The sequence below is a fragment of the Entelurus aequoreus genome, linkage group LG28 (assembly GCF_033978785.1).
Source record: "Entelurus aequoreus isolate RoL-2023_Sb linkage group LG28, RoL_Eaeq_v1.1, whole genome shotgun sequence".
NCBI lineage: Eukaryota > Metazoa > Chordata > Actinopteri > Syngnathiformes > Syngnathidae > Entelurus > Entelurus aequoreus.
The window spans coordinates 18496646-18629534 of NC_084758.1; the positions used below are offsets into that span (position 1 = coordinate 18496646).

At 38.6% G+C, this 132889-nt stretch overlaps 7 protein-coding genes across 8 annotated transcripts in view; 6 read left to right on the forward strand and 1 right to left on the reverse strand.

Moving 5' to 3' along the window:
* The window catches only part of mcm7 (minichromosome maintenance complex component 7), a 21988-nt gene extending 4395 nt beyond the window's left edge, over positions 1–17593 (forward strand). Inside the window, exons 3-15 of the mRNA XM_062040097.1 lie at positions 1285–1449; positions 1578–1702; positions 3018–3198; positions 3278–3415; positions 7704–7853; positions 7929–8043; positions 8133–8264; positions 8345–8428; positions 11112–11323; positions 12990–13255; positions 13739–13907; positions 14561–14670; positions 17214–17593. Of these exons, the coding sequence (XP_061896081.1) occupies positions 1285–1449; positions 1578–1702; positions 3018–3198; positions 3278–3415; positions 7704–7853; positions 7929–8043; positions 8133–8264; positions 8345–8428; positions 11112–11323; positions 12990–13255; positions 13739–13907; positions 14561–14670; positions 17214–17421 (2055 nt within the window). The 3' untranslated portion in view covers positions 17422–17593. The remainder of the gene's footprint in view (positions 1–1284; positions 1450–1577; positions 1703–3017; positions 3199–3277; positions 3416–7703; positions 7854–7928; positions 8044–8132; positions 8265–8344; positions 8429–11111; positions 11324–12989; positions 13256–13738; positions 13908–14560; positions 14671–17213) is intronic.
* Positions 17594–23050: 5457 nt separating this feature from the next.
* Positions 23051–31310, forward strand: LOC133644955 (uncharacterized). Its single transcript, XM_062039720.1, has 5 exons — positions 23051–23239; positions 24871–24923; positions 25001–25045; positions 25112–25272; positions 29849–31310. Exons 2-5 carry the CDS (start codon positions 24878–24880, stop codon positions 30632–30634), a joined length of 1038 nt encoding a protein of 345 aa, XP_061895704.1. The 5' UTR covers positions 23051–23239; positions 24871–24877; the 3' UTR covers positions 30635–31310.
* A 3286-nt stretch (positions 31311–34596) lies between these two features.
* On the reverse strand, positions 34597–43685 carry cops6 (COP9 signalosome subunit 6). Its single transcript, XM_062040086.1, has 10 exons — positions 43622–43685; positions 43081–43206; positions 42879–43010; positions 42716–42804; positions 39064–39126; positions 38951–38998; positions 38753–38867; positions 36966–37058; positions 34917–35017; positions 34597–34846 (listed from the first exon to the last, which is right to left on the reverse strand). Exons 1-10 carry the CDS (start codon positions 43683–43685, stop codon positions 34706–34708), a joined length of 972 nt encoding a protein of 323 aa, XP_061896070.1. The 3' UTR covers positions 34597–34705.
* Positions 43686–45469: 1784 nt separating this feature from the next.
* Positions 45470–53189, forward strand: LOC133644962 (F-box/LRR-repeat protein 12-like). The gene is made up of 3 exons (XM_062039729.1): positions 45470–45653; positions 45749–45824; positions 51794–53189. Exons 1-3 carry the CDS (start codon positions 45553–45555, stop codon positions 52793–52795), a joined length of 1179 nt encoding a protein of 392 aa, XP_061895713.1. The 5' UTR covers positions 45470–45552; the 3' UTR covers positions 52796–53189.
* A 2392-nt stretch (positions 53190–55581) lies between these two features.
* Positions 55582–73898, forward strand: aurkb (aurora kinase B). The gene is made up of 9 exons (XM_062040027.1): positions 55582–55699; positions 60959–60997; positions 62130–62211; positions 62291–62336; positions 62417–62605; positions 66448–66586; positions 66660–66808; positions 66874–67048; positions 73499–73898. The coding sequence occupies exons 1-9, from the start codon at positions 55694–55696 to the stop codon at positions 73670–73672; spliced, it is 999 nt and encodes a 332-aa protein (XP_061896011.1). The 5' UTR covers positions 55582–55693; the 3' UTR covers positions 73673–73898.
* A 3069-nt stretch (positions 73899–76967) lies between these two features.
* bod1l1 (biorientation of chromosomes in cell division 1-like 1) lies at positions 76968–118938 on the forward strand. 2 transcript variants are annotated; one of them, XM_062040151.1, is made up of 28 exons: positions 76968–77210; positions 80653–80777; positions 82409–82608; positions 82684–83112; positions 86218–86367; positions 86460–86620; positions 88350–88446; positions 90869–90995; positions 91068–91128; positions 94774–96289; positions 96357–96400; positions 99560–99662; positions 99731–99802; positions 99880–99911; positions 100002–100047; positions 102595–102641; positions 102721–102781; positions 102850–102908; positions 102980–103114; positions 103199–103349; positions 103448–103512; positions 107362–107452; positions 107852–107904; positions 107980–110362; positions 110454–110579; positions 110663–110813; positions 116009–116083; positions 118586–118938. In XM_062040151.1, the coding sequence occupies exons 1-28, from the start codon at positions 77094–77096 to the stop codon at positions 118707–118709; spliced, it is 6801 nt and encodes a 2266-aa protein (XP_061896135.1). In that variant the 5' UTR covers positions 76968–77093; the 3' UTR covers positions 118710–118938. The 2 variants fall into 2 exon arrangements, with proteins under 2 accessions (XP_061896135.1, XP_061896136.1); XM_062040152.1 differs by having other exon boundaries at positions 99587–99662.
* Positions 118939–128257: 9319 nt separating this feature from the next.
* The window catches only part of nkx3-2 (NK3 homeobox 2), a 24054-nt gene continuing 19422 nt past the window's right edge, over positions 128258–132889 (forward strand). Inside the window, exon 1 of the mRNA XM_062039588.1 lies at positions 128258–128799. Within this exon, the coding sequence (XP_061895572.1) occupies positions 128490–128799 (310 nt within the window). The 5' untranslated portion in view covers positions 128258–128489. The remainder of the gene's footprint in view (positions 128800–132889) is intronic.

A 132889-nucleotide genomic window follows, 5' to 3' on the forward strand; every position in this document is an offset into this window, starting at 1 on the left:
TATATAGATTCCCAAAAAATGTTGTTGAATACACCCTTTCTATCTCCATATAATCAATTCTTATATGACACTGTATGCTATTTTTCCTATTTCCAAAAATTTTGTATTTTGTTTTATTTAGGGTGATTGATAGTTTATTATCATCAAACCATTGCTTTAGTATGTGGAGTTCACACTCTACAGTCTCTAAGAGTTGGCCAAGGTCTTGCCCAGAACAGTACAGACTTGTATCATCAGCAAAGAGAATACAGTTGAGTTTTTTAAAGGATACCAGGAGTCCTACTTGAAATAAGGATTTATCTCAGCAGGTGATTCCCATGCACCAAGCCCGCTCTGCATAATATGCAGCGACCGGTAAAATTGTCAAGCGTTGACCGGTCCGCATTTAAAAATGTTGGGTACCACTGCCTTAAACAACTTAGTGAGAAAATGTAAGTATTGTTATAAGTTAGGACCAAAGACAAAGAAAATTCACTTTTCCGTCAGCCAACTTTTCTTGCCAGTTTTGTTCCACCAGCTTGTATTTTGCTCATGTTTGATGGTGTTTAGATAATTTTCTGCAGCATTTTGTTGTTGCACCTAAATTATATTAAATTGATTGATTTAATATAGGGACAGCAAACATTTTGTAAATGTGTCACTGTTGGCTATAGAGCTAGTTTTTAAATGTAGTCCCTGGGCAAAGTATAACATGCCAACAATTAATAGCAATAAAATAAAACATCATAGCAATGCAATGAATACACAGAATATTGATAAACAAGTTATCACAGCAACTATGTGGAGAACACAGCTCAAAAACAATTGCATAGAGAGGGAATGTGCAGTTGCTGTAAAGAAATGGTCCCCAACCACCGGTCCGCACAGAAACTTTAATTAATTTATAAACTACCACATTTTCTCCGACTTAACTTTGGCCTGTCCCACTAAACACACCAATAAGCCTGTTAATAGATGTATGTTATAGGACATGGGACAATGCACATTCATGGACATATAAAATGTTTGTGCCAGATTATAGCCAAAGGCCAATATTTCATGCTCATTTTTTGCTCTTTTTATCTGCCACTGGTGGAAAGCCGGTGCGTGAAAATACTGCATACATTAAACCGGTCCCTATTGGGAACAAGGTTGGGAAACCCTGTTGTAAATTAAAAATAATGCTTAGGATTTATTTCCCCTCTGCTGATAATGGAAGATATATATATTTTTTCTTCAAATGATGTCTCTGTTGTGCATGTTTACCCCATAAAAAGTGGAACAAGTGTGTGTTTTCTATTGTAGGTGGCGCTGTCCCACAGAGAGCAGGTGTCCCTTGTTGTGGACCTTGACGACGTGGCCGAGGAGGACCTCGATTTGGTGGAGAGCATCTGTGAGAATGCAAAGCGTTACACTGGCCTTTTTGCAGACGCCGTGCACGAACTGCTGCCAGAGTACAAGGAGCGAGACGTAAGTTTGGTTCGAGTGTCTGCTGGTTGTGGATGGACGCAGCAGCCTGGTACGCCGTGCCCGCTGTTCAGTTACGCTCCATCGACTCTTATCGAACATCGTGCTAACATTCTTCTGTTTTTGTCCAGATCGTGGCCAAGGATTCTTTGGATGTGTACATCGAGCACCGGCTGATGATGGAACAAAGGGCGCGTGACCCCGCAGACACGCGGGACGCACGCAACCAATACCCGCCGGAACTCATGAGGAGATTGTAAGTGGCGGCGCGAATATAGCGCAACTTATTATGGCGGTCAAATCCTTTTTTAAAAAGCAATGATCAGTTCCAGGCTGTAACTGCCTTTATCATCAAATCTATCATGACCTGTACAAGCAATTTCACATTCTCTACGCGTATACAAGTAAACTAGGGCTGCAACAACTAATCGATTAAATCAATTAAAATCGACTATTAAAATAGTTGGCGATTAATTTAGTCATCGATTCGTTGGATCTATGCGCATGCGCAGAGGTTTTTATTTTTTTAAATTAAAAATTACTTTTTTATTTTAATAAACCTTTATTTATAAACTGCAACATTTACAAACAGCTGAGAAACAATAATACAAATAAGTATGGTGCCAGTATGCCGTTTTTTTCAATAAAATACTGGAAAGGTTAGAAATGTAGTTTGTCTCTTTCGGTCTCCCCTAGAGGGGGGTGGGTTACCCACATTTGCGGTCCTCTCCAAGGTTTCTCATAGTCATTCTCATTGACGTCCCACTGGGGTGAGTTTTCCTTGCCCGTATGTGGGCTCTGTACCGAGGATGTCGTTGTGGCTTGTACAGCCCTTTGAGACACTTGTGATTTAGGGCTATATAAATAAACATTGATTGATTGATTGATCCGATTATTAATCGATTAATCAAAGTAATAATCAACAGATTAATCGATTATCAAATTAATCGTTAGTTGCAGCCCTAAAATAAACCAACCGCTGTTATTCGCAAAATGTACTTCCAAACGCTGACATACTAGTGTGTCAATAAGGTAATCGTTGTACTCTGAAACCGTAATTAGTATTTTTGCTGCAGTTAAAGAGCAGTGTTATTGTGTGTACCGGGGAGATTTATCAGTATCATACGGTGTTTTGTAAACTGTGTTGTTGATCAATTTGAATTCAATATTCTTTATCGAGTTTAATTATATTTTTCAGTATCCAATAATTAAAGTTGATCAAATGTTTAGATAAGGAGTTACATTTCAGGCAAATTGATGCATTTTTGTGTTACAGACTAAAACAATGCTAGTTATTCTTTGTTGTACTGTAAGTTGATCCATAGTTCTTTTTTGGTTTTCTTTACTGTGTGTATTTATAACTATTTTCAGCTGAACTTGCTAATACACAAATGTTAGTCAACTTACTGTTTTAGCCATATTGTCCTAGATGGAGCCTTTTTACGCGCCAAGAGTAACTTTTCTGTTTCTATGGTTATCTTCACATTTAAAGTAAAGTAACGCACTGGTCGACGCGTTTGGAGGAAAATCCAAGTTTGAGCTACTTTCCATTGATGTTTTGTCTCTCACAGCGAGCTCTACTTCAAGACCCCCGGCATGGCTAAACCCAAGGTGGTGCGCGACGTCCGGGCTGACTGCATCGGGCAGCTGGTGAACGTCCGAGGCATCGTGACCCGTGCCACAGAGGTCAAGCCCATGATGGCTGTGGCCACGTACACCTGCGACCAATGCGGTGCCGAGACGTACCAACCTGTACGGACTTCCCTTCTTCAAATATGCACGTCAAGCTGGGCGGCGGCGGCAGCCATCAATCGTTCCTCCTGTTTTGCAGATCCAGTCATCATCCTTCATGCCCCTCGTCATGTGTCCCAGCCAGGAGTGTATCACCAATAAATCTGGCGGTCGCCTTTACCTGCAGACCAGAGGGTCCAAGTTTGTCAAATTCCAGGAGCTCCGCATTCAAGAGCATGTAAGAAGTCTTTATTATTGTGGTATTTATATTTCTCTAGTCCTGCATATGTGAAGTGAATTATATTTATATAGCGCTTTTCTCTAGTGACTCAAAGCACTTTTACATAGTGAAACCCAATATCTAAGTTGCATTTAAACCAGTGTGGGTGGCACTGGGTAAAGTGTCTTGCCCAAGGACTAGGATGGCGGAAGCGCGGATCGAGCCTGGAATCCTTAAATTGCTGGCATGTATATATATATACCGCCTATATCAGGGGTGGGCAATTAATTTTTACCGGGGGCCGCATGAGCAACCCGAGCACTGCTGGAGGGCCACACTGACAATATTTCAATTAAATTTTGCTCAAATTATTTTTGATATACCGTAAGATAGATAATAATAATAATAATATTTTCATTTAACCTAACTTATCTTTATACAAAAGCAGATGGCTTTTGATGGTTTTATTTTTAACACTTTCTTACACAACACTTCCTGATGTATATTACAATACAAAAATTTCAATTTCTGTCACTTTATCCTGCATCCTCTTTGTTGTAAAACCTTTATTTAACCAGATAAGAAAACGTTGTGAACGTAGCACGCCTGTAAGGTGATTGGCGAAGAAGGAGGAAACGTTGCTGTTGCGGAAATGAGGAGTGAGGATTGGTTTTCCTTTTGGAAAGAACGAGATAAGTTGAGCTGTGTTAGTATAGCTTGCTCAATAAAAGTTTAAAAAGTGCATCAGACTTGGTGTGCACTTCTTCTGGACGCTACAATTGATGTCAGAAGTGGGATGAAATGCCTCCCAGTTCGCCTTGCCATCAAACCTGGGAGTCTTCATTGAGGGCGGAATTCCCCCCCGTGGCAAGCAGCGTGGCTGCACCTGTAAACGCTCTCTCTCTCTCTCTCTTTGCGGCGAGCTCCTCACGTGGCACGTACCTCCCGATGACGTAGCACACAAACAGTGCAGTATGCGCAAAGTTTTACTTCTGCCACCAATTGTAGCGTCCAGAAGAAGTGCACATCAAGTCTGACGCTCTTTTTAAACTTTTATTGAGCAAGCTATACTAACACAGCTCAACATATCTCGTTCCTTCCACACGCACGTCTCCTCACTCCTCATTTACGCAACTCAAGAAGACAACATCTACTTCAGCAGGTCGTTACACTATATTCTTTAAACACAGCAACGTGTGTACCACAAATAAGCACACAGCTTTACCTTTACTTGTCTTGTTGAAAACACGCCATTCGTCATCAACTTTTCTCTTTTTAGCGGGCATCACTTGTCGCTGTGCGCCTTCCCTCACAGGACATACGCCCATATAACACTTTTCAAAATAAAAGCAGCACAGTTGTATTGCACGCACGACAAAGATGATTTTTTAAATTTATTTTGTAATTTGAGATTGCCGCTGCGCGCACGAGCATACGTCCACACGGAAGTAATACAAATAACGCTTTTCAAAACAAAAGCAGCACCGTTGTATTGCACACTCGAAATAGATGCTTTTTAAAATTTATTTTGTAATTTATAATTGGCCTCACGCGGGCCGGACAGGGACGTACAAAGGGCCGGATGCGGCCCGCGGGCCGCACAATGCCCAGGTCTGGCCTATATATTAAGTTCAATTATTTATTTGTTGAAAGAGGGCCGTTTAAACCTGCTGCACTTTGATGTTGGTCATTGTGGTGGTGCTTGATTAATGCCTGGGCCTTCTGTGCAACTCTACTTAAATTTTGCTCGTTGTGGTAGCCATTTTTGTTATTTATATTTCTCTAGTACTACATATATTAAGTTACATTATAAATTGTTGGAATTGTCATGAAAATGTTTGGATATCCATCCATCCATTTTCTACCGCCTTTCCGGACGCGGATTATATTGTTTTTAACGACGCTGCCTTCTCCGGGTCAAAACTCCGGTTTACTTGTTTGTCTGTTTCTTATCGATTATCACTTTCCGCCTGTTTTGTTTACCATATTTTTCGGATTATAAGTCGCTTCGGAGTATACGTCGCACCGGCCAAAAATGGATAATAAAGAAGGAAAAAAATATATATACGTCGCACTGGAGTATAGGTCGCATTTTTTAGGGAAATTTATTAGATAAAATCCAACACCAAGAATAGACATTTGAAAGGCAATTTAAAATAAATAAATAAAGAATAGTGAACAACAGGCTGAATAAGTGTACGTTATATGACGCATAAATAACCAACTGAGAACGTGCCTGGTATGTTAACGTAACATATTATGGTAAGAGTCATTCAAATAACTATAACATATAGAACATGCTATACGTTTACCAAACAATCTGTCACTCCTAATCGCTAAATCCCATGAAATCTTCTTCCTCATTGTCGCTCCTGGTATGCGCCGCTAGCGTCCATTCTTTCTGCTGTTCGATCACCGTTTTCTGCTGCATATTTCACTACGTCCAGCTGGTAATCTGCAGTATGTGGTTTCCTTTTCAGTGCCATTTTAGTTCAGCCCTTGTTATTGCTTGCTTGTATTATCATTAAACACATTTAGCTTGGTAACAAAAACGTATCTTTCATTAATAAATAAATACAAACTCTGTTTCCATATGAGTTGGGAAATTGTGTTAGATGTAAATATAAACGGAATACAATTATTTGCAAATCTTTTTCAACCCATATTCAGTTGAATGCACTACAAAGACAAGATATTTGATGTTCAAACTCATAAACTTTTTTTTTTTTGCAAATAATAATTACCGTATTTTCCGCACCTAAAAACCACAAATTATCTCAAAAGCTGACAGTGCGGCTTATAACCCGGTGCGCTTTATATATGGATTAATATTAATATTTGTTTTCATAAAGTTTAGGTCTCGCCGCCATCTTTTTTCCCCGTAGAAGAGGAAGCGCTTCTTCTTCTACGGTAAGCAACCGCCCCCGTAGAAGAGGAAGCGCTTCTTCTTCTACTGTAAGCAACCGCCAAGGTGAGCACCCGCCCCCGTAGAAGAAGAAGCGCGCGGATATTTCATTTCATTTGTGTGTTTCTGTAAAGACCACAAAATGTCTCCTAATAAGAGACACGTACAAGGATACAACGGGAGGACGTACGGTGAATATCCGTTAGCTTGCCATGCTAACGGCCAGAAACTTCCACCCATGGTGATAATCAAAAGAAAGACCTTGCCAAAAGAGAACTTTCCAGCCGGCGTCATAAAAGCTAACTCGAAGGGATGGATGGATGGATGAAGAAAAGATGAGCGAAGAGACCGGGTGACTTTTTTCACGCAGCTCCGTCCCTGTTGATCTACGACTGCATGCGCGTCCACATCATAGATGGTGTCAAAAAACAAGTGAAGCACACCGAAGAAGAAGAATTCGAGGGATTTGTGGATGAGTAATAACTTCAGAACGTGAGCTTTAAATGTTTATTTTGTGTGTTGTGACATTAACGTTCGAGCAACGTTGAGTTATTGATGTTGCTATTGCTCTGCACTATTTTGAGTGTTACTATTTTTGTGATTGCACATTTGCACATTACATTTTGGGAGTGAACAGAGTTGTTAGAACGCTGGTTTGTAATATATTATTAAAGTTTGACTGACCTATCTGACTGTTTTTTTGACATTCCCTTTAGCGCAGCGTAGGTGCGGCTAATAACACGGGGCGGCTAATAGGTAAACAAAGTTTTGAAATATGCCATTCATTGAAAGTGCGGCTAATAACGCGGGGCGGCTTATGGTGCGGAAAATACGGTAACTTAGAATTTCATGGCTGCAACACGTGCCAAAGTAATTGGGAAAGGGCATGTTCACCACTGTGTTGCATGGCCTTTCCTTTTAACAACACTCAGTAAACCGTTGGGAACTGAGGAGACACATTTTTTAAGCTTCTCAGGTGGAATTCTTTCCCATTCTTGATTGATGTACAGCTTAAGTTGTTCAACAGTCCGGGGGTCTCCGTTGTGGTATTTTAGGCTTCATAATGCGCCACACATTTTCAATGGGAGACAGGTCTGGACTGCAGGCCAGTCTAGTACCCGCACTCTTTTACTATGAAGCATAGCAACTGAATATGGGTTGAAAATGATTTGCAAATCATTGTATTCCGTTTATATTTACATCTAACACAATTTCCCAACTCATATGGAAACAGGGTTTGTATAAATGATATATATGAATGAGGTAGATCCCCTCGACTTGGTCAATTGAAAAGTAGCTCGCTCGCCTGCAGAAAAAGTGTGGGCACCACTGGTTTCGAACCTGGAAATTCTTGGAAAGGCAGTTGTCTTATCGGATTCGTCATTTGCTCTCCAACTACAGAGCGACCAGGTGCCCGTTGGCAACATCCCCAGAAGTATGTCCGTGTACGCTCGCGGAGAAAACACGCGTCTGGCCCAGCCCGGTGACCACGTGGCCATCACGGGAGTCTTCCTGCCTCTCCTACGCACAGGCTTCAGACAGGCCACTCAGGTACAATCGTTATCTGTATCACCTCCTGGACGCGGGTTTTATGATTGTGTTTGAAATTGGACTTTGTGTTTTCAGGGTCTTCTCTCTGAGACCTACATGGAAGCTCACTGCATCACGCTCATGAACAAGACCGAAGATGACGAGCTGGGGAACGACGAGCTTACGGACGAAGAGCTGCGCAGCATCACCGGTAACGCCCCTCGTGTCCTCCAAAACGCATAAGGGCGATGTATTCCAAGTCGCCTTTTAACGCCAACGCAACGCGGTGATGTTTTGTAGAGGAAGGATTCTACGAAAAACTGTCCGGCTCCATCGCGCCCGAGATTTACGGCCACGAGGATGTGAAGAAGGCGCTGCTCATGCTGCTGGTTGGAGGCGTGGAACAGGCGCCGAAGGGCATGAAGATCCGAGGCGAGCAGTCACTTGGCTTTAACCCCACTAACACACAGCTGTACAAGTCCTAATCAAGTCACGTGCACTGCTTGGATTAGGTAACATCAACGTCTGCCTGATGGGAGACCCCGGAGTGGCCAAATCCCAGCTTCTGTCCTACATCGACCGCCTGGCTCCTCGCAGTGAGTACCCTTTACAAACACAGTCAAGAGGCCCCTTTTCAGGAACTTTCCCACTTACCGGGTAAATAAAGTTCCACCAAAAACTACCCAGATAGATTTAGTTCTTCAGGAACTTTTTTTTTTTAGTTCCTGTCAGCTAGGTGGGACTATTGGACGTTCCAGAGGAACTTTCAAAGAGCGGGCTGCGCTGTCGAACGTTGATTGGTTGAACATATGTTTCTTATTGCAAGTTTGTCCTTAAATAAAATAGTGAATATCATAAACATTTTCTAAAATATTCAACCTGTCTTTTATTAGTAAGTAGGCAAACAAAGGCTCCTAATTTAGCTGCTGACATATGCAGTAACATATTGTCATTTTCTATTCCATTATTTTGTCAAAATTATTAAGGACAAGTGGTAGAAAATGAATTTACTGTTAATATCTGCTTACTTTCTCTTTTAACATGTTCTATCTACACTTCTGTTAAAATGTAATAATCACTTATTCTTCTGTTGTTTGGATGCTTTACATTAGGTTTGGATGATACTACAAATATGGGTATTAATCCGATACCAAGTAGTTACCTGATCATACAATGGTCATATTCAAAGTCTTCATGTGTCCAGGGACATATTTCATGACTTTATAAACATAATATACTTTTTTTTTTTAAAGGAGGGGGGGCAAACCGGTACTTTTCAGAGGCGGTATAGTACCGAATATGATTAATTAGTATCGCGGTACTATACTAATACTGGTATACCGTACAACCATAGTAGGGATGTAACGCTACCAAAATCTCTCTCCCGGTATGGAAACGTTTGAGATGAAAGTGGCGTGCTTTGCAGAACGCTGACTTTCTTAGTTCCCCCAAAGAGGTAATGTTTCGCCAAGGGTTTTGTGTTTGTTAGCAACATAACTCAAATAGTTACAGGTGGATTTTGGTGAAATTTTTCAAGAAATCTAAAAAAAATCCTCTCGAAATACGAACATTTCACTTTTTGCTTACGGCGTTCCACGCCACCTCCTTGCCGCACAGCACTGCGCAGAGGATCCTGGGAGATGTCGTTTCTTTTCAGACCCGGCCAACGCTAAAGCGCTAGGAAAAAACGTTGCAACAAATTCTTGTTTAATAGCCTTATGTCATTATTGTGAAGACTTTAACACGAAAATACCGCGGTATGTACAATACCGTAATACCCCTACTATGCAGTATGCGCGGCGACTTATTTTTTCTTTTTTTCTTCTTGTGTTTTACTGTCACAAGATCAAAAGGAACTTTGAACCTACAGGAACTTTTGTGTGATCAGTGGAACTATCATAATTTTATACTCAGCTGTGTAGTCTTTAAACTACCTGTATATGCAGCTTAAAGCTGTTTATGTTTTACAAACTTCAAATTGATACGCGAAGTGGACTGGCTCCTTTTTTTTTCGTATTTACGGATTAGTATTCAGTCAGACTTGAAGCGACCTCAGCTGCTTACTACTCTTGAGACTTGGTTGGATAAATGTGAAATAAGAGGCAGTACACAAGTAGAACAAAGGTAAATTAGATCTAATATTCACTTTTTTTAAATTCACTTTTTACTTTAGTACATGCTGTAATAAATAGTGACATGCCATTTGTGTAGTTATTGGCCTCAACCTGAGTGAACGGAATGCTAATGCTAACAAGCTAATGCAAAAGCGGATATATTAGTGTCGTTGCTGTGAGACAAACACTGACATCTATTATTTATATATTATTTACAGATAAACACTGACCGGTATTATTTATTTATAGTTATTTACAGATAAACACTGACATGTATTATTTATGTTGTTATTTACAGATACACTGACAACTATTTATATATATTTACAGGTAAACACTGACATCTATTTATATATTATTTACAGATAAACACTTGACACGTGAAAGGGACAAGCGGTAGAAAATGAAAGGATGGATGTATTATTTATATATTATTTACAGACACTGACAATTATTTATATATCTACAGATAAACACTGACATTTATTTATAGTTATTTACAGAAACACTGACATGTATTATTTATGTATTGTTATTTATAGATACACTGACAATGATTTATATATTTACTGACAAACACTGACATGTATTTATATAGTTATTTACAGAAACACTGACATCTTATATTATTTACAGATAAACACTGACAACAATTATTTATATAATATTTACAGATAAACACTGACAATTATGTATATATTTACAGATAAACACTGTCATTTATTATTTATATATTTATTTCTCTTCAGCAAAAATGATATCTTAAGCTTAAGAATTGCAGGCAAGACCAGAAAGGCGAGGAAGAAAAATGGATCGGAGAATAACCAAAATGGCCAAGGCTCAGCCATCAAACTTAATTAATAATAAAATAACAGCAGTAACAACAAGACAACAGCATTTTATTTTAGTCCTTATGCTGAAGAGCAATATTAGAAATAATTAAAGTTCCTCCTGCTCTCCTTGAATGGCCGGTTTCTTTTTAGTTTTCTCAAAGTTTATCAGTTTAATACACATTTTGTGGGGGGAAAATGTGCCAGAGAATGATCTCAAACCTAAGGGAGAGAATTTGTGATTGACATTTTTGCCAGAATCGTGCAGCCCAGTTATGAATACAGTCTGTGCTTTTATATCTGTATCGCTGAGCCCCTCTCGTTGTCGTCCTCAGGCCAGTACACAACAGGCCGAGGCTCCTCGGGCGTGGGTCTGACGGCAGCCGTGATGCGGGACCCCCTGACCGGGGAGATGACCCTGGAAGGTGGCGCCCTGGTGCTGGCCGACCAGGGCGTGTGCTGCATCGATGAGTTTGACAAGATGGCCGACGCCGACCGCACAGCCATCCATGAGGTCATGGAGCAGCAGACAATCTCCATCGCCAAGGTAACGCAAACCATCATACTGTATACAGTAGTGTTGTCCCGATACAAATATTTTGGTACCGGTACCAAAATTATTTCGGTACTTTTCTAAATAAAGGGGACCACAAATAATCGCATTATTGGCTTTATTTTAACAAAAAATCTTACAGTACATTAAACATATGCTTCTTATTGCAAGTTTTGTCCTTAAATAAAATGGTGAACATACAAGACAACTTGTCTTTTAGTAGTAAGTAAACAAACAAAGGCTTTACATTAGTTTTGGATGATACCACAAAATTACAGTTACAGGATCATACATTGGTCATATTCAAAGTACTCATGTGTCCAGGGACATATTTCCTGAGTTTATAAACATAATAATTTTTTTTAAACGAAAGATGTTGTGATGCCAAAAAAACTTTACGTAATCGTAGTATCGACTAGATACGCTATTGTACTTGGTATCTTTACAGTAGGTGTCAGGTGTAGATCCATTAATGGCGTTTGTTTACATTTTGAACCAGCAATGACACGACGTGACGACGACGGGGGGTGCGGAGCCGGTACTTTTCAGAGTCTGTATAGTACCGAATAGGATTCATAAATGACGACAATGTATATCAATTGGCGTATAAATGACTGTATATTTGGCGTATAATAACGACTATGTAAATAATTTGGCGTACAAATGACGACGATTTATATAATTTGGCATATAAATGACGACAATGTATGTCATTTGGCATATAAATGACGACAATGTATGTCATTTGGCATATTAATGACCACAATGTATATCATTGGGCATATTAATGATGACATTGGGCATATAAATGATGGCAATGTATATCATTTGGCGTGTAAATGATGCTGATGTATATCATTTGGCGTGTAAATGATGACGATGTATATCATTTGGCGTGTAAATGACGACTATGTATATCATTTGGCATATAAATGACGACGATGTATATCATTTGGCGTATAAATGACAACGATGTATATCATTTGGCAAATAAATGACTATGTATATTTGGCATATAAATGACGATGATGTATATCATTTGGCGTATAAATGACAATGTGTCATTTGGCATATTAATGACAACAATGTATATCATTGGGCATATAAATGACAGCGATGTATATCATTTGGCGTATAAATGACAATGTATGTCATTTGGCATATTAATGACAGCGATGTATATCATTGGGAATATAAATGACATTGGGCATATAAATGATGGCGATGTATATCATTTGGCTTATAAATGACGGCGATGTATATCATTTGGCATAATAAATGACGGCGATGTATATCATTTGGCCTGTAAATGATGAGGATGTATATCATTTGGAGTATAAATGATGACGATGTATATATTTGGCATACAAATGTTAATGGAACTACTGTATTTCAAACTGGGATCACAAAGGCTCTTAATTTGGCTGTCGGCATCATTTCCAGTAATATTTCCTTGAAACAATTATCAATCCAATTAATTTACTGTTAAAAGCTGGTTTCTTTTATGTTGTAGTATAATTGAGGACGCTTTGGTTCACTTGTTTGGACAAAATGTGTCCTCGTATTGAAAGCTCCATCAAATGTATATTTCTATCGACTACATTACGCAACCCTATACAATATGTACACTTATCTGCCAACACCTCATCTAACCAACCAGGCCGGCATCATGACATCGCTCAACGCCCGCTGTTCCATCCTGGCCGCCGCCAACCCGGCGTACGGCCGCTACAACCCAAAGAAGAGCATCGAGCAGAACATCCAGCTGCCGGCCGCGCTGCTCTCGCGTTTCGACCTGCTCTGGCTCATCCAGGACAAGCCGGACGCCGAAGCCGACCTGCGTCTGGCCCAGCACATCACCTACGTGCACCGGCACTCCCGGCAGCCACCTACACACTTCACCCCCATCGACATGAAGCTCATGAGGTACGTGTTTCATCCAAAAAACTTATTTTCTGGAACAAGATAGTGGCAGAAAATTTAATGTGGGGAGCATTCTTTTTTTTTTTTAAACAAAAAGTATTAAATTAGATTTGTAGAGAAACCCTGCAACAGTAAAACAGCTTGATGATATTACACAATTGCCTATGCATTTGATTATATATTTACGTACAAATTGATGGATAACTTACTTTGAAAGTCATTGTGAAAATTAGATATTTAAGTATTTTTGTTATTTTAACAAAAAAGATATGTTAATGTTTGTTGCATGATCAGATAATAAAGGTAAAAAACATGCAATGTTACGTCAAAAGTGAACAAATATATTAAGCAAGAAAGATGAAGTGCTTTATTGACACACAGCATTTTTTCCTAAGCTTTCGTAGGCCACATAAAGTGAAAATCTGGCCTTGAGTTTGATACCTGTGATTGAATGCGTCCATTGTCCACCGTTCATTCCCCCCGCAGGCGTTACATCGCGGTGTGTAAGAAGAAGCAGCCCGTGGTGCCCGAGTCTCTAGCTGACTACATCACCGCCGCCTACGTGGAGATGAGGAAGGAGGCGCGGGTCAGCAAGGACACCACCTTTACCTCGGCCCGTACCCTCCTCTCCATCCTCCGCCTCGCCACCGCGTTGGTGAGGACAGCGCTGACATGGAATATGTCAAACGAGGCGTTGAGTTGACTGCATCTTCACAGCCTTTTCTCCGATCAGTGGTTCAGTGTGCGCTAAAGTGCTTACAGTGCAGGTAGTGATGGATGAACACCAGTCTACTGCGCCGTAAGCACTTCTTTCCCACGCTGGACACGACACACACACACTTCCTGTTTGCTTCTGGCTGCCAAAAGTGCTGTTTGTGCAGGTAGCATCACGGACCTACTGCAAAACCAGCACTTCCTGCAGACTGACGGCCACGGGCTGCAGGCTTGCGACCACCAGAGGGCGTCGTTGAAGAGCGTCTGAAAGTCTGAGCATGTTCAGCTTTGCAGGGTGGGCAGTCAGCCCCTGTGCCAACTGAGCAGCTGTGCAAACCCATGCAAAACTGATCATGTTCGGAAATGACAGCACCGTGTTCCGGTCAACCCGTTTGGGGGCCCGGAGCGAGACTAGCTGGTGTTGAGAGGCGGAGACTTGGGCAATTGCCGGCCATCCCAGAGGGCATTGCACTTGTCTCGGTCTGACAGTGCCGGCACAGCGCAGCAGACCTCACCAAAATCCCCCATTGCCGTCTCCTTCTATCTTTTGTGTTTCCTTTCTGGGTCCCTAACATCTGGTTTTACCCGGCACAGACCCGCCTCCGCCTGATGGACGTCGTGGAGAAGGAGGACGTTAACGAGGCCATGAGGCTGATGGAGATGTCCAAGGATTCGCTGCAGGCCGACAAGTCCAGCGGCGCAAGGTCTGCGTCGACGCCTTCAAAACTTTTCTTTTAACGAGCGTAGACGCCACCGCTGTGCCGGAAGTCTTCTGACCTAAAAGAAAACGCTTTTATGAGCTTCTGGCACCGCTGTTAGAGGAGCTTACGTTGTGGAGACAGCTGTAAAACATTCTCGGAGTGTGTTTATGGAGCAGCGTGTTCACATCTAAAGGAGTTTCACTTAAAGCCTTACCCTCTAGTGCAGGCCTAAGCAATTATTTTCACTCGGGAGGGCGGTATAACAATGTATACACGGCCTGCGGCGTGGCGAAGTTGGTCCTGTGATGAGGTGGCGACTTGTCCAGGGTGTACCCTGCCTTCCGCCCGTGTGCAGCTGAGGCGTGTCGAAGTTGGTAGAGTGGCCGTGCCAGCAATCGGAGGGTTGCTGGTTACTGGGGTTCAATCCCCACCTTCTACCATCCTAGTCACGTCCGTTGTGTCCTTGGGCAAGACACTTCACCCTTGCTCCTGATGGCTGCTGGTTAGCGCCTTGCATGGCAGCTCCCGCCATCAGTGTGTGAATGTGGAAATACTGTCAAAGCGCTTTGAGTACCTTGAAGGTAGAAAAGCGCTATACAAGTATAACCCATTTATCACTTATTTATTAGTATATAGATGGATATATTAATGTATGTATATACAGTACAGGCGAAAAGTTTGGACACACCTTGTCACTGAAGGCATCAAAACTATGAAGTGAAAACCCTCTTGAAGCTCATCGAGAGAATACCAATAGTGTGCAAAGCCGTAATCAGAGCAAAGGGTGGCTATTTTGAAGAAACTAGAATACAAATCATGTTTTCAGTTATTTCACCTTTTTTTGTTAAGTACATAACTCCACATGTGTTCATTCATAGTTTTTATGCCTTCAATGACAATCTACAATGTAAATATTTATGGGAAAAAATTAAACTCATTGAATGAGAAGGTGTGTCCAAACTTTTGGCCTGTTCTGTATATTTCCTTACCTTTTACTATAAGTATTATGGTAAAGTGGCCCAGCTTTGTGCAGGGTGCCCTAAATGTTCTGGTGAATGGTTTTAGAAAGTGTTTTTTATTTAACGCAATAATTTTTAAAAATTCCTTAGTTACCGTATTTTCCGCACTACAAGGCGCACCTAAAAACCTCCAAATTCCTCAAAAGCTGACAGTGAGTGCGCCTTATATATGGACCAATATTGAGCTACAACAGGTCTCGCAACTACGGTAACTACGCCGACTTCATTTTCCCCCTTCTACGGCTGCTTACCGTAGAAGAAGAAGAAGCGCTGCTTCTTCTACGGGGGAAAATGAAGTCGGCGGCTGCTTACTGTAGAAGAAGAACTTCTTCGGGGGAAAATGAAGTCCCGTAGTTGCGAGACCTAAACTTTTATGTAAAGACCCAAAAATGGCTCCTATTAAGAGACACGCTTACGACGCAGAGTTTAAACTCAAGGCGATCAGTCACGCAGTAGAACACGGGAATAGAGCAGCAGCGAGAGAATTTAACATTAACAAATCAATGGTGCGGAAGTGGAGGAAGCAACATGATGACCTGCGCCAAGTAAAGAAGACTAAACAGAGTTTCCGAGGGAACAAAGCGAGATGGCTACAGTTGGAGGACAATCTCGAACAGTGGGTTGTTGAACAGAGAGCAGCAAGTAGAAGTGTCAGTACAATCACTATTTCTTTTGTTGACATTCCCTTTAGCGCAGCTCCATCTAATGGATGCATAACGTAACCCCAGCCTCTTTACTGTAGCGCAGTGGTTCTTAACCTGGGTTCGATCGGGTTCGGTGAGTCGGCCTCAGGGGTTCGGCGGAGCCTCCGACGCTGAGGTCAAGACACACCTGACTCATCGTGTAAATAAAAACTTCTCCCTATCGGCGTATTATGGATACGGCAACAGCAGAAGTCGCACTGATTTGCAGGTGTGTAATTTGTTATGAGTTCATGCACTGTGTTGGTTTTGTTCTTTGAACAAGGTGATGTTCATGCACGATTCATTTTGTGCACCAGTAAAAAAAACATAACTTTGTCTTGAATTTAAAAAATTTTTTTTTTTATTTTTCACTAAAGAAGGGTTCGGTGAATGCGCATATGAAACTGGTGGGGTTCGGTACCTCCAACAAGGTTAAGAACCACTGCTGTAGCGTCTATTCTATGCGCCTTATAATGCAGTGCGCCTTATATATGAGCAAAGTTTTAAAATAGGCCATTCATTGAAGGTGTGCCTTATAGTGCGGAAAATATGGTGTTTTTTTTGTTTTTTTTTTCAACTTAGCCCCACAAATGTCTACCAACTCGCATAAATATACCACCTTTTTTTGCCGATAAATAATTCTTATAATTTATCTAAAATTTAATACAAAACAAATCAAACTTTTATTTTGTTTAAAAAAAATGCCATTATATAAGAAAACACTCAACGCGATAAAGTAAAAATATTGTCATATAGTTTTGATAATGCATACGTCAAACAACTGATACATGGTTAAATGTTCATCTTTTAAGTTTGTGTTGACAATCTCCCCTCCCCCTTTCAGGGCTCAGCGACCCGCCGACGTCATCTTCTCGCTGGTGCGCGAGCTCTCCACAGAGGGCCGCGGCGGCGTGGTCCGCATGTCCGAGGCGGAGCAGCGCTGCGTCCAGCGAGGCTTCACACCCGCCCAGTTCCAGGAAGCCTTGGAGGAGTACGAGGAGCTCAACGTGTGGCAGACTAACCAGGCTCGCACTCGCATCACCTTTGTCTGAATTGTTGAGGAAGGTGAGGCGCGCATGCGTGCGGTGTAAATAGTTCTCAACCCCAACTTTGATCCACATTCCAACATGGGACAGCTTCATTAAGCATTTCTGCTGATTTTAATGACGCATTGTTTTGCTGCTGGTGATGTCCCACATAGTTATAATAAATATATTGTACGCACTTTGACTCTGTTTGGAAGTGAAAAGTTGCTTGTTTTGGCTGCTTTCAGAAAGCGACACGGCGTTGCTACCAATTACGTATTTCATATATAAGTCTACTTCAAAATGCCCGAGAGCACTTTTTCCCTCAGTAACAACTCAAGACAGATGGTGAAAAAAATACTTTTTTTTTAGCCTTTTCTGCAAGTAGACCCTTTTCAACTTGCGTGTCAATGTTGCTAAATTACTTCTTTTTTTTTTCTCTAAAGTTAGTTTTAAATTTTTGAGGGGCCAAACGTACATTCTGCTTAGTTGACTGTTCTAAATATTAACGTGTTGCAGCCAATAGTAGGAAACTTGGCCAGGATTGACACACTCAGGGTTACAACTGTGATGCAGTGAAAGAGACTTTTATATGAGGGTCCGTTTTGATACTTATTGTGGCTTTTCACACTAGCTGACAACCCTGAGCGGGAATCGAACCCATGAGAGGAGAGGCAGGAGTGTGTAACATTACACTATCAGGGATGTTTTTGCACAAACGAAGTACAGATATGCATTTGGAAATACGAATTTCAATCATTATTAAATTTTTATTTCTTCCAAATTTAAATAATCAGTATTCCTCATAAATGCCATTTACCAGTATGTTTGTTTTTAGTTGTAATTATGACAAAGAGCATACAAATATTCTAACTATACTGCTGATTACAGTGGTGTGCGGTCAGGGCCAGCAAAGCCTGCTCTGCTGCCCTTACATAAATCATGATGATAAATTAATAAAAGTTCATTTTAATTTGTAGGGGTGTAACGGTACACAAAAATTTCAGTTCGGTACGTACCTCGGTTTAGTGGTCACGGTTCGGTTAATTTTCGGTACAGTAAGAAAACAACAAAATATACATTTTTGGGTTATTTACCAAATTTGCAAAATCTTCCACCAAAAATATTTTTCTTAGTGGAATATTTGATGTGAAGTAATCGGAACCTTGGATAGGTCAATAATTCATAATAACATTGATTTTGATTCAATATTATGTTTTGAGCAATGACAGTTTGAAAGAAAAAAAAACAGCTTTGTTTTATTAGTCAACATTGCAACTTTTTCTAAATTACATTTAACCTTTAAGCTTTTTTATTTCACGTTTGTTTTTGTTTATTTTAATATTCGAACACATTTTTTAAACATTACTCTGGTTATTCAGACACAACTTTGGAACAATATCACTTTGGTTATCCAAACAAATTTGGAACAATATCACTCTGGTTATTCAAACAACTTTGGAACATTACTCTGGTTATTCAGACAAAACTTTGGAACATTTCAGTCTGGTTATTCGAACAAACTTTGGAACAATATCACTCTGGTTATTCAAACAACTTTGGAACGATATCACTCTTGTTATTCGAACAAAACTTTGGAACAATTTCACTCTGGTTATTCAGACAAAACTTTGGAACATTATCACTCTGGTTATTCGAACAAATTTTTGGAACATTACTCTGGTTATTCAGACAAAACTTTGGAACATATCACTCTGGTTATTCAAACAACTTTGGAACGATATCACTCTTGTTATTCGAACAAAACTTTGGAACGATATCACTCTTGTTATTCGAACAAAACTTTGGAACATTATCACTCTGGTTATTCGAACAACTTTGGAACATTACTCTGGTTATTTACAAAAAACATTGGAACAATATCACTCTGGTTATTCAAACAAAACTTTGGAACAATATAACTCTGGTTATTCAAACACATTTTTGGACATTACTCTGGTAATTCAGACAAAACTTTAGAACATTACTTTGGTTATTCGAACACATTTTTTAAGCATTACTCTGGTTATTCAGACCCAACTTTGAAACAATATCACTAGTTATTTAGACAAAACTTTGGAACAGTATCTCTCTGGTTATTCGAACAAACTTTGGAACAATATCACTGGTTAGTCAAACAAAAAATTTTGGAACAATATCACTCTGGTTATTCAGACACAACTTTGGAACAATATCACTCTGGTTATTTGAACAAAAACTTTGGAACAATATCACTCTGGTTATTCGAACACATTTTTGGAACATTACTCTGGTAATTTAGACAAAACTTTGGAACGGTATCTCTCTGGTTATTCGAACAAACTTTGGAACAATATCACTGGTTAGTCAAACAAAAAATTTTGGAACAATATCGCTCTGGTTATTCAGACAAAACTTTGGAACAATATCGCTCTGGTTATTCGAACAAACTTTGGAACAATATCGCTCTGGTTATTCGAACAAACTTTGGAACAATATCACTGGTTATTCAAACAACTTTGGAACGATATCACTCTTGTTATTCGAACAATACTTTGGAACGATATCACTAGTTATCCAGACAAAACTTTGGAACAGTATCACTCTGGTTTTTCAAACAAACTTTGGAACGATATCCCTGGTTATTCAAACAAAACTTGGGAACAATATCACTCTGGTTATTCAGACACAACTTTGGAACATTATCACTGGTTATTCAAACACATTTTTGGAACATTACTCTGGTTATTTAGACAAAACTTTGGAACAATATCACTCTGGTTATCCGAACAAATTTTTGGAACATTACTCTGGTTATTTAGACAAAACTTTGGAACAGTGTCTCTCTGGTTATTCGAACAAACTTTGGAACGATATCACTGGTTATTCAAACACATTTTTGGAACATTACTCTGGTTATTTAGACAAAACTTTGGAACAGTGTCTCTCTGGTTATTCGAACAAACTTTGGAACGATATCACTGGTTATTCAAACAAAACTTTGGAAGAATATCACTCTGGTTATTCAAACAAAACTTTGGAACAATATCACTCTGGTTATTCAGACACAACTTTAGAACAATATCACTCTGGTTATCCGAACTAATTTTTGGAACATTACTCTGGTAATTTAGACAACTTTGGAACGGTATCTCTCTGGTTACTCAAACAAACTTTGGAACAATATCACTGGTTAGTCAAACAAAAATGTTTGGAACAATATCACTCTGGTTATTCAGACACAACTTTGGAACAATATCACTCTGGTTATTTGAACAAAAATTTTGGAACAATATCACTCTGGTTATTCGAACAAATTTTTGGAACATTACTCTGGTAATTTAGACAAAACTTTGGAACATATCACTCTGGTTATACGAACAAACTTTGGACCGATATCACTGATTATTCAAACAAAACTTTGGAACAATATCACTCTGGTTATTCAAAAAAAAACTTTGGAACAAAATCACTGGTTATTCAGACACAACTTTGGAACAATATCACTCTGGTTATTTGAACAAAAATTTTGGAACAATATCACTCTGGTTATACGAACAAACTTTGGACCGATATCACTGATTATTCAAACAAAACTTTGGAACAATATCACTCTGGTTATTAAAAAAAAAACTTTGGAACAAAATCACTGGTTATTCAGACACAACTTTGGAACAATATCACTCTGGTTATCCGAACAAATTTTTGGAACATTACTTTGGTAATTTAGACAAAACTTTGGAACAGTATCTCTCTGGTTATTCGAACAAACTTTGGAACAATATCACTGGTTAGTCAAACAAAAAATTTTGGAACAATATCACTCTGGTTATTCAGACACAACTTTGGAACAATATCACTCTGGTTATTTGAACAAAAACTTTGGAACAATATCACTCTGGTTATTCAGACACAACTTTGGAACAATATCACTCTGGTTATCCGAACACATTTTTGGAACTCATCTAAGATGGATTGATGCAAAGTGGAAAAGTGTTCTGTGGTCTGACTAGTCCACATTTCAAATTGTTTTTGGAAACTGTGGACGTCGTGTCCTCCGGACCAAAGAGGAAAAGAACCATCCGGATTGTTATAGGCGCAAAGTTGAAAAGCCAGCATGTGTGATGGTATGGGGGTGTATTAGTGCCCAAGACATGGGTAACTTACACATCTGTGAAGGCACCATTCATGCTGAAAGGTACATACAGGTTTTGGAGCAACATATGTTGCCATCCAAGCAACGTTATAATGGGCGCCCCTGCTTATTTCAGCAAGACAATGCCAAGCCATGTGTTACAACAGCGTGGCTTCATAGTAAAAGAGTGCAGGTACTAGACTGGCCTGCCTGTAGTCCAGACCTGTCTCCCATTGAAAATGTGTGGCGCATTATGAAGCCTAAAATACCACAACGGAGACTGTTGAGCAACTTAAGCTGTACATCAAGCAAGAATGGGAAAGAATTCCACCTGAAAAGCTTCAAAAATGTGTCTCCTCAGTTCCAAAGCGTTTATTGAGTGTTGTTAAAAGGAAAGGCCATGTAACACAGTGGTAAAAATGCCCCTGTGCCAACTTTTTTGCTATGTGTTGCTGCCATTAAATTCTAAGTTAATGATTATTTGCACAAAAAAAACACTTTCTCAGTTCGAACGTCCGGTATCTTGTCTTTGCGGTCTAATTTTAATTCTACACATTTTTGCAACATTGGAAATCATTAGTAAAATGGAGGCTTATCACAGGATGAGATAACTCCTGGAAATGACTGTCTTATTATGGCCAAAGGTATAGATGTGCATGTCCAAGTTTAAGGAAACAGCAGGCTGTCTTCTTCTAATGGATTTATTACAATCTTTGCCAGCTGGGTAATGTTTGCTGTTGTCTGGTACAACATGGCACACAAAGAACTATCAGAAATGCAGCCAATATTACATACGTGTAATGTGTCATGAGACATGCAAATACAAATCAAATACACAGAGGACAAAAAGGAAATTAAATGAGCTCAAATATATCTACAAACGAGGCATAATGATGCAATATGTACATACAGCTAGCCTATTTAGCATGTTAGCACCAATTAGCTTGCAGTCATGCATTGACCAAATATGCCTGATTAACACTCCAGCGAATCAACAAAGATCACCTTTGAGCATACACATACAGAATAAAAAGTTTGGTGGACAACATGAGATAAAGGAGTGGCATAAAACACGTCTTTCTGTGGCAGCGTCGGAGAAAGTTGTACATGTAAACAAACAACGATGAGTTCAAGGATCGCTGAAATTAGTAGGACAACAGTGCTTGCCAAATACTCTCATCAGTGAAGCATGTTTAATACAAACAGTGGGGTTTCTAACAATTAGGAAGGTTTGTGTCATGTTTGTTCTTACAGAAAATATATTTTTTTCTTTATCTTTTTCCATTTTCACACATCTCTGAAAGAGGTTCAGGGCGGCGCTAAAGAGCCATGGGTTGCTAACCCCCGGTTAAAGGTGTGTGACTTTTGCCACATGTCAAAGAAGAACTCATAATGTCTTGTGTGGACTTCTGCTACATTTTTGGTCTTGGCTGACATTTTGTGTTAGTCGGCATCATTCTGCCTCCCAGTTGCACTTTTCCCAGCAGGATCTCCGCGTTAATGACCTGCTTTCCATCCCAACCCCTCTTTTTTTTTTTTTTTTTTTTTTTTTTTACTGAAGTCTGGCAGATTTTTGTTTTTAATTGTCGCCAAAGGGCCCACCGTATTAAAGTGCAGGAGGCGGGCTGCCGGACTCAGAGGGTCCTAGGAAGGAGGTCTCCTATTGGACACCCAGATGACTATTTAACCCGCCTGGTCCAGAGAGATGTGAGGACGTCTTCATGAGAGCAGGTAATGTTCTACCTTTTCTTCCTACTTTGCAGAGACTTTTTGATATTTTCACTTGATTGTTTAGATTCTGTATTAAAGAGAACCAAAATATGGGCACCATTACCTTGTTATATTTATAAATATTTTTTGCATTGGATCTCTTTAAAAATGCTTTTTACTTGACCAATAATTGAATTTTTTTATTAAATAAACTACAAATATGATAACAAATTAATTAAAATTAATTTTATTTTTAATGTCATTTATTTCTCGTTACAATTTTTTGTCTTATATAATGTAATTCTATCATATGTCCAGTTTAAAAGCTTAAAATAAGTCGAAGATGATAATATTGGATTTGATTTAGCAACCAAACGTACGCTTCATAGCTTACCAAAGTCGTACTAAAACATTTTGATAGATTTTTGCGCGCCGTGTGTAATGTTCTATATGTTCAATGGAACATATAAAATGTTGGTGTTTACTTGGGTCATATTGCCATTATAGTGCTGCCTACACTTATCTCGTATGTTTGACTGCCATCTACTGGTCACACTTATTACACCATGTACCAAATAAAATGGCTTCGGGGCGGGTAAGCTCAACTAAACGTATTCCTTACATTAGGCGCACCGGGTTATAAGGCGCACTGTCGAGTTTTGAGGGGGAAAAGGATTTTAAGTGCGCCTTATAGTCCGAAAAATACGGTAAGTATAAGATAAAATTAAAACACTGTTTATAATGTATTAATTGTAAACATTCGAAAAAATTTCAATGATGAATAAATGGTCTTGTAGTACATTTAATTAGAAGGCCTATTTACAGTCGTGGTCAAAAGTTGACATACACTTGTAAAGAACATAATGTCATGGCTGTCTTGAGTTTCCAATCATTTCTACAACTCTTATTTTTTTGTGAGAGTGATTGGAGCACATACTTGTTGGTCACAAAAAACATTCATGAAGTTTGGTTCTTTTATGAATTTATTATGGCTCTACTGAAAATGTGAGCAAATCTGCTGGGTCAAAAGTATACATACAGCAATGTTAATATTTGCTTACATGTCCCTCGGCAAGTTTCACTGCAATAAGGCGCTTTTGGTAGCCATCCGCAAGCTTCTGCTTGAATTTTTGACCACTCTTGACAAAATTGGTGCAGTTCAGCTAAATTTGTTGGTTTTCTAACATGGACTTGTTTCTTCAGCAAGAAACAAGTCCATGTCATAAAACCAACACATTCAGCTGAACTGCACCAATTTTGTCAAGAGGAGTGGTCAAAAATTCAAGCAGAAGCTTGTGGATGGCTACCAAAAGCGCCTTATTGCAGTGAAACTTGCCAAGGGACATGTAAGCAAATATTAACATTGCTGTATGTATACTTTTGACCCAGCAGATTTGCTCACATTTTCAGTAGACCCATAATAAATTCATAAAAGACCCAAACTTCATGAATGTTTTTTGTGACCAACAAGTATGTGCTCCAATCACTCTATCACAAAAAAATAAGAGTTGTTGAAATGATTGGAAACTCAAGACAGCCATGACATTATGTTCTTTACAAGTGTATGTGAACTTTTGACCACGACTGTATATTTGTATGTATTAAAGTAATCAGACATATTGTTGTCAACATTGTTTGCTGTGTGTGTGCAGGGTCCAGATGATTGCCACGTTGTGTTTGGTGAGCTGCCTCTCATGGCTTCCAGGTCAGCTGTCAACCCAAAAGTGCGCAAGATGAACAGTCCACGTCGCCGTAGCAACCATGTTGTGTTTGCTTTTGCAGGGCTGCTGGAGGCCAAGTCCTTGCTGAGCGCCATCGAGCAGGAAGGTGCGTGAACGCACCCGTGTTGTCACCGGTGTTCCGTAGACCTCACCGTCCTCTCTCTCTGTGCAGACATGGTTCCCGTCGGCGACGTCGGCATCGGTCCTGAGAGAGCCAACGACTTCCTGACCCACTCCAGAGCCAGGAGGAACGCCGACCCCCGATGGTATCGAGGGAACCCGGACTTCCAGGCCTACTATCGCTACTACAGCAGCATCGGGCACACGGAGGGGGTACGGCACACACACACACTTTGACTGCCCCAAAAAAGTAGTCAGACAATGTGGGGACCATCCTTTCCGAAGGTTCCTAAAAAGTCCCACTTTAAGTCCACTAGCCCGCTTATTTCCACAACCCGTCAATGCTGATCAACTCCGTTAGTTACGGAAGGACCCGCTTATGTTCACCAACATAAGATTGAGGTCGTTGGTATGAAAAAAACAAGCGGTTAATTTCAACATAGACTTAGACAAACTTTAATGATCCACAAGGGAAATTGTTCAACACAGTAGCTCAGTTACAATGATGGAAAGTGTAAGGATGGAAAGGACAATGCAGGTATAAATAGACTAAAAAAGCTATAAAAAAATCTAACATATATACGAATATATACATATGTGTACAGAATAGTTTATATACAGATATATTATATAATGTCTATAACATATATACAATATATACCAATGACATGTTGTAGTATTGTTCATTTTCTCATCCAAGCAGCTAAGCCAGTGTTTTTCAACCACTGTGCCGCGGCACACTAGTGTGCCGTTAGATATTGTCTGGTGTGCCGTGGGAAATTATGCAACTTCACCCAATTGGTCCAAAAAAATATTTTTTGCAAATCACTAATTATAATTAGGAATGTCCGATAATGGCTTTTTGCCGATATTCCGATATTGTCCAACTCTTAATTACCGATACCGATATCAACCGATACTGATATATACAGTCGTGGAATTAACACATTATTATGCCTAATTTGGACAACCAGGTATGGTGAAGATAAGGTCCTTTTTTTTAATATTAATAAAATAAGATAAATAAATTAAAAACATTTTCTTGAATAAAAAAGAAAGTAAAACAATATAAAAACAGTTACATAGAAACTAGTAATTAATGAAAATGAGTAAAATGAACTGTTAAATGTTAGTACTATTAGTGGACCAGCAGCACGCACAATCATGTGTGCTTACGGACTGTATCCCTTGCAGACTGTATTGATATATATTGATATATAATGTAGGAAGCAGAATATTAATAACAGAAAGAAACAACCCTTTTGTGTGAATGAGTGTAAATGGGGGAGGGAGGTTTTTTGGGTTGGTGCACTAATTGTAAGTGTATCTTGTGTTTTTTATGTTGATTTAATTAGAAAAAAAAACAAAAAACGATGCCGATAATGGAAAAACCGATACCGATAATTTCCGATATTACATTTTAAAGCATTCATCGGCCATTAATATCGGCAGGCCGATTTTTAGTGGTCAATTGTACGGAATATGTACTTCACTGTGCAATCTACTAATACAAGTTTCTATCAATCAATCAAAAACAAGGTTTTCCAAAATAAGAGAACAACTTCAACTCAAGTTATGGAAAAAAAAATGCCAACATGGCACTGCCATATTTATTATTGAAGTCACAAAGTGCATTATTTTTTTTAACATGCCTCAAAACAGCAGCTTGGAATTTGGGACATGCTCTCCCTGAGATAATCCCGATACCCACTACAACTATGGGAAATATTATACCGTATTTTTCGGAGTATAAATCACACCGGCCGAAAATGCATAATAAAGAAGGAAAAAAACATATAAGTCGCACTGGAGTATAAGTCGCATTTTTGGGGGAAATGTATTTGATAAAAGCCAACACCAAGAATAGACATTTGAAAGGCAATTTAAAATAAATAAATAAAGAATAGTGAACAACAGGCTGAATAAGTGTACGTTATATGAGGCATAAATAACCAACTGAGAACGTGCCTGGTATGTTAACGTAACATATTATGGTAAGAGTCATTCAAATAACTATAACATATAGAACATGCTATACGTTTACCAAACAATCTGTCACTCCTAATCGCTAAATCCCATGAAATCTTATACGTCTAGTCTCTTACGTGAATGAGCCAAATAATATGATTTGATATTTTACGGTAATGTGTTAATAATTTCACACACAAGTCGCTCCTGAGTGTAAGTCGCACCCCCGGCCAAACTATAAAAAAAAAACTGCGACATATACTCCGAAAAATACGGTACTTTGACTTTCACAAAGTGCATTATTTTTTTAAATTTTTTTTAAACATGCCTCAAAACAACCGCTACAAAAACAACGAAGGCACACAGCTTCAGTCCAGAGTATACTAGAAGGCCCTACGTCCGTGTTTTACCGGATATTAACCACTCCGTACAGCGGCATTTTAAAAAGTAATTAATTTTACTTTTTGAAACCGATACCGATAATTTACGATATTACATTTTAAAGCATTTATCGGCCTGCCGATATTATCGGACATCTCTAATTGTCACCAAAGTCACAAGTAAATGTGCAAGCATTCGGTTATGTTACGTTGACATAAACGCGTTCCACAATATTTACAAATTCATACTTAAATATACCGAGCTCTAACATTTTTACTAGTTGACTGGACAATAAATAGATTAGGGCTGCAGCTACAAATTATCGATTAGTATGTTCGATTAACCTCTTAAGGCCCAAGCTGTTTGTTTACATGATTTTCTTATTTCTCTTTGCTATTTGGGCTTATTGGACCCTAATTAGAATAAAAACTAAAAATCATCTTTTTATATGATGTACTTATAGTCCATAAGTAACAAATGTGGACTTCATGTGTAGTGACATGCTAATTTTTATTTTTACACTTTTTTTTCCAAATTCCATTGTATGTTATACTCTTCTGACACCACCGGATGGCAGTATGTGTCCACATAAGTGGCCATAAGACCCCAATTCAGTAGTGTACACAATTTTGGAAATAAAAAGCCTTTAGAGCAGGGGTGTCAAACTCATTTTAGATCGGGGGCCGCATGGAGAAAAATCTACTCCCAGGTGGGCCGGACTGGTAAAATCACGGCACGATAACTTAAAAATAAAGACAACTTCAGATTTTTTTTTTTGTTTAAAAATAGAACAAGCACATTCTGAAAATGAACAAATCATAATGTTGATGGGGTTTTTTACACATACATGTTGCAGTTAATAGTATTCTATCTTTATTTGTCGTTACTTATACTTTCTGAATAAATGATGGGATAATGTTCATCAGTCAACTCATAGGTGTAATTTTCAATCTATTAAGATAAAAAAATATCAAAATCAAATTACAGGATGTTATTTATGTAGTTTACTCATTTTTCTCAACTGGTGCACTAAGATCATGTGTTTTTTTTGTTTTTGTTTTACATATGTAGCATCATCTAAAATTATACAAAGAATTGCTATTGCGACATCTAGTGGACACATTTAGAAGAGCAGTTTCTTTCATTCCAAAATTTCGCAAACTCATCCCGCGGGCCGCATAAAACCTGTTCGTGGGCCTGATCCGGCCCGCGGGCCGTACGTTTGACACCCCTGCTTTAGAGGTTAATCGGATAAAACACTTTTTAAGGGAAAAAAAGATTTTTCTGTTTTACTCTTTATTCCATCCATCCATCCATCCATTTCTACCGCTTATTCCCTTCGGGGTAGCGGGGGGCGCTGGAGCCTATCTCAGCTACATTCTTCTTTTCTATTTAATGATCATATTTAACTAAAAAAAATTGCACTTTTAACATTGAGAAATATATATTTGTACTCTGCAAAAACTGAAATCTAAGTAAGATTAAATATTTTAAATAAGGGTGATATTTGCTTATTTTCTGTCTGATAAGATAATTCTTCTCACTAAGCAGATTTTATGTTAGAGTGTTTTTTTAAGGGTTTTGGTCCTAAATGATCTCAGTAAGATATTACAGCTTGTAGCTGAGATTTGATGACCTATATTGAGTAAAACATGCTTGAAACTAGAATATCAACTGTTGTGTCATCAACACTCACAAGTATAAAACTACTTTTTTAAAGTAATAATATCTTATTTCAAGCATTAAAAAAAAATCATGATGCCGAGCGCATATCATTATGTCAAGATAATGGCACTAGCATTTACTTAATTTAAGATTATTTTTCAACCTATTGAGCAAACAGGTCTCGGTTTTTTTTCTACCAAGAAAAGTGCACTTGTTATTAGTGAGAATATACTTATTTGAAGGTGTTTTTGGGTTCATTGAGGTTAGCTAATTTGACTTGTTTTGGAAAGTCTTGACAAGCCGAATTTTCTTGTTCTATTGGCAGATAATTTTGCTTAGTTCAAATAAAATACCCCTCGTTTTTGTAACTTTTTTTTTGTTGTTTTTGAACACTGACTTTTTGCAGTGTTAACTCTGCCACACAGATCAAGCCACCGCTCTCGCAGAAACAATGTCCGTGTATTTGAAGTTTCCGGGGCGATCCGGAATCGGTCCATTTTTACGGGGTGAACTCATTAAACCAGCAAGTAGCAATTCTCCAAGTACCGCCATAATGACCAACATTAAAACACGGTAGCGTAGTAGGCTTACGTATTCGTTAAAAAACAAGGCGGAAGTATATTCAATAATTTTGGCCACTGTTTGAATACTTGAGTGATTCTTTCACAGTTTGAGAATCACCGCATTAAACATTTAATCGAATAAATTGAAGCTTTTTTCCTAATCGGTGAACAGTTGCAGACCTAACTTAGATGTATTTTGAATGTTGTGTCAGCTGTACGAGATCGACAAGCTGAGGATGTTGTACCAGCAGATGAGGTACCTGGAGAACACCTACGGCCCCAACGCCTCCTACTTCCAGAACAAGCTGGGGGTCCCGCAGATAATGTGCGACCCGGCCACCGACAAGAGGTGCAAGGTGGTCGACCCCGCGCCTCCCCCCATGAAGGGAGTCCCCGTCCCCGTCCCCGAGGCCACGGATCTGCCCGCCACGCTGCCCCCGCCTCCTTTTGTTTCCCAGGCGGACGTCCTGTACCTGTGCAACAGCAAGGACCCCCTGTGCAAGCCCCACATCGTCTACCTGCCCGCCGGCGCCGTGCCCGTCCTCTGCGACCCCCGCTACCACCCCCACTGCACTCCTCAGAAGGCGCCGCCCGCCGCAGCGCCTCAGCCGCAGCCGCTGCCCCCGCACCCGCCGAAGAAGCCGGTCCCTCCCCCGCTCATGCCCATCCTCGTCAAGAAGTCCCCACCGCCGGCCCCCGTCCGCATTTTCAAAGGCATGGAGTACGACTGCGACCCCTACTGGGACCCCGACTGCCTCATTGACCACCCGCCCAGGCCCATGAAGGGGCAGATTGTGGGCCCACCACCCCCTCCTCCTCCTGTGGAGGAAGAGAGGGAGGAGGAGGAGGAGGAGCCAGCACCCCTTGGTCTCCCCATGCAGAAGAAATCCTTCCCCTACTACTACCCCTCTGTACCCTACAACCCCCGTGATGACTTGTACGACCCGGCCCGCTTCCAGTACCCTCAACCAGAACCACCTGCTGACGAGACCCAATAGGGACCGTCTTTAAAAAAAAAACAGTCGGGACACGTTGAACACGTTGCACAAAGATGTCCTTGAACGAGTCCTAAAGTTTTAAAATATAGGGAAAAGTCCAAAAGCATCGTCATTAATCATGTATTATTATTTTATTTTTTCATATTCCATCTCACGCCTAAGGAAGATGTTTCAAATCCAAAATAAACGTTGGAAAATAAAAAAGGTTGACTATGTTTGGCTCCTTCCTCATAAAAACAGCGGATAATTAAATGTCGTTAATGCTGACTCGTCCAATAGGACATATTGAACACGTTGCACCAAGCTGTCCTTGAACGCATCCCAAAGCTTTAAAATATACAGAAAAGTCCAAAATGTATTGTATTATGTATTATTTTATTGTATTATCTCACGCCTAAGGAATATGTTTCAAGTCCAAAATAAATGGAAAAAAGCTTTAGAATATACGGAAAAGTCCAAAAGCCTCGTTATGTTTTTTGTTTTATTTTTTTATATTCCATCTCTCGGCTAAGGACGCTGTTTTAAGTCAAAAATAAACGTTGGAAAATAAAAAAAGGTTGACTTGTGCTTGTTTGGTTCCTTCCTCATAAAAATAGCGGATCATTAAATGTCGTTAACGCAGACACATTGAACACGTTGCACAAAGGTGTCCTTGAACGCATCCTAAAGCTTTAGAATATACGGAAAAGTCCAAAAGCATCATCATTATTCATGTATTTTATTTTTATTTTCATACTCCATCTTACGCCTAAGTAAGATGTTTCAAGTCCAAAATAAACGTAAAAAAGCTTTAAAATATATACGGAAAAGTCCAAAAGCATTGTTATGTATCTTTTTTTTTAGTAAGGAAGCTGTTTCAAGTCCAAAATAAATGTTGAAAAATAATACAGGTTGACTTGTTTGGCTCCTTCCTCATAAAAACAGCGGATCATTAAATGTCGTTAACGCTGACTCGTCCAATAGGACATATTGAACACGTTGCACCAAGCTGTCCTTGAACGCATCCTAAAGCTTTAAAATATAGGGAAAAGTCCAAAAGCATCGTCATTAATCATGTATTATTATTTTATTTTTTCATATTCCATCTCACGCCTAAGGAAGATGTTTCAAGTCCAAAATAAACGTTGGAAAATAAAAAAGGTTGACTTTGTTTGGCTCCTTCCTCATAAAAACAGCGGATAATTAAATGTCGTTAATGCTGACTCGTCCAATAGGACATATTGAACACGTTGCACCAAGCTGTCCTTGAACGCATCCCAAAGCTTTAAAATATACGGAAAAGTCCAAAAGCATCGCCGTTATTCATGTATTTTATTTTTTTATTTTCATATTCCATCTCACGCCTACGGAAGATGTTTCAAGTCCAAAATAAACTGAAAAAAGCTTTAAAATATACGGAAAAGTCCAAAAGCATCGTTATGTATCTTTTTTTTTTCATATTCCATCTCACTCCTAAGGAAGCTGTTTTAAGTAAAAAATAAATGTTGGAAAATAAAAAAGGTTGACTTGTGCTTGTTTGGCTCCTTCCTCTTAAAAACAGCGGATCATTAAATGTCGTTAACGCAGACTCGTCCAATAGGACATATTGAACACGTTGCACCAAGATGTCCTTGAACGCATCCTAAAGCTTTAGAATATACGTAAAAGTCCAAAAGCATCGTTAATCATGTTGGTTTTTTTCATATTCTATCTCACGCCTAAGGAAGATGTTTCAAGTCCAAAAAAAACGTTGGAATATTAAAAATATTTAAAAAAGGTTGACTTGTGCTTGTTTGGCTCCTTCCGCATAAAAACAGCGGATCATTAAATGTCGTTAACGCAGACTCGTCCAATAGGACATATTGAACACGTTGCACAAAGATGTCCTTGAACGCATCCTAAAGCTTTAGAATATACGGAAAAGTCCAAAAGCATCGTTAATAATCATGTTGTTTTTTTTCATATTCTATCTCACGCCTAATGAAGATGCTTCAAGTCCAAAATAAACGAAAAAAAGCTTTAGAATGTACGGAAAAGTCCAAAAGCCTCGTTATGTTTTTTGTTTTATTTTTTTTATATTCCATCTCACGCCTAAGGAAGCTGTTTTAAGTCAAAAATAAAATAAATGTTGGAAAATAAAAAAGGTTGTGCTTGTTTGGCTCCTTCCTCATAAAAACAGCGGATCATTAAATGTTGTTAACTCAGACTCGTCCAATAATATTGAAGACGTTGCACCAAGCTGTCCTTGAACGCATCCTAAAGCTTTAAAATATACGGAAAAGTCCAAAAGCATCGTCATTATTCATGTAGTTTATTTTTTTTTTTTTTTCATATTCCATCCTACGCCTAAGGAAGATGTTTCAAGTCCAAAATAAACGGAAAAAAGCTTTAAAATATATACGGAAAAGTCCAAAAGCATCGTCATTGATAATGTATTATTTTATTTTATTATCTCACGCCTAAGGAAGATGTTTCAAGTCCAAAATAAACATTGGAAAATAAAAAAAGGTTGACTTGTGCTTGTTTGGCTCCTTCCTCATAAAAACAGCGGATCATTAAACGTCGTTAACTCAGACTCGTCCAATAGGACATATTGAACACGTTGCACCAAGCTGTCATTGAACGCAACCTAAAGCTTTAGAATATACGGAAAAGTCCAAAAGCATCGTCATTATTCATGTATTTTATTTTTTAATTTTCATATTCCATCTCAAGCTGTTTTAAGTTAAAAAAAACAACAAAAAAACATTGGAAAATAAAAAAGGTTGACTTGTGCTTGTTTGGCTCCTTCCTCATAAAATCAGCCGATCATTAAATGTCGTTAATGCTGACTCGTCCAATATTGAACACGTTGCACAAAGATGTCCTTGAACGCATCCTAAAGCTTTAGAATATACGGAAAAGTCCAAAAGCATTGTTAATAATCATGTTTTTGTTTTTTTTCATATTCTATCTCACGCCTAAGGAAGATGTTTCAAGTCCAAAAAAAACGGAGAAAAAAAAAAAAGGTAAACTTGTGCTTGTTTGGCTCCTTCCTCATAAAAACAGCGGATCATTAAATGTCGTTAATGCTGACTCGTCCAATAGGACATATTGAACACGTTGCACCAAGCTGTCCTTGAACGCATCCTAAAGCTTTAGAATATACGGAAAAGTCCAACAGCATCGTTAATATACATTTATATATATTTTTCATATTCTATCTCACGCCTAAGGAAGAGGTTTCAAATCCAAAAAAAAACCTTGGAAAAAAAAAGGTTGACTTGTGCTTGTTTGGCTCCTTCCTCAGAAAAACAGCCGATCATTAAATGTCGTTAATGCTGACTCATCCAATATTGAACACGTTGCACAAAGATGTCCTTGAACGCATCCTAAAGCTTTAGAATATACGGAAAAGTCCAAAAGCATCGTTAATAATCATGTTTTTGTTTTTTTTCATATTCTCTCACGCCTAAGGAAGATGTTTCAAGTCCAAAAAAGTTGGAAAAAAAAAAAAAAAGGTAAACTTGTGCTTGTTTAGCTCCTTCCCCATAAAAACAGTGGATCATTAAATGTAGTTAATGCTGACTCGTCAAATAGGACATATTGAACATGTTGCACCAAGCTGTCCTTGAACGCATCCTAAAGCTTTAGAATATACGGAAAAGTCCAAAAGCATCATTAATCATGTTTTTGTTTTTTTTTCATATTCTATCTCACGCGTAAGGAAGATGTTTCAAGTCCAAAAAAAAAAGGTTGACTTGTGCTTGTTTGGCTCCTTCCTCATAAAAACAGCGGATCATTAAATGTCGTTAATGCTGACTCATCCAACGAGAGACCCCCACTTAGGCCCCTCCAGAGGCTGTTAAACAGCAGGAAGGCGACTTCAAACCAAACTTGCCACATTGTGTAAATTTCATGAGCTCGTCTTAAAAAAAGTGCACATGTAAGAAAAGGCGTGCCGCCCCTTTAAGAGATGGGGGTGAAAAAATGCACAAGCCCTATGAAAAAAATAACAGTAAACACTTTATTACATACATCACGGTGACATGGGAATCAAACGGGGGTGAAAATGTTCGTTTGCAGTGGTAAGAGCCTCAGTTTGTTGACCAATCAGAAAAAGAGTCCTCTCATCCGGCGCCCGATGCCCTGGCGGTCGTAGAGGACGTTGAACTTGTTGATGAACTGGTTCATGCTGTTGCAGGTCTTGGTGATGGAGCCCAGGTAGGCCATGAGGCCCACGTCGTTGCATTGCTGCAGGGCCACACAAGAGGGCGACGTCACAACAGTGTTTTGGTATTTGGCGGGTGATAAGATGTCTTACGTCGTAGAAGTCCGTTTTGAACTTGATGGTGCTGAGGACCGGCAGTCGGTGGCACAGGGCGTTGGCTTCTCGCAAGATCTCGTGGTTGAACGGAACTTCACCTGGCGGAACAGAGGCGGTGAGCGAAAACTCGAGCAGCTCTCAATACACCTGATTAAATCACCCAAAAAATATTTTATTTTAACCATAAAACAAAAGAATATACAGTACAGGCCAAAAGTGTCTACACCTTCTCATTCAATGCGTTTTCTTTATTTTCATGACTATTTACATTGTAGATTGTCACTGAAGGCATCACAACTATGACTGAACACGTGTGGAGTTATGTACTTAACAAACAAAAACAAGTGAAATAACTGAAAACATGTTTTATATTCTAGTTTCTTCAAAATAGCCCCCCTTTGCTCTGATTACTGTTTTGCACACTCTTGGCATTCTCTCGATGAGCTGAAAGGGTTTTCACTTCACAGGTGTCATAGTTTTGATGCCTTTAGTGACAATCTACAATGTAAATAGTCATGAAAATAATGAAAACACATTGAAATGAGGTGTTTCCAAACTTTTGGCCTGTACTGTACGTTTAAGATGAATAAAACATGTTTCATTGGACAGCGTCATCTGGTGGGACACTTTAAGGGGGCAATTTTGCCGATCATTCACAATCCTTATGTAAAACAAGAGCATATGTTTTTATTTTTTTATGCATTCTAAACACTTAAACGCTAGCAAAAGTCAGCTAATAATGGATCCAATGAGATTTGCTCTATTACGCCTATAAAGCCCTCTAAAAAACCCCCATCTAGGTTTTATATACACCCTGTAAGTATATATGTCATGTAGTAACATTCATAATAACATGTAATACTTAAATATTTTGATCACTTTAAGCATACGGCGGTATATTAATTTCACTTTCCCTTCAACAACAACACTACTAATCATGGCCGACTTAATGAGCAACAACAAAGACTACTTCGGGACAAGTGATGATCCACAAACTTCTATTTTTTAGCCTGAATATAAGGAGGACGACATACACGTTTTAAAAGCTGTGAGCTAATAGTGAAACTCTAAGCATCATGTCGCAGTATTGCTAAGTGCTGAACAAGAAATATAAACTACCAACATAATAAACCAATCACTTACTGTACACTGTCTGCTCTCACTTGGATGTTTATATATTCCCTTTACATCAACAATTAACCACTTTTTGTGCCTTTCTTGCCACCCACGGCCGGGTCTAAATTGAATTTCAAAGTTGACAAAGTTTGCGGTTTATGTCCACAGCCTTCTACGATACAGGTGAGGCACGATGTACAGTATATTGCTCAACATGTCAATAGCAGTATAAGCCAGTTAGCCCTCTGTGATCAGCGTTGGCGCTTATAATAAATATGGCTAATATCCTGGTCACGAGATGTAAATAAGGATTGTTGGCGTTTTTTCGGATGTTTTAAGAGGGCTTTATGGGCGGAATTGTGTATTCCTATACTGCCACCTCTTACTTGCCATATATTACAAGTTAGAATGCATGATTAAACAAAAAAAAGACTGTCATACTTAAGGATTGTGAATGAAGTTCCCCTTTAAATTAGGTCAAATTTGTAAACGTTTTTTTTTTACATTAGGAATATTTTATAAAACGTTTAAATAAAATACTATTTTTCCCCCCAAATCTGATATATTTGACATTTACTTAAAAAGTCAAAATGCAGGTTTTCATTGGACAGTGACAAGAAAACAGCTCCATCTAGTGGGCTAATACTGACTTGAATGCAAAGATACCATCCATCCATCCATTTTCCAGCGCCCGCACATTAATAAACCTGACAGCTCATCCATCCGTTTTCTACCGCTTGTCCCTTTCGGAGTCACAAGGGGTGCTGGAGCTTATCCCGGCTATTCAATTAAAAAAAATAAACGCTAAGATGTTGCAGAGGGGTAAGAAAAATGGAACACTGCCAGAAAGTGACGTACACGTGACGACGCGCTGCGAGAAAGCGTTTTGAAGCTCAGACATTATTTTGTCGCTCGCCAACGGTGTCTCACCTGCTTCTGCGGCTTTGACGTACTCCAGGATGATCTTCACGCGACTGTGCAGCATCTTGATGGCGCTGTGCTGGACTACCAGGTGCTCGGCGACTATCACCACAACAACAACAACTCGGTGAGACACTGAAACTTCAATGATGTCCCAGTATGACCTAGTGTTGTCCCGATATCAATATTTTGGTACCGGTACCAAAATGTATTTCGATACTTTTCTGAAGAAAGGGGACCACAAAAAATGCATTATTGGCTTTATTTGAACAAATAATGTTAGGGTACATTAAACATATGTTTCTTATTGCAAGTTTGTCCTTAAATAAAATAGTGAACATACAAGACAACTTGTCTTTTAGTAGTAAGTAAACAAACAAAGGCTCCTAATTTAGCTGCTGACATATGCAGTAACATATTGTGTCATTTATCTACCTATTATTTTGTCAACATTATGAGGGACAAGTGGTAGAAAATGAATTATTAATCTACTTGTTTATTTACTGTTAATATCTGCTTACTTTCTCTTTTAACATGTTCTATCTACACTTCTGTTAAAATGTAATAATCATGTATTCTTCTGTTGTTTGATACTTTACATTAGTTTTGGATGATACCACAAATTTGGGTATCAATCCGATACCAAGTAGTTACAGGACCATACATTGGTCATCTTCAAAGTCCTCATGTGTCCAGGGACATATTTCCTGACTTTATAAACATAATGCTAATTTTTTTTAAACGAAAGAAGATGTGGTGCCAAAAAATATTGATGTAATCATAGTATTATCGACTAAATACGCTCTTGTACTTGGTATCATTACAGTGGATGTCAGGTGTAGATCCACCAATGGCGTTTGTTTATATTAATCATAGTAGTATCGACTCGATACGCTCTTGTACCTGGTATCATTACAGTGGATTTTAAGTGTAGATCCACCAATGGCGTTTGTTTATATTAATCATAGTAGTATCAACTAAGTACGCTCTTGTATTTGGTATCATTACAGTGGATGTCAGGTGTAGATTCACCAATGCCGTTTGTTTATATTAATCATAGTAGTATCGACTAGATACACTCTTGTACTTGGTATCATTACAGTGGATGTTGGGTGTAGATTCACCAATGTCGTTTGTTTATATTAATGATAGTAGTATCGACTAGATACGCTCTTGTACTTGGTATCATTACAGTGGATGTTAGGTGTCGCTCCACCAATGCCGTTTGTTTATATTAATCATTGTAGTATTGACTAGATACGCTCTTGTACTTGGTATCATTACAGTGGATGTTAGGTGTAGATCCACCAACGGCGTTTGTTTACATTGTGACGCCGGTGAGCTACGGTGTGTAGTGAAGCACGTTTAGCTATTCCTCGTCCTGCAGGGATGATACTTGTAAGAAACTTACTTTATTTGTCGCTATGGAGACGAGGATTAGTGATTTAGAAGTAGCTACAACACTGCAGACTGCGGATGGACTTTAGCCGCTAGCTAGCTAGCCATGTCTTAAATCACCTCTTCCTGAGGGCGTTTCAGTGTTATAACTTCACCTTTATCGTTAGTTTTTAAGCCAAAATGCGTCCGTTCTCCCTTTTCTGTCTACATACTGTTTCTGTTTGTAAGTACTCCGTGATCATGCGCTGCCGAACATGCTCGTCCGCTCGTAAACCAGCAATGACACGACGTGACGACGGGGGGGGGGGGACCGGTACTTCTTAATACCGAATATGATTCATTAGTATCACGGTACTATACTAATACCGGTATACCATACAACCTTAGTCCGACCTTACCTGTGGAGTTCTCTCCGGTGCCGGTGGCCGTCATGCGGGCCACGTGGTCCACGCCGATCCTCTCGGCCTCCTCCGTGGCGAGGGTGTAGTTCAGCTCGGCGAACAGCATGGTGGCCTGCGTCGGGGAGACAAGGACGTTGAAAGGAGCGTCGTTGCTGCGGTTACAGCTAAAAAGGTCACACTTGAGAGGACGGCTACCTCGCCGCTGATGATGTCAATGACGGACTCGAACACGCTGACCGGCAGCTGAGGAAGAAAAACAATTAACTTCTGGAGGGTGGCGACAGTTTGATACCGGAACAGACACTCACATCAGTGTGTTTGGTCAGGGGGTTGAGCTTGAGGAAGAGCGGACTCTCGATGATTTCACACACCTGACAGGAGAATCATAACAATCAAGGTGGTGAGGATATTTAGTAGGGATGTCCGATAATGGCTTTTTTGCCGATATTGTCCAACTCTTAATTACCGATAGCGATATATACAGTAGTGGAATTAACACATTATTATGCCTAATTTGGACAACCATGTATGGTGAAAATAAGGTCCTTTTTAAAAAAATTAATAAAATAAAAGAAGATAAATACATTGGAAACATTTTCTTGAATAAAAAAGAAAGTAAAACAATATAAAAACAGTTACATAGAAACTAGTAATTAATGAAAATGAGTAAAATTAACTGTTAAAGGTTAGTACTATTAGTGGACCAGCAGCACGCACAATCATGTGTGCTTACGGACTGTATCCCTTGCAGACTGTATTGATATATAATGTAGGAACCAGAATATTAATAACAGAAAGAAACAACCCTTTTGTGTGAATGAGTGTAAATGGGGGAGGGAGGTTTTTTGGGTTGGTGCACTAATTGTAAGTGTATCTTGTGTTTTTTAAGTTGATTTAATAAAAAAATAAAAAAACGATACCGATAATAAAAAAAAACGATACCGATAATTTCCGATATTACATTTCAAAGCATTTATCGGCCGATATTATCGGACATCTCTAATATTTACTAGTCACTAGTGATGGGTCCGGCAACACCGATGCATTGGCGCATGCGTCGAGCTCATAGAGCAAAACCCTGTGTCGGTGCGCGTACCGCTTTTAGAAAGTCACGTGACCGATCATGAGCTGATTCGGCCACGTGACCGATACGCGAACTGTGTCGCACTGACGCCAAACTGTGTTTATAAGGAAGCGCATCTGTCAACGAGATGCTGCCGCCAACAGAATCGCCGCACTTCTGTCGTTGGTCATTTGTCGTCGTCGGAGATCATGGAGCAGCCTCAGGCAAAAAGAAAGATTTCCGCCGTGTGGGAATATTTTGATCATATATCGGGAAAAAAAGGTATTTGTGTTCATTTCCTTGTCGTTTCATCCTGTTCTCTCAAAGTTTCCACTTGATCTATTAGAATTCAAAATCTCTTCAAAATGATTCTTAGTTTACTATTCATATTTTCCGCAGGTTAAATGTCGCATTTGTACGACAGAATCGTCGTACATTAACAAATCCACCTCCTCAAAGCTGTCAGCCGGAGAAATAATAACTAAGAAGAGAAATCGTCTAAAATTTTATACGTTGGAAAAACTATTTTTTTGGAATAAAAATGTGTAAAAAAAACAACATTCCCAGTCCACAAGCATCCTCATTCACAACACGTTCTCTTAGATTTCCATGTTATGATACATGTTCACATTATTTATTGACTCTATCTAAAAAAGATACAAATATATTTTTATTTAAATGAAGATATTAAATAATCCTAAATGAAATACAATGACTTGGTTTATATTATTGTATATACTAGGTCAGGGGTCGGCAACCTGCGGCTCTAAAGCCGCATGCGGCTCTTTAGCGCCGCCCTAGTGGCTCTCTGGAGCTTTTTCAAAAATTTATGAAATATGGAAAAAGATGAGGGGAAAAAAAAAAGTTTTTTCTTTTAATATGGTTTCTGTTGGAGGACACACATGACACAAACCTCCCTAATTGTTGTAAAGCACACTGTTTATATTAAACATGCTTCACTGATTCAAGTATTTGGCGAGCGTCGTTTTGTCCTACTAATTTTGGCGGTCCTTGAACTCACCGTAGTTTGTTTACATGTATAACTTTCTCTGACTTTCTAGGACGTGTTTTATGCCACTTCTTTTTCTGTCTCATTTTGTCCACCAAACTTTTAACGTTGTGCGTGAATGCACCAAGGTGAGTTTTGTTGATGTTATTGACTTGTGTGGAGTGCTAATCAGGCATATTTGGTCACTGCATGACTGCAAGCTAATCGATGCTAACATGCTATTTAGGCTAGCTATATGTACATATTGCATCATTATGCCTCATTTGTAGCTATATTTGAGCTCATTTAGTTTCCTTTAAGTCCTCTTAATTAAATTTATAACACACTATTTGTATGTAATATGGCTTTTAATTTTTTGCGGCTCCAGACAGATTTGTTTTTGTATTTTTGGTCCAATATGGCTCTTTCAACACTTTGGGTTGCTGATCCCTAGGGATGGTACTCGAAACCGTTTTTCCCGGTTGTTCGATAAGAAAAGAACAGAGTCCTCGGACTCTAATCCCTTTTTGAGAACCGGTACCCGTTATCGAGACCACTATAGTAAAGAAAAAGAGTTGGTTCTTTATTCGAATCCCGTCCCGACCAGAAACGCTCCGTGTGACATCACAAGAAATCAGTCACGTAGCTCAGTCATTAGGCGCAGATAGCGAAAGCAGGAAAAACAATGGACGGGAAAAAGCGCTCCAAGGTGTAATAAAGTTCAAAACAAAAGGTATAATCCAATGAATAACTTTACTGAGAGATTTGAGCAGGGTACAAACACATGAAGAACACTTTTACGACCCACCGGAAACATAGCAACCAGGCTAGCAACGCACCTCCTTTACGGCAGCTGTCGCAACGTTCTTAAAGCAACCACAGCACATACATATATATACACCATATATGACATGATCTCCCTTTTTCAACTTTTGTTTTTCTTTTCTTGTAAACAAAACAAAATCACACTGTATTTGTGTTGTCTGTATAATTATAAATAATGCAGACGAGGCGTGTTGGCTGAGTTCTAGACGTTTACTTTCACGGGTGACGACCTGCAACAACACTTTTCGGGGCTACCGCGCATGCTCGTCACTCCCGTTGCATGATGGGTAGAGTAGTTGTTATATTCCCTAGCTCATAACATCTTTCCCCCTATAAAGAAATAATGTTAACTCAATAAAGTGTATTTCTTTTTTTAGCTTTAACTTTTCATTTTTTAGCATTGTAACCACATTTGCAAACAACTTTTCTCTTCATAGAATTTTCTTTGAATAAAGAAATAAAGTGCAAAAATGTCAAAGCATCATAACAAACAGTTATGTCAAATAGCAGCAGAATTGCACTTTTTGGAGAGCTGTATTATTTCCAGTTTTGTGCCCAAGGGACTGATTTTATTTAACACTATAGTATTATTTATACACCTATAGTGATCACAGAGACAGGTTGTTTTTGTGTTACCTTATACATTTGTTTTTCTGAAAAATCCCACTTAATATACTTTGGGTAACAACAGTCAACATTTATTTATTTCATTTTATTTTTTTAGGAGGGTAACAGTCAATATGTATTTATTTTTTTAGATTAAATTGTGTTCTTATATAATAAAAGTTAGCTTTTGTTAAACCAAATATTGTGTTTTTTTTTTCCATATACAACAACCTATCTGGACTCGATAAGAGAATCGATAAGGAATCGGTTCGATAAGAGGATTCGATAATAGACTCGAACTCGATAATTTCTTATCAAACATCATCCCTACTGATCCCTGTACTAGGTCATAAAATCAGTGTCAGTTGAGTCGGTCCATAGGTAGGGATTTTTAATGTCCAGCAGATGTCAGTATTTAGTGACACAGTATCGAAACGCTTCATGACGCCTCATCAACCCATCACTACTGTTCACCCACCTGCTTGTGAATATGGATATCAGACTGGTCCGGGGGGCCGCCGGTGGTGTACCAGCCCAGGAACTCCATTTCTTTGAACACCTGTTTGACTGCAAAAGCCCACACATGATGATTATTACTACTTCCTACCCAACACCAATGCTATTTTTTTCCAAAAGCTCACATTGCTCCTCCTTGATGTAGTAGTACTCCTTGTCAATGTGTACTTTGTCGTCCGTGGTGTGCGAAAGCAGCTCAAAGGAGTTCATCACCTCGATGTTCCGGCCCTCTTGCTTCCCGATGAGCGCGCCGATGACTGGGAAGGTGAGAGACAACCGCAGCCATTACACAACAGTCCAGCCTGACAGACAGGAACACACACACACCTTGCATGGGTCTGCCCTCTTGTGAACGGATCCGTATCCAGTGGTCGGATATGTTGAGAATGACGAGAGGATGCAAAGCCACCGATACGCTGCCGGTCATCCCGGAAGCCATGACACCGGGGCTGGCTGCAGACACACAACACAACACACAGGGTCACTTCTCAGCAATTAACATAATTAAATACAGACTTGCATGCAGTGTGGAAAAGCAACAATATGACAGCTATATGGGATTTGGGGGGGCGAGTACTAACTTTATAGTAGAGCCTGACTCATGTATTGTTGTTGTGCAGTGACACAGTATGAGTCAAATAAACAAAGAAGTTAAAATAGCCTCAAACTAGCTGAGTTGTTGACATATTTGCCAGCAACTAACCAAACCTGTGTCAGCCCAGAGCTACACACCGAACATTTGTCTGCCAACTCGCTCCAACACCAAAGTATATCACCGCAGACGGACATAATTGTGTTTAGGCGTGGAGCTGTGTCGCTGTAATGGAGGGAATTTGGGATAAATGTTGAAATAAAAGAAGGTACTCGCCTGCCCCGTCTACTTCCATTCCGCCGCCGTTGCTGGTCGCCATCTTGTGCCGAAAGACGCGCATGCGCCGTGGGCTGGTGAACTTTAAGCGAGCATGACTGAGATGTTTTAAAACAATATATTCAACATAAAATCATAAAGAATGTATTTATATATTTAGGGATGGATAAATATGTTTATTTTTATTTTTAAGGTTTTAAATAAAGTGCATTAACTGACGCCGGATGTTGTAGGCAAGTAGCTAGTGTTTCCGGCGGAAACATTCCTGTTATTGTTTATTTATTTATTTTTTATTGAACAACAAACGTACATTTAGAATGTACACAAAAGTCAAGGCACTTTCAACATAACCAACAATCTACACTTCAGGTTGAGCAAATCACGACATCAGAAAAAACATGTCAAGGAAAGAAAACAAAAGCAAATACAGATAGAGTATTAAATATTAATAAATAATATAATAAAAAATATGAAGAAAAAAAAAAGTCATAAAGGGCTACCTAAATCACTTTAAATGTTTTTAACAAAAATATCAATTTAAGGGCTTTTGTACTCTTAATCATCCTCCAAGATTTGATTGATAATTGTAAACAATTAAGCCAATTACAAAATATCGGCCTTACTTTCATAAATCGACATTTATGTAGAAATATTTTTTTTTGCCATAATAATGTTGACAAACATTTCTATGTTACAGCCGTTTATAATATATATGTTGTCCCTCAGCGTGTCCGGCCAACACACTCACTCCAGAAATTTAGACAAACTTTATTGGGAAATGTTAAATGCTTTTATTAAAAAATATATATTCAACGTAAAATCATAAATAATTCATTTATATATTTAAGAATAGATAAATATGTTTAGAGACTGTTATTTTTAAGGTTTTAAATACAGTGCATTAACTAACGCCGGATCTTTTAGATGTTATCTAAAAAATATATTCAACGTAAAATCATAAATAACTCATTTATATATTTAATAATAGATAACTATGTTTAGACACCGTCATTTTTAAGGTTTCAAATATAGGGCATTAACTGATGCCGGATCTTTTAAGGCAAGCAGCTTGTGTTTCCGGCGGAGTGTTGATGAAGGCGCATTGTTGTTGTTCTTCAGCGTATCCGGTCAACACACTCACTCCAGAATATTAACAAACTTTATGGGTCCACAAGAGACATTTTAAATTGTTTTATTTAGAAAATATATTCAATGCAAAATCATAAATAATTCATTTATATATTTAAGAATAGATAACTATGTTTAGACACTGTCATCTTTGAGATTTTAAATATAAGGCATTGTCACGCCAAATTTCTTCCCTCTACAAAATCCTTCCCTCCCCCATTTACTTCCGGGGCTGCGTCCAATAAAATCACAAAGTTGCCGGGGGTCCTTAACCTGCACGCGACTGTCCTGTTTCGTGCCTGTACAAAAAAACAACAATTATCGATTTCTTCAGATTCCAGCAGCTGTCAAAGACGAAGTATCCTTCCAGCGACGGGCAGTCAAAGCCGAAGTGCTACCGATCGCTGTCAATGACGTAAGAGGAAACATGACCTCGGAAGGAAATGGGGAAGGGAAAGTTTTTGTAGAGGGAAGAAATTTGGCGTGACACCGCCGTTGCTGGTCGCCATCTTATACGGAGAACTGCGCATGCGTTGTGGGTTGGCTCACTTTTCGCAAGTATGACTGTGATTTTTTTAAATATATATATTTAACGCAAAATCATACATAATTTATTTATATGTGTAAGAATTGATGACTATTTTCCTACATCGTTATTTTTAACGTTTTGAATATTGTAAATAAACTGACGCCGGAACTTGTAGGTAAGCAGTGGGTGTTTCCGGCGGAGTGTTGATGAAGGCGCACTCCTGTCGCGCTTCAGCGGATCCGTCCACTAAAAAGTGTGGAGTTTCACTGACATAATGGATGAATTCACAACTTGTAGCCTCGAATACCTCCCAGAAAACATCTTAATTGACGTGTTGTCTTATTTGAGCATACGCGAGCTCGTCCGAGCAGGAAGGTAAGACGACAATAAACCCCCCCCCCTTATTGATCCTGATGACAATAACCGCTCCCTGACTCCTGTTTGAAGTGTTTTTAATGGCGTCCCTTCAGAGTGTGTAAGCGATGGAGACGTCTTGTGAAAGATCAAAGACTGTGGAGACTTGTCGACCTGACTGCGTGGAAAGGGGTAAAAAAGACTTGAACTATCTCTACAACTTGTTCTTATTTTGCCAGCTGCGTAAATTGTATCCTGTATGTTGTGTTAAGTGTTTTTCTTTGTGTATCTTACCATAAAGTGTCCCTCAACTCTAATTCGGGCACAAACTGTGAAGTGAAGTGAATTATATTTATATAGCGCTTTTTCTCTAGTGACTCAAAGCGCTTTACATAGTGAAACCCAATATCTAAGTTGCATTTAAACCAGTGTGGGTGGCACCAGGAGCAGGTGGGTAACGTGTCTTGCCCATGGACACAACGGCAGTGACTAGGATGGCGGAAGCGGGGATCGAACCTGAAACCCTCAAGTTGCTGGCACGTCCACTCTACCAACCGAGCTATACCGCTAAACTGTCCCTCTCTTTAGCCTAACTTGTTTCTGTTCACTTAAATGGGACGACTTAATATGAAAAAACAACTTTTCTTACCTTTAGGTACCTGTCTTTTGTATATTTGGGATATTTGGAAACGTTTACATACACTTGTAAAGAACATAATATCACGGCTGTCTTGAGTTTCCGATCATTTCTACAACTCTTTATTTTTTTGTGATAGAGGGATTGGAGCACATACTTGTTGGTCACAAAAAACATTCATGAAGTTTGGTTCTTTTATGAATTTATTATGGGTCTACTGAAAATGTGAGCAAATCTGCTGGGTCAAAAGTTTACATACAGCAATGTTAATATTTGGTTACATGTTTGACGTGTGTTTGGGGTCATTGTCCTGTTGGAACACCCAACTGCGCCCAAGACCCAACCTCCGGGCTGATGGTTTTAGGTTGTCCGGAAGAATTTGGAGGTAATCCTCCTTTTTCTTTATCCCATTTACTCTCTATAAAGCACCATTTCCATTGGCAGCAAAACCGGCCGAAAGCATAATACTACCATCACCATGCTTGATGGTAGGTCAGGTGTTCCTGGGATGAAAGGGCTGGGTATTGTGGCCAAACAGCTCAATTTTTGTTTCATCTGAACTTCAGAACTTTCCTCCAGAAGGTCTTATCTTTGTCCATGTGATGTCAGAAGAAACAAAAATTGAGCTGTTTGGCCACAATACCCAGCAATATGTTTGGAGGAGAAAAGGGGAGTCCTTTAATCCCAGGAACATCAGACCTACCGTCAAGCATGGTGGTGGCAGTATTATGCTTTTGGCCTGTTTTGCTGCCAATGGAAATGGTGCTTTACAGAGAGTAAATGGGACAAAGAAAAAGGAGGATTACCTCCAAATTCTTCAGGACAACCTAAAATCATCAGCCCGGAGGTTGGTTCTTGGGCGCAGTTGGGTGTTCCAACAGGATAATGACCCCAAACACACGTCAAAAGTGGTAAAGGAAGGGCTAAATATAGCAATAGATATCTGTCTATTACCTGACACCTTCTATGTTAGCTACTTCTCTTTTCTATTTTCTGCTGGATTTACTCTCTATTTTATGCTGTAGTTGTCACATATACTATAATATTGTACATGGTAATTGTTATATATTGTATATATGATATAGACATAATATAATATATCAGTATATATAATATACTGTACATATATTATGTAAATATTACGTATTTATGTTATATTTTATATTGCTATATTTAGTCTATTTATACCTGCATTGTCCTTTCCATCCTTACACTTTCCATCATTGTAACTGAGCTACTGTGTGGAACAATTTCCCTTGTGGATCATTCAAGTTTGTCTAAGTCTAAATCAGGCTAGAATGAAGGTTTTAGAATGGCCTTCCCAAAGTCCGGACTTAAACGTGTGGACAATGCTGAAGAAACAAGTCCATGTCAGAAAACCAACAAATGTAGCTGAACTTTGAATTTTGTCAAGAGGAGTGGTCAAAAATTCAACCAGAAGCTTGTGGATGGCTACCAAAAGCGCCTTATTGCAGTGAAACTTGCCAAGGGACATGTAAGCAAATATTAACATTGCTGTATGTATACTTTTGACACAGCAGATTTGCTCACATTTTGAGTAGACCCATAATAAATTCATAAAAAAACAAAAACTTCATGAATGTTTTTTGTGACCAACAAGTATGTGCTCCAATCACTCTATCACAAAAAAATAAGAGTTGTAGAAATGATTGGAAACTCAAGACAGCCATGACATTATGTTCTTTACAAGTGTATGTAAACTTTTGACCAAGACTGTAAGTCCTGCAAATGTGAAATGAAACCATGGAGGCATGGCGGAGATATTTATGAAACAATCTTGCCTTCGTACTTCTTCCAAACGTTTTTACCCAATGAGCTTTGTGCGAATTTGCCATTGTAGTCTGACTTTGTACTCAGTAAGTTCCTTTTTTTCCCGCTATTCTCTTGTTGTGGGGCAGACTGGCTTGTAGATGCACATGCATCCTCCGCTGTTGCCATTTCTAATACAAAGTAGCGTATAGTTCTAACTTATGCCTGTCAGTAGACACGCTATAAAAACTACAACATGGCTGACGGGGAGAAGACACAGTCGAAGTAAATTAGAGCGTCCACAAAACGGTCAGAAAGCGGCTTGAAGATTGTCTTTAAAACGTAATCCATGCAACATTTTGACCAAATAAGCACCATTACATTTTATGGAGACCACAAGTCTTTTAAATGTAGAAAAATAAATACAATATGATTCCTTTTTACGGTGTCACTGCTGGCGTTAACGCACTTTTTATCAATCACAAATACTGCCTCAGTTTGCACTCTTGACAACTTTACCGCGAGGGGCTGTCAAAAGAAAGACTTCATGGTAAACACTAAGGTGAGTATTAAGTCAACCTTTTTACCTTCATCCTGTGCCATGACTCAAGTAAATTAGTTGTTTCTCAAGTAAATTAGTTGTTTCTCAAGTAAATTGGTTGTTTTAGTCCCTCTCTCAACCCTAACTCGGACATAAAGTGGCCCTGTTTCTACTCTTGACTTGTTTGTTGACATACAATGTCAAAAGAAATACTTAAAGGTCTACTGAAAGCCACTACTACCGACCACGCAGTCTGATAGTTTATATATCAATGATGAAATCTTAACATTGCAACACATGCCAATACGGCCGGGTTAACTTATAAAGTGCAATTTTAAATTTCCCGCTAAACTTCCGGTTGAAAACGTTTCGATATGATGACGTTTGCGCGTGACGTCAACGGTTGAAGCGGAAGTATTTGGAGCCCATTGAATCCAATACAAAAAGCTCTGTTTTCATCTCAAAATTCCACAGTATTCTGGACATCTGTGTTGGTGAATCTTTTGCAATTTGTTTAATGAACAATGGAGACTGCAAAGAAGAAAGCTGTAGTTAGGATTGGTGTATTAGCGGCGGACTACAGCAACACAACAAGGAGGACTTTGAGATGGATAGCAGACGCGCTAGCCGCCGACCTCACCTTGACTTCCTCCGTCTCCGGGCCGCCGACCGCATCGGTGATCGGGTAAAGTCCTTCGTCGTACCGTCGATCACTGGAACGCAGGTGAGCACTGGTCGTGATGAGCAGATGAGAGCTGGCGTAGGTGCAGAGCTAATGTTTTTAGCATAGCTCTGTCGAGGTTCCGTAGCTAAGTTAGCTTCAATGGCGTCGTTAGCAACAGCATTGCTAAGCTTCGCCAAGCTGGAAAGCATTAACCGTGTAGTTACATGTCCATAGTTTGGTAGTATTGTTGATCTTCTGGCTATCCTTCCAGTCAGGGACTTATTTGTTTTGTTTCTATATGCAGTAAAGCCCAATGCTATCACGTTAGCTCAGTAGCTAAAGTGCTTCACCGATGTATTGTCGTGGAGACAAAAGTCACTGTGAATGTCCATTTCGCGTTCTCGACTCTCATTTTCAAGAGGATATAGTATCCGAGGTGGTTTAAAATACAAATCCGTGATCCACAATAGAAAAAGGAGAGAGTGTGGAATCCAATGAACCCTTGTACCTAAGTTACGGTCAGAGCGAAAAAAGATACGTTCTGCACTGCACGCTAGTCCTTCACTTTCACATTCCTCATCCACAAATCTTTCATCCTCGCTCAAATTAATGGGGTAATCGTCGCTTTCTCGGTCCGAATCTCTCTCGCTGCTGGTGTAAACAATAGGAAAATGTGAGCAGCCCTTCCTCCGGTGTCGTCACGCTACTTCCGGTACAGGCAAGGCTTTTTTTATCAGAGACCAAAAGTTGCGAACTTTATCGTCGTTGTTCTATACTAAATCCTTTCAGCAAAAATATGGCAATATCGCGAAATGATCAAGTATGACACATAGAATGGATCTGCTCTCCCCGTTTAAATAAAAAATTCATTTCAGTAGGCCTTTAATGGTAAACACTAAGGTGAGTATAAAGTCAACCTTTTTAACTTCATCCTGTGCCGTGTCTCCAGTAAATGACTTGTTTTAGTCCCTCTCTCAACCCTAACTGTCCCTGTTTCTACTCTGACTTGTTTATGTTGACATACAATGTCCTTCTCCACTCTTACCCCTGATTTACATGGGATGCGTTGCGTAACCGCAAGTCCATGTGTCCGTTTCCACAGCCTACGGAACGGCACCGTCACGGCATCGCCGTTCCGGATCCATTCTCTTTTGTGGGCCAGTTGCTGCAAAACAGCGGATCAATTCAGCGAAAACCTGCCTGTGTTGGACAGGAAGTCACGCACAAACACAAAATAAACTATCCAGTTTACTTTCAAAATAAAATAGCGTGTCTACAAGGCAGGGCGTGTTTTACACTTTTAAATGGACGAGCATGAAGTCAACTTGTAAAAGGTTTTCAGACATCATTTCACCTCGTTGGCCTAAATGCTGGTGCTGGAAACCAAATGAAGGAATCATACACAGGCATATCCCAGGCAGCTATGTGGAAGCAGGGGCGTGGTTTGTGGGAGTCCTGTGCGTTACTGTTGCGATGTTGCGTGCTGAAAATAAATGGAAGTTGTCAAAGTCCTGTGGGTATTGATGGACGGCAAAGTTCGAGACGTTCCGCAGTGTTTACTTCAGTGTTTACTTCGGTGTTTACTTACGTTTTACTCTCGTAAAAGTTTGCGCTGTTTTGCTTCAACAGATGCGGACAACAGATGGCGATGACTTTTCCCTATTCGACATAACTTACTGTTGACGTTAATGCACTTTTTGTGTCGTTTTTACGCATTGAAATCAGAACAGATGCGCAATTTCCGGAAGTCGGCGGGACGCGGATTTTATTTTTTTATTTTTTCCGCGACCCTGCCTTCTCCGCGTTTTTATTGGTCGTCTTCAAAGTAATGAACTTTCTGGTACAATTTCTTAAATTTTGATTCGCCGAAAGTTTTATCAATGACAAATACCGCCTCAGTTTGCACTTGGACAACTATACCGCGAGGAGCTGTCAAAAGAAGACTTCATGGTAATCACTAAGGTGAGTATAAAGTCAACCTGGGTATTGTGGCCAAACAGCTCAATTTTTGTTCCGTCTGACCACAAAACTTTCCCCCAGAAGGTCTTATCTTTGTCCATGTGATGTCAGATGAAACAAAAATTGAGCTGTTTGGAGGAGAAAAGGTGAGGCATTTAACCCCAGGAACACCATTCCTACCGTCAAGCATGGTGGTGGTAGTATTATGCAAAGAACCAAACTTCATGAATGTTTTTTGTGCCTAACAAGTATGTGCTCCAATCATCACTAAAAACAAGAGTTGTAGAAATTATTGCATTATGTTCTTTACAACTTTTGACCACAACTCAATGCATAAAAACTTGTTTTCTTTTGTGTTCTTTTTTTAATGAATTAACGTGTAGAAAATGGATGGATGGACCTTTTTCCAAAACACAATATAGAATGTGAGATATAACAGGATAATGCATACATTTATCATTTGTTTTCAAAACGGTTACAAAAAAGTGGGCCCCCATTTTTATGACTTGATGGGGTCCCTGTGGCCCCGTTTTGAAAATTCCTCGCGCCAACACTGTAACTTATCTTTTTTCTTTCTTCCCCCCCACAAGACGACGTCCCGTATTCTGTGGGCCCTCCTCCGCCAGTATCTAGGTTGTGGACTTCGGTGCTTACGCTTGCGCGGTTTGCTCCTCTCCGTCCGAGGAGGGACGTTCCTCTCCGAAGCTTGGCTCAAAGCTTTGTCCACCAGGTGCCCTCGTCTGGGCAGGCTTTACCTTCTGCACGCAGACCTGAGAAGCCTGCCCAGTTGCCAGTTCCTGCCTCCGTCCCTAAAAGTGCTGGAGCTGCGAGGCTGCGAGCTGCCTCATGGATTCTTCAACCAGGACCTTCCCACGTCCCCAGCGTGCGCTGCAGCCACCTCCAGTGCCAAACAGAAGGAACGTCCCACCCCGTCGGGGATTTCTATCGAATCCTTAATCCTTAATAACGTCCCTTCCTTTAAAGACCATCACCTGCAGAGTCTGACGTCGTGGCAGAGGCTCAGCCGTCTGGAGTTGTGCGACACGTTTCGCGTGACCGCCAACGGGCTCAGGAGCTGTGCCGCCAAGGACGGGACCTGCGGCGTGGAAGGGCTATTCCGGCTGAAGTCCTTGGAAATAAGCATCACGATACGGCAGGGCTACCAGCTGCAAATGGCTTCCTTCGGGCTAGGGGCGGGATGGCTGGGACTGGAGGAGCTCAGCCTGGGCGGCAAGGAGGTGGCACACGGCTTGCTCTGCGTTAGCCGCCTGAAGGACCTGAAGCGCCTCTACCTGAAGGCCTGCACCATCAGAGAGATGCAGATTGTGCGGAGCTGCAGAATGCTGCGTGACCTGGCCGGGCTCCACAGGCTGGAGTTCTTGGACGTGGTCTTTCAGCTGCGGCTGTGCCCCCCCGAGGGAGAGGGCGAGGAGGAGCAAGAGGGAGAGGGCATGCCTGCCGGCGGAGACAACGTCAACAGCGAGAGCAAACCAGATGAACCCATTTCTAAACTGCATCGCACCTTGGCCGTCCTGCTGCCGTGCTGCACGCTCACTTACAGCAATTGCTCGGTTCGGTACAATGAACCCTGAGGGAATGCATCCTCCATGACAGCACTACACCACCAGCCAAAGTTTTTACACAAAGCAAATGTTTGATTTGATCTTCCAATATTGGCTACCTGGAAAAGACAGGTACCACATTATTAGCAACACTTACATAAGAATTGGGAACATTAGTTGACTTAACATACTTCCTACTGTCATTGACATGTTTGTTGATCAATGCCTATTTTAACTCAGGTGCATTTTTTGGGCTGACTGAACAACTTGACATTTTTTATATACAATACAGTCTGTGACACTTTTAAATGACAGGCATTTCTTCTTTTTTTGTCAACATTCATTGTAGACATGCAAACTATATAAATAATGCAAGTAATGTTGATTGTAAATATATACTGTCTACAATAAATCCACTTTTAAAACATAAGAATTGTCATGTTTTCAACATCAATATGCAGAATATACAAGGGTTATTTCTGGTGTTGTTTCATGTATTGTATTTTTTGGTATTTTGTCAACGAAATTCGAATCAGAAGTACTTTATTAATCCCCGAGGGGAAAATTAAGAAATTATTAATATTACTAGATGAGGCAATTCCTGAAGGCATTGCGTGTGAATGCTCCAATGCTGAAGTTGAACTGAAATTCTGGAATTTTTTTTGAATTGTTGGAGTAGAGCAGTCTTTCTCAATTTTTTTTAGAATTGTTGAAGTAGACCACACAATTCCCAAACAGGCTGAATATTCTGAAGTTGGAACAGTTTGAATCAGATGAAAATTGTGGGAATTGTGGAGCTTTGAATAATGTCCCATTGATTTCAATGGGAACTTCCCCCAAATTTGGGAATTTCGGGAAAGGTGGGAATTTTTCTGAAACTGGAAAAAAACAACTTGATGGTCTGAATTTCAAATCGGTCAAGAAATGTTGAAGTAGTAAGATGTTGAATTAAGAAATGGTATTACGGAATTCCTGGAAGAATTCCAGGAAAACCGGGAATGTTTTCAGTCCAAAAACAACTTTGTTTTGACGGTGGAGCGGTTGAAGTGGGTTGAAAAATGTGGGAGGAGTAGTCGCCAGAAAAAAGGGTGGAAATAGGACTTTGGAAAACCAGGAATTCTGGAAAATCCTGGAATTTTTTTTAGAATTGTTGAAGTAGAGCACACAATTCCCAAACAGGCTGAATATTCTGAAATTGGAACAGTTTGAATCAGATGAAAATTGTGGAGCTTTGAAGAATGTCCCATTGATTTCAATGGGAATTTCCCCCAAATTTGGGAATTTCGGGAAAGGTGGGAATTTTTGTGAAACCGGTAAACAAACTTGAATGGTCTGAATGAGTTGACTTGAAATGGTTGGTGTTGGGATATTTCAAATCGGTCGAGAAATGTTGAAGTAGTAACATGTTGAATTGAGAAATGGTCTTACGGAATTCCTGGAATTTCGGGAAAACCGGTAATCTTTCCAGTTCAAAAGTAACTTTGTTTTTTGTCCTAATTAAAAGGAATGTTTTGACGGTGGAGCGGTTGAAGTGGGTTGAAAAATGTGGGAGGAGTAGTCGCCAGAAAAAAGGGTGGAAAAAGGGCTTTGGAAAACCAGGAATTCTGGAAAATCCTGGAATTTTTTTAGAATTGTTGAAGTAGACCACACAATTCCCAAACAGGCTGAATATTCTGAAGTTTGAACAGTTTGAATCAGATGAAAATTGTGGGAATTGTGGAGCTTTGAAGAATGTCCCATGGGAATTTCCCCCAAATTTGGGAATTTCAGGAAAGGCGGGAATTTTTGTGAAACTGGCAAAAAGCTAGTAGTCGCTAGAAAAAAGGGTGGAAATAGGGCTTTGGAATTCCAGGAATTCTGGTAAATCCTGGAATTTTTTTTTATTTGGAAAAAAGGGTAGTTTTGAATTAGGTTTGAATAGGTTGAAAAATGTGGAAATGAAATGAAAGTTTGAAAAAAGGCCAATTCATTTTGAATGAGGAAAAATGTCCCAGAAAACCTGGAATTCTGGGAAATCTGGTCATTTTTGGAATTTCTCAAGGGTAAGCTTGCGATTCCCGAATATGCTGAACAGTGTGAAGTTGGAACGGTTGGAATCGGGTGAAAAATGTGGAAGGTAGAGCGCACCAAAATCTGGAGAATAATAATAATAATAAATAGATGAATTTTGGTGTAGAAAACCCAAGTGTGAATGCTTAGGAGCATTCACACAATTATATATATATATATATATATAGTACTTTGGGTTTGGACCCACAAGCACAAAATTAAAGTTAGAGCTATTATATATACACATTCTTTGCAATCTTACATTTATTTGACAGTCGATGGATTTTCAAAGTACAAAGAAGAAGAATTATGAGAAAAACTTCCAACCTTACTGAAAATATTCTTCATCTCAGTATGTTAATATTGACTGAATTAATGAATTACATATTACAAACTGTTGTATATACTAATTCATAGATGTTATTTTATTATATAAAAAGGTCAGTAAATGATTTTATATAATTGTAAATGCTTTGAAGTGGGAAAGGGGTAGGATTAAATAAGCTTTGCTTCTTCCTACTCCTTTTCGGGCATGATGTAAATGAAATGATATGAAATTGTGTGATGTATTATGATGTAAATGTGTTCATGTTCGAAATAAACTAAAAGAAAGAAAGAAAATAGGTTTACGGTAAACACAAAGAGTGAAGAGGCGGGTCAAAAATTGGGTTCAGCCAATCATACAAATGGAATCATGCATTCCTTTTTTTTCTTTCTTCCGGACTCTTGGCCAATGGGAGCTCTTGCTGTGAGACGTGCTGCCCAATCAGCTTCGTTTGCTGACATTTTAAAATCGTTTGGCAGCCGTGTCTGTTCAAAACAGAACGGATAAGTTTCGGCCACGCTTTTAAAGTCAAAATCGGCTAACTTTCCACGAAGATGCAGGTAAATTTTGTTTTCTTTACTATGTTATTCTGAGATAGTCGCAAGTGAGACTCCATGGTCACTCCTAATCGCTTTTATTTGCCTGTTTATGGGTAGCTTTAAGCGAGCTAGCCTACATTTTGAATGAAGTTCCCGTATTAACGCTTTGTATTTGGTTGTATTATGTCAAAACAATGCGTCAAGTATATATCTTATAATAGTACATCCCAGGTGACATAATGTTTATTTTCATTTCTAACATTAAAACACGTCTAGCTACTTTTTACATCGTTTGCGGCCTTGTCGTTCTTTACCATTGTTCCCAACCGGAAGTGTTTTCTATAGATTAGCTGAAAAAGTGCAGTGCATCGATTAATATTTCCCTGGAAAATAATTATTAGACATCTTATCCTATATAGCAGTGGTTCACAGACTTTCTCCACCATGGTGGCCAACATTAAAATACAGTAGCGCAGTATTGATTGATTGAAACTTTTATTAGTAGATTGCACAGTACAGTACATATTCCATACAATTGACCACTAAATGGTAACACCCGAATAAGTTTTTTAACTTGTTTAAGTCGGGGTCCACTTAAATCGATTCATGGTACAGATATATAATATCATCATAATACAGTCATCACACAAGTTAATCATCAGAGTATATACATTGAATTATTTACATTATTTACAATCCGGGATGTGGAGGGGTTAGGTTTGGTTGATATCAGCACTTAAGTCATCAACAATTGCATCATCAGAGAAATTGACATTGAAAGGTAGGTCTGACTTGGTAGGATGTACAGCAAGTAGTGGACATAGAGAGAGAGAGAGATCAGAAAGCATAAGAACAAGTATCTACATTTAATTATTTACAATCCGGGGAGGAGGGATGTGGAAGGGGGAGGGTGTTAGTTTAGGGTTGAAGTTGCCTGGAGGTGTTCTTTTAGTGCGGTATTGAAGGAGGATAGAGATGCCCTTTCTTTTACACCTGTTGGGAGTGCATCCCATATTGATGTGGCATAGAAAGAGAATGAGTTAAGACCTTTGTTAGATCGGAATCTGGGTTTAATGTGGTTAGTTCAGCTCCCCCTGGTGTTGTGGTTATGGCGGTCATTTACGTTATTGAAGTAGTCTGGCATGTACTTCGGTATCAGGGAGGTGTAGCGGATTTTATAGACTAGGCTCAGTGCAAGTTGTTTTACTCTGTCCTCCACCCTGAGCCAGCCCACTTTGGAGAAGTGGGTAGGAGTGAGGTGTGATTTGGGGTGGAGGTCTAGAAGTAACCTGACTAGCTTGTGCTGGGATGTTTGGAGTCTAGATTTGAGGGTCTTGGAGGTGCTGGGGTATCAGGAGGTGCATGCGTAATCGAAAAAGGGTTGAACGAGAGTTCCCGCTAGAATCTTCATGGAGCTTTCGTTGACCCAAGAGGAGATTCTGTAGAGAAATCTCGTTCGTTGGTTGACCTTTTTGATTACCTTGGTTGCCATTTTACCACAGGAAAGATTAGCCTCTAGAATGGAACCTAGGTAGGTGACCTCATCTTTCAGTGTTTCCCACACATTCATTTATTTGTAGCGGCCCGCCACGAAAGAATTAAGGCCGCCACAAATTTTTGTTGTTGTCCTGTCCAGCTTCTCAGGCAAATCATATACAGGTAGTTGATGTAGATGCCCATATCGGCTGTTCAGATTTACTTTACAAAAGAGAAGTGTAGGATCAAGATTTTTGGAGATCTTTGTTCAGTGGATCAGATGTTTGATGAAGCTTTGTGTCTATCTACCACCACTACTGTTTTCTGTTTATTTGTTACTGACTGTGGCAGGACACCTCTGCCTCTGTTTCACTTTATGTTGCTGGTAAATAATATGGTTGTAGTAGTAGTAGGCTAAAGTTAAATTATTTAGTATGCACTAATTAAAGGGGCAGAGCTTTAAGAGACATTTTAGCTTTTATATTTTTATAAGATATATTTTTTGTAAGAACCACAATTAATAAATATATTTCAGTGAATAACTTATTGTTCAAATCTGTATATAAATATGTACAAAGTGTTGTAATTATATTGTAAAATGGATGGATGGATGGATGGACGTTTAAAACAAAACTGTTATTATTAATTAGTAAGTATACATTTTTTGAGCCTTTTTAGAGAAAATCATATCATTGTAGTAAATTATGCAAATTACTCGATGATGTCATGGTGACCACGCCCCCATCGCCACAGGTATCTTGGCAGTTTATGGGAAACACTGTCTTTCCTGGTGATAACAATGTCACCCACTTTTATAGTGAAGTCACTGACTTTCTTAAGGTTGATGTGGGACCCAAATAGGATGGATTCCGTGTTACCCAAGTGTATGGATAGTTTATTGTCAGCGAGCCAGGTGCAAATTCTACAGAGTTCAGCACTGAGGATTTTCTCCACCAGTGACCTGTCCTTGCCGGATACCAGCAGGGCCGAGTCATCCGCAAACAGGAACAATTCACAGTCGCATGCTGATGACGTAGTAGGCCTAAGTATTCATTAAAACAAGGCAGAGGTTTTATTTAACACGTTTATTAGTATGTTTTGGCCACTGTAACATTGCAAACAGTTTGAACAGTAACACTGTGTTTTGACTCTAGGAAAAAAAACAACTAACTGAGCTAAAAAATTATGGAGTAAGAAGTGTTTTCTATGGATTAGCTCGCATATTGAGGGTTGATTAAAAAGGGCAGTGCATCGATTAATATTTCATAGTAAAATAATGATTAGACGTCTTATCCTATATAGCAGTGGTTCACAGACTTTTTCCAACAAGGACCTCCCCAGAAAACACTTGGCTCTCCATGTGACCACCATGATGACCAATGTTAAAATACAGAGGCGCAGTAGGCCTAAGGTCCCGTTTACACTAAGGTTTCCAGGGTAAATCCCACCTAACCTTATCCTTGTCCACACACACACAATGGTCGTTTAAGACCCCCTCCGTCAGCCGGCGCAACGCGACCTAATACACATGCACGGAAAATGTGCACGTCATAGTCACCTCCAGTGTTGCTTGGTGTGCATGTTCTTAAATTTAACTTATCTGAACTATATCCAGTGTTGTGGTATTTCAATTAACTGGAATCCAGTGTGCTGTGGGGCCCTATTGTAGTGAATCACACCTGAGCCATCATAAATTAATCAAATCTTTATTAAACACGTAAACAATGTGATAAAGAACAATTTACATCAATCAAACTAGGGATCTAGATATCTGGTGAGGACACTCCTCACTCTTTTGCCTTCACCTTCATTGTCCATTCCTTTTTGGTGACTTTATATACTCTGGACCTAGACGTTGAGTCCGCGACATACATGGCGGACAATAACTGATACAGTCTGATTTGCCAGTCCAAAAGCATTCGCCGTTTCCCGTAGTTAGTCTTCCCTGGACGGCCAGGTAATACTAAGCACACGCTACCTTTTTTATCACATCCACGGTAGCCTGCATTCTCGTTGTCTCTCCTTCGACAAATGGACAAAGTTTTTCGGTAAGTAGAATCACAGCTGACCTGGACATTCGAAAGTTCTCCTGCCGTCTGAGAAGTGTTGTATCCCAAATAGCTGCAATCGCTTTTTCTTGTGATTTCCACAAGCGTCTGTACAGACGGAACGAGATACACGCACACGTCTGGATGACTCGCCTCCATATTTCCAGTGGTTACCTCCGAGTTACGAAAGCGCTTTATTATGAAGCTGGCTGTGGCGCATTCTTTCTGACGTCACTTCCTGTGTGGGGCGTGGTCTTTCTGGTGTCACTTCTTCTCAGAACTCAGTTTGTCAACGATCGAAGAGTCCATACAAAGCTAAGAGACAGAGATTCAAGAAATACACGGTGAACTTACCCGTGTAAAAAATTGTCAGAGGAGGGGAACCTTAAACGATGGTTTAGTGTGGCTGAAACGGGGCTTAAATAATTATTTGTTTAAGGGGTTATCCTGCATAGCCTAAATCGGGGGTCAGCAACCCGCAGCTTCTTGAGCCGCATGCAGTTCTTTAGTGCCACCCTAGTGGCTCCCTGGAGCATTTTAAAAAAAAAAGAAAAGGATTGAAAATGGTTAAAGATGGGGGCGGAAAGAACAATGTTTTAGTATGTGTTTGTTTGATAACAAACATGACACAAACCTTCCCAATTGTTAGAAAGCCCACTGTTTAATATGTTTGTTTATGCTTCACTGATGAGGATTTGCTGAACATCGCTTTGTCCTACTAATTTCGGCGGTTCTTGAACTCACCATAATGTGGACTCTGACGCAACATTTTTACATGTAAAAGCTTCCACTCCTTTGTCTCATTTTGTCCACCAAAAATTTCATGCTGTGCGTGAATGCACAAGCTAATCAATGCTAACATGCTATTTAGGCTAGCTGTATGTACATATTGCATCATTATGCCCCATTTGTAGGTATATTTGAACTCATTTAATTTCCTTTACTTGTATCCTCTGTATATAATTTAGTTTTGCATGTCCCATGACACATTATTTGTATGTAATATCGGCTGCATTTCAGATAGTTGTTTGTATGCCACGTTGTTCCAGACCACAGCAAACATTACCTAGCTTGCCAAAGATTGTAATAGATCTATTGAAAGAACACAGCCTTAACTTGGACACTCGCATCTATACCTTTGGCCATTAAAAGCCAGTAATTTCCAGGAGTTATCTCACCCTCTGAGTAGCCTCTGATTTACTAATGGTTTCTAATGTTGTAAAAAATGTGTAGAATAAATATTAAATTTCAACATTTGTCAGCGAAAATTTGCTTCAGCCTGCGGCACATAGTCATTTTGATAGTAGGCTAATATAACTTATGTCATGTGTTGCCTTCATTATAAGACTTATATACGGCTTTTTGTTTATTTTTATTTTTTGGTCCAATACGGCTCTTTCACAGTTTTGGGTTGCCGACCCCTGGCCTACGTATTCATTAAGACAAGACCGATGTTTTATTTAACATGTTTATTTGTATTTTTTGGCCATTTTAATATTGGAAACAGTTTGAACAGTAACACTGTTTTGACTATAGGAAAATAAAACACTGGACTTAAATCAAGTGATTTTTTTGGCGTATCAATAGAAGCCACAACTTGGGAATCGCTGCTAAATACTATATAGCCTACTGTGGTTTTGCAACTGGTGAAGGTATGCTACTAGTTTCCATTTATAGTGCAAAGTATGATGAGACATTTTACAACCATGAAGGGGAAATCATTTGATAAGCTGTATGCTTTGGATTTTCTTCACAGAATAAAGAAAATTACGAGCCTAGGACTACCCAGCAGCCGGTAAGTTATATAGAGGATATTTTTTTAAACAAAAGAATATAACAATGATTGTAATTTATGGATCACATAGAAACTTTTAGTGCTCTTTGATTACTTACAATAGAGTGTTGCCCTTTCAGATCATTTTACAAGCACAGTTACATATCATTATAACCATTAGGCTGTGTAGTGCCTGAAGAGTTTTAGGAAAAACCAAAATGCTTTTATGGATTTGCCAAGCCTGCTCACACTAGTAACAGCTACTTGTCAAAATAACAAAAATAAGAGTGTAATTTATACCATAGGAAATGTCTAATTTGTTTTTAGTTATATTACTGGCTTATATGACTTGCCATCTAAATGATGCTTTTGTTTGTACAGCACTTTACAGTACAGTAGATCCTGACTATTCGCAGGGTCTTAGATAGTGACCATGCTAATAATTAAAACACCACAAATAAGAACTAAGGTGTGTGTGTGTGTGCGTGTGCGTGCGTCAGAAAAGCTTTGAATGGCAGGGTCCCTGCTATCACATGTTGATAAAAATATAACATTTACATAATAAAAATCAACTACAGGCTTCCCAAATGCTGTAATAAATTAAGCATGATGAGTTGACTTGAAACTGTTTAATGTTGCACTTTTTATATGTAGAAGAAAAGTTGTCATTTTATTTAATCTGAGCAACAACTTGATGCAGTTTAATGTTGATTAACGTGGGCAGAATTATTATAGTGTTCCCAATGTTAAAAGGATAACGCCATTGTTTACAAATTTGGTAAATAAATAACCAAAAAAATGTATATTTTGTTTTTTTACTGTACCGAAAATGAACCGAACCGTGACCTCTAAACCGAGGTACGTACCAAACCGAAATTATTGTGTGCCGTTACACCCCTATTATTTACACAAATTACATATAGTACTGATAAGAGTACCGATGAATATTGGGATCGATGAAATCATAACGATACTCATCCCTAAACAAGAATAGACTGGGATCCACTGTACGATAGTATAGTCTTACTTTTTGACTGCTTTTGCGGGCCATTTGTCTTTTTCATTGCAAAATATGGTGCAGCACAGTAGTGCACCAACATTTTCTTATACTCCTGATGACAATTGTTCACTTGTTGCTGTGTTCTATTGTTAGTTTGCCACCCCTATCACGTTAACGAACGCCCCGCGTGCTTTGGTGAAGCCGTGGCCGGGAACTGGCAAAAATGTTGTCCCAGGTAACGTGAGCCTCTTTACATACGTGTGTGTGTGTATAGCAGTATGTCCAATTTGTCATTACGTTTTGGGTTTTTTTAGGACCAGGGAGAGAATGTGTCAGTTCGTCTTCCAGTTCAGGTGCAAAGTAAGTCTGAAAGTGTCTCTTGGTTGATGTCCTGTTGTTGTTTTGTGAGTCACACCTCTAAGTAGACTCTTCGTAAACAGGAAGTTCTCCATCGATGACTTTGACATCGGCCGACCCCTCGGGAAAGGCAAGTTTGGCAACGTGTATCTTGCCAGAGTGAAGGAGATGCATGCCGTCGTGGCTCTGAAGGTGCTGTTCAAGTCCGAGATGGAGAAGGAAAGTGTGGAGCACCAGCTCAGAAGGGAGATCGAGATCCAAGCCCGTCTCAAGTAAATGCTTGCACGTTTTTTTTTCCCCACACATTTTCTCAAAGGCACAATGGAAATACAAATAGTATGTTACAGGGTCAAACTGTCACCATCAGACAACCCTAACTGTACAGGAGATATATTGAACATTAACTGTAGAATACAATATTAAATGTAAACAAAGAAATGTCACCTTTTTAATAGCAAGTGTCAGCATGCATGGGGGAAGCTGCACAAAAGTATTGTCCATAACTGTTTATATCATTATTTTCGCTTAACCCTTGTTAAGGTCACTCCCTCTTTTTGAGTTCCAAAAGGGCAAAGAATAGGCACTCAGTCCCCTGTAACTACTTTGTATTGGATGCAGACCCACATTCGTAGTAGTGCTCAAAACTCACGTGAAGTATCAAGCAGAAGAAGACGTGCTTATTACATTTGAACAGAAGCGTGGATAGAAGCATGTTGCAGCAGAAAGTAAGCAACTATTGACCGTAAATTACCGTATTTTCCGCACCAGATTATAAGGCGCACCTTCAATGAATGGCATATTTTAAAACTGTGTTCATATATAAGGCGCACCGCATTATAAGGCGCATAGAATAGACGCTACAGTAGAGGCTGGGGTTACGTTATGCATCCATTAGATGGAGCTGCGCTAAAGGGAATGTCAACAAAACAGTCAGATAGGTCAGTCAAACTTTATTAATAGATTACAAACCAGCTGTTCTGACAACTCTGTTCACTCCCAAAATGAATAAACCGCTGTTTTATTATTTTCCCCGAGGTAAAGTCAGTGATGTGGTGTTTTGTTTATCTTTTAACAACAGCAAGGTATAACATGTAGTGCAACATTTATATCACATAGTGGAGGGGAACTTTTCCCTGATTCAATAAACACGTAAAAAACAGTAATACTGTTACGGTAAATCAAATGTTAGTGCAATCACAATATAGTAACACTTGAAATAGTGCAGAGCAATAACAATATATCAATAACTCAACGTTGCTCAAACGTTAATGACACACAAAATAAACATGTAAAGCTCACTTTATGAAGTTATTCCTCATCCACGAACCCTTCGAATTCTTCTTCTTCAGTGTCCGAATTAAACAGTTGGGCGAATACGGCATCCAACATGCTCCGTCTCGTCGAAGTCGTCATTAATGGAGTCAGTGTCGCTGCTGCTCTATTCCCGTGTTTTACTGCGTGACTGATAGTCCTAAGTTTAAACTCTGTGTCATAAGCGTGTCTCTTAATAGGAGCCATTTTGGGGTCTTTACATAAACAAACAAATGGAAATGAAACGGCACGCCTCGCGCAGTCATATATCCCAGCATGCACCGCGCGCTTCTTCTTCTACGGGGGAAAATGAAGTCGGCGGCTGCTTACCGTAGTTGCGATTGATTGATTTATTGAAACTTTTACCTGTTGGAGGCTCAATATTGGTCCATCTATAAGGCGCACCGGATTATAAGGCGCACTGTCAGCTTTTGACAAAATTTGAGGTTTTTAGGGGCGCCTTATAGTGCGGAAAATACGGTAGCAAGAATATTAATAATAGCTTTGACAAAGGTAATTCAACCGCAAATTATGCAATATGTTGCCTCATACGTCAGCAGCAAAATTAGGAGCCTTTGGAACCCGTAATGGTTCTATTTATATGCCAAATAATACATTATGTTGCAGAAAGGTCAACGGAAATGCAAAACATACTCCTATAGTGAATCCTTGAATTCTATTAATCATGCAGTACCGTATTTTTCGGAGTATAAGTCGCTCCGGAGTATAAGTCGCACCGGCCGAAAATGCATAATAAAGAAGAAAAAAAACCTATAAGTCGCACTGGAGTATAAGTCGCATTTTTTGGGGAAATTTATTTGATAAAACCCAACACCAAGAGTAGACATTTGAAAGGCAATTTAAAATAAATGAATAGTGAACAGGCTGAATAAGTGTACGTTATATGAGGCATAAATAACATACCAGGCACGTTCTCAGTTGGTTAACGTAACATATTATAGTAAGAGTCATTCAAATAACTATAACATATAGAACATGCTATACGTTTACCAAACAATCTGTCACTCCTAATCGCTAAATCCCATGAAATCTTATACGTCTAGTCTCTTACGTGAGTGAGATAAATATTATTTGATATTTTACGGTAATGTGTTAATAATTTCACACATAAGTCGCTCCTGAGTATAAGTCGCACCCCCGGCCAAACTATGAAAAATACTGCGACTTAGTCTGAAAAATACGGTAGTGCTCAAAACTCACATGAAGTATCAAGCAGAAGAATACGTGCTTATTACATTTGAACAGAAGCGTGGATAGAAGCATTTTGCAGCAGAAAGTAAGCGACTATTGACCGTAAATTAGCAAGAAGATTAAAGGCCTACTGAAATAAGATTTTCTTATTTAAACGGGAATAGCAGATCCATTCAATGTGTCATACTTGATCATTTCACGATATTGCCATATTTTTGCTGAAAGGATTTAGTAGAGAACATCGACGATAAAGTTTGCATCTTTTGGTCGCTGATAAAAAAGCCTTGCCTGTACCGGAAGTAGCGTGACGTCACATGTTGTGGAGCTCCTCACATCTGCACATTGTTTACAATCATGGCCACAAGCAGCGAGAGCGATTCGGACCGAGAAAGCGTCGATTTCCCCATTAATTTGAGCGAGGATGAAAGATTTGTGGATGAGGAAAGTGAGAGTGAAGGACTAGTGGGCAGTGGAAGCGATTCAGATAGGGAAGATTCTGTGAGAGGCGGGTGGGACCTGATATTCAGCTGGGAATGACTAAAACAGTAAATAAACACAAGACATATATATACTCTCTTAGCCACAACACAACCAGGCTTATATTTAATATGCCACAAATTAATCCCACATAACAAACACCTCCCCCCTCCCGCTAATACAAATCAAACACCCGCACAACACACTCAATCCCACAGCCCAAAGTACCGTTCACCTCCCCAAAGTTCATACAGCACATATGTTTCCCCAAAGTTACGTACGTGACATGCACATAGCGGCACGCACGTACGGGCAAGCGATCAAATGTTTGGAAGCCGCAGCTGCGTACTCCGGTAGCGCGTATCCAACTCAAAGTCCTCCTGGTAAGAGTCTCTGTTGTCCCAGTTCTCCACAGGCCAATGGTAAAGCTTGACTGTCATCGTTCGGGAATGTAAACAATGAAACACCGGCTACGACGTAGCCGCTACGTGTTTGTGTTGCTGCAGCCGGCCGCTAATACACCGCTTCCCACCTACAGCTTCCCACTTACAGCTTTCTTCTTTGCTGTCTTCATTGTTCATTAAACAAATTGCAAAAGATTCACCAACACAGATGTCCAGAATACTGTGGAATTTTGCGATGAAAACAGACGACTTAATAGCTGGCCACAATGCTGTCCCAAAATGTCCGCTACAATCCGTGACGTCACGCGCAAACGTCATCATACCGAGACGTTTTCAGCAGGATATTTCGCGGGAAATTTAAAATTGCACTTTACTAATCTAACCCGGCCGTATTGGCATGTGTTGCAATGTTAAGATTTCATCATTGATATATCAACTATCAGACTGCGTGGTCGGTAGTAGTGGGTTTCAGTAGGCCTTTAATAATAGCTTTGACAAAGGTAATACAACCGCAAATTATGCAATATGTTACCTCGTACGTCAGCAGCAAAATTAGGAGCCTTTGGAACCCGTTGGAAAATGGTTCTATTATTTATATGCCAAATAATACATTATGTTGCAGAAAGTTCAACGGAAATGCAAAACATACTCCTATAGTGAATCCTGTAATTCTAATAATCATGCAGTAATCATTTTTCCCTTCTTTTCAGCCATCCCAACATCCTGCGCTTTTACAACTATTTCCACGATCGAAAAAGGGTGTTTCTGGTGCTGGAATACGCTCCACGCGGCGAAATGTACAAGGAGTTGCAGCGGTGCGGACGATTTGACGAGCAACGCACTGCAACTGTAAGCAAAACATACCAGGCCGACATCGCTCTTTTTGGAGCGATTTGTGATTGTGATCTCTTCCATGAACTAGTACATGGAGGAGATAGCTGACGCGCTCCAGTACTGCCACAAGAAGAAGGTGATCCATCGCGACATCAAGCCAGAGAATCTGCTTCTTGGCTTTCGCGGAGAGCTGAAAATAGCCGACTTCGGTTGGTCCGTGCACGCGCCGTCACTCAGGTAGGCGGAGTGTTTCTGACGAGCCGTCTTCACAAACAGTTTGTGACGTGTGGTGGTCTGTGCAGACGTCGTACGATGTGCGGCACGCTGGACTACCTCCCTCCCGAGATGGTGGAGGGCCACACCCACAGCGAGAAGGTGGACCTGTGGTGCATCGGGGTCCTCTGCTACGAATGCCTGAATGGGAACCCGCCCTTTGAAACATCCAACCATGCCGAAACATACAAAAGAATAGTGAAGGTAGGGTTGTACGGTATACCGGTATTAGTATAGTACCGCGATACTAATGAATCATATTCGGTACTATACCGCCTCTAAGAAGTACCGGTCCCCCACACGTCGTCATGTTGTGTCATTGCCGGTTTACGAGCAGACGAGCATGTTCGGCAGCGCACAATCACAGAGTACTTACAAGCAGACACAGTGTGTAGACAGAAAAGGGAGAACGGACGCATTTTGGCTTAAAAACTAAAGAAAAAGGTGAAGTTATAACACTGAAACACCCTCAGGAAGAGGCGTTTTAAAACATGACTAGCTAGCGGCTGAAGTCCATCCGCAGTCTGCAGTGTTGTAGCTACTTCTAAATCACTAATCCTTGTCTCCATGGCGACAAATAAAGTAATAGTAAGGTCATCTTATGGGATATTTGGCAAATCTGGGAACTAAATCGTTACCAAGAAATCTCTTCACCAATGTGTTTATAAAGGTGTCTAGTAACATGTCCTAAAAAGTTGAAATTCAACTCCTGGGGGAAAGTTCGTAAAAAACTGCACAAAGTCGGGTACCATTAACCGATTTTGGAAAATTCGAAAATGCTTAATTTGGCCTTAAGTAACTTGTGAGTGGTCAAACTAGGGGTTCTTCAATATTCTGAGTTCATTGCAAGTATTTATTTTTCACCAAGACCACTCCCTGGTGGAAAAATGGCCACACCTCCTTTCATCCCGACAATGCCCCCTACTCACACATACCATGCAGGGTATATGTAAAAAAAATAATAATAATAAAATAAAAAAGATAATAGTGTATTCTTTAATGTTTGACATGATGAATGGGCCAAGTCAGTGTTTAGTGATGGTTGCTGTAGTTGATTGGCATTTCAATGTGAGGACGTTATGAGTTTAACATTAGCACCAAACATGCTGGATCCATTTGCATCCCTTTTCTTTGTTGAACATGGGTGAACACAATATACTGCTTTTAATGTCAGCTATGTAAGTATTATTGAAATCTTTTTCTATTAATTTGAAATATTTCACTTCACTGCATTGATTATAAGGTTAGAACTAAATGTTGTCATTACTAGTATTAAGAATTCCCTAAGCTCTATGTTTAACAATTCTGTTTTAATCTGCTTTTTTCTAAGAAAGAGTGTCCCTTTGATTTCTAAACTGATGTGTTTTGAGGGCACAGTAGTTGATTGGATCCATTGGTAACATCATGGAGGATTCTGGACTACTAGAGCTGATCCAGCTGATTTATCCGGGGAGTACGACAGCTAGCCACATCCTGGATGGAGGGTGTTTTGACAAGGCAATCCGTGCTCACCTCATTAGTGCAGCCATGTATCAGCACATCATGAAACATGCCTTCACTGAGGAGGAGCTTGTTGGAATGAGGACCTTTATGGAGATGGGAGCCAATCACACAGATCCAGTGGTGGTACTGTTTGAGCAGAGATTTGAAGAAACCTTCAAAAGACTCGCCAAAGGGGGACGAACACCTACACTCTGGGTGCAGTACCACCACATGGTAAATGTTATTAAGATGTTCATCCGAACTGAGTGGCTTGCAGACCACGATGGGCACCTGTCCTCCATTGCTACCTGGATGCTGGACATCTTTGCAGCTGCAGGCCATCATCAGTATGCCAAAGGTGCACGGTTGTACTGTCAACTGATGAAGGAACTGGAAACTTTGCCTGGTTACAAAGAGACCATCGAACGTTTCACTGCCCATGGGAACCATGTTGTCCGGTATTCCAGCCACGATTGGTCTGGCACCTGGTGTGACATCAGCATTGAGCAGACGTTAATGAAGGCGGCCAAATCAGAAGGTGGACTGAGCAGAGGGAGGATGAGAAGCAGTGATGCTGGCCACAAGTGCTGGGTGCTCACCCTCAGCCACTTCTCTAATATCAACAAGCATATGGAGGAAGGTGTAAACCAACGTGCTCCACTCCACAGAGACCTTGGGAAAACCCAGATGAAGCGTGATGCACAGGCAGTTAAACTTGCCCTCCAGTGGTCCGAGGAGAACAACCAGTTCGACCACGAACGCAACAAAGAGATGCTTGTATCTTTCTCTACAGGATTCACAAGCACAGGAGATGACCCAGTCAATGCTGAGAGAGCAGCTGAAGTAGAGAGAGAGATGCAGAAAAAGCTGGATGGACAGTCAGCGACATCAACCATGGAGGTGAAGTCAAAGGTGCAAGCCCTCTCATCTCTGAGATCATAGATTTGGGTCAAAATGAATGATCAACAAGTTGCACCGGCTGGGATACACTGAGTCCTATTCAGAGACACAAAACTACAAATACTGCTACCTTAATGACAGGAACGGAGATGGCATATGGACATCTTTCTGGACATACGCGCTACCAAGGATGCAGTGATTCAGGCTGGTACTGCGATCTTCCACTACATCTACCATGGACCAGGTACTACTCTGGGTGAAGTTCGATACAACATCTTCTCACGTAAGGCAGCGGCTGGGCTGATCAAACCGGAGACTCTACCTCCAACAGAGGGTGCAGCAGCACAGCATTCGCTCCGTGCCTACCTACAGACTCGGGACTGGCTCCTTCTACAGAGCAAGTCTCTGGACCCCAGTGACTATGGATGGACAATAGGTGTTCATGGTTATGAGCCAGTTCCAACTCTAGACCCCATGGCTCCTGAAGAGCTACTCCAGTTCACAAGCTGCAATTGCCATGGAGATTGCAGCAGCCGGCGATGCAGCTGCAAAAAGAATAGCGTCAAGTGCATCTCAGCTTGTGGAGTCTGTCAAGGCATTACCTGCAAGAATGCTATTCATGATGATGGCATTTATGATGAATACTCAGAGGCAGACATTGACTCATAAAGCATTCCACAAGGGGGATCACTGTTTGCTCTGACTAATGTGAAACGAATTGTAATAAATGCAACTTTATTTAAATGCAAAAAAGGGTGTGACAGTTTTTCCACTAAGGAATAGTTGTAGTGAAAAACAAATGCTATAAATGAACTCAGGATCATAAAAAAACCCTAGTTTGACCCCTCACAAGTTACTTAAGGCCAAATTAAGCATTTTCAAATTTTCAAAAAATCGGTTATTGGTACCCCGAGTTTGTGCAGTTTTTTATGAGGTTTCCCACAGGAGTTGAATTTCAACTTTTTAGGACATGTTATTAGACACCTTTAGAAACACATTGGTGAAGAGATTTCTTGGTAACGATTTAGTTCCCAGATTTTCAGACGCTTCCCTTACTACAAGTTTCTTACAAGTATTATCCCTGCAGGACGAGGAATAGCTAAACATGCTTCACTACACACCGTAGCTCACCAGTGTCATAATATAAACAAACGCCATTGATGGATCTACACTTAACATCCACTGTAATGATATCAAGTACAGGAGCGTATCTAGTCGATACTACTATGATTACATCGAAATTTTTTAGCATCACAAAATCTTCTTTTGTTTTTTTAAATTTATATTAGGTTTATAAACTCAGGAAATATGTCCCTGGACACATGAGGACTTTGAATATGACCAATGTCTGATCCTGTAACTACTTGGTATCGGATTGATACCCAAATTTGTGGTATCATCCAAAACTAATGTAAAGCATCAAACAGAAGTATAAGTGATTATTATTATTATTATTATTATATTACTAATTTGATAATCGATTTAATCTGTCGATTATTACTTCGATTAATAATCGGATAAAAGAGACAAACTACATTTCTATCCTTTCCAGTATTTTATTGAAAAAAAACTGCATATTGGCACCATACTTATTTTGATTATTGTTTCTCAGCTGTTTGTAAATGTTGCCGTTTATAAAAAAAGGTTTATGAAAATAATAATAAAAATAAAAAAGTAGCCTCTGCGCATGCGCATAGCATAGATCCAATGAATCGATGACTATATTAATCGGCAACTATTTTTATAATCGATTAGTTGTTGCAGCCCTAAAGTAGATTAATAATTCATTTTCTACCACTTGTCCTTAATGTTGACGAAATAATAGAATGATAAATGACACAATATGTTACTGCATATGTCAGCAGCTAAATTAGGAGCCTTGTTTGCTTACTTACTAATAAAAGTTGTCTTGTATGTTCACTATTTTATTTAAGGACAAACTTGCAATAAGAAACATATGTTTAATGTACCCTAAGATTTTTTTGTTAAAATAATGACAATAATGCAATTGTTTGTGGTCCCCTTTAAGTATTGAAATATATTTAGTACAGTCCCGATACCAAAATATTGGTATCGGGACAACACTACGTGAAGGTTTGTGGAAACATCTAGTAGAAATATACAAGCTGTAACCAACAAAGCTAGACACAAGTATTGGGACACAATGCAGGTTCACAACTTCATTTGTAAACTCTTCTCCATGTCCCTGTTCGGGAGAAATGCTGCAGAATGGCCACCTAAATCAAATGACAGGATTTGAAGTGAGGCACTGCCTTAAACCTGAAAAATAAAAATAAATGGAACATAGTGGACTTGACTGTGTGTTGGGCTGCTACGTAAATGTTATTTCCAATTAGATAAATTAACATTCGATTTTACAAAATGTATTTTTTTATTTTTTTTTATTTTTTAAATGTGCAGGCATGTGAAACGTCTTCAAAAACACGGAAATCCGCGTTTTTAAACATTTGTTTTTGTGTCAAAATACCACTTCCGGGTGATGTGTATTTCTGGTCTCATCCTCGTCCGGACAGAAGGGTGACACGGCAATACGGCTGAATCAAAAGAGACGTCGGAGACGCTTTACTGAACCAAAAGTTGCTTTATTACAAGCGAGCGTCATTATACAGGACTGCAGTACCTGGAGGAGGTCAAGTCAAAAGATGAGGCACTCCTAACTGGGAGGAGCCGAACCACAGTCTTATATTCCCTCTTTCTCTGTCTGGGTGTGTAGTAATTCAGGAGAGTACAACCTGACAATGTAAGATGTTCATGTGTAAGTGACAGGAAAACAACCTCTATATGTTGTAACTTAAAAGTTGACGTGAAGATAGACATGGAGTCTCTCCTCCAGGATAAAGCTATCACTTTTGCATTTTGAAGTCTGAATTTATTGCCTCTTCTCGGCGGAAAAAAATAGTGAAGTAGATACTAATAACCACTACTCCGGTCTGCTAAGCTGGTGGTTGCCGACCGCTTGTTTCCTCTGCTTACATTAACTTCCATTTTTCCCCACTGGGCATTCCAGTTTTTATCCTTCTTTCCTGGAGTATTCCTCTTGTTTTGTGTTTTGGCTCATTAAAGGAGCGCAGGGAGTTTTTATGTTGTGACTCAATCATAACGCGACAGAGATGAATGGACATTAAGAGGACAGAAAAGATATCTGACAAAAATGCAAACTTTGTGTAAATTGGCAAATAGGAGATTATTATATAATAAGTAAAGAACAGCAGGCAGCAGCTCACACTTTCTGTCACATTGACAAATTGTCAGCCAGCTTGAAAAATGTTTCACCTGAAGAATTGTTTGTATTTAAATGTTCGCCATATTTAGAAATCATATTTCATATCAATCAATGATCATTGATGTAAATTGTTGCATATTTAGAGACAGGAAGTGATCATATGTGTTGCTTCTTCCTACTCCTTTTCAGACATGTTGTAAAGATAAGTGAAAATATGTCAAATATGTGATGTATTATATTGAAACTGTGTACATGTTTAGAAACAGTATTTCATGGTTCCTAATCTTCACAAGGAAACCTTGCAATGTATTGTATCCACAAATTGCTATAAAATGGAGTTGACGGTGTTATTGTGATGTGGAGAAATTCCATATTTTGACAACTTTTCCCAGGAGGTTTTCTATATTTTTGAATGCAAATGTTGACGCTCCTCTTATACACACGTAATAAAGGGGTTTGCTGCTAAATTAACCACAAAATTAGCGCTACATTGAACATTTTGCCGCTACTGGGCCGACGTTTCCCGAAAGATAATGTTAAAAAACAACTTCAAGCATTGTCCAGCTTTTTACTGACGTATGCTATTCATGTTCAAATGACTTTTACTGCAAATTTAATATCGGTTATCGGCCTCCTTGACGGTGAATAATCAGTACCGGCCTTGAAAAACCCCATAACGTTCGATCTACTCTTTTTATTTGTTTACAGAGAGCAGTTTGTGATGTCACAGTTTGACAGACTTACTTATGTGGGCATTCTAGTGGGTCAAATCCAGAGAATAATTTCGCCACACCTAGTGTGTGTGTGACAATCATTGGTACTTTAAAGGACAAACTGTTGCAGGCTTACTCAGAAAGGGCGTTAGAAATGTGACCGTGGAGCAAAATTTACACCAAAGCATAAGCAATACATGTTATCTAGACTACAATGAAGTGTGTGAAATTGGCATAGACCTTTTAAGGTGGCCCAGTTTTTCCAAGGTAAAAGTATTTGTTTTTACACAGGTAAACACTATTTTCATTTTTCAGGTGGATCTGAAGTTCCCTCAGGTATTCTCTGCAGGCGCACGGGACCTGATCTCCAACCTGCTCCGCCACTGCCCCAACGATCGCCTCTCGTTACAGGACGTCATCGATCACCCGTGGGTGCGCACCAACTCCCATCGGATCTTGCCTCCCATCTGTCCCGCTAAAACGTCGTGAGCACCCCACCTGCTCTCGATGGAGATCTGTTTTTGCTTTATTCCACGGTGATGATTGTTGTACAGTGTGGTTTATTCCTAGGTAGTTAAGATGTATTGGTTGTTTTATTGTCATCTTGTGTCTGAAAAGTGTTTCTGATGATGCCAAAGTGCTGTACTTCTCAACGCTTTTGCCTGATTGTAGGGCTTGAATTTAAATTCTAATAAACACATACTTTTACCATGAATTGATTTACGTGGACCCCGACTTAAACAAGTTGAAAAACGTATTCGGGTGTTACCATTTAGTGGTCAATTGTACGGAATATGTACTGTACTGTGCAATCTACTGATAAAAGTTTCAATCAGTCAATCAAAAACTCCCGTTGTGGATTGGGCCAATTATCACCAAAATGTAATTGAGTGGATTTAAAAACAAATACAATATACAAAAATGCCACTGGGTACAGTGTTGGTCATGAGTAGTCTTATACTTGTAGGTTGATAAATTGAGCACCTTTTTGGTGGCGCTTCTTCCAAGTTTAGTTCCAATCAAAAGTGCTGGATTATGGCTCTACTACAGGGTTCCCCAAACTTTTTGACTCGGGTGGGGCCGCATTGGGTTAAAACAATTTGGCCGGGGGCTGGGCTGTATATATATTCCTCGCGCGCTATTTGGCTGAAAGAGCGCGCACTTGCGGCACGTTAGCCAGACACTGCGGCACGAGCGCGATCATGTCACATTATCGATGGGAAAATGCATTTTAGACCATATGACTTGCCTGAGTGGCTAGGAGACACAGAGTAACAAAGAGTAGAAAACCGATTAGAAAGGACAGATTTAAAAAATATATATTTAGAAAAGTTTTTTATTTTTTTAAACTTGGGACTTCCTGCGGGCCGGATTTTGGATGCTGGCGGGCTGTATCCGGCCCGCGGGCCTTAGTTTAGGAACCCCTGCTCTAGTATATCTGGAGGGGTGGGTTCGAATCCCACCGCTGCCAAATTTAATTTTTTCCCCGGTTCCTTTTTTAATTAAATACTTAATTATTCGCAGAGAGAAAGTCTCTAGTCATTTTCTTCAAATGTAACCATTTTGACCATGGATGAAGTGCTGGCTGTCCAGAGTCGGGACCCGGGGTGGACCGCTCGCCTGTGCATCGGTTGGGGACATCTCTGCGCTGCTGACCCGTCTCCGCTCAGGATGGTCTTCTGCTGGCCCCACTATGGACTGGACTTTCACTATTATGTAGGGATGATGTTCGAAACCGGTTCTCCCGGTTGTTCGATAAGAAAAGAACCGATTCCATTGACTCTAATCCCTTTTTGAGAAACGGTTCCCGTTATCGAGGCCACTATAGTAAAGAAAAAGAGTTTGTTCTTTATTCGAATTCCTGGGAACGAATCCCGTCCCACAGGAAATGCCCTGTGGAACATCACAGGAAATGACGTAGCTCAGTCATTAGGCGGCAGATACAGAAAGCAGCAAAAATAGTGGACCGGCCTCAAGGCATGGCTTCAATTTACAAAAAAATACGACGAGGAAACGGCAATATGCAATTATTGCCAGGCTTCGCTCTCATGTAAGGGGGGAAGTACAACAAGCATGTTGAAACATGTTCAGGCCGTACATAACCTGAACGTTCGAGAACTGTGTCGTGTCTTCGACACATGGAGAAGCAGCGACAGCGATGACGAAGCACGCCCCTCTTCCTGTGCTTCAACCTGCAGCCCCAGTTCCATCACGATGAGTAACTAACGTTAACTGTTGCCGGTTAATTTCCATATTTGCTCACTTGTAGCCTTTAGGCTAAAATAACGTTACCTATTATGTTAGATCCACAATGGACTGGACTTTCGCAATATTATGCTAGACCCACTCGACGTCCATTGCATCCGGTCTCCCCTAGAGGGGGGGTCACCCACATCTGCGGTCCTCTCCAAGGTTTCTCATAGTCATTCACATTGACGTCCCACTGGGTTGTGAGTTTTTCCTTGCCCTTATGTGGGAGCTGAACCGAGGATGTCGTTGTGGCTTACGTGCAGCCCTTTGAGATACTTGTGATTTAGGGCTATATAAATTAACATTGATTGATTGATTAACCATCAGTAATAATACATCTAATATAACCACGACATGTGATTGACTAAAAGCACACGTTGGCAACGGCTCGCTCACCACAGTAACACTGAATAAATCAGACCTGGGCAAATTAAGGCCCGGGGGCCAAATGGGACCCGTTAAGCTTTTCAATCTGGCCCGCCGGACATTCCCAAATATTTTTTTTAGATCTTTAAGATGGAAAGTGTATCTGCCATTATGATGTGCAGCGATGTTTTCAAATGACCGTAAGTCTTGAACTATACAAAATATTTCAATGGTTGGAATCTGCGCTTTTGCATGATATTTTAGTGACTAGTGTTGTCCTGATACCAATATTATTTCGATAGTTTTCTATATAAAGGGGACCAAAAAAAATTGCATTATTGGCTTTATTTGAACAAAAAATCTTAGGGTGTGGCGGACCGGTGCTTTTCAGCGGCGGTATGGTACCGAATATGATTCATTATTATCGCGGTACCATACTAATACCCGTATACTGTACAACCCTACTAGTTACTATGGTATTCTACGTCACAGCAGGTCAGACGAGGCACCAAGCAGTGTGGGTGGGGAGCGTTTCCACAGAGTGTTTCCAGAGCCTGAAATGCGGGTGTCAGGGACAGACGCGGAAGGAGATTTTTACAAGAAAGTTCTAAAGCTTAGTGATATATCAAATATATCAGATTGTAGATGTTTTTTGTTTTTTTTACCCTTCACGTTCATAAAATTGCTGTGTTTGTTGCGTTTTTGTTGCATGTTCTCAATATTCAGGGTTTTATCGTTCATAGAAAAAAATAAAATTCCATTCCGTTTTTAAGGCAGTCTGTCATAACATTTTTAGCATTCAATCAGACTTTATTGTGAGGTTTTGTATTAGTTTCCCTAAAAATAGATATACCGGCCCCAAGACACATTTTGTTCCTCTAAATTTGGCCCCCCTGAGTAAAAAATAATTGCCCAGGCCTGCAATAAATGGAACCCAGTACATCAAAGTGTGCTTTTAGTTATTTTTATTAAAACCCCGTAGAATAACAATTACAAGCTTGAAGTTAGCGTCCGATGCTTTATAATGTATCGAATAATATTTGTCAGATATTGACAATTAAAATTTACAAACGTAATATGTCGTTAATTTTCTCCCTTTTAATTTGTTACCGGAAGCTTTCTCAAGTACTTCCGGGTAAACGATTTTTTTTGTTTTGTTGTCAATCTCTTCCGGTTTGAGACCGCTCATATTTAACTCCCTTTGCCAAAAGAACTCCCGTGTTCGCTTTCGGTATGCGTTTTATATGTTATTTATTTATTTTTATGTATTGAAATTGAGTTAAATTGTTTAAACATGGCGGGTTTACCACCGGGGGATCCTCAGCTAGTGTCAATGATAGTGAATCACCTGAAAACACAAGGACTATTCGACCAGTTTAGGAGGGATTGCCTGGCAGACGTTGACACGAAGGTAACGACAGATTGCATCAAATACATCCATCCGTTTTTTACCGCTTGTCCCTTTTTTGGGGTCGCGGGGGGTGCTGGTGCCTATCTCAGCTGCATTTGAGCGGAAGGCGGGGTACACCCTGGACAAGTCGCCATCTCATCGCAGGGCCAAATATATATTCTTTGCATATACACACACATACACTATACTATATGTGTTTGCTTATGTTTACCTTAAGTTCAATTTAACGTTTGCAGGCCGACGTCAAGTTGACTTTTTAGACATTACTTGCTTGTGTGTTGCAGCCATTGATGCTATTGACCCTGAACTTCAGTTTTTATTTCTAAACAATGCAATTTATGATCCCAATGTTCATTGCAAGCACGGTAAGATTGCAGTAACTTACCATGGATACAAATATTATGATGCAAATATATTACAATCAATGTTCCCTCTAAGTTTTCATGTGTGTGAGCAAACGCAAAAAGTCCCTGAGCATTCAGTGGAGCCCATGTGAGCAACATCAGACGTGCACACTGTGGCTACACTAGCAGCACACCTGTCCCAAACCTGACTAAATAACAAGTTCAATCTCCATCCATCCATCCATTTTCTACTGCTTGGCCCTTTCGGGGTCGCGGGGGGAGCTAGAGCCTATTCTCTTATTATTATAATCGAATGACAGCAGTCATTTCCATTTCTAATATAAGTGTTTAGGCCCACTTACAATGACAATAACAAAAATAATTGTTTTTCATGAACTGTGTACTTGTATTGTTTGTCTGGGTGGAGGTCCTGCTTTGGAAATGTCATGACTGGGTTCTTGGGTTTTGCTTCTCCGGAAGGCAAAGGAAAATTGGCGCGGGCAAGGCGGGAATTTAAATACATGACTTATTGTTTAACACTAATAAACTACAACAAAAAGGAAGCAAACAAATGGCGCGCACAAAGGCGGAAATACAACTTGACTAAGAAACAAAAGACATGCACGTGGGCACAAAAACTATGAACAAAGAAACAACACTAACTGTGGTCTTAATAAACAAAACTTACTTGGCATGAAAAAACATGAAAAAGAGCAGCATGGATCATCAGAGTGTGAATGTGTGAGGACACCAGGACGAACAACAGAAACAGACAGATTTAAATAGTGACGTGATCAGTGAAAACAGGTGCGTGACTCGAAACGTGAAACAGGTGCGTGACAAGACAGGTGAAAACTAATGGGTGACCATGGAAACCAAACCAAACAAGGAAGTGCAACCAGGAACTAAAAAAAGAGCCCAAAACCCAAGCAAAACAAAAACATGATTAACACAGACATGACAGGAAATAATTTGTACCCCTTTCAGACATTGCATTTAGTTCCTATTAAAACATTCACATGTTGCACAATGAGATGTAAGCAGGGGATCATGTGAACATTCCTGCAACTTCCTGTTTGTAAAATATATATTTTTAGTAGTATTTATTTAATATACTAACAGCATTTCATGATTAATATGTATCAATTAAGATTCCTAATAAATGACACTAGACTAAGCACACATTTGATTGGTAAATCATAGTGTGACGACCTGGAATGACACTTTATGTGTGGTGTTGGAGTTGTCCGATTTTTTGTGGCTGTAAACGCATCATTGGCTAAGTGCCATATGTGCATGTGTTGGCGCAAGTGAGAAAGAGCGAGCGGCTGCTGTTGATATAACAAAGTTGCTTTTGGTCTGGTTTGTACTGCAGAAAATGACCAGTTTTGCTAAAAGTAATGTTTTGGTGATGTGTTTATGGCCGACAATAAAGAGTTTTGTCCTTTAAAATTCTACACACAATACCCCATAATGACAATGTGAAAATGTTTCTTTTGAATTTTTGCAAATTGATTAAAACAATATGCTTTAAGGACATAATTCACCACAACTGTTTACTTGACTTTGTTGTCATTACCGTATATTTCGGAGTATAAGTCGCTCCGGAGTATAAGTCGCACCGGCCGAAAATGCATAATAAAGAAGGAAAAAAAACAAATATAAGTCGCACTGGAGTATAAGTCGCATTTTTTTGGGAAATGTATTTGATAAAACCCAACACCAGGAATAGACATTTGAAAGGCAATTTAAAATAAATAAAGAATAGTGAACAACAGGCTGAATAAGTGTACGTTATATGAGGCATAAATAACCAACTGAGAACGTGCCTGGTATGTTAACGTAACATATTATGGTAAGAGTCATTCAAATAACTATAACATATAGAACATGCTATACGTTTACCAAACAATCTGTCACTCCTAATCGCTAAATCCCATGAAATCTTATACGTCTAGTCTCTTACGTGAATGAGCTAAATAATATTATTTGATATTTCACGGTAATGTGTTAATAATTTCACACATAAGTCGCTCCTGAGTATAAGTCGCACCCCCGGGGCCAAACTATGAAAAAATCTGCGACTTATAGTCCGAAAAATACGGTATATATCCATTCATCCATTTTCTATATATAATATGTAAATATTACATTTGGTATATTTTATATTGCTTCTATGGTACATTTTTTATTTACTTTATACCTGCATAATCCTCTCCATCCTTACCCTTTCCATCCTTTGTAACTGAGCTACTGTGTGGAACAATTTCCCTTGTGGATCATTAAAGATTGTCTAAGTCTTAAGTGGCTCAGGGGCGTAGGTTGAAATCCCACATATGTCATATTTTCTTCCATTTTCTGGTTCATTTGATCTGTGTGATGTTATGATCATGCACTTGAACAATATTTTTAAACTCATAGATGCTTGTCACTCTCTGGAGTTGAGTAAATGAATGGCCACCACATGAGGAAGTTGTGTGTAGTGCCGCCATAATGTGTAGGTAGTAGTGTTGTCCCGATACCAATATTTTGGTACCGGTACCAAAATGTATTTCGATACTTTTCTAAATAAAGGGGACCACAAAAAAATTGCATTATTAGCTTTATTTTAACAAAAAATCTTAGGGTACATTAAACATATGTTTCTTATTGCAAGTTTGTCCTTAAATAAAATAGTGAACATACAAGACAACTTGTATTTTAGTAGTAAGTAAGCAAACAAAGGCTCCTAATTTAGCTGCTGACATATGCAGTAACATATTGTGTCATTTATCATTCTATTATTTTGTCAAAATTATTAAGGACAAGCGGGAGAAAATTAATTATTAATCTACTTTTTCATTTACTGTTAATATCTGCTTACTTTCTCTTTTAACATGTTCTATCTACACTTCTGTTAAAATGTAATAATAACCTATTCTTCTGTTGTTTGATACTTTAGATTAGTTTTGGATGATACCACAAATTTGATACTTTTTAGAGGCAGTATAGTACCAAATATGATTCATTAGTATCGCGGTACTATACTAATACCGGTATACCGTACAACCATAGTAGGTAGAGGTTTTAATGTGTGTGTGTGTGTGTGTTTGTTGCAGCCCGCTTACCTGAACTTGAAGCAAAGAGTGGACAACTTTGTCTCCAACCACCTGTCCAACCACACATGGAGCCCTCAGTTGAACAAGAACCAGCTGAGAAACAACATCCGACAGCTCGTGTTGCAGTAAGCATGTTGGTCCTAATCTTCTGTGGAAATGTGGCCAGACTCAAAACGTGTACAGTCGTGGTCAAAAGTTATGATGTCATGGCTGTCTTGAGTTTCCAATAATTTCTACAACTCTTATTTTTTTTGTGATAGAGTGATTGGAGCACATACTTGTTGGTCACAAAAAACATTCATGAAGTTTGGTTCTTTTATGAATTTATTATGGGTCTACTGAAAATGTGACCAAATCTGACATGACATGGACAAAGATAAGATCTTCTGGAGGAAAGTTCCGTGGTCAGATGAAACAAAAATGTAGCTGTTTGGCCACAATACCCATCAATATGTTTGGAGGAGAAAAGGTGTGGCCTTTTAATCCCAGGAACACCACACCTACCATCAAGCATGGTGGTGGTAGTATTATGCTCTGGGCCTGTTTTGCTGCCAATGGAACTGGTGCTTTACAGAGAGTAAATGGGACAATGAAAAAGGAGGATTACCTCCAAATTCTTCAGGACAACCTAAAATCATCAGCCTGGGTCAGTGGTTCTTAACCTTGTTTGAGGTACCGAACCCCACCAGTTTCATATGCGCATTCACCGAACCCTTCTTTAGTGGAAAAATAAAATGTTTTTTTGTTTTTTCAAATTCAAGACAAAGTTATATGTTTTTGGTAACACTTTAGTGTGGGGAACATATTCTAAGTAACAAAGACTTAATTTAGAGTTATTTGGTTAGGGTCAGGGTTAGAGGGTTAGGGTTATAATAAGGCCATGCCGAATAAGGCATTAATAAGTACTTAATAATGACTAGTTAAGAGCCAATATGTTACTAATTTGCATGTTAATAAGCAACTAATTAATGGTGAATATGTTCCCCATACTAAAGTGTTACCATGTTTTATTACTGGTGCACAAAATGAACCGTGCATGAACATCACCTTGTTCAAACAACAAAACCAACACAGTGCATAAACTCACAACAAATTACACACCTGCAAATCAGTCTGACTTCTGCCGATAGGGAGAAGTTTTTATTTAGACGATGAGTTGGGTGTGTTTTGACCTCCGCCGAACCCCTGAGCCCGATTCACCGAACCCCTAGGGTTCGATCGAACCCAGGTTAAGAACCACTGGCCTAGAGGTTGGGTCTTGGGCGCAGTTGGGTGTTCCAACAGGTCAATGAACCCAAACACACGTCAAAAGTGGTAAAGGAATGGCTAAATCAGGCTAGAATGAAGGTTTTAGAACGGCCTTCCCAAAGTCCTGACTTAAACGTGTGGACAATGCTGAAGAAACAAGTCCATGTCAGAAAACCAACAAATTTAGCTGAACTGCACCAATTTTGTCAAGAGGAGTGGTCAAAAATTCAAGCAGAAGCTTGTGGATGGCTACCAAAAACGCCTTATTGCAGTGAAACTTGCCAAGGGACATGTAAGCAAATATTAACATTGCTGTATGTATACTTTTGACCCAGCAGATTTGCTCACATTTTCAGTAGACCCATAATAAATTCATAAAAGAACCAAACTTCATGAATGTTTTTTGTGACCAACAAGTATGTGCTCCAATCACTCTATCACAAAAAAATAAGAATTGTAGAAATTATTAGAAACTCAAGACAGCCATGATGTTATGTACATTTTTTAGATCTGGGATGCTGGAGCAAGGGGTGGACAGGATCGTGGCCCAGGTGGTGGACCCCAAAGTCAACCACATCTTCAGGCCGCAGGTGGAGAAGGTGGTCCACCAATTCCTGTCGCCTGGCACCAGCAGCGAGGAGCCGGCGCCGCCCCCGCCGCCGATCCCAGCGACTGAGACCAAAGCTGACGTCATTGTCCCTCAGCAGGGTATGCTCATGTCCTCATGAGCGTTCACTTCATTTTTTTGTCCACACAAGCTAACCGATGTTCACGCATCCACAGCCTCATCGTCCACTCCGACGTCCACCGCAGACGCCATGTCCATCCTGGACGCCATCACCTCTCTCAGCCAGGAGGCCAACGTCAGGACCGCAGAGAAGGTCCGCAAAGCCCCCGACGGGCCCGCGGAGGACGGCGAGCAGGACATGGACCTGGACGAGGACGCAGAGAGGAAGACGGCCGAGGACGAGGCGCAGGAAGCCGAGGCGCAGCGGTCCGTGGATGACGGCGCTCCGGATCAGATGGAAGTAGAGAAAGAAATCCCCTCGGAGGAGATGAAGATGGAGGAGGAAGGGACTCCAGGCGAAGACCAAGCTGAGGACAAACACAAAGCGGCCTGTAAAACAAGCGGGAGACCTTCTGAGGAGAAGAAGCAGCAGCAGGAGGATTCAAGTCAGGCCAAAGAGAAAGCCAGAGAGAAGATTAAGGAAGGTCAGCTCACTCATTTGTTGATTGTTTAAAATGGTTTACACTACCGTTCAAAAGTTTGGGGTCACAATGAAATGTCCTTATTTTTGAAGGAAAAGCACTGTACTTTTCAATGAAGATAACTTGAAACTAGTCTTAACTTTAAAGAAATACACTCTATACAATGCTAATGTGGTAAATGACTATTTTAGCTGCAAATGTCTGGTTTTTGGTGCAATATCTACATAGGTGTATAGAGTCCCATTTCCAGCAACTATCACTCCAGTGTTCTATTGGTACAATGTGTTTGCTCAGAAGGCTAATTGATGATTAGAAAACCCTTGTGCAATCATGTTCACACATCTGAAAACAGTTTAGCTCGTTACAGAAGCTACAAAACAGACCTTCCTTTGAGCAGATTGAGTTTCTGGAGCATCACATTTGTGGGGTCAATTAAATGCTCAAAATGGCCAGAAAAAGAGAACTTTCATCTGAAACTCGACAGTCTATTCTTGTTCTTAGAAATGAAGGCTATTCCACAAAATTGTTTGGGTGACCCCAAACTTTTGAACGGTAGTGTATATTAGTTTTTTTAGCTGTCCAATGAAAAAGCATGTCCTTTTAAGGCTGGGCGATATATCGAGTTTGTAAGATATGTCGATATATTTTTAAACAAGATATGAATTAAGAAAATATCCTAAAATCGATACAATTTATTTCACGTTAAAATGACCAAACACCGCTTATTTGTTGTGTTCCTTGTTCTACCCCGCTTCCCACTTCCTGTCAACACTCCATGGCCTACTAAACCCCTCCCCTTCCTCCTTCCAAGACCTGCTTGCACGTATAAGAACATCCATGATTGGTTGGTTGTTTACAATGATGAGTCACGGTTGGTTGGGATTTAGGCAAAACATTAAGGACAGGCCAATATCGAGATACACTATATTGCCAAAAGTATTTGGCCACCTGCCTTGACTCACATATGAACTTGAAGTGCCATCCTATTCCTAACCCATAGGGTTCAATATCATGTCGGTCCACCTTTTGCAGCTATTACAGCTTCAACTAATCTGGGAAGGCTGTCCACAAGGTTGCGGAGTGTGTTTATAGGAATTTTCCAACATTCTTCCAAAAGCGCATTGGTGATGTTGGTCGAGAAGGCCTGGCTCTCAGTCTCCGTTCTAATTCATCCAAAAGGTGTTCTATCGGGTTCAGGTCAGGACTCTGTGCAGGCCAGTCAAGTTCATCCACACCAGACTCTGTCATCCATGTCTTTATGGACCTTGCTTTGTGCACTGGTGCACAGTCATGTTGGAAGAGGAAGGGGCCCGCTCCAAACTGTTCCCACAAGGTTGGGAGCATGGAATTGTCCAAAATGTTTTGGTATCCTGGAGCATTCAAAGTTCCTTTCACTGGAACTAAGGGGCCAAGCCCAACGCCTGAAAAACAACCCCACACCATAAATCATCCTCCACCAAATTTCACACTCGGCACAATGCAGTCCGAAATGTACCGTTCTCCCGGCAACCTCCAAACCCAGACTGGTCCATCAGAAATTTCACAACTGGATTTGTTGCACAGGTGGCATCCTATGACAGTTCCACGCTAGAAATCACTGAGCTCCTGAGAGCGGCCCATTCTTTCACAAATGTTTGTAGAAACAGTCTCCATGCCAAAGTGCTTGATTTTATACACCTGTGGCCGGGCCAAGGGATTAGGACACCTGATTCTCATCATTTGGGTGGGTGGCCAAATACCTTTGGCAATATAGTGTATATATCGAATATGGAGTTTAAGTAAAAATATATTGAGATATACTTTTTAGTAGGGATGTCCGATAATATCAGACTGCCGATGTTATCGGCCGATAAATGCTTTAAAATGTAATATCGGAAATTATCGGTATCGGTTTCTAAATGATCGGTATCAGTTTCGAAAAGTAAAATTTATGACGCCGCTGTGTACACGGACGTAGGGAGAAGTAGAGAGCGCCAATAAACCTTAAAGGCACTGCCTTTGCGTGCCAGCCCAATCACATAATATCTACGGCTTTTCACACATACACGTGAATGCATGCATTCTTGGTCAACAGCCATACAGGTCACACTGAGGGCGGCCGTATAAACAACTTTAACACTGTTACAAATATGCGCCACACTGTGAACCCACACCAAACAAGAATGACAAACACATTTCGGGAGAACATCCGCACCGTAACACAACATAAACACAACAGAACAAATACCCAGAACCCCTTGCAGCACTAACTCTTCCGAGACGCTACAATATACACCCCGCTACCCCCTACCCCCCACCTCAACCTCCTCATGCTCTCTCAGGGAGAGCATGTCCCAAATTCCAAGCTGCTGTTTTGAGGCATGTTAAAAAAAAGAATGCACTTTGTGACTTCAATAATAAATATGGCAGTGCCATGTTGGCATTTTTTTCCCTAACTTGAGTTGATTTATTTTGGAAAACCTTGTTACATTGTTTAATGCATCCAGCGGGGCATCACAACAAAATTAGGCATAACAATGTGTTAATTCCACGACTGTATATATCGGTATCGGTTGGTATCGGAATTGGTAATTAAGAGTTGGACAATATTGGAATATCGGCAAAAAAGCCATTATCGGACATCTCTACTTTTTAGTCCATATCGCCCAGCCCTATGTCATTTTCGTACTTTTTCAAATTTGATTGGAATTTTGGAAAGAAAAATCGCAATTAGGTTTTTTTCCTCAAAATCATGCAGCCCTAATACGTGGGCAGACGGACTACTTTGGTGTGCTCAGTGTTGGGCCGTATGAAAAGTAGGGCTCACAAAAAGCAAAGTAGCATGCACTGTCAGTCATGTTTGTATTCCTCCAAAAATGACAGAAAAGTTCCCCCTTTCCAAACAAAATAGGGAGGTATTTGGTTGTCTAGTCACTTTTTAAGAGGACAAGATGAAGGTCCTTTTTTTGGGGTGCTCCATACATTATTTTATCATTATCCATAACATTTTATTTTGGTAACCACCAATGACTCCACTTTTATTTTGTTGGGGTAAGAGCTACACGCATGCAGTGCTACCTTTCCTTAGTATGCAATAGTTTGACTATTTGTGTTTTCTTTACCCTGCAGAGTACTCTTTAGAGGATTCGGACTTGGACGGCCTGAGCGACATCACAGTGAGCTCCGTGCACACCAGCGACCTCTCCTCGTTTGAGGGGGAAAGCGAAGAGGAGGCGCCGCTGTCCGATTCCTCCGAGGAGGCCGAGAATTCAACAGATGGTCTGTCTCCTTTTTTTTGTTGCCCCGCACGCCACCTTAGAATCTACAAGAGACGAGAGATGTTCAGTCTTTGTTCTGTCTCCGTGTTAAAGGTCTCAAACCCGAGAAGAAGGAGGCAGGCGGGGACACGGGAGATGAAGGCAAAGAGAGTAAACCACGCCGCAAGGCCTACGTCCACAAGCCCTTCTTGTACTCCCGTTACTATAGCGACTCAGACGACGAGGTCACTGTGGAGGAAAGGCGGCGATCTGTAGTGAGTAAAGGTCCCCACATGGCTGGCTAAAGTCCTACTCAGCACTTTGCAGCAAGCATCTTCTCAGGGGACTATATTATAGAAATGAAACCTGGCTACACTTTAGAGTAGTCAGTGCGCAGCTTGTATAGCAGTAGATTTACTGTCGTCCATTATTGTTTAAATAGCTGGCAACACAAGTGAGCAAGCCTTACTGTGAACATGTCTTCATTGTGTCTGAAGAGTGAATATTGCAATGTATATATGTACATATATGCATATATGTACATATATATGTATGTATATATTTCCATATATGTACATATGCATATATGTATGTATGTACATGCATGCATATATGAACGTATATACACTACCGTTCAAAAGTTTGGGGTCACATTGAAATGTCCTTATTTTTGAAGGAAAAGCACTGTACTTTTCAATGAAGATCCCTTTAAACTAGTCTTAACTTTAAAGAAATACACTCTATACATTGAATGGGACCCATTACCTCCCTGCTTGGCACTCAGCATCAAGGGTTGGAATTGGGGGTTAAATCACCAAAAATGATTCCCGGGCGCGGCACCGCTGCTGCCCACTGCTCCCCTCACCTCCCAGGGGGTGAACAAGGGGATGGGTCAAATGCAGAGGACAAATTTCACCACACCTAGTGTGTGTGTGACAATCATTGGTACTTTAACTTTAACTTAATGTGGTAAATGACTATTCTAGCTGCAAATGTCTGGTTTTTGGTGCAATATCTACATAGGTGTATAGAGGCCCATTTCCAGCAACTATCACTCCAGTGTTCTATTGGTACAATGTGTTTGCTCATTGGCTCAGAAGGCTAATTGATGATTAGAAAACCCTTGTGCAATCATGTTCACACATCTGAAAACAGTTTAACTTGTTACAGAAGCTACAAAACTGACCTTCCTTTGAGCAGATTGAGTTTCTGGAGCATCACATTTGTGGGGTCAATTAAACGCTCAAAATGGCCAGAAAAAGAGAACTTTCATCTGAAACTCGACAGTCTATTCTTGTTCTTAGAAATGAAGGCTATTCCACAAAATTGTTTGGGTGACCCCAAACTTTTGAACGGTAGTGTATACATATATATATATATATATACAAATATATATATATATACACATATACATATATATACATATATATATGTGTATATGTATATATATGTATATGTGTATATATGTGTATATATATGTCTATATATATGTGTATATATATGTATATATGTATATGTGTATATATATGTGTATATGTGTATATATATGTATATATATGTATATGTATATATGTGTATATGTGTGTGTATATATATATATATATATATATATATATATATATATATATATACAGTATGTACAGTATATGTGTGTATATATATATATATATATATATATATATATATATATATATATATATATATATATATATATATATATATCATAGACATACACAAATATGGTTAGAGTTATTATATACCCCATTAATAATGAATTAATTTAGTTTTCATCCCATGTCAAAACCTAATAAAAAAAAAAGTAGCTGCCAGCCAAAAATGGACCCTGTGCTGCACTTTAGACACTATGATGTTAACAAAAAGTGAAGATGAGCACCAAAATACACCATGACCTTCAAATGTTGAGTATGTAGTTGATAAAAAAGAAAATATAATCCATTGTTAATATTATTATGATTAAATGTACCTCACGGCTATGTTTTTCAGGCAAAGGACAAAGAGGATCGTCTGCTCAAAAGGCAGCAAAACCGAGAGCGGATGGAAGAGAAGCGCAAACAGAAAGCTTTACAGTCTGAAGAGCAAGGTCTGTCTACTACATTGTATTTACTCTCTTTGGTGTCTGTGGACTTTATCGCAGCTGTGAAATACCTGGAATCTAATCTTGAACAATGCTTGAAATTAGATTTAGATTTAGATTAATCTAGATGGGACCATTTGAAAACATGTTAAAAAGGCTCTTAATTTGATGATGCATTATTTTGTCAAAACTATAATTAATCTACTTGCTTATTGACTGGTAGGTAATACGTGATTATTTTCTGTTGTAACATGGTTCTATCTACACTTCGGCAAAAATGTTTGAAGCACTTATTCCTCTGTTGTTTGGATACTGTACATTAGTTTTTGGCCTTACGCGATCCAATAGCAAGTTATTAGTATTGCTGACACTGATCAAATATATGATCATACAACATAAGGCGGCAAGTAACATATCAATAATGAATACAGCCAAGTGTGTGTTTGACGAAAAATAACTCCATACTCTCTACTGCTTGCTTGTGTAACCATATCTGAGGTATTGTGCAGAAATATGGGAAATAACTACAAAGGTAGACTTTTTCCCTGATCGTGTTACAAAAAAGATCAGTGAGAATAATACATAAAGTTAGATATAGAGAACATACAAACACTTTATTTATTGAATCAAAAATATTGAAATTCAACGATATAGGGAATTTGCAAACAACTAAAATTATGCACAAAGCAAACTTTAACCTGCTACCCAACAATTCTCAACAAAAGAGAATAAATATAACCTTAGAGAAAAATGTAGTTTAAAACATTTGTAAGCACGTACAACACTTAAGACCTTTAGTATATCAGTATGTGGAATTAAATAATGGAATGGACTAGCTCATGATTCTCAAACTCCATCAAGTGTTATGCCAAAGAATCGCTTGGATTTTTACAGTGTTTTATTTTCCTATATTCAAACACAGTGTTACTGTTCAAACTGTGTGTAATGTTACAGTGGCTAAACATATGAATACCGTATTTTTCGGACTATAAGTCACAGTTTTTTTCATAGTTTGGCCGGGGGTTGCAACTTATACTCAGGAGCGACTTATGTGTGAAATTATTAACACATTACCGTAAAATATCAAATAATATTATTTAGCTCATTCACGTAAGAGACTAGACGTATAAGATTTTATGGGATTTAGCGATTAGGAGTGACAGATTGTTTGGTAAACGTATAGCATGTTGTATATGTTATAGTTATTTGAATGACTCTTACCATAATATGTTACGTTAACATACCAGGCACGTTCTCAGTTGGTTATTTATGCCTCATATAACGTACACTTATTCAGCCTGTTGTTCACTATTCTTTATTTATTTTAAATTGCCTTTCAAATGTCTATTCTTGGTGTTGGGTTTTATCAAATAAATTTCCCCAAAAAATGCGACTTATATATGTTTTTTTCCTTCTTTGTTATGCATTTTCGGCCGGTGCGACTTATACTCCGAAGCGACTTATACTCCGAAAAATACGGTATACTTAAATAAAACGTCTGCCTTGTTTTTAATAAATAATTAGTCCTACTACGCTACTGTATTTTTAAATGTCGGCCATTATGGAGAGCCAAGTTTTTTTCTGAATTGGTACCTGGTGACAAAAGTTTGGGAACCACTGGATTCAGCAAAGAAGTCGAACATTGTACTAAAATGTTCAAACTCCAAGTGATTACAAAGTTACAAAGGAAGAATAACTCTGATGAACATTTTGAATTTATTAAAAATGAGACCATCATATTCATCTCAGTGTGTGAACTACAACTTATTCAACTATTTACTGAGAACTTTATTATTTAAATTATTAAAGTTAAATTGTGTACAAGATAAATGATTTAGTAATTGCTATGAAATGGAAAAGGGGTAGGGTTAAATAAGCTCTGCTTTTTCCTACTCCCTTTCGGGCATGTTGTGAAGAGAAACTGGAAATATGTGATGCATTGTATTGTAACTGTATGCATAAACCGTACTTCACATGTTCAAGGTCATTGAACAACTCCATTTGTGATCACAATTGTAATCAGACATAAACAATATCAATATCAATTAAATATTTCAATTAATTCCTACTCTTGGCTCTGATTAAAATCCTTGAGTGTTTGCCCTAAAGGCCTTCCTGTGTCCAGGGACTTCTTTCCTGAGTCTGTAAACAACAACAAAAAAGGCATAGGATGATATACAAAGTTGATCTAAGCACTGTACTCTCGACCATATACTGACTCTTTGCAAGTTGATTTGCTTGCATTGCTCAATTCAAAGTGGCTTTGCACTGTGGAGGGACGTTAGCTGCTGGCATGGTTTTTGTTTGCTCGCCACTAGAATAGTTTTCAAAGCTTTACTGTTTGATCAAACCTATATAACTGAAATTGTACATCGTCTATATTGCGCAACCCTAGTCTAGAGTTAATGGACGTGATGTCGCTGCACAGATCAGAAAAAGAAGAAAAGTGAGCAATCTGGCGGTCTCCAGAAACCCCAAGCCAAGGAAGCCCGCAAAGAGCAGAAAGTCCTGGAGAAGAAAATGGCCCTGAGCAGAAAGAGGAAGCTTGACTCCAGGTGAGTTCGATAAATGTTGCTTCTTCGCTCTTTGCAAACGACACCGGCTCGGGTTGGTTTGTTTTCCTTCAGGAGAGAGGATGACGTGGCCAGCAAGAAAAAAACAGACCCAGAAGAAACATCTAAGAAGGCGGTACGTAGCCAAGATAAGTCATACATTTACACTGCATGTGGAAAGTATTCACAGCGCTTCACTTGTTCCACATTTTGTTATGTTACAGCCTTATTCCAAAATGGAATCCATTTGTTTTTGTCCCGTGACAATGGGAAAAGTTTTTTTTTAATAATGCAAATTTATTAAAACAAAAAAATCACCTGACATAAGTATTCACGACCTTTGCTCAATACTTGGTTGATGCACCTTTGGCAGCAATTACAGCTTTTTGAATACGATGCCACGAGCTTGGCACACCTATCTTTGGGCAGTTTAGCTCATTCCTCTTTGCAGCACCTCTCAAACTCCCATCAAGTTGGATGGGAAGCATTGCTTTTCCTCCAGGATGTCTCTGTACATTGCTGCATTCATCTTTCCAAGTTCCTGCCGCTAAAAAGCAACCCCACAGCATGATGCTGCCACCACCATGCTTCACTGTAGGCATGGCATTGGCCTGGTTTCCTCCAAACATGACGCCTGGCGGTCACGCCTAAGACTTCAATCTTTGTCTCACCAGACCAGAGAATTTTGTTTCTCATGGTCTGTGAGTCTTTCAGGGGTATTTTGGCAAACTTTTTATGAGAAATGGCTTCCGTCTGGCCACTCTACCATACTTAGACTTAGACAAACTTTATTGATCCACAAGGGAAATTGTTCCACACAGTAGCTCAGTTACAAAGGTGGAAAGGGTAAGGATGGAAAGGATAATGCAGGTATAAAGTAGACTAATACTGATATATTTTTATTATATTATATTATATTATATTATATTATGATATAATATATACAACATATAACAAATCCCAATTACCATGTACAATATTACGGTATATGTAACAGCTGCTGTAAAAAAATATACAGAAAATATACATTATAAACAAAGAGAGGTAGCTAACATTAACATACAGGCCTGATTGGTGGTTTGCTGCAGAGATGGTTGTCCTTCTGGAAGGTTCTCCTCTCTCCAGAGGAATGTTGTAGCTCTGACAGAGTGACCATCGAGTTATTGGTCGCCGCCCTGACTAGACTAAGATGAATGCAGCAATGTACAGAGACATCCTGGATGAAAACCTTCCCATTCAACCTGATGGAGCTTAAGAGTCGATGCAAAGAGGAATGGTTGAAACTGCCCAAAGATAGGTGTGCCAAGCTTGTGGCATCGTATTAAAAAAAAAGTATGGAGCAAAGGCTCTAAATCAGGGGTGTCAAACTCATTTTAGCTCAGGGGCCGCATGGAGGAAAATTTGTGCACACGCGGGCATTAAAACTAAAAAATAAAGACAACTTCAAATTGTTTTATTTGTCTTACTTTGGCCAAAAATAAACACATTCTGAAAATATTACAATAAAAAAAGAAAAAAATACCGGCAGGTAAAGTTTAGATCCATGAACGAAAGAAGAAAGTGAATAATTGTTTATAACTGAATACATTTACATATGCATAAAAAATTGTTTTCTTTTATTATTTTTTTTTAATGAATTAAGTAACGTTTATGACAACCTTTTTCCAAAACACAATATAGAATGTGAGATATAACAGGATAATGCATACATTTATCATTTGTTTTCAAAACGGTTACAAAAAAGTGGGACCCCAAAAAGTTACTGTGGGACCCCATTTTTATGACTTGATGGGGTCCCTGGGACCCGATTTTGAAAATTCCTAGCGCCAACACTGATGGAGTATTGCTGCGTGCAAAACAGCAGCAGGCGGCTGTGGCCTGTGGGCCGGTTCTAATACTAATCAAATATCATCCCGGGGGCCATAGATCATTCATTCGCGGGCCGGATTTGGCCCACGGGCCTTGACTTTGAAACCCCTGCTCTAAATACTTATGTGATATTTTTTTAATTAATTTGCAAAACAAAAAAACTTTCACCTTGTCATTATGGGGTATTGTTTATAGAATTTTGAGGACAAAAATGAATGAAATAAGGCTGTAAGCCTTACAGCCTTATTGCATTCATTTTTGTCCTCAAAATTCTACAAACGGGGGCCAAATCTGACCCGCCACATTATTTTATGTGGCCCGTGAAAGCCCGGAAATAATATGCGTTAATAAAATGCTTAATCTTTTTTTTACTAAATAAGTGTTGTTCTTTCCCTTTTGACATTAAAAATCATATACTGCATGCAATTGCATATCTTTTAAAATTCAATATTATCAAAATCAAAATATCATATTGTCATGTATTCCAAAAATATTTTTTGTTCAGATAAAGATAAATACTGTACTTAAATATCTGCTTGACTTATGATTTCAAAACAAATTATCAATCAAATTGTAGACTGTAAAATTGACAATGGGTTTTACGGTTAAATTCCGCCGACTTGAGTTTTTTACCGTAAAATCAACTTTGGTACTGTTTTTTCCATATACAGTAAGACACTAAAACATTAAAAAACAAACAAAAAAACCCATTAAAACAACAAGATTTTACGGGGAAAAAAACACCAAAACTGGCACCTCTGTTGCTTGAATTGTACCGCTAAAACATTGGTATTGTTTTTCCATTCCATTCCATTTATTAAATTTTTTTATATGCTGTAAAAAACTCACTGCTTTTACTGTAAAATTTGGGTGACTGAGCTGCTAGTTTTTAAAGTAAAATAAACATTTTTTTTTTGCAGCTTATGTAAAAAAATATATTGTTAATGCATTATATATATATATATATATATATATATATATATATATATATATATATATATATATATATATATATATATATATATATATATATATATATATATACTAGAGATGTCGGCAGGCCGATATTATCGGCCGATAAATGCTTTAAAATGTAATATCGGAAATTATCGATATCGTTTTTTAAATTATCGGTATCGGATTGTTTTTTTGTTTTATTTTAATTAAATCAACATAAAAAAACACAAGATACACTTACAATTAGTGCACCAACCCAAAAAACCTCCCTCCCCCATTTACACTCATTCAGACTCATTCACAGTCATTCACACAAAAGGGTTGTTTCTTTCTGTTATTAATATTCTGGTTCCTACATTATATATCAATACATATCAATACAGTCTGCAAGGGATACAGTCCGTAAGCACACGATTGTGCGTGCTGCTGGTCCACTAATAGTACTAATCTTTAACAGTAAATTTTACTCATTTTCATTAATTACTAGTTTCTATGTAACTGTTTTTATATTGTTTTACTTTCTTTTTTATTCAAGAAAATGTTTTTAATTTATTTACATTATTTTATTTCGTTAATTTTTTAAAAAAGGACCTTATCTTCACCATACCTGGTTGTCCAAATTAGGCATAATAATGTGTTAATTCCACGACTGTATGTATCGGTATCGGTTGATATCGGTATCGGTAATTAAAGAGTTGGACAATATCGGAATATCGGATATCTGCAAAAAGCCATTATCGGACATCCCTAATATATGCATGTATATTCATATACTGTATTACTCATTGTTAAAATCGGCCCTCTGAGGGCAACCATAACTGCGATGTGGCCCTCAATGAAAAGGAGTTTGGCACCCCTGCTGTAAGGTAACAAAAAGTGGACAAAGTGAAGCGCTGTGAATGTTTTCGAGATGCTCCGTATGTGCTGAAATGTAACCTTTATGAATTATTTTCAGGAAGCGAAAACCCCGCCATCTCGCAGCCTCCAACAGAAACCGGCGAGAAACCCATCCGAGTCGTCTGAAGAGAGGCACCGGAGGATGAGCGGCAGCGTCTTGGAAGATTTAAGCGACCCCAAGAAGATACCAGACAAAAACCGCACGCACTCCTTCATCTTGGACCTCGAGCTCGGCTCTCAGGAGGCGCTCAGGCAGCGTACCGTCGGGAAGTTTGACCGGCCGTCACGCAAGGTGCGCAAAGAAAAGCCAGAGGAGTCAGCGAAGATCAAACCAAAGCAGGAGAAGAAACCCGAGTCTATGGTGACTGAACCCCAGCAGAAGGATGGCGGGCCTGTAAAGGCGTCCTCCGAAGAGAAGAAGCCCAAAGTGAAAAGTGAAAAGAAAGTGGCAAAGGAACAAAAAGCGTCCGAGGCCGATGAAGCGGCTAAAGATGCGTCAACTAAGAAAATAAGGTCTCAGTCTGTCGAGGTGATCAAAGCAGAGAAGGACAAAAGTCGAGAAAAAGATAAAGACAAAATGAAAGAAAAGGCCAAAGGAGATAAATTGTCAGTAAAAAGCGATTCCAAACAACTACGGCTGGAATCTTCCGCCTTCTCTGAGGACCGGCCTGAGGTGGGACCAGGCACAGACGGCGGAAAGAAGAAAGAGAAACACTCCAAGGACACCCTGAAGAGGTCCAAGAGCCACAGCGAAGAGCGGCAAGGGGACAAAGCCAAAGTGAAAGCCGATGGCAAAGACAAAGAGAGGACCAAAGCCGAGCAACCAAACAAGCCTGACAGCGAAAAGTCCCCAAAAAGAGTCAGGCCTGCAGAGAAAGGAAGAACCACGGAAAAATCCAAATCCAAAGAGGAAGCAAAGTCAAAGCCGGACAAGAAAGCTCACAGTTTGGAGGCTCGCGGGGCCAGCAAAGGTGAGATAAGCAAGGACAAGAAGAAGGAGGGAAGTGTGAAGGAGCAGAGGAAGCCCTCTGAGGAGCCTGACATGAAGACTGCAAAGAAGAAAATGGACAAGAAGGAGAAAGTTCTGGAGAAGAACCACGAGGAGAAGAAAGCACCCCGTGAAGACAAAGCGGAGAAGTCCTCTCTGGATGTCGTGGCTCAGGATGCGCAGAAGACATCTCTGCTCAAAGACGACACGGAACCCGTCGCGGTCGCGACTGACGACACCCACGCCGTGACCGCTGAGGAGCCGGCCGTGCCTCCGGAGGCCGACGCCCTGCTGACGTTAATGGACGTCTGCGCCTCGGCCATGGACGCCAGGCTCCACGCGGCGACGGGCGGCGTAGAGCAAGCCCCCGTGGAAGCGACGCTTCAGGACGCCGACATGAAGATGAAGGAGGCGGCCCTCACGCTGCTTTCCATGGACCCCGACAGCGCTCTGTCTCCCGGCTTCATGAGGCAGAAAGCGGCGGCGTCCCCTGGGAGTGGCACGGAGCGCCAGAAACCGGAAGCTCTACAAACCGCTGCTGAGTCATCGCCTGTGGTCACGAATGCTGGAAAATCCAGCAGTGATGGTATTTAAACCTACTTTTATAGTTTTTAAGTTTGTTTAAATAACCCAACATTTGTTTGTATCCACAGACAACTATGAAATGGACGCATCATGTGCTGAAACGGCTCCTCAGGTAAACACCCTGTGGGTCATTCATTTGTTCACTTTCAACTTCCCAGTCACTGTAAAGGAAGTGGTCCTGGTCTACCACATCTGGACAGGTTTTTAAAAATCATTGCTACGCCTAATTTAGACTTAGACTTAGACTTAGACAAACTTTAATGATCCACAAGGGAAATTGTTCCACACAGTAGCTCAGTTACAAATGATGGAAAAGATGGAAAGGACAATGCAGGTATAAAATAGACTAAAAGCAATATAAAATATAACATATACACCGCATTTTTTGGAGTATAAGTCGCTCCGGAGTATAAGTCGCACCGGCCAAAAATGCATAATAAAGAAGGAAAAAAACATATAAGTCGCACTGGAGTATAAGTCGCATTTTTGGGGGGAAATATATTTGATAAAACCCAAAACCAAGAATAGACATTTGAAAAGCAATTTAAAATAAATAAAGAATAGTGAACAACAGGCTGAATAAGTGTACGTTATATGAGGCATAAATAACCAACTGAGAACGTGCCTGGTATGTAAACGTAACATATTATGGTAAGAGTCATTCAAATAACTATAACATATAGAACATGCTATACGTTTACCAAACAATCTGTCACGCCTAATCGCTAAATCCCATGAAATCTTAAACGTCTAGTCTCTTACGTGAACGAGCTAAATAATATTATTTGATATTTTACGGTAATGTGTTAATCATTTCACACATAAGTCGCTCCTGAGTATAAGTCGCACGATTTATAGTCCGAAAAATACGGTACGTAATATTTACATAATATATGTGCAGTATAGGATATATACTGATATATTATATTATATGTTTATATAATATATACAATATATAACAATTACCATGTATAATATTACAGTATATGTACTGACGGTTTTAGGGACTATGAGACAATCAAAGCTCGTTATCTAGTGGATTCTGGCGTGTTCTAAAGATAAAATGATATCATTACGCCTTATAGTCCGGATAATACGGTAATTGAAAAAATTATAAATCACTGGATTACTAAAGTAATCAAAAGCTGCAGTTCAACACGTTAACACATTGCAATAATTGCAGAAACATTAATCATGTATAAGCACAGATTACATTATTTTGATTGCACATGCTCCTTTCCTTTAAACGTTGATGGTTACCTGAAAGGTGGCGTTGGTCGTCATGCGGTCAGTGATCAGATGGTGTGTCAAAGATGGTGTGCTCGTTTCATTTCAAAAATAAACCCCGGCGGGACTTTGGATAAAACTGTTCTGACCAAATAAGTGAGGTACATTCAAGTAAAATATGTCATTCTTACAAGGAAATTGCATTTGTGTCAAAATATTAGTCTTTTTTTAAAGTTGGTTTAAGGCCGTGTTCAGCAACCCGTGGCTCCAGAGCCACATGCGGCTCTTGAGCGGTGCCCAGGTGGCTCCATGGAGCTTTTTCAAAAATGTATGGAAATGGAAGAAAAATTTAGTGAAAAATATATTTTTTGTTGTAATATGGTTTCTGTAGGAGGACAAACACGACACAAACCTTCGTAATTGTTAGAAAGCCCACAGTTTAATATGTTTGTGTTTATGCTTCACTGATGAGAGTATTTGGCGAGCGCCGTTTTTGTCCTGCTAATTTCAGCGGCCCTTGAACTCACCGTTGTGTGGACTGTGACTCAACAGTTTGTTTACATGTATAACTTTCTCTGACGCTGCCACAGAAAGACGTGTTTTATGCATACTTGCCAACCCTCCCGATTTTCCCGGGAGACTCACGAATTTCAGTGCCCTTACCGAAAATCTCCCAGGGAATCCATTCTCCCGAATTTCTCCCGATTTCCACCCGGACAACAATATTGGGGGCGTGCCTAAAAGGCACTGCCTTTAGCGTCCTCTACAACCTGTCGTCACGTCCGCTTTTCCACCATACAAGCAGCGTGCCGGCCCAGTCACATAATATATGCGGCTTTTACACACACACAAGGGAATGCAAGGCATACTTGATCAACAGCCATACAGGTCACACTGAGGGTGTTCGTATAAACAACTTTAACACTGTTACAAATATGCGCCACACTGTGAACCCACACCAAACAAGAACGACAAACACATTTCGGGAGAACATCCGCACCGTAACACAACATAAACACAACAGAACAAATACCCAGAACCCCTTGCAGCACTAACTCTTCCGGGACGCTACAATATACACCCCCCGCTACCACCTAACCACCCCCATCTCCCGAATTCGGAGGTCTCAAGGTTGGCAAGTATGGTTTTATGCCACTCCTTCTTTGTCTCATTTGTCTCCACCAAACATTTTATACTGTGCGTGAATGCACAAAGGTGAGCTTTGTTGATATTATTGACTTGTTATGGAGTGCTAATCAGGAATATTTGGTCACTGCATGACTGCAAGCTAATCAATGCTAACATGCTATTTAGGCTAGCTGTATGTTTGTAGGTATATTTGAGCTCATTTAATTTCCTTTACTTATGTCCTCTGGGTATTTAGTTTATTTTTCCATGTTTCATGACACATTATCTGTATGTAATATTGGCTGCATTTCTGATAGTTGTTAGTGTGCCATGTTGTTCCAGACCACAGCAAACGTTATCCAGCTTGCAAAGATTGTAATAAATCCATTAGAGGAAGACAGCCTTCCTTTAACTTGGACACACACTGCTATACCTTTGGTAATTCTACGACAGTCATTTCCAGGAGTTATCTCACCCTCTGAGAAGTAGTACTAATGTTTTCCAATGTTGTAAAAATGTGCAGAATAAATATTACATTTCAACATTTCCGTCAACAAAGATTTGCATCAGCCTGCGACACACCAGTCATTTTGATAGTAGGCTAATATAGCTAATATAGACACTTACATCTTGTGTTGCCTTCATTATAACACTTATATAAGGCTCCAGACGGATTACTTTTTTGTATTTTTGGTCCAATATGGTTCTTTCAACATTTTTGGGTTGCCGTCCCCTGGTTTAAGTCATGAAGAACTTGTTTTGGCCCCTACAACACAAAGCTAAGATGTTGATGTTTGGTTCAGATGGCTGAGCATTCATTATATTACATGACTTAAGCTCTTATTCGCGTACGTGCCATGTAAAAACAGGTTTGCCATAAACTGATGGTGATATGTTTTCATGTGTTTGCCCGAAGGATGACACCAAGTCACATGACTTTCAGGATCCTCCAGGTGAGGCGGCGGCCAACGCTGCCGAGACGGCACCTGACACGCGGTCAGCATCGACCGAGAAAGATGGTAACGCCTCCTACCTCACCTGGGTCAGGTATGGCTGGAGTGTGGTTTGATTGTTATTGATGTTCCAGAAATTATGAAGGAAAGCACGCCTGACCTTTCCTGCGGGACGCCTGCGTTGGAGCATGTTCCCGGTCCGCACGGTGAGCATCATTCCATAAAAAACAAGTCTTTTTTTTTTTTTTACATGACTGACTTCTTTGCCTTTCATCCTCCTCAGAGCAAAGCGAGGTTGCAGACGCAAACAGCAAAGTGAGCAACGATCCGCACTGTGCACCCCTTTTCTGCATTGTCAGCAAGATGGCTAAACATGTAAAACAACATTTTTGTGAACGATAATAGGCTGAAGAGGGGCTCGCCGAGGAGGAGCAGATGGACGTCAGTAATCGTACGTAAATCTATATTTTCTCCACAAGTGCCATCTCACAAGAAACTTGGCTGTCTCATGACCAACGTTAAAGTACAGTAGCGTAGTAGGCCTAAGTATTCATTTAAAACAAGGCAACAAGTATATTTATTATATATTTGGTCACTGTAACATTACACACAGTTTGAACAGTAACACTGTGTTTGACTATAGGAAAAGATCAAGTGCTTCTTTGGCATACCTCAATTTGAAAATCATGCTATATGTTATTAATAAAGGCCACTTCATTAGGTACACATGCACATTCTAACAGAGGTATGTTTTCATTTATTTTTTTCATTCATTTATTTCAGGCAATAACATAAAAATAAAAAAAAGTTCAAGGTAGACAATACATAATATAAATTAATATAGTGCAAAAGGTAATGTACAGTATGTACCGTAAGCATGATTGTCCAGTTTTGCCTGAAAGGGAGTGGGAAGAAGATAATTTATTTAATCCCCCCCTCAGTTCTCCATTCTGTGATTATTCTCATGAGTTTCACTCTTACTTTGTTCAAGGATTATAATACAAAAGTTGTATCGTGATGGCATTACCACAGGTAACAATAATTGTTACACTGTAACAATAATTTGTATCAACAATGTAGGAATAATGAATATACCAACAATGGTAATAGACAACATAGCAATAATGGTGAGGAAACATTGAGCACATGTAAACACTTTGAGACAGAGTACAACAGCAGGTCAATTTAAAGACCCTCATCTCTAGATTTGAACCAGACCCCATGTTTGTATAATAGTTTAAATCGATTAATAGTTTGTCATAAAATATGATTGACACTCTTAAGTAACAAATGACATGTCCTAATTCATCGCACCTGAAATAGACCAAGATATGAGGAACAATTAATAAATGTTGAATTAATTCACCTCCAAACGGAGTATTATTGTCTTTGTAGAGGCAGAATTTTTGGTTGATTTATGTGTACCAAATCATATGGCCGTCTTTGTAGGGATGCGCAAAAAAATCGATTCCCATCCGAATCACGATTCTTATTCATCATGATTCGCAGTTTTTAAAAATCACAAAAAAAACAAAAACTTGAAAACATTTTTTTTTTTTTTTCATAAGAATCCATTTTTAAAAATATGTTTTAGACCATCTAACTTAGGGGTCGGCAACCCAAAACGTTGAAAGAGCCATATTGGACCAAAAATACTGACTGAAGCTGCAAAAAATTAAAAGCCGTATATAAGTCTTATAATGAAGGCAACACATGATGTAAGTGTCTATATTAGTTATATTAGTCTACTATCAAAAGACTGTAAAAGTCTTATATAAGTGTTATAATGAAGGCAACACATGATGTAAGTGTCTATATTAGCTATAATAGCCTACTATCAAAATGACTGTGTCTCAGGCTGAAGCAAATCTTCGTTTTTGATTGATTGATTGAAGCTTTTATTAGTAGGTTGCACAGTACAGTACATATTCCGTACAATTGACCACTAAATGGTAACACCCGAATAAGTTTTTCAACTTGTTTAAGTCGGGGTCCACGTTAATCAATTCAATTCGTTGACAGCAATGTTGAAATTTAATATTTATTCTACACATTTTTACAACATTGGAAACCATTAGTAAATCAGAGGCTACTCAGAAGGTGAGATAACTCCTGGAAATTACTGGCTTTTAATGGCCAAAGGTATAGATGTGTGTGTCCCAGTTAAAGGAAACGTCTTCTTTTAATATATTTATTACAATCTTTGGCAAGCTAGTTGATGCTTGCTGTGTTTTGGAACAACATGGCACACAAACAACTATCTGAAATTCAGCCAATATTACATACTGTCATGTGTCATGAGATAAGCAAAACTAAATTATATACAAAGAGGATAAAAGTAAAGGATATTAAATGAGCTCAAATATACCTACAAATGAGGTATAATGATGCAACAGCTAGCCTAAATAGCATGTTAGTATTGATTAACTTGCAGTCATGCACTGACCAAATAGCCTGATTAGCACTCCAACAAGTCAATAACATCAACAAAGCTCACCTTTGTGCATTCACGCACAGCATAAAAATTTTGGTTGACAAGATGAGACAAAGAAAGAGTGCAAGATTTTACATGTAAACAAACTGTTGCGTCACAGTCCACACTATGGTGAGTTCAAGAACCGCCGAAATTAGCAGGACAAAATTATGTTCACCAAATACTCTCATCAGTGAAGCATACACACAAACATATTAAAAAGTGGGCTTTCTAACAATTGGGAAGGTTTGTGTCATGTTTGTCCTTAAACAAAAAACATACTAAAACAAAAAAATATATTTTTCGCCCATCTTTTTCCTTTTTCAATCCTTTTTTAAAAGATGCTCCAGGGAGCCACTAGGGCGGCACTAAAGATCCGCGGGTTGCTGACCCCCGGTTTTGAAGAAGTTCCATTATAGTTATTATACCAAATAATACATTGAACAAAATCGATTCTGAATTGAATCGTCACCCCAGGAATTGCTTTGGCAGTATTTAAATTCACCTTTCGTCCATTATCACCAGGTGATGCTGAAGTAAAGACACAGGAGGAAGAAAGCGTTGCACGAACCGTAAGTTCCATGGCAACGGTCAAAAAGCTTGCTCAGCACTTTTAACCTCATCTTCATTTTGTCATCGATTGCTCTGTAGGTGGAACTCGGCGCTCCACACACACAACTAGACTGTGGAAGTCAAGTTGTAAATCAAGCCAGTGAGTAGCTGTGCAATTGGCACGTTCCCCCCCCCATTCCTCCCATATCGTTCCTAAATGTTGTTCAGAAATGTGTGACCCAGGTTGCATCATCCAGCAGCAAAAGGAGTCAGACACGTCAAATAAGGTAACTCTCCTTGGATCAATGTATGGTTTCTGATGGTTCAGGTCTTGATGTTGCATTTTTGTTGTGACAAGTCTGAGGGACGAGGAGGACGTAAAAGAAAGATGTCCAACCAGAACATTGCATCTGCTCTGGACTGCAGTAATATTGCTGATGCATCACAATTTAGCAATGCAGCAGGCCAGGATGGAAAGGAACCATCTTCTGAGGTGAGAATAGAACGCTCTTTACTTTGACTTTGGTATTTGTTGAACGTCCTACAAACGTTCACGAAGATGTGTTGTCCTCATCAGGAAAAAGAACAAGCAGAGGTGAGGGTCAAGTTGCCGCGCAGGGGACGATCTTCTAAAGCGGCAGAAGAAGTAGCGCAGGAGGAGATGAAACAATTCGAGAAAATGGGTCCGACTCCCAGTCGACGAAGGAGACGCTCTGCAGCCAAATTAGGTCCGACTTTTGGCCTGACTAAATGCTCTGGAGATTACTTGAAGCATCATAGTGGCATGAAGAAAAGTTTTTTATTTTACCTTTTTTTGTTTTTTCAGATGACCTGAGCAAAGACGAGCAGGGCGCTCACAAATCGTCGCCATCACGCTCTACAGAGGAGCAGGTTAGCTGAACACAAATATATTGTACAGTGGTACCTCACATTCCAGAGGCTTTCTTTTTCTTAGATTGGTGGCAAACATTTTTGTCGGAGGTTTGCTTTTTATACAAACATTTTTGTCGGAAGTTTGCTTTGTATACAAACTTTTTTGGCGGAAGTTTGCGCTGCATACAAACATTTTTGTCTCAAGTTTGCTCTGTATACAAACATTTTTGTCTGAAGTTTGCTCTGTATACAAACATTTTGTTCGGAAGTTTGCTTTGTATACAAACATTTTTGGCGGAAGTTTGCGTTGCATACAAACATTTTTGTCTTAAATTTGCTCTGTATACAAACATTTTAGTCGGAAGTTTGCGCTGTATACAAACATTTTTGTCGGAAGTTTGATCTGTATACAAACATTTTTGTTGGAAGTTTGCTCTGTATACAAAAATATTTGTCGGAAGTTTGCGTTGCATTCAAACATTTTTGTCGGAAGTTTGCGTTGCATTCAAACATTTTTATCGAACGTTTGCTCTGTATACAAACATTTTTGTCGGAAGTTTGCGTTGTACACAAACATTTTTGTCGGAAGTTTGCTCTGTATACAAACATTTTTGTCGGAAGTTTGATCTGTATACAAACATTTTTGTCAGAAGTTTGCTCTGTATACAAAAATGTTTTTCGGAAGTTTGCGTTGCATACAAACATTTTTGTCAGAAATTTGCGCTGTATACAAACATTTTTGTCTGAAGTTTGTTCTGCACACAAACATTTTTGTCAGACGTTTCCTCCATATACAAACATTTTTGTCCAATGTTTGCTTCGTATACAAACATTTTTGTTGGAAGTTTGCTCTGTATACAAACATTTTTGTCTGAAGTTTGCTCGGTATACAAACATTTTTGTCTCAAGTTTGCTCTGTTTACAAACATTTTTGTCGGAAGTTTGCTCTGTATACAAACATTTTTGTCGGAAGTTTGCTCTGTATACAAAAATGTTTTGGCAGATGTTTGCGCTGTATACAAACATTTTTGGTCGGAAGTTTGCTCTGCATACAAACATTTTTGTTAGAATTTTGCTCTGTACACAAACATTTAGTCGGAAGTTGGCTCTGTATACAAACATTTTTGTCTGAAGTTTGCTCGGTATACAAACATTTTTGTCTCAAGTTTGCTCTGTTTACAAACATTTTTGTCGGAAGTTTGCTCTGTATACAAACATTTTTGTCGGAAGTTTGCTCTGTATACAAAAATGTTTTGGCAGATGTTTGCGCTGTATACAAACATTTTTGGTCGGAAGTTTGCTCTGCGTACAAACATTTTTGTTAGAATTTTGCTCTGTACACAAACATTTAGTCGGAAGTTGGCTCTGTATACAAACATTTTTGTCGGACGTTTGCTCCGTATACAAACATTTAGTCAGAAGTTTACTCTGTATACAAACATTTTTTGGCAGATGTTTGCTCTGTATTCAAACATTTTTGTTGGAAGTTTGTGCTGCATACAAACATTTTTGTCAGAAGTTGCGCTGTATACAAACATTTTTGGTCGGAAGTTTGCTCTGCATACAAACATTTTTGTTAGAATTTTGCTCTGTACACAAACATTTAGTCGGAAGTTGGCTCTGTATACAAACATTTTTGTCGGACGTTTGCTCCGTATACAAACATTTAGTCAGAAGTTAGCTCTGTATACAAACATTTTTGTCGGACGTTTGCTCCGTATACAAACATTTTTGTCGGAAGTTTGCTCCGTATACAAACATTTTTGTCGGAAGTTTGTGCTGCATACAAACATTTTTGTCTCAAGTTTGCGCTGTATACAAACATTTCTGTCGGAAGTTGGCTCTGTATACAAACATTTTTGTCGGACGTTTGCTCCGTATACAAACATTTAGTCAGAAGTTTGCTCTGTATACTAACATTTTTTGGCAGATGTTTGCTCTGTATTCAAACATTTTTGTCGGAAGTTTGTGCTGCATACAAACATTTTTGTCAGAAGTTGCGCTGTATACAAACATTTTTGGTCGGAAGTTTGCTCTGCATACAAACATTTTTGTTAGAATTTTGCTCTGTACACAAACATTTAGTCGGAAGTTGGCTCTGTATACAAACATTTTTGTCGGACGTTTGCTCCGTATACAAACATTTAGTCAGAAGTTAGCTCTGTATACAAACATTTTTGTCGGACGTTTGCTCCGTATACAAACATTTTTGTCGGAAGTTTGCTCCGTATACAAACATTTTTGTCGGAAGTTTGTGCTGCATACAAACATTTTTGTCTCAAGTTTGCGCTGTATACAAACATTTCTATCGGAAGTTTGATCTGTATACAAACATTTTTGTCTGACGTTTGCTCTGCACACACACATTTTTGTCAGTAGTTTGCTCTGTATACAAACATTTTTGTCAGAAGTTTGCTCTCTATACAAAAATTTTTGTCGGAAGTTTGCTATATATACAAACATGTTTGTCGGAAGTTTGCTCCGTATACAAACATTTTTGTCGGACATTTGCTCCGTATAAAAACATTTTTGTCGGACGTTTCCCCTGTATACAAACATTTTTGTTGAAAGTTTGCTCCATATAGAGAGGTTTTTGTCGGGAGTTTGCTCTGGACACAAACATTTTTGTCGGACGTTTCCTCCGTATACAAACATTTTTGTCGGACGTTTCCTCCGTATACAAACATTTTTGTCGGACGTTTCCTCCGTATACAAACATTTTTGTCGGACGTTTGCTCCGTATACAAACATTTTTGTCGGCCGTTTGCTCTGTATACAAACAAACTGGCCAATTTGCCCGCGTAACATTTTGTTAAATTGGGTGCGCAAACAAAGAATCCCACACGTTGGTGACTCTCTTTTTTTATTGATTACGACTGCAAAATAAGTCACCTCAGGGCCTAAAAAAGTTGCAAGTGCCAGCACTTTAATAAAGAAGGCTAGTAACACTTGAATTTGAAATCAACCTATGATGATTTTAATCTACATTTAAGAACACGGGGCAGTATAGCTCGATTGGTAGAGTGGCCGTGCCACCAATTTCAGGGTTGCAGGTTTGATCCCCTCTTCCGCCATCCTAGACACTGCCATTGTGTCATTGGGCAAGACACTTTACCCACCTGCTCCCAGTGCCACCCACACTGGTTTAAAAATGTAACTTAGATATCGGGTTTCACTATGTAAAGCGCTATATAAACATAATTCACTTCACCACACTTCCTGTTGTCTAGATCAGTGGTTCCCAATATTTTTCTTGGCTCTCCCAGTACCACCGTAATGACCAACATTGAAATATCGTAGCGTAGTAGGCCTAAATTTTCATTAAAAACAACACAGGTATTTTATTCAACAAGTTTATTTAATATTTTTGGCCACAGTTTCAACAGTAACACTGTTTGAATATTTAAATATGTGATTCTTTGGCGTACCACTAATGGTATGCGTACCAATGTTTGAGAATAATTGGTCTAGATATGATGTTTTGGATATTCTTTGGCGTTAATTGTGCTTATTATTTTCCTCCACGGTCACTTTTATAGCCCGTTTTTTTTTACAGTTGTCACCACTATCTTTTTCCAGACACGGTTGAAAATGAACTTCATGAACATTATATAGATTCACCCGGTCACAACATTAGGTACACCTGCACACTCTTTCTGCAGCATTTATGTCACTGCATGTCACGACTATATGACAATAATATTTATACTATTAATATTAGCTTGCTGAGAGCTTTACTAAATGTCCAAATAAGTACTTCCTCCAGTTTTTCTTTGATATTCAATCTCTGTCTGACCTTTTTTGGAAGGGCTTATGAAGTAGTATATTCTATTGTTGGACACATCCTGAAGTCTTAATCATCCACAGGGAGAGGAAAAGGAAAGTGCACCAAAGTCTGACAGGCTTCAAGAACGTGAGGCCGCTGTGTCGTCTCTTCCTGCAGGAAGCGCTGAAACGGGTATGAAATGTCATTATCTTTTAATATGTTTTATTTAATACAACTGGATTTGGTCCAGAGGAAATCGCCAAGACTTGATGGTTTCAGCCAACATTTTAGCACATAACTTAATGGAAGACATGATGGTTTTCAGCTAACATTTTAGCATCAGATATATCAATAATAAATAATCAGGAAGAAAATGGATGGATGGATATACACATTTAAAGTCACGCAAAAATATTTGTGTGCCTTTTTTCTCGTTAATGATGTCACCACTGCTACAGAAGATGTGATTATGACCACAGAACCACACGTAGGAAACTGGTAGATGCGGGACACCTGTCCTGGCTGCTCAGTACGACATGGCTGCTATGTATGTGACATGTGATTGGATGTCTCCTCATGTGTCCTTCTTAGGTGAGCCGCCAGTTAAGAAGAGGAGGTCGGAGGACAGGGAAACATCTGTGGAGGTGAGAAACCCTACGATTGTCTCAAATATTCCTTCTAGTTTTGTGACCATCCATGACCAACGTTCAAATCCACAGGCACTGGAGGAGGAGCTGAACAAGGACACTAGCGAGGAGGCTTCTAAGGACACATATGAGGAGTTGATGAAGGACGCCAATAAGGAGGCTGGAAAGGACACAAGTGAAACGCTTCTTGAGGACACTAGTGAGGAGCCTATGGAGGAGACTAGTGAGGAGCCTATGAAGGACACTAGTGAGGAGCCTATGAAGGACACTAGTGAGGAGCCTATGAAGGACACTAGTGAGGAGCCTATGGAGGAGACTAGTGAGGAGCTCATAAAGCACTTGAGTGAGAAGGCCCCCACAGACGACACAGGGGAAGCACTTATAAAGGAGACAAGTGAAGAGTGCTTAAAGGACGCAAATGAGGAGCCCCTGAAGGACACAAGTGAGGATCCAAAGGACGCAAGTGAGGATGGAAAGAACGCAAGTGAGGATGGAAAGGACGCAAGTGAAGATGGAAAGGAGACAAGTGAGCGTGCAAAGGAGACAAGTGCGGATGCAAAGGAGACAAGTGCGGATGCAAAATACACAAGGGAGGAGCTTATAGAGGACACAAGGGAGGATGTAAAGGAGACAAGTGAGGATGTAAAGGAGACAAGTGAGGATGTAAAGGAGACAAGTGAGGATGTGAAGGAGACAAGTGAGGATGCAAAGGACACACAACGTGAGGATGCAAAGGATGCGAGTGAGGATGCAAAGGATGCGAGTGAGGATGCAAAGGAGGCGAGTGAGGGGCTTATAGAGGACACAAGTGAAGATGTAAAGGAGACAAGCGAGGATGTAAAGGAGACAAGTGAGGATGTAAAGGAGACAAGTGAGGAGGTAAAGGACACAAGTGAGGATGCAAAGGACGTGAGTGAGGAGTTTATAGAGGACACAAGTAAGGATGTAAAGGACGCGAGTGAGGAGCTTATAGAGGACACAAGTGAGGATGCAAAGGACGTGAGTGAGGAGTTTATAGAGGACACAAGTAAGGATGTAAAGGACGCGAGTGAGGAGCTTATAGAGGACACAAGTGAGGATGCAAAGGACGTGAGTGAGGAGTTTATAGAGGACACAAGTGAGGATGTAAAGGACACAAGTGAGGATGCAAAGGACGTGAGTGAGGAGTTTATAGAGGACACAAGTAAGGATGTAAAGGACGCGAGTGAGGAGCTTATAGAGGACACAAGTGAGGATGTAAAGGGCACAAGTGAGGATGCAAAGGACGTGAGTGAGGAGTTTATAGAGGACACAAGTAAATATGTAAAGGACGCGAGTGAGGAGCTTATAGAGGACACAAGTAAGGATGTAAAGGACGCGAGTGAGGAGCTTAAAGAGGACACAAGTAAGGATGTAAAGGACGCGAGTGAGGAGCTTATAGAGGACACAAGTGAGGATGTAAAGGACACAAGTGAGGATGCAAAGGACGTGAGTGAGGAGTTTATAGAGGACACAAGTAAGGATGCAAAGGACGTGAGTGAGGAGTTTATAGAGGACACAAGTAAGGATGCAAAGGACGTGAGTGAGGAGTTTATGGAGGACACAAGTGAGGATGTAAAGGAGACAAGTGAGGATGCAAAGGAGGTACAAAGTGAGAATGCAAAGGACACAAGTGTGGAGGCAATGGACACAAGTGAGGATGCAAAGGAGACAAGCGAGGATTTAAAGGACACAAGTGAGAATGCAATGGACCCAAGTGAGGAGCTTATAGAGGACACAAGTGAGGATGTAAAGGACGCAAGTGAGGAGCTTATAGAGGACACAAGTGAGAATGCAAAGGATGCAAGTGAGGAGCTTATAGAGGACACAAGTGAGAATGTAAAGGACGCAAGTGAGGAGCTTATAGAGAACACAAGTGAGAATGTAAAGGATGCAAGTGAGGAGCTTATAGAGGACACAAGTGAGAATGTAAAGGACGCAAGTGAGGAGCTTATAGAGGACACAAGTGAGAATGCAAAGGACGCAAGTGAGGAGCTTATAGAGGACACAAGTGAGGATGTAAAGGAGGTACAAAGTGAGGATGCAAAGGAGACAAGCGAGGATTTAAAGGACACAAGTGATGATGCAAAGGAGACAAGTGAGGCGCTTATAGAGGACACAAGTGAGGACGTAAAGGACACGAGTGATGATGCAAAGGACACAAGTGAGGAGCTGATAGAGGACACACGTGAGGATGCAAAGGAGACAAGTGAGGATGTGAAGGAGACAAGTGAGGATGTGAAGGAGACAAGTGAGGATGTGAAGGAGACAAGTGAGGATGTGAAGAAGACAAGTGAGGATGTGAAGAAGACAAGTGAGGATGTAAAGGAGACAAGTGAGGATGTAAAGGAGACAAGTGAAGATGTGAAGGAGACAAGTGAGGATGTAAAGGAGACAAGTGAGAATGTAAAGGATGAAAGTGCGCAGAAGACAGACGGTGAGGAAGGCAAAGAAACGGAGCAAACCTGACACGTTGGTGTTGTTTTGTGGTGCTTGTTGACTAATTAAAGTGGTCACATTTCTCTCAGCTCCTCCATCACTGAGTGCATGCGAAGGAAACGAGGAGATGGACGAGCAGCAACAAGGCTCCGCCCCCAAGAAGCCAGCTCGCAGGGGACGACCACCAAAGACAGCGGAGCTTGCAGACGACGCAGGTTTGAGAGAACTCCCGTGACGCTTCTGATCCAACATATGAGAATATTATATGTATTATATATGTGGCGGGTCCTTCTCGCAGATAAAAAGGAGAAAACGCCAGGAGCCGAAAAGGAGCCGAATGAGGACGACGAAGAGGAGGAGGAGGAAGAATGCGGTGAAAAGGACGAGGACGAGAATGAGATGGCGAGAAGAGCGACGACGCGATCGGCTTCTCGCCTGGAAGCTGAAAGGTGATCTTCTCATGACGTCTGTCTTTTGTGAAGATGGTCAAACATAAGCATCTTCCCAGTGTTGTCCCGATACCAATATTTTGGTACCGGTACCGAAATTATTTCGGTACTTTTCTAAATAAAGGGGACCACAAAAAATGGCATTATTGGCTTTATTTGAACAAAAAATCTTAGGCTACATTAAACATATGTTTCTTATTGCAAGTTTGTCCTTAAATAAAATAGTGAACATACAAGACAACTTGTCTTTTAATAGTAAGTAAACAAACAAAGGCTCCTAATTTAGTCTGCTGACATATGCAGTAACATATTGTGTCATTTATCTACCTATTATTTTGTCAACATTATTAACGACAAGTGGAAGAAAATGAATTAATTTACTGTTAATATCTGCTTACTTTCTCTTTTAACAAGCGGACCAGTGCTTTTTAGAGGCGTTATAGTACCGAATATGATTCATTAGTATCGCGGTACTATACTAATACCGGTATACCGTACAACCCTTACATCTTTCATACGCCGCACACATTTTGACCGTTTTACGTAGGAATGTCCGATAATGGCTTTTTTGCCGATATTCCGATATTGTCCAACTCTTAATTACCGATACCGATATCAACCGATACCGATACATACAGTCGTGGAATTAACACATTATTATGCCTAATTTTGTTGTGATGCCCCGCTGGATGCATTAAACAATGTAACAAGGTTTTCCCAAATAAGAGAACAACTTCAACTCAAGTTATGGAAAAAAGTGCCAACATGGCACTGCCATATTTATTATTGAAGTCACAAAGTGCATGATTTTTTGAACATGCCTCAAAACAGCAGCTTGGAATTTGGGACATGTTCTCCCTGAAATAATCCTGATACCCACTACAACTATGGGAAACACTGTACTTTGACTTTCACAAAGTGCTTTTTTTTTTTTAAACATGCCTCAAAACAACAGCTACAAAAACAATGAAGGCACACAGCTTCAGTCCAAAGTATACTATAAACTGGGCTCACTCTGCCCTGTTCTTAACGTATTCGTATGAGTAACAAAAATGTGCAAATAAAAACAAGAAAGGCACAAAAATAAAAAAACTGCTTCAGTCTAGACTAGTAGATAACACAGCCATCCTTTAAAGTGCATGAACATTAATAAAACTGCTTCAGTCTAGACTAGTAGAAAACACAGCCATCCTTTAAAGTGCATGGGGGAAAAAAGGCACAAAACATAAATAAAACAGCTTCACTCAGTCCAGACTATTAGTCTATTTGTGCAACAGATGAAGCTCAAAGAGTGGGCTAATTCTTTTTCTCCTTGTCATCACGTGTGAGAGGTAGATTTTTCTGAATGAAAACAAGCATTTGCAAAGGGTTGTGGGTATTTGTTCTGTTGTGTTTATGTTGTATTACAGTGCGGATGTTCTCCCGAAATGTGTTTGTCATTCTTGTTTGGTGTGGGTTCACAGTGTGGCGCACATTTGTAACAGTGTTAAAGTTGTTTATACGGCCACCCTCAGTGTGACCTGTATGGCTGTTGACCAAGTATGCTTGCATTCGCGAATGCGTGTGTCAAGCCGAAGATAGTATGTGACTGAGCCAGTACGCAAAGGCAGCGCCTTCAAGGATTAATTTGGCGCTCTGTACATCTTCCTGCGTCCGTGTACACAGCGGCGTTTTAGAAAGTCACAAATTTTACTTTCGGAAACCGATACCGATAATCTTGAAACCGATACCGATAATTTCCGATATTACTTTTTAAAGCATTTATCGGCTGATAATATCGGCGGTCCGATATTATCGCCAGTTCCGCCTTTTGTTGATGTAATTTGAGTAGTTTAGTTCAGTGTAGGCGGCATGACTCTCCATGCTAGTTTGTAGGACGATAGGACATGTTATTCATGATCATTTTAACATACAGTATTTTTCAGACCATAGTGAAGTGAAATGAAGTGAATTATATTTATATAGCACTTTTCACTAGTGACTCAAAGTGATTTACATAGTGAAACCCAATATCTAAGTTACATTTTAAACCAGTGTGGGTGGCACTGGGAGCAGGTGGGTAAAGTGTCTTGCCCAAGGACACAACGGCAGTGACTGGGGGATCGAACCTGGAACCCTCAAGTTGCTGGCATGGCCGCTCTACCAACCGAGCTATACCGTCCCACTCCCACCGGGTTATAAGGCGCATTGTAGTGGTCATAATATGATTTTTTTTCCCACATTTAAAGACTTCCTTGTGGTCTACATAACATGTAATGGTGGTTCTTTGTTGCATAGATGATGTTTTACACACCGAGTCGTGTAAAAAGAGAGTATGGCCAACTAAACAGGCGCCATGTTTGCTGTGCGGCTCTCTCCGATATGCATGCAATTGCTGTCGTTTTGACATAGTTTTTTTCTGAGGAAATAAAGCTAAATAATAAGTCTCTATATAGTTCTAAACATGCTCCAGTTCATGAACTTACAATAAAAGATGCTTTTAATTTGTGGCCGTATTTGACGCACTCTGCTGCTACATAACTGCAGTGTTTGGTGACCAGCAGGCACTAACACGCACACAGGACGACCAAAAAAGATATATTTTTAGCCTCATTTTGCCAAAATCTTCATTATTATTGGACCAACAATCACAGAGAAATTGTGACTTCTGTGTGAAGTATGTCAAGTGTGGTGTAATCACTGTATGTGTCACTCATTATGTATTATATTCTATTATATTATATTATATTATAACTCATCTTTCTCCTTTATAGCATGCCAAGTCAATAAGTGTAATTATTTCTCATATTTCTGCATAATATATTTGTAATCTCGGTATGTATCACTCATTATGTATTATTAGGGATGTCCGATAATGGCTTTTTTTGCCGATATCCGATATTCCGATATTGTCCAACTCTTAATTACCGATATCAACCGATACCGATATATACAGTCGTGGAATTAACACATTATTATGCCTAATTTGGACAACCAGGTATGGTGAAGATAAGGTCCTTTTTTTTTAAAATTAATAAAATAAAATAAGGTAAATAAATTTAAAAAAAATGTCTTGAATAAAAAAGAAAGTAAAATAATATAAAAACAGTTGCATAGAAACTAGTAATTAATGAAAATGAGTAAAATTAACTGTTAAAGGTTAGTACTATTAGTGGACCAGCAGCACTCACAATCATGTGTGCTTACGGACTGTATCCCTGCAGACTGTATTGATATGTGAAGTGAAGTGAAGTGAATTATATTTATATAGCGCTTTTTCTCTAGTGACTCAAAGCGCTTTATATGGTGAAATATATATACAGATATATATTGATATATAATGTAGGAACCAGAATATTAATAACAGAAAGAAACAACCCTTTTGTGTGAATGAGTGTAAATGGGGGAGGGAGGTTTTTTGGGTTGGTGCACTAATTGTAAGTGCATCTTGTGTTTTTTATGTTGATTTAATAAAAAAAATTAAATAAAAAAAAACCCACAAAAAAAACGATACTGATAATAAAAAAAACGATACAGATAATTTCCGATATTACATTTTAAAGCATTTATCTCTATGTATTATACATCTCCATGTATTATTATAACTAGAGATGTCCGATAATATCGGACTGCCGATATTATTGGCCGATAAATGCTTTAAAATGTAGTATCGGAAATTATCGGTATCGGTTTCAATAATACCGGTATCGGTTTCACAATGTAAAATTCATGACTTTTTAAAACGCCGCTGTGTACACGGACGTAGGGAGAAGTACAGAGCGCCAATAAACCTTTGCGTGCTGGCCCAGTCACATAATATCTACGGCTTTTCACACACACAACTTGTCAACTTTGTCAACAGCCATACAGGTCACACTGAGGGTGGCCGTATAAACAACTTCAACACTGTTACAAATATGCGCACACTGTGAACCCACACCAAACAAGAATGACACACACATTTCGGGAGAACATCCGCACCGTAACACAACATAAACACAACAGAACAAATACCCAGAACCCCTTGCAGCACTAACTCTTCCGGGACACTACAATATACACCCCCCCCCCCCCCCCCCCATGTTGGCATTTTTTTCCATAACTGGAGTTGAAGTTGTTCTCTTATTTTGGAAAGCCTTGTTTTTGATTGATTGATTGAAACTTGTATTAGTAGATTGCACAGTACAGTACATATTCCGTACAATTGACCACTAAATGATAACACCCGAATAAGTTTTTCAACTCGTTTAAGTCGGGGTCCACGTTAATCAATTCATGGTAAAGTTACATTGTTTAATGCATCCAGAGGGGCATCACAACAAAATTAGGCATAATAATGTGTTAATTCCACGACTGTATATATCGGTATCGTTTGATATCGGAATCGGTAATTAAGAGAGGGACAATATCGGAATATCGGCAAAAAAGCCATTATTGGACATCTCTAATTAGAACTCATCTTTCTTCTTTAGAACAGTCAATAAGTCTACTTCTGTACTTATTTGCCATATTTCTGCACAACAACTCAAATATGGTAACACTAGCGAGCAGTAGAGAAGATGGAGGCATTTTTGGTCCACAACATATTTTGCTTTATTCATTATTGACAATTTCTTGCCAGTTTATGTTGTATATTTTTATATGACATTTCCAGTTTACTTTCTAATCTTTTATTACACCCAAAATGTGGTTTCCTTTACTCTTTCAATGTCCGTCTATTTGTGTTTGACTTTCTCTTCCACTGTTACCGAATAACTGTTATATAATTATAATAATTATTTTAGTTTGACTGTGATTCAAAGAGAGTCTGTTTTTGTCAAATCATCTTTTTAATTTATTAATTTCCTCTGGGAAAAAAAAGAAGCAAAAACTAACCAGGAAGCACCGTAGACACATAGCATCATCTCAGAGTTGGTAGCAGTAATGGCGGCCTGTAGTCACGTGACTGCTTTTTGACCCATCATATAGGACATTGCCTGAAACCCAGTCGACCATACTCTCCTTATACACCACTTTGGTATCTCTTATGTGTGACTGCCATCTACTGGTCCCACTTATCATTACATCATGTACCAAATAAAATTGCTCCAAGGTCAATAAGCACAAACAGAATTAATACGCACATAAGGCGCACTGTCCATTTTTGAGAAAACGAAAGGATTTTAAGTGCGCCTTACAGTCCAAAAAATATTGAAACTGTTGTTGTTCTTTTCCAGAAATAAGCCAAGCAAGCCGTCCACGCGCGCCAATCGACAGAGCGAGAAAGAGGAGATGGCAGCAGCAGGAGTACGGTAAGTTGGACTCTTGTTTACATTATTTATACATTGATGTTTAAATATGCTAATATCAACACTTATTAATCAACCATGAGTTGATCCTTGAATGATACTTCTTCACCCTTACAGGAGAATCGTATAATTCCAACTTTCTGGGAACGGTTCTTTGCTCTCTCAGGTCGACGGCTACTAAGTTTTGTACTTAGATAAGAACCGACCAAATTCTGCTGGTACTAACGAGTACCAATTCACGTAAAATCCAACGGTGCCATATTTCTATACTTTTGTTGTACACAAAGTCAAGTCCAGTCGCACACTGGGCGCCGGCTTAAACACTCGGTAGGCAAACAAGCACTCAAGGATTCCTAGGTACCATCTCGGTTCAGATGTGAACGGTGCCCAACCCTTGGTGACCTCTGACTTAACAAAAACACCAAATTTATACATTTACATATCTTGAGAAGAATGTACCACATTTTTCCGACCATAAGGCGCATTCAAGTGATCATATTATGATTTATTTTTTTTCTACATGGAAAATACTCCAGCACCTTTAGGACCCCGAACGGGACAAGCAGTAGAAAATGGATGTATGGATGGATATTAGTTATGTATATAAGTTATATATATAAGTTATATATATTAGTCACGTATATTAGTTATGTATATTAGTCACGTATATTAGTTATGTATATTAGTTATGTATATAAGATATGTATATAAGTTATGTATATTAGTCACATAGAGTATATGAGTTATGTATATAAGTTATGTATGTTAGTTACGTATATTAATTATGTATATTAGTCACGCATGAGTTATGTATATAAGTTATGTATATCAGTCACGTATATGAGTATCCAGTAATCCAGTAAATATCCAGTAACAAACGTGTCCGCATGGTTCAAAATTCCTGCAACATGAGCTTCGTTTCATGACAACAAGCAAATCACCACTCCACTTCGAAAAGCATGAATCTGCCATAAAGTCTGTGACGATACGTGACTCTGGTATTTGAAAATATCCTGTAACAAACGTGTCCGCGTCGTTCAACATTCCTGCATCATGAGCTTGTTTGCGTGACAACAAGCAAATCACCACTCCACTTCAAAAAAAGCATGAATCTGCCATAAAGTCTGTGACGATACGTGACTCTGGTATTTGAAAATATCCAGTAACAAACGTGTCCGCATCGTTCAAAATTCCTGCATCATGAGCTTGTTTGCGTGACAACAAGCAAATCACCACTCCACTTCAAAAAAAGCATGAATCTGCCATAAAGTCTGTGACGATACGTGACTCTGGTATTTGAAAATATCCTGTAACAAACGTGTCCGCATCGTTCAAAATTCCTGCATCTTGAGCTTGGTTGCATGACAACAAGCAAATCACCACTCCACTTCGAAAAGCATGAATCTGCCATAAAGTCTGTGACGATACGTGACTCTGGTATTTGAAAATATCCAGTAACAAACGTGTCCGCGTCGTTCAACATTCCTGCATCATGAGCTTGGTTGCGTGACAACAAGCAAATCACCACTCCACTTCGAAAAAAGCATGAATCTGCCATAAAGTTTGTGACGATACGTGACTCTGGTGTTTGAAAATATCCAGTAACGAACGTGTCCGCATCGTTCAAAATTCCTGCATCACGAGCTTGGTTGCATGACAACAAGCAAATCACCACTCCACTTCGAAAAAAGCATGAATCTGCCATAAAGTCTGTGATGATACGTGACTCTGGTATTTGAAAATATCGAGTAACCAACGTGTCCGCATCGTTCAACATTCCTGCATCATGAGCTTGGTTGCGTGACAACAAGCAAATCACCACTCCACTTCGAAAAGCATGAATCTGCCATAAAGTCTGTGACGATACGTGACTCTGGTATTTGAAAATATCCAGTAACAAACGTGTCCGCGTCGTTCAACATTCCTGCATCATGAGCTTTGTTGCGTGACAACAAGCAAATCACCACTCCACTTCGAAAAAAGCATGAATCTGCCATAAAGTTTGTGACGATACGTGACTCTGGTGTTTGAAAATATCCAGTAACGAACGTGTCCGCATCGTTCAAAATTCCTGCATCACGAGCTTGGTTGCATGACAACAAGCAAATCACCACTCCACTTCGAAAAAAGCATGAATCTGCCATAAAGTCTGTGACGATACGTGACTCTGGTATTTGAAAATATACAGTAACCAACGTGTCCGCATCGTTCAACATTCCTGCATCATGAGCTTGGTTGCGTGACAACAAGCAAATCACCACTCCACTTCGAAAAGCATGAATCTGCCATAAAGTCTGTGACGATACGTGACTCTGGTATTTGAAAATATCCAGTAACCAACGTGTCCGCATCGTTCAAAATGTTTGCATCATTTGAAAGCATGAATCTGCCATAAAGTTTGTGTTTTTCTTGGTTTTTCACTCCAACACTATTACCCTAATTCATGCCCAGGTTTGCTCCAATAAGAGTGTAGGACTCACACGGCTTGTTTCCCCCCCCACGTAGTGGGACCAGAGGCCAGGCGGCTGCCGCCAAGGGACCCCGCAAGCGGGAGGCCAGCCCCCCCGCCGTGCGAACACGAGGAGGGCAGAAGTCCGAGGAGACGCCGTCCAAGCGAGGGAAACGCTGAGGTCCCAGAAAGACTCCAGCAGGTTCCTGCGGTCGACTCCGGACTTCCTCTGCGTGGTGTGTCTGCTGCTTGTCATCCATCTTTGCTCTTGTGTGGAGGCAAGTTGTTACATATTCATTCTGAGAATGACAATGGCAAAGTTTTTATATTTTTTATACTTTTTTTAAGACTCCAAAATGACTCATTTGTTGCGATCAACGGCCGAAATAAACTCAACGTGGTCTGCTTGTCCCGGGTTCCTGTTTTTCCACACCCTCCACCACCCTACTATGTCGCCCTCTTGTGGCCAAATATCCACATCAACACCCTCCACCACCCTACTATGTCGCCCTCTTGTGGCCAAATATCCACATCCACACCCTTCACCACCCTACTGGCCAAATATCCTCATCCACACCCTTCACCACCCTACTATGTCGCCCTCTTGTGGCCAAATATCCACATCCACACCCTCCACCACCCTACTATGTCGCCCTCTTGTGGCCAAATATCCACATCCACACCCTTCACCACCCTACTATGTCGCCCTCTTGTGGCCAAATATCCACATCCACACCCTTCACCACCCTACTATGTCGCCCTCTTGTAGCCAAATATCCTCATCCACACCCTTCACCACACTACTATGTCGCCCTCTTGTGGCCAAATATCCTCATCCACACCCTTCACCACCCTACTATGTCGCCCTCTTGTGGCCAAATATCCACATCCACACCCTCCACCACCCTACTATGTCGCCCTCTTGTGGCCAAATATCCTCATCCACACCCTCCACCACACTACTATGTCGCCCTCTTGTGGCCAAATATCCACATCCACACCCTTCACCACACTACTATGTCGCCCTCTTGTGGCCAAATATCCACATTGTCCTTCAGGTCACTTTATACTTGAACAGAAGTCAAAGCATGGCAGTACAGTATTTGTACTGCAGCACGTTGTTTATTCACAAATACCAATTTATAGTATTTAGGCCTAAATACACAATTTGTGCATTTATTAATATTATCAAGGATGGTGTGTTATTAATATATATTTATATTATATATATATTAGTCACATATATTAGTCACGTATATTAGTTGTGTATATTAGTCACATATATTAGTTATGTATATTAATGTATATGTTATGTATAATAGTTGTGTATATTATGTATATTAGTCACATATATTAGTTATGAATACAAGTTGTGTATATTAGTCACGTATATTAGTTATGTATATGTTATGCATACTAGTTGTGTATATTAGTTATGTATACTAGTCATGTATATTAGTTTTTAATACTAGTTATGTATTCCAGTTGTGTATATTAGTCACAAATATTAGTTATGTATATTAGTCATATATATTAGTTATGTATATTAATGTATATGTTATGTATACTAGTTGTGTATATTATGTATATTAGTCACATATTAGTTATGAATACTAGTTGTGTTTATTAGTCATGTATATTAGTTATGTATATGTTATGCATACTAGTTGTGTATATTAGTTATGTATACTAGTCATGTATATTAGTTATGAATACTAGTTATGTATTATAGTTGTGTATATTAGTCACAAATATTAGTTATGTATATGTTATGTATACTAGTTGTGTATATTAGTCACATATATTAGTTATGAATACTAGTTGTATATATTAGTCACATATATTAGTTATGTATACTAGTTGTGTATATTAGTCATGTATGTTTGACACGTATATTTGTTATGTATATTAGTCACTTATGTTAGTTATGTCTATAAGTAGTCATGTATGTTTGACACAAATATTTGTTGTGTATAATTAGTTATGTATATTAGTCACATATATGAGTTAAATATATATTATGTTTATTAGTAGTTATGTATATTAGTCACGTATATTAGTTATGTATATTAGTTACTTATATGAGTTATGTCTAAGTAGTTATATATATTAGTCAGACGCAAATATTTGTTATGTATAATTATTTACATATATGAGTTATGTATATTAGTTATGTATATAAGTAGTTAATATTAGTCAGGCACAAATATTAGTTACGTATAATTAGTTACGTATATGAGTTATGTATATTAGTTATGTATATAAGTAGTTATGTATATTAGTTAGACAAAAATATTTGTTATGTATAATTAGTTACATATATGAGTTATGTTTATTAGTTATGTAAATAAGTATTAATGTATGTTGGTCAGACACAAATATTAGTTATATATAATTAGTTACGTAAATTAGTTACGTATATGAGTTATGTATATTAGTTATGTATATAAGTAGTTATGTATATTAGTCAGACACAAATATTTGTTATGTATATTAGTTAGGTATATGAGTTATGTATATTAGTTATGTATATAAGTAGTTATGTATATTCACCAGACACAAATATTTTTTATGTATAATTAGTTATGTATATTAGTTATGTACATAACTTATGTATATTAGTCAGACACAAATATGTGTTATGTATAATTAGTTACATATATGAATTATGTTGATTAGTTATGTATATAAGTATTTATGTATATTAGTCAGACACAAATATTTGTTATGTATAATTAGTTACGTATATGAGTTATGTATATTAGTTATGTATATAAGTAGTTATGTATATTAGTCAGACACATATTTTTTTATCTATAATTAGTTACGTATATTAGTTACGTATATGAGTTATGTATATTAGTTATGTATATAAGTAGTTATGTATATTAGTCAGACACATATTTTTTTATCTATAATTAGTTACGTATATTAGTTACGTATATGAGTTATGTATATTAGTTATGTATATAAGTAGTTATGTATATTAGTCAGACACATATTTTTTTATCTATAATTAGTTACGTATATGAATTATGTATATTAGTTATGTATATAAGTAGTTATGTATATTAGACACAAATATTAGTTATGTATAATTAGTTACGTATATGAGTTATGTTTATTACTTATGTATATAAGTAGTTATGTATATTAGTCAGACACAAATATGTGTTATGTATAATTAGTTACATATATGAGTTATGTATATTAGTTATGTATATAAGTAGTTATGTATACTAATCAGACACAAATATTTGTTATGTATAATTGGTTATGTATATTAGTTACATATAATTAGTTACTTATATGAGTTATGTATATAAGTATGTATATTAGACACAAATATTTGTTATGTATAATTAGTTATGTATATTAGTTACGTATAATTAGTTACATATATGAGTTATGTATATTAGTATGTATATAAGTAGTTATGTATATTAGTCAGACACAAATATTTTTTATGTATAATTAGTTATGTATATTAGTTACGTATAATTAGTTACATATATTAGTTATGTATATAAGTAGTTATGTATATTAGTCAGACACAAATATTTTTTATGTATAATTAGTTATGTATATTAGTTACATATAATTAGTTACATATATTAGTTATGTATGTAAGTAGTTATGTATATTAGTCAGACACAAATATTTGTTATGTATAATTAGTTATGTATATTAGTTATGTATATTAGTTAGGTATATAAGTACTTATATATATTAGTTATGTATACAAGTAGTTATGTATATGAGTTATATATGTGAGTTAGGTATATAAGTAGTTATGTATAGTAGTTATGTATATAAGTAGTTATGTCTATTAGTTATGTATATAAGTAGTTATATATTAGTTCTGTATATAAGTAGTTATATATTAGTTAAGTATATTAGTTATGTATACAAGTAGTTATGTATATGAGTTATATATGTGAGTTGTATTATGATAATGCATGTTTTGAAGGCTTCCAACTAAGTCTTCCTAGAACACTTCAAAGGTTGCTTCTCTTTTCCAACTTTGAGCGTGATTGACTTTGTCGCCCAATTCGGGGGTCGGGGGGGCATTTATCATTTACTGTAAATGAGTGTTGGCAGCGTCCATCTGAACACAATTTGGCAGCAATTCTCCTCAAAGATGGGGGGTGGGGTTGCCATGGCCACCGCTGCATCAGCACATATTCCTTGTGAACACACCAAAGTTACAAGATAAAGTTGGAGGCGCCTTTTAACGTCGATTTCCTTACTGTATGGCTGCTTGTTATTATTATGATTATTATGGGATATTAAGGCATCATGTCACTGCAGAGCATACAAAGTGTTTCCCGGCAGAGGCACGAAGTGCAAAGGGATCATCTTTCCTGGACTTCTTTTTTTTCTACTCCTCTTTTTTTCCTCTTTTCTGAAGTTGTTTTTATTTTTCACCAGCAGAGGGAGCCCTTTGCAGGACTACTGCGCCTCACCTTAATCCCAAACTACGGGCCATACTTAGGTGTCAGTCTTCCAAAAATACTATAATTATAATGATATCATATTTTAAAACAAGAAAACTTTAGAGTTGGGAACATTTCCAGTCAACATAATAGTAATATGTGCTTGTAAAAAGTTGCACAAAACCTTTTTTTTTTTTTTTTCGTTTAAAAAAACACATTTTGTATATTTTTATGTGGTGACCACATCATTATTTTTAAAAAAATCAAAAACCAATCTAGAATGACTTCATGAAGTTGTTGCATTTAAAATAATAAAAATAAATGTATCGTTTAAAAAGACACATTTTATATTTTTTTATGTGGTGACCAGATATTTTTTAATCAAAAACTAATCTAGAATGACTTAATTAAGTTGTTGCATTTAAAATAATAAAAATAAATGTATCGTTTAAAAAGACACATTTTATATATTTTTATGTGGTGACCACATCATCAATTTTTTAATCAAAAACTAATCTAGAATGATTTAATTAAGTTGTTGCATTTAAAATAATAAAAATACTTTTTTCGTTTAAAAAGACACATTTTATATATTTTTATGTGGTGACCACATCATTATTTTTTAATCAAAAACTAATCTAGAATGACTTCATGAACTTGTTGCATTTAAAATAATAAAAATAAATGTATCGTTTAAAAAGACACATTTTATATATTTTTATGTGGTGACCACATCATTATTTTTTTTAATCAAAAACTAATCTAGAATGACTTAATTAAGTTGTTGCATTTAAAAAATACAAAACAATTATCGTTTAAAGACACATTTTATATATTTTTATGTGGTGACCACATCATTATTTTTTAATAAAAAACTAATCTAGAATGACTTAATTAAGTTGTTGCATTTAAAATAATGAAATATTTTTTTTGTTTAAAAAGACACATTTTATATATTTTTATGTGATGACCACATATTTTTTTTAATCAAAAACTAATCTCGAATTACTTCATGAAGTTGTTGCATTTAAAATAATAAAAATAAATGTATCGTAAAAAAATACATTTTATATATTTTTATGTGGTGACCACATCATTATTTTTTAATCAAAAACTAATCTAGAATGACTTAATAAAGTTGTTACATTTATTTTCATTATTTTAAATGCATCGTTTAAAAATACACATTTTATATATTTTTATGTGGTGACCACAACAGTAGAAAAATCATTATGTTTTTCATCAAAAACTAATCTAGAATGACTTCATAAAGGTGTTGCATTTAAAATAATCCGTGTTAATATAAATATAATGTAAATTTCAACAGATATTGTTTAAAATGCAGTTTGAGGCGATAGAAATATATTTTTTAAGAAACCAAATTAATTATAATCTCGTTGAATTATTATCATTTAGCCTATAAGAAATGGTTTGAAAATTCAAGCCAACTGGAATGATCAAACTGCATATAATTAATATTAAACATTTTTTAACAGTTACGTCATTTTCTAGCATTTTAAAGGGCTAAATGTCAACTTTACTGTATTTAAAGCAGCAAGACCTGTTAGTATAAGATTCGTAAATATAATTTATTGTTCAAAGCTTCTAGGGTTCATTAAAATGAAGAAAAACAATTAAATTGGATGTATTTGTCATAGTTGCTGTCATCACTTTATAACAACGGACACATGCTGACATGATGCCACTGGCCGCTGCGTGTTTATTTACTTTTGCAGACACAAAGAAGTGTAATAAAACAAGTTGTGAAACTATCCAGACTCCTTTTTTTCTTCTCTCTCTCTTTCGGATTTGTATTTTCTTTATTTTCTTTTTTTTTTTGTGTGCAGACTTTTCATCCCCAAGGTTACATGATTGCACCCAGGAGGAGATGATTCAGCCTCAGAAGGTAAACAGAGGTCTGAATTATTACAGCGGTTTTTATTTGAATCGTATCATTTAATGGGATTTGATCAATATATATTTATTTTTATGTCCTCCAACATCATCTGTGCATGCACTTATAATAAATTCACCATCAAATAAAAGTGCATGATTTGCAAATAATATTAGATAAATTGCCAAAATAAAATGCAAGATATGTCTTTTTGAGTTGTTGCTTTTTAATTTGAATTTAAATGGTAAATTGCATCGAAATTCAATTAAATTAATGACTGTTGCATTACATTGCAAAATATGTATTTAATTGTACACACACTGACGTTTTATGTATTTTTTTTTTTTCAAACTTGCAGCTTTTTCTTGTTATTCAATCGACTAAAAAGATAATACTGGAAAACATTCGGACTTTTATATATTCATTTATAAGGTTGTTGTTTTTTTTTTTTTTTTTTTAGATAAAGAAACAATCTTTCTTGTAATTTTGTAGGCTAAATAATAATAATAATAATAATAATAATACCGTAACATGATTGAAATCATGTTTTTCATTTTTTTATCCTCTTTCCATAAACAAAATTACTTTTCTTGCTTAATATTATTATTATTATTATTATTATCATTTTTCATCATTTTGTATTTACGGCAATTAGCACGTGGCAACCCCGAAAGGGACAAGCGGTAGAAAAATGGATGGATGGAATATCGGTCTATTAAATAACGACGTTTAAAGGAAACATCTCCTTATAATTTATATTTTTGTAAATTAATATTTTGTTTTGTTTTGAACAATCATTCACATGGGCGTGTGAGATTAAACGAAAAAAGATTAAAACAATAAAATCAAATACATGACAGATTTATAATGAAAAATAATTATTATAAAACTTTTAAAAACAGAATTTCATACACTTTAAACGTCAATCGAAATATATTCCCCTTTTTATGTTTTCAGGTTGTTGTTTTTATTGTTGCTATTTGTTTATTATGTATCATATGTGCAATATTAATACAATATTCACATTTGTCCTTCAATAGCAAGATGAAACATGTCCAAAAGTATTCCAAATTTCAAATAAAACAAGTGAAGACCGATTTTTTTTATTTTATGCACCAAATTAACAATTTAAAAAGCTGGAGTCACATGCTGCGTTCATGTACCGGACTGAAAATGGGAGAGTATATTTTTTACGACTGTCGAGTCCGTTTAAAATACTTTAAAAAAAAACTCCCTTCACGTGCTAGTCATGCTGGTGAATCGAATTGAAATATTTCCAAATTTCAAATAAAACAGGTGAGGACAGAAAAACGTTATTTTACGCACCAAATTAACAACTTAAAAGATGGAGTGACATGCCGCGTTCAAGCACCGGACTGAAAATGGGAGATTATATTTTTTACGACGGTCAAGTCCGTTTAAAAAAGTTTAAAAAAAACTACACGTGCTAATCATGCTGGTGAATCGAATTGAAATATTTCCAAATTTCAAATAAAACAGGTGAGGACAGAAATTTTTTATTTTACACACCAAATTCCTCCTAAAAGACACAACTTAAAAGCCGGAGTGACATGCGTTCAAGCACCGGACTGAAAATGGGAGATAATATTTTTTAAGACGGTCGAGTCCGTTTAAAAGAGTTTAAAAAAAACTAATTTCGCGTGCTAGTCATGCTGGTGAATAGAATTTAGATATTTCAAAATTTCAAAAAACAGGTGAGGACAGAAACATTTTCTTTTACGCACCAAATTCCTCCTAAAAGACACAATTTAAAAGCTGGAGTTACATGCCGCGTTCAAGCACCGGACTGAAAATGGGAGAGGATACTTTTTACGACAGTCGAATACGTTTTAAAGATTTAAAAAGCTCCTTTCACGTGCTAGTCATGCTGGTGAATAGAATTGAAATATTTCCGAATTTCAAATAAAACAGGTGAGGACATAAAAATGTTATTTTACGTGTCAAATTCCATATAAAAGACACAACTTAAAAACTGGAGTGACATGCCGCGTTTAAGCACCGGACTGAAAATGGGAGAGGATATTTTTTACGACGGTCAAGTCCGTTTAAAATTGTTAAAAAACTAATTTCACGTGCTAGTCATGCTGGTGAATCGAATTGAAATATTTCCAAATTTCAAATAAAACAGGTGAGGACAGAAACATGTTATTTTACGCACCAAATTCCTCCTAAAAGACACAATTTAAAAGCTGGAGTTACATGCCGCGTTCAAGCACCGGACTGAAAATGGGAGAGGATACTTTTTATGACGGTCGAATACGTTTTAAAGAGTTAAAAAGCTCCTTTCACGTACTAGTCATGCTGGTGAATAGAATTTAAATATTTCCAAATTTCAAATAAAACAGGAGAGGACAGAAAAATGTTATTTTACGCACCAAATTCCTCCTAATAGACACAATTTAAAAGCTGGAATTACATGCCGCGTTCAAGCACCAGACTGAAAATGGGAGAGGATATTTTTTACGACGGTCAAGTCCGTTTAAAATACTTAAAAAACTCTTTTCACGTGCTAGTCATGCTGGTGAATCGAATTGAAATATTTCCAAATTTCAAATAAAACAGGTGAGGACAGAAACATTTTCTTTTACGCACCAAATTCCTTCTAAAAGACACAACTTGAAAGCTGGAGTTACATGCCGCGTTCAAGTACCGAACTGAAAATGGGAGAGGATACTTTTTACGACAGTCGGATACGTTTTAAAGAGTTAAAAAGCTCCTTTCGCGTGCTAGTCATGCTGTTGAATATAATTGAAATACTTCCAAATTTCAAATAAAACAGGCGAGGACAGAAAAATGTTATTTTCTGCATCAAATTCCTCCTAAAAGACACAATTTAAAAGCCGGAGTTACATGCCGCCTTCAAGCACCGGACTGAAAATGGGACATTATATTTTTAAAGACGGTCGAGTCCGTTTAAAAGAGTTAAAAAAAACAATTTCGCGTGCCAGTCATGCTGGTGAATCGAATTGAAATATTTCCAAATTTCAAATAAAACAGGTGAGGACAGAAAAATGTTATTTTACGCACCAAATTCCTCCTAAAAGACACAATTTAAAAGCTGGAGTTACATGCCGCGTTCAAGCACCGGACCGAAAATGGGAGATTATATTTTTTACGACGGTCGAATCCGTTTAAAAGAGTTAAAAAGCTCATTTCACGTGCTAGTTATGCTGGTGAATCGAATTAAAATCCAAATAATCGTGAGTGTCTGATGTGAAAGGAAAACAAGCGCGACAAAAGTCAACATCGCTTTCGTGTGGCGTTTTGTCCCTTTCCCTTGAAAGCCGTCTCCAACCCGGAAGTGGCTCGCCCCGCTCTGCTCTCGACCAATAGGAGGCGGCCTGGGGGGGGAGGCTGTCAATCACAGGTGAGGCAGGACTGATGGAGGACAGAAAAAGGGGAAGACGTCGGGCGGGAAGCAGCGCAGCCGGGAGTCACGTCGCCGCGGTCGATGGCACAACTATGCGGAGGACCAGCCACGCTCATGCGGACGTGAGAGCGACTTCGCACGGCGTCTTTCCCGCGGGGGAGGCGGCACTCCGCAGCTCCAAGACAAACTTTTTTTATTGATAAACGTTAATAATTGTATTTTTTTTAAAAAGGCCGAAAATGGCGGCGCCGTTCTCCATCCAGGCCATCCTGGACAAGAAGGACCGCGCCAGACCGCCTCTGCGCGACCTGGACGTCTGCTTCTCCAAGACCACTTGCTGGAGCATATTCGGCGCCGACTCCCGGAGAGGGGGCGGCGGCCTGGACGCGGACTCTCCGCCCGGGAAGAGCTACGACTCGGACTCCGGCCTGAGCGAGGACAACGACGCCAAAGCCCGCCCGGAGAAGGACGCCGGGGCCGCGGAGACCGACCAGGAGTCCGCGGCCGTGGAGCACATCAAGAGCGACTGCGAGGCCAACAATGCTGCAGGTGAGAAGGAGAATCCACTCTTAATGACATTTACAACCATTAAAATCACACTTTTAAAGCCTTTTACATATCTTTTTTTTAATCTACAAGCATCTTATTGACTTTTATTTTTAGAAAGTCACTTTATTGTACTTTTATTTTCTTAATTCAATGAGGGGAGGAAAAAGCATGCAAAAAGCTAACAATATTTTTGATACATTTTGCTTATTTTCATTAGTTTTATTAGGTTAAATATTGAGTGTTTGAAATGTACATTTGAAAGAAAAACATATTTAAAAAAAAAAAACATTTAGTCAAACCTGGAATATTTATTCAGATTTTTTTTTATTTTTTACAATCATTTGATCATTTTCCAAAGAAAACCTGCATGCAATTTTTACAAACGGCCTTTTTTTTGGGAAGTGTGAAGTTAATTATATTTATATAGCGCTTTTCTCTAGTGCTTTACATAGTGAAACCCAACATCTAAGTTACATTTTTAAACCAGTGTGGGTGGCACTGGGGGACCAGGTGGGTAAAGTGTCTTGCCCAAGGACACAACGGCAGTGAGGGGATCGAACCTGGAACCTGGTCGCTCGACCAACCGAGCTAATGTATTTTTCTTACTGTGCAAAATATCATTTGGTAAAGCTAAAGCCAGTATTTAAAATATAATTCATCTATGATTTCTGTCATCAAAGTTGAGAATATAATATTTTTTATTCACAAGCATTTTATAGACTTTTTTTTTTAGAAAGTCACTTTATTGGACTTTTATTTTTTTAATTCAGTGAGGAGAGGGGTGGGGGAAGCATGCAAAAAGCTAACAATATTTTTGATACATTTTGCTTATTTTCATTAGTTTTATTAGGTTAAATATTGAGTGTTTGAAATGTACATTTTAAAGAAAAACATATTAAAAAAAAACATTTAGCCAAACCTGGAATATTTCAATAAATCCCACTTTTTTTTTTACAATCATTTGATCATTTTCCAAAGAAAACCTGCATGCATTTTTACAAACGGCCTTTTTTTGGGGAAATTTGAAGTTAATTATATTTATATAGCGCTTTTCTCTAGTGCTTTACATAGTGAAACCCAATATCTAAGTTACATTTTTAAACCAGGGTGGGTGTAGGTGGGTAAAGTGTCTTGCCCAAGGACACAACGCCAGTGACTATTGGATGGCAGAAGCGAGGATCGAACCTGGAACCCGGTCGCTCGAGCAACCGAGCTAATGTGTTTTTCTTACTGTGCAAAATATCATTTGGTACAGCTAAAGCCAGTATTTAAAATCTATATCATCTATGATTTCTATCATCAAAGTTGAAAATATAATATTTTTTATTTACAAGCATCTTTTTAGAAAGTCACTTTATTGGACTTTTATTTTCTTAATTCAGTGAGGGGGGGGGGAAGCATGCAAAAAGCTAACACATTTTTGATACATTTTGCTCATTTTCAGTGTATTTGTTTAAATATTGAGTGTTTGAAAGCTATATTTTTAAAGAAAAACACATTTAAAAACAAAAACATATTTAGCCAAACCTGGAATATTTAAATAAATCCCACTTGGAACAGATTTTTTTTTCTTCACAATCATTTGATCATTTTTCAAAGAAAATCTGCATGCATTTTTACAAACGGCCTTTTTTTTGTGAAGTGAATTATATTTATGTAGCGCTTTTCTCTAGTGTGACTCAAAGCGCTTTACATTGTGAAACCCAATATCTAAGTTACATTTTTACTCGGGGCAGGTGGGTAAAGTGTCTTGCCCAAGGACACAACGGCAGTGACTATTATATGGCAGAAGCGGGGCTCGAACCTGGAACCCGGTCGCTCTACCAACCGAGCTAATGTATTTTTCTTACTGTGCAAAATATGATTTGGTACAGCTAAAGCCAGTATTTAAAATATAAATCATCTATGATTTCTATCATCAAAGTAGAAAATATAATACAAAAATCGAATTGTTTAATATAATTGTTTTAGAATCATTTAAGAACACAATAAATCTTCGTGCTCAATAACCAAAACTTACAACATTTTAGTTCCTGTTGATTTTCTGTGCATTTTTTTTTTAACAAGATCATTTCTAAAGCATGCAGTGTTTTTAATTTATAATTGACTTTTAAATAATAAAACAAAAATCCTGAAATAAATAACAAATGTCCCCAAACTTTAAACACATTTGTGAAGTCCATTTTTAAGAATATTAATTAATTTTCAACGAAAATCTATTACGGCAAAGAGGATTTATGCATTTGTAAAATAAATATGTCATTGTCAATCAGCAACAACTTTACACACATGAGACACCATTTCAGCTATTTATTATTATTATTATTATTATTATTATTTTATTATTATTTGTATGTGAGTTTTTTTTTTTTTACCATACAAGAGTTAACTAAATTAAAGGTTTGTTATAAAATACATTTACATTATCGATATGGAATACATTTACATTATTGTTATAGAATACATTTACAGTATCGTTATAAAATATATTTGCAGTATCGTTATGAATACATTTACAGTATGGCTTTAGAATACATTGGCAGTGTTGTTATAGAAAACGTTTACGGTATCGTTATAAATACAATTACAGTATTGTTATAGAATACATTTATAGTATTGTTATAGAAAACATCCAGTATCGTACAGAAAACATTTACAGTATTGTTATAAAATACATTTACAGTATTGTTAGAAATACATTTACGGTATCGTTATAGAATGCATACAGTATCGTTATAGAAAACATGCAGTGTCATTATAAAATACATTTACGGTGTTGTTTTAGAAAACATACAGTATCGTTATAAAATGCATTTGCAGTGTCGTTATAGAAAACATACAGTATCATTATAAAATACATTTGCAGTGTCGTTATAGAAAACATACAGTATCATTATAAAATACATTTGCAGTGTCGTTGTAGAAAACATACAGTATCATTATAAAATACATTTGCAGTATCGTTATGAATACATTTACAGTATTGCTTTAGAATACATTTGCAGTTTTGTTATAGAAAATGTTTATGGTATCGTTTTAAAATACATTTACGGTATCGTTATAAATACAATTACAGTATTGTTATAGAATACATTTATAGTATTGTTCTAAAATACATTTACAGTATTGTTAGAAATACATTTACGGTATTGTTATAGAATGCATACAGTATCATTATAGAAAACATGCAGTATCATTATAAAATACATTTACAGTATCGTTGTAGAAAACACAGTATCATTATAAAATACATTTACAGTATCGTTATAAAATATTTTTACAGTGTCGTTATCAAATACATTTACAGTATCGTTATAAATACATTCACAGTATCGTTATAGCAAACATACAGTATCGTTATCAAATACATTTGCAGTGTCATTATAGAAAACATTAACAGTATTGTTGGAAATACATTAACAGTATCGTTATAAAATGTATTTACAGTGTCATTATAGAAAACATACAATATCGTTATCTAATACATTTACAGTGTCGTTATAGAAAACATTCAGTATCATAAATGATACATTTACAGTATCGTTATAGAAAACACAGTATCATTATAAAATACATTTACAGTAATGTTATAAAATACATTCACAGTATCATTAGAGAAAACGTATAGTATCGTTATCAAATGCATTTACAGTATCGTTATAGAATACAGTATCGTTATAAATACATTTGCAATATCATAAATACAATTACAGTATTGTTATAGAATACATTTACAGTATAGTATTGTTATAAAATACATTAACAGTATTGTTATAAATACACTTACAGTATTAGAGGAAACATTTACAGTATCGTTATAGAAAACATACAGTATCGTTATCAAACACATGAACAGTATATCAGTTATTGCATTTGTCCCATGCACATCAAAGAAACGATGATAATATTACACAACTTGGGAAATAAATAACAAATAAGTGGAAAGTGTGGCGATTTAAATAGATACATGTCGTTTAAAACAGACTTTTAAACATGAATTTAGGAATACAAAAAAATGATAAAGTCTATGAAGCTCGGCTTCTTGGACTTGTGATTATTAGACATGATTGTTGATATTTCAATATGATCC

Bases quoted from the DNA above. Each gene is read 5' to 3' on its own strand.
- LOC133644955 (XM_062039720.1), top strand. From the start codon at position 24,878: ATGATTGCCACGTTGTGTTTGGTGAGCTGCCTCTCATGGCTTCCAG. The intron at 25,046-25,111 runs GTGCGTGAACGC...CTCTCTGTGCAG, and splicing joins GAGCGCCATCGAGCAGGAAG to ACATGGTTCCCGTCGGCGAC. The intron at 25,273-29,848 runs GTACGGCACACA...ATGTTGTGTCAG, and splicing joins GCATCGGGCACACGGAGGGG to CTGTACGAGATCGACAAGCT.
- cops6 (XM_062040086.1), bottom strand. From the start codon at position 43,685: ATGCGCGTCTTTCGGCACAAGATGGCGACCAGCAACGGCGGCGGAATG. The intron at 43,207-43,621 runs GCGAGTACCTTC...GTGTGTCTGCAG, and splicing joins AATGGAAGTAGACGGGGCAG to CCAGCCCCGGTGTCATGGCT. The intron at 37,059-38,752 runs GTAAGGTCGGAC...TTGTGGTGATAG, and splicing joins CACCGGAGAGAACTCCACAG to TCGCCGAGCACCTGGTAGTC.
- LOC133644962 (XM_062039729.1), top strand. From the start codon at position 45,553: ATGGATGAATTCACAACTTGTAGCCTCGAATACCTCCCAGAAAACATC. The intron at 45,654-45,748 runs GTAAGACGACAA...GCGTCCCTTCAG, and splicing joins GAGCTCGTCCGAGCAGGAAG to AGTGTGTAAGCGATGGAGAC. The intron at 45,825-51,793 runs GTAAAAAAGACT...CCCCCCCACAAG, and splicing joins ACCTGACTGCGTGGAAAGGG to ACGACGTCCCGTATTCTGTG.
- aurkb (XM_062040027.1), top strand. The intron at 62,606-66,447 runs GTAAATGCTTGC...CCTTCTTTTCAG, and splicing joins GAGATCCAAGCCCGTCTCAA to CCATCCCAACATCCTGCGCT. The intron at 67,049-73,498 runs GTAGGGTTGTAC...TTCATTTTTCAG, and splicing joins CATACAAAAGAATAGTGAAG to GTGGATCTGAAGTTCCCTCA.
- bod1l1 (XM_062040151.1), top strand. From the start codon at position 77,094: ATGGCGGGTTTACCACCGGGGGATCCTCAGCTAGTGTCAATGATAGTG. The intron at 100,048-102,594 runs GTACGTAAATCT...CATTATCACCAG, and splicing joins GCAGATGGACGTCAGTAATC to GTGATGCTGAAGTAAAGACA. The intron at 102,909-102,979 runs GTAACTCTCCTT...TGTTGTGACAAG, and splicing joins AGTCAGACACGTCAAATAAG to TCTGAGGGACGAGGAGGACG.